This window comes from Prunus mume, linkage group LG1 (assembly GCF_029339155.1).
Source record: "Prunus mume cultivar Tortuosa linkage group LG1, ASM2933915v1, whole genome shotgun sequence".
Classification (NCBI taxonomy): Eukaryota; Viridiplantae; Streptophyta; class Magnoliopsida; order Rosales; family Rosaceae; genus Prunus; species Prunus mume.
Genome location: NC_142698.1, coordinates 26,214,279 through 26,331,300, shown reverse-complemented (window position 1 = coordinate 26,331,300; position 117,022 = coordinate 26,214,279). Strand labels below are relative to the sequence as shown.

The window sequence follows — 117,022 nt, the reverse complement described above, 5'->3', positions numbered from 1 at the left end:
TAGCAAACAACTACAGAGCTGTACCATAAACACCAATCACACACCAATATCCATGGGCATAGAGTATTTTGTTAAAACTTCCCAAAAATCCAGCCATAGTGCCACAAAGATCACAAAACCCATTCAAAACATTCATAAATTTAGTTAGAAACACCCAATTTTGATAGCCATTCAGAAACCATGGTAATCCTAAAATAAAAAAATATATAAATTGAAGGAGAGAAAGGCTTGAAGACTAACCTTCAAACTTGATCCAGAGAGCCATGTAACCCAAGAAGAACTCCTTCTCCTTACTTCTCTGGCTATACTCGGTTTCATAGGTTTTGGCGCTGTTTTTTTTTTTTAAGTGAAAATTTGGTGCGTTTTTTTTATGTAAGTTTTGGCACACTGGAAAATATGAATTCCCACTCTATGGAAATTGTGAAATGACGCCTATTTTGGTGGAAATTAAACTCAGGAATTTGATGCCTCAATTTCTATGATTTTTTCCACGCGTCATTTAATAAGTTTCGCGCTTAAGTTGCCAAACAAGGGAATTGTCAGTTTCTCTTCTTTAATTCCCGACTTTTACCTAAATTCTGAGTTATTTTCCCTCATCCAAATAGAGGGTTAGACAACAACTTTGAGAACAATGCTATGTCGGGAAAGGGTTGGGCTTTTCTTTTTCGTCATTTTTAGAAAAAAATTATTTCAGTGGGTTAATTGTTACTAATGAATTATCTCGAGTCCTCATCAATATTTTTAATTTTTATCTTTAAGGTGCCATATTTACAAAAAAATCAAACCAATGCAATTCTTGTGGGAAGGAAACTAAAAATTTTAAAAACTGAGTATAGCCACACGGCTAGACTATTTTTTAAATATAAAAAAGAGGACCCCAACCATTAGGTACCATGTGTCAACACAGATCTTTTAAAAAAATTTAAAGAACAAGGAGTATAGCCGTGCGGCTGAAATATTTGTTTTTTTTTTTGGGATATATATATATATATATATATATATATATATATATATAAAGAAGAACCTCTATCAATTAAAGCCACGTATCAAAAACAAGGATAGCTGCCAGACTATACTTTTTTATTATTAAAAAAAAAATAGTGGTATAGCCACTCGTCTATACTATTTTTATTATTAAAAAAAAACAATAACGCTTCCTTGCGAAAAAAATAAAATAAAATAATGGAGTACAGCCGTGCGGATGTACTCTTTTTTTTTTAAAAAAAATAAAATAATAAATATAAAGAAGAACCTCTATCGATTAAAGCCACATATCAAAAACAAGGATAGCTGCCGGGCTATACTTTTTTTTATTAAAAAAAAATAGTGGTATAACCGCCCGGCTATACTATTTAATTAAAAAATTAATAATGAAAAAGTACCCTCCTAGTTGCATTAGTTTGTATATTATAGATATTAATTTGCAACATATCCAATGTAGATATTAATCTTATACTATATTATATTTTAATATAATTTTTATAACATATGTTATTCTTAGTCAATAATATGTGAGAATTATTTGTATAATACGTGAATTTTGTGTATCTTACTGAAAATTTTGTACAAAACACGTGTATAAAACATTAGAAATATATACGTATATGTACAATATGACTATTGTATGTTTGCTTTTTAAAGAAAACGTGAGACGTGTATAGAACACGAATGTATTGTTGAAAAATACGTACCAATACATATATATATATATATATATATGTATGCATATATATGTAAAAGACTATAGCCGCTTGTCTATACTATTTATTAAAGACAATTTTAAAAATAAAAAAAAATAAAAAAAAACCAATAACGCTTCCTTGCTATACTATTTTTCAAAAAAAAATTAAAAAAAATCAAATTAGAAAAATTAAAAGTTTAAAAACTGAGTATAGACGTACGGCTATACTATTTTTTATATATAAAAAAGATGACCCCCAACCATTAGGCGCCACGTGTCAACACATGTCTTTTTAAAAAATGAAAAACATGGAGTATAGCCGTGCTGCTGTACTCCTTTTATTTTATTTTTTAAAATTATTTTATTATTTTATATATATAAAAAAGAACCTCTATCAAGTAATGGCTTAATAATAATGGATATTGCTCTAAATTACTCTTACAAGGAAAAGACGGGGGTGAGGGAGAAGAGTACAGGCTTTATTCTTTAAATATATTATTTCAGGAGTACAGCCGCTAGGCTAGACTATTTTTTGGAAAAATATATATATTGGAACCGCCTAGACCGCCTAGCCAGCCTAGGCGGCCGATTTTCTGTTCAGGTCTGGATATTTGGATATGGTTGTGTACAAGGAAAAGGAGGGGGTGGGGCTAAAATTAGAGGGAATGGCTTCAATTCCAAGATGATTACATTAACTGGGTCTCTTTTCTTTGACTGAATTCTTAATTATTTGTGAGTTTTCTGTCAAATGTTTTTTGTGTTTAGAACTGTAAGTTTTGATATGGAAATGGGTTTTCTGCGCAAGCTTGAATTTGTAGATTTGGTTGTGTTGGCCCCTTTAAATTTGGTTGAGTTGGTTGTGTTGGCTCTCTGTAAATTTGGTTGAGTTGGTTGTGTTGGTTTAAATTAGAGAGAACTCGTCATAAAAATCTCAAGACTCTCAATTTTTGAGGGAGCATCACCTGTGATGATGATGATAAAGGTTACATTGTATGAGGGATGTGGTTTAGTCTCATAAATCATAAAGGGGAATATTCTTTTTGCTGCTCTTTTCTGCACTAATACTTGTACCTGCAGGTTAGGCTTGAAGTGATGGGAAAGAAGGCAAAGAATGCAACCAACATTTCTAGAAATGAGGCTGGGAAAATTTCCAAAAAGATTTAGAAAGTGGAGAAGAGAAGGATTGTTAAGAGTACTCATTGCAATGAAAGAAGTTCTCGGAGCCATTGCATGGTAGGATTCCCTTGGACTTTCAAATATATGATAATTCTTCCCCAGGTCTTGTCACTGGTTGGATATAACTTGCTTTCTATTTCTGCAAAGATAATCCTTGATGTCCCAACAGTAGGAGGACGCTTCATGCTTGTGGACATGGCTGGCTCTGAAAATATTGAGCAAGCTGGCCAAATTGGATTTGAGGCAAAAATGCAGGTAATGTCTTGGTGGTGCTTAATTTATGCTGATACTGTATGCAGCACTTTCATTGTCATTGTAACAAATGTTAAATTATGGTGTTATTGAATTCACAGACTGCAAAGATCAACCAAGCAAACATAGCTCTCAAAAGAGTGGTTGAATCCATTGCCAATGGTGATTCTCATGTGCCTTTCAGAGACAGCAAACTGACCATGCTTCTACAGGTAACTTTTATTCACACTAATGTCAGTTACTAGGGATTATATGGTGCCCTGCCCTCTAACCTTGTATGTGAATGACAGGTCTCATGTTCTCTTTGTGCAAGATTCTTTCGAAGATGATAAAACAAAAGTTTTAATGGTACTGTGTGCAAGCCCAGACCCAGAGGAAATACACAAGACAATCTCCACCCTTGAATATGGTGCAAAAGCAAACTGTACTGTCCGGGGTCCTCACATGCTAATCAAGGATAAAATTGGGACTGAAGATTCATCTGCTGTTATTTTAGGATGAAGGATTGCTTCCATGTATGAATTCATCCTTAAACTGCAAAGGGAATGTAAGCTCAAAGAGAAAGAGCGAAAAGCACACAGGGAGTTACAGAAGAAAGAAGAGGTTGCTGCACTGAGAGCTAAACTTGAGCTTATGGAAGGGACGGGATCTGGGAAAAAGGAGGAAGAAATCAACTTGAAGGTGACTGACAGTGAGTTGGAAAAGAAGTTAGAGGAATGCCAGCGTATGGCAAATGATTTTGTTGAATTGGAGAAGAGGAGAATGGAATAAATGATATTGCAGCAGCAGCAGGAAGCTGAAATGCTGAGGCGGTGGTTGGAGGAAATTGAGCTTGAGCTATGCCGCTAAGGTGATGGAAATGGTAAGGAGAGTGGGACGAAGGACCATGATGGAACCCAGTTTGCCAAAAGGTTGTTAGGGATCTATGCCAGTGATGATGCAGGAGGAATGGTAGAGTCAATGGTGATCAAGAACCTTTTGCTCGTGAGGTGAAATTTGTAGGTGGGGTTGCTTATCAATGTAAATGCTGTAAACATTGATTCTTTTGAACCAAAATATGCTGATAGGGTATGCCTAAGCACTGTTTTTGAGGAAGAATAAATGGAAGAAGAGGAAGGACTTAAGGAAAATGTGGAAGCTGAAGAAGTGGAGAAAGAAGTTATGGAGGAAAAGAGAGTGTGCATGGTTGATGGGTCTAGCCTCCAGAGTAATTATAATATGGGATCCCTGACATCTTTACCTAAGGATTATCAACATACACCAACTGTGAATCGGCCAAGCAGAAATCCAGGGAAGATGATGGCAAGGGGGGACGGATGATAGGCTTGTCAGGATCCGCAACATATTTACACTCCGTGGAAACTACAGAGGGCTCTCTCAACATGTGACAACTCCAGCACCTACTGTTGCATCAGTTAAATCAGAAAATGAGCAGAAACTGACAGAAGAGATAAATAAAAGTCGAGTATGTGATGAGATGGCATTGGCTTCCAAGGAGAACTACAACCCTTCACTGATGCAGATACTGAAGTGTATGTGAAATGGGAGCCTTCAAAAAAGAATCCAAGGAAGTTCATTACAACACTTAAGGTTGTAAAAGATGCAGGCCTTGCTGACCTGCGAAAGTTGATTGCAATTTATATTGGTGCAGACAATCAAGCATTCACTTTTCTCATGCTTGGGGTATGTCATTTCTAAATTCTCTAGCTTGTTGATCTCTTCTTAAAAAATGGAAAACTTTATTAAGACAACATGCTAACATGGTTGTTTTTATTGACAAAAAAGTTGTTATAAATCAAGAAATATAGTGCATCTCTGTGATTAAAGAAACACTTGATTCAAACTTCTGTTGTGTATATATACAGGCCCCCACTGGAGCTTCAGTACCAAAGGAGAAGGAAGCAACAATTCAGGCCACTAAGCTTCCTCTATGCAACAATAAATCAAATGGCTACCTTGCTAGCTTGAGACCACTGAAGGGAATGCAAAGCCCAAGTCAGATCCCTTTAATTCCTCTCCCATTGAAATCACTGGAAAATAGACTACCACTAATTAAAATAATTAAAAAAGACTAAGATTTTACTTAATAACATAAATTAAATTAAAGAAGGTCGCCAAAAAACAAAAGTAAAGAAGCTAATTTTATACTTTTAAATAATTAATTACTATTTATTAAGTAATTTATTAAATCAGTAAAATATTTAAATATTCACTAAAGAAACAATAACTAAAATGTAATAACTAATTAAAGTAATTAAAAAATACTAACATTTTATTTAATTACATAAATTAAATTAAAGAAGGTTGCCATAAAACAAAAGTAAAGAAACTAGTTTGAAGCGTATAGCCGCGCGGCTATACGTTTAGAATATTGTTTTTAAACCACTCTGCTAGACCTTTAAAATAAAATATTTATAGTGTATAGCCGTGCGGCTATACTCTTTTAATATATTACCAACAATAAAAATATGGATTTATAGTGTCATATTTCCTTAAATATATTCGAATATTTGAGTAATTTATGAAATCATTAAAATATTTAAATATTAACTAAATAATATTAATTAAAATATAATTATTAATTATAGTAATTAAAAAATGCTAAGATCTTACTTAATTACATATATTAAACAAAAATGGTTGGCAAAAAAAAGTAAAGAAACTAATTTCAAATAAAATAAAAAAACCTCTCCCGACAAATGATTTTGTCGACAGAGACCTAAGCTGGCAAACATTTGCTGAATGAGACTTCTCCTGATGAATGTTAGCCGGTATAGGTCTATGACATTACTAATCAAAGTAATTAAAAAAAGGCTAAGATATTACTTAATAACATATTATTAAACTAAAGAAGTTGGCAAAAAAAAAAAAGTAAATAAACTAATCCGGCAATATCAACTAAAGAAAGTAATGCCATATATAAATTTTGATACAATCACAAAACTAACCAGGCTTTGAATCAAATGTCACGGGGATATCAACTCAGCAAGTCCAATTTGGGCTTGAATTCACGGGGATATAATAGGAATTCAATAAAAGGATTTCATTAATAAGATTAAAATGAAATGTTTTCAGGTCACAAAACACACCGTTTCATTAAGAGGATTTCATTCCCCAAATTCAAAACGGCGTCGTTTCATTTTAGTATTATCAGAAAGAAAACCAGGGCGCAGTGGTCATCTTCTTCACAAGAACTGCGCCTCAGGCAGCCTCAGTTGCAGCTGCAAGAGATTTTCCGGCGAGGGGAGGTGCAGCTGCACCTCCTTGCACCTTAATAGGTCCGCCAGTAAAAGCTTTGGTTTGCAGCAATGGGAACCAAGGGCAGCTTGTGTTTTGCAAACAGCCTGGCGCCGCTGCAAAAGAGAGAAGCTTCAAAAGTCTCCCAGGTTGGCTAAAGAGGGTAGTCTTTCTGCCACTAATCACCATGCTGTCTCAGAGACACAGCATAAGTAGGTATGGCTAATAAACTGTTAAAGCATTGATGTAATTCAGGCAGTGTTCGAAAAATCGGCCTAGGCGGAAGGACACTGCTGACCAAACATGTTAAGCTACGGCTTCAACATTGTTATCAAGCCATTTTGTTTCAGAGTACCTGCTCATTTAACCAGCCAGTGTTTGAAAAATGGGCCTAGGCGGCGCCTAGGCGCTAGGCGGCTGCCCAGAGGGTTTTTATGGTGGCTCTTTTATTTCTCCTGTTTTGATGATTTTAGATTCACATGTTAAGCTATGGCTTCAACATTGTTATCAAGGCATTTTGTTCCAGAGTGCCTGCTCATTTAACCAGCCAGTGTTTGAAAAATTGGCCAGGCGGCCGCCCAGAGGGTTTTCATGGTGGCTCTTTTATTTCTCCTGTTTTGATGATTTTAGATTCACATGATAAGCTACGGCTTCAACATTGTTATCAAAGCATTTTGTTTCAGACTGCCTGCTCATTTAACTAATCAGTGTTCCAAAAATCGGCCTAGACAGCACCTAGGCGCTGGGCGTGTCTGGGCGAGTCTGACTCAGAAAAATGAGATGATGATGATGCTATGTGAGAGAGAGAGAGAGAGAGAGAGAGAGAGAGAGAGAGAGAGATGAGGATTGAAGAAGAAGATAGGTCGCGGGTTATGTCTGAGCGAGAGAGAGACAGCTCGGGTTAGACTTAGGGTTTGAGAAGGAAAATTTGGACATCTTGCGGCCAGCCTATACCTTGAAGAAGGAACACCTTCCAGTTGCAGCCAAAACCAAAGACAGACAAAAGAGCCCTCCTCCCGTATGCATGGCTCGTGGACCTTCCTGTTCCCATTCTCCCGTTCCGGAAGTGAGTAAGCTTGCTTGGGATCATGCACCTCACTCAGAATAGCAATGAGTTAATAAGAGTAATCTGGTCTGGGCAAGAGGAATCATCTCTTTTTGCATCAACCATTATCTCATTTGCATCAACTGCTCCATAACTGCAGAACGTGATTGGCTAAATTGTTCATAAGTAAATAAATCAATCAAGCTACCCAATATTTTGAATGAAATTTGTTATTTATTTCTTTCTTGTCAGGGAACGCATCAGGGGGAAAGATTCTGACACTAGTGTAACATACCGCTTGGTACGTGAGTATTGTGGTATTGAGGTGGATGTTGATAAGTTAGAGAATGCTTCACGGGCACTAGTCCAGGTAAGGATTGAAGAAGGTGATGATAAGTTAATACTAGTTTCAGTTTTTTTCTTCAACATGATCTCAAAAATCTAGATTTTTTTTTTCTTTTCAGACTAATTTTTTCAAGGCAATCTCAACTACCCAAATTTCCTATGTTTTTAAATGACAACAAAAGAAAAGGCATGGCGGCCTGTTGATTGGAGGGTTAACTCATATGATTAGTACTTTTTGGGCTTGTTTTGTGCTTTTCTTTTGCATTATATGTTGTTTTCGCTATCCAAAAATAAGCAATGCTGTTTTGCCTGATAGTGGTTGTTTAATTCAAGACGTGAAAAAATAGCTCATAAGACATTTTTCGCACTTCCATCACAAAGCATGCTTGCCTAAGAAAATAGAGGTTCATCTATATTGTTTACCTGTGCATGCATTTTAATTTCTCCTTTCTAATTGTCCTCTGTATATCTAGTTCTTCAGTTCCTGATAAAATAGGGTTTTGGTCAATATGTCCTCCACTTGAGTAAATGGCCAAAGTGTTGATGTTAATCAAGATTCAAGACAGTAGTGCATATTCCATAGGGTGGGAGAACCTTGGTTGGTTCAATGTCTACGTCAGGATTGGGTTGCTCCTCTGGGTATGAATATAACGAAATCACTTTCTTTTTTTTCAAGTATTAGAAACTCTTTCTGATGATTGAAAAAAAATTGTATTTATCAAATTTTGTATAATCTAATAACAATTTCTTCAACTTGGGCTCGAGTAATCGATGTTATGGACAGTGAGGTTTGTACCCTGTCACACAAATTTAAAAAAAATTTGTCACGCATTTAACTTGTTCTGTATTCAGTCAGGTTCAAGATTATTTGGTTTTATTGGTGCTGGTGCCGCAGTTGGACAGCTTTTTGGGTCATTGTTTACCATGTATGTTTGCTTATTCAGTCTCTTGGAATTTGATATTTGCTGTGTGTGTGTGTGGTGTTTGTTGTTCTTAGGATGAGCTTTTGTTATATAGTTGTTGTTTTGTCTAGTTTTTAAAGTAATTAACATGAGATATGCTGTGCAGAATGTTTGCTTATGCTTACTGAAAGTGTTTACTGCCTAGCTTGTTGCATGTTTGCAGCTGTTTTTAAGTCGATCACCTGCTACCTTTCGGAAGAAAATATGATGTGAGGCATTTTATGGGTCCTATCAGTAAAGAAAGAAAGCTAGTCTCATGCCAGGGATATGTTTCTATTTCTAGACATCCTAAGAAATATTAAATATAATTGAAACAAATCAGGGAGCATTTTTAGAATGCTGACTACTTGGATTTTGCTATTGATTTTAAATGAATGTTGCTCTGAAAGTGCTGTCATGGGCATTTATCTATAATCACTTGGAAGGCTGTTGCAGTTTCTGGGACCCTCTAGAAAGTTTGTATTCTCTAACTTCTGGGTTCCAGTTCGTATTCTCAAACTTCTGGGTTCCATTTTTACCTTTTCACAGTTTATCTTATAACTCAATTTAATCAAAGATGTCTGCGTGCTAGAAACATGATAATTGTATGTAATATGCATAGGTGAATCTTGTGACCAGGCCTGGCAGAGAACTCCTATTTACTGTTGTCTCACAGGACGAAAAATACAAAGCCAAGTCACAAGCTTCTAAATTCCTTTTTACATAGAAAATCAAATGCATTTGGTTTTTTTATAAAATAAGTTCATCTACGAAACTGTGTCACTTGGTGCTTGCTGCTGTTGGTGTCTTAGTTTCCTCTATATGAGAAAGTGCTTTAATAACTTTGGTGCATGCATAATGCATTGGCTCGCTTGCTTTGCTACTATAGTACTATATAGTTATAAAGTAAAACACCAAAAAAGATGTCTTCGCTGTAGCCATTCCACTCAAGACAGGATCTCTTATTTGGTGTCTTATATTGCATTAATTTTGTCATGTTCAACTTTAAGCGGATCACCAAACTATTTGAAACACTGTTTCACTAATTACATGATACTGCAGGTTTGCATTGACGTATTTGTTCGAAGACTTAGAGATATGCTTCAGCAGCAGGAATGTACAAGCTAGCTTTCAGAACTACTAGTACTGTTAATGGGAGAGCATCAATTGTGTCTCTTTACGGCCTGCCCTTATGGGAGAGCATCACATGTTTAGCTGTTTATATACTGTAAAGATGAATCATTCATGAGCTTTTGAACAAGTACCATTACAAGAAGTTGTGTTAGCTCTTTTGTTAGACATTACAACAAGGGTGCTTGCCAGTCAGTCTTTCGTATACGATGTCATACGAAACGCAAGTGCTTTTTAGCAAATGCATGAGTAAATTAACAAGCCAATATTAACGTTTGTATCCACTGCGTTCATCCATGTAAGCATTGATGATCAATGCCACGGTCAGGTTTGAGTATTCAAAGAGTATAGCCATGCGGCTATACTTTCTAAATACATTGGAATACTTTAAATGTATAGCTGCGGTATAGCCGCGCGGCTATACTCTTTTAATAAGTTCAAAACGAACATGAAGCTTGCACTCGCAGAGGACGGATTGCAGTGACAGCCATTTCGCTTCTCTATCAACCCAGGCATCAATTTGTTTTCTTCGTGCTGATGCAGATAAATTAAAAGAACAATATTACCCAAAAAAATTCATTGTGAAGCTTTGAATGATTCTTGGGATGAGTCGTGTACTAAGTCGCTCTCTTTAAGAAGTTTCGTGGCTTTGCCCAATTTGTGCAACTAATTCAAAAAAGGTCACTACATGCCCAGGATAAAACAGCCTCAGAATCTCCTCCGTCTAGGTTCTTCCTTGCACTAAGGAAGGACCCGAATACAAACACCTTTCTACGTTGCTTAGAAAACTTAGTTTAGAAAATAAGAAAAAGATATGAAGAGGAAGAAGGCAACAACGTGGGCTTTAAAGACAACAAATGCATCAGTTGAAAAAATCAGCCAATGTTAATAGAAAATACCTCCTATTAATAAAGATAATTTAAGGCAATTATTGAATTATTGAATATATATATTTTTTTTTTTAAAACATACCAATTTCAACAATCCCCCACTTGTTTATTTTAGAAATAAATTCATTAAGCAACATATCATAAGACTATGCATAAGTAGAGGTGTTTTTCAACTTGAACCTTTACATAGTGATAGAGCTTTAGAATATACAAGAGTAACATATAGTTTTGAACTCTATCTCTAACAACACCACACACATAGCCCTACTAAGGTGAGGTTCAAAAGCCAGCACTTTACGGCCATGTGCTTGTATCCCAATAAAGTGAATGCTAGAAAATTTCCCCCAAAATTTTCATAGAAAGCGGCCTCACTTTCACATTCACATAGGTGAAACTATCAAAGATATTCCTATAGCTAGATATCCACTCAATATAGAGTATAGATCTCATTAAGAGTTATAAACAACTTAACCTTAAATCGCTTTAGGATTTCATGCTTCTAAGGATGGATATGGAACAATAGCATGACTCCACTCATAACACTAAATGACTTGTTATTACCCACTGAACCTATTTCTTGGGATTTCCAAACTATAGGTTAGGTTACCATCATAAGTGACTTAACCTTCTAGGGGTTTTAGTCCCATTCCTTTTGAGGTTTTCCAAACCTTTTCTCGTTCTAGTCCTTTCGTCAAAGGATCAGCTAAATTCTCATCAGACCGTACATAATCCACTCTTACAGCCCCATTAGAAAGAAACTCTCTAATAGTACTGTGCTTGCGACGTATTTGGTCGCCTCTTGCCGTTATAATAACGGTTCTGAATTTTTGCAATAGCTACAATACTATCATAGTGGATAAGTACAATTGGTATCGGTCTCTCCCACAAGGAGGTATCTGAGCGTAGGTTTCTCAACCAACCTGCTTCCTCACTAGCCATTGCTAGGGCTATCATCTCTGACTTCATTATGGACTGAGCCAGAATAGTCTGTTTCTTAGACTTCCATAAAACTGCACCACCAACAATATTAAATATATATCCACTAGTAGCCTTTGAATCATCTGACAGGGTATTCCAATCAGCATCGCTATATCCTTCTAGGACAACAGGAAACTTCTCATAGTGTAATCCAAGGTTCATCGTCCTTTTAAGGTACCGCATGACCCTCTCAGTAACATACCAATGCTCCAAACTACGTATACTTGTAAACCTGCATAGTACTCCTACGGCATAAGCTATATCAGACCTAGTGCAATCAGTAACATATCGAAGGCTACCAATGATGCTCTCATACTCAGTTTGTCTAACACTGTCACCAATGTTCTTGAAAGACTTTACACTAGGATCATAAGGAGTACATGCTGGTTTACAGTCCAAGTAATTATACTTCTTAATGATTTTTTCAATGTAATGAGATTGAACCAAAGAGAATCCTTTTTCAGACCTAGATATCTTAATTCCAAGTATCACATTAGCATCACCTAAATCTTTCATATTAAAGTTCGCACATAACAAAGATTTGATACTATTCACAGCATGAATATTAGAGCCAAAAATAAGTAAGTCATCCACATAGAGACATATAACAGTGCAAACATTATTCTCTTGCTTAAAATAAATACATTTGTCACTTTCATTTATTTGAAAACAATTTGAGATGACTAAACTATCAAATTTTGCATGCCATTGCTTAGGTGCCTGTTTCAAACCATAAAGAGATTTGTCTAATTTCCAAACTTTATTTTCTTTTCTAGGAACAATAAAACCCACAGGTTGGTCCATGTAAATTTCTTCCTCTAAATCACCATTCAAGAACGTTGTTTTAACATCCATTTGGTGCACAACAAGATCATGAATAGCAGCTAAAGCAAACAGTACACGAATAGAAGTTATCCTAGTGACAGGTGAATAAGTATCAAAGAAGTCCACATTTTCCCTTTGCCCATAACGCTTGGCTAAAAGACGAGCCTTATAGTTTTCAATTGAACCATCAAGATTTAATTTCTTTTTAAGAATCCACTTACAACCAATTGACTTACAACCAGGTGGAAGATCTACAAGGTGCCAAGTTTTATTGGACTCCAAGGAGTCCATTTCATCATTTATTGTTTCCTGCCAAAAATCTGCATCCAAAGAAGACAGAGCTTCTTGGAGAGTTGTGGGATCCTGCTCTAAGGTATATATATGAAAATCAGATCCAAAGTCCTTTGCAGTTCGTGCTCTCTTACTCTTCCTTGGTTCTAAATTAGGTTCAGAAAGCTCTGTACCTCTAGGTTCATTATTTCTGGATAGAGAAAGATTACTAGATGTTGAACCCCCACTATTTCTCAATTTAAAAGGATATTAATCTTCAAAAAAATCAGCATCATTAGATTCCATTACAACATGGTTCTTTAAATCATAAAATCTATAGGCCTTACTATTAACATCATACCCAAGAAAAACACATTCATATGCTCTACTAGCCAATTTTGATCTTTTTGGATCAGAGATACGCATGTAAGCCAAACAACCCCAAGTTCTAAAATACAATACATTAGGTTTCGTATTTTTCAAAATTTCGTAAGGGGAAATTTTAGTTTTAGAGTTGGGAATTCTATTTAGCACATAACAAACAATGAGTAGAATCTCCCCCCACCAAAAAGATGCTGCTCCATTTTTTGTAAGTGTCAGTTTGGCATTGCTTATTTGGGATGATAAGTTATTTTTTAAAAACTTTGGGAAGCTCAGCCCATTTGGTAAACTATGATAAAATAATTTATTATTAAAAATTGTTGTGAGAGAAAGCTATAAGGGAAAGCATCTAATGAGGTGCTTTCATTTTCTGATTATGCAAGAATCAGTTCCGAAGAAGCACTGGGTTTAATGATTATGCGACAAGCATTTTCTAATTATGTGAGAATTAGTACCAACAACACTTTTAACAAAAAGTTTACCAAACTCCAAACTGCTTTTTCTCGCAGCTGATTTCTCTCACAACAAATCTTACAGTGATTATTTTCACAGCACAGCAATGTCAAATTGACCCTAAGTGTATACAAGTCTGCTCCAATTGTTTGAGTAAACCCAACCTTGTTGAGAAGATAGCTTGAGACCAAATTCTTCCTTATTTCTGGAGTGTGCAGAACATCTTTGAGGATGACAGTCTTTCCCGAAGTAAACTTTAATTCTATTTCTCCAGTTCCAACAACAATTGTTGTGTGAGAATCATCCAACAACACTTTCCTATCATCATTCACAGAATAGGTCTTGGCAAAGGCATGATTATAGCAAACATGGCGAGAAGTGCCAGTGTTTACCCACCAGCCCTCAGATCCATCAACCATCTTGATTTCTGAAATCATAGCAATAAGTTGCTCTTCAGTTATATTCACTTGAGGAGCTGGGAGGGACCTATTCCTGCGATTCGGGCAAGGTGCCCTGCTTGTGATTATAACATAGAAAGCTGTCCCGAATCATCATCACGTGAGGGGGGTTGACTCCTATTCTGATTCTGATGAAGGTTCCGATTCTGATAGTGTTGAGGATTCCGACTTTGGTTGTGTTGACCATTTCGATTGTGGTTGTTGTTGCGGTTCCTGTTTTGATTTTTCATACTCTTGTCATTTGTCTTCAGAGCAGCAGGGGTTTGATTCCTGTTGGAGTTGTGATTTTTCTTGTTGTTGGAGATGAGCAAAACTTCTTCTTTCATGTCATGTTTCCTAGCCTCCTCCTCAATACGCAAACGAGTGATCAAGCTTTCCAAGGAAAATTCTTTGGTCTTGTGACGTGAGCATTCTTGAAAGGCTTAATTATGTACATGCCCCTGTGCTTTCCAACTTATCTCAGATTACCACTGGTGGAAAACGTCTCAAAGTACCCCAAGCGTGCAAAAACTGTCTCATGTTACCCTTTCCGTCAATTTTTTGAAGTTCCGTTCTAACGTTCTGTTCATCTCCCAAAATTCCGAACAGCAGCTCCTCCCATTTGTTACCGTTCATCGCACCAGTTTTTGGGCTGCCATCGCCTCCTCCGGCCACCCCAAGCGGCGACATGGATATCAAAAGAATCAGCACGTTGTCCTCTACCACCCTCACATCTCAGCCGCTGCCAACCGTCGTCTGGATCACCGAAAAAGCAAGAAATTGGCCGGTTTTTACCCAAAATCTCCATTGCTCGTTCGGGCGATTCCGAGCACCATTTTCTTCGATCCAGGTATGATTTTTCAACCTCTCGAGTTGTTCTTGCTGCTAGTTGTGTTGGTTAGGAGAAATTTCTGAGTTTTGGAGGGTAAATAAGTGATGAACAGTAACAAAGGGGAGGGGCTACTGTTCGGAATTTTGGGGAGATGAGCAGTAACATTCGTGCGGAACTTCAAAAACTGAGCGGCGGAAAGGGTAACGTGAGACAGTTTTTGCACGTTGGGTACTTTGAGACGTTTTCCACCACAGGTGGTAATCTGAGATAAGTTGGAAAGCACCGCATGTACATAATTAAGCCTTCTTGAAATCTTTAGTTGGGAGGCAGCTTGTCAATGATAACAGCCACCTGAAATTGTTCATCTAAATTCATGCCTTCAATAATAATTTCATGTGCAATTTTCTATAGTTCATGAGATTGTGCTTCTACTGATTTTTCATCCACCATTTGAAACTTCAAATAGCGACTGACAGCAAATTTCTTTGCACTAGCCTCTTCTGTATCATATTTTTTCTGAAGCGCATCCCACAAATCTTTAGCAGTATCATAAGAAGAATAATAATCATGAAGATCATCAGATAAACGATTCAAAATATAGTTCTTGAACAAGAAATCATTTTCAGTCCATGTCTGCAAGGCCCAAGTTTGTTCAGGAGTGGGATTGTCAGAGGCATATGGTTTATCACATGTGCAGACAGAAGCTAATTATTTCGTTGTAAAGTAAAACAACATCTTTTGCCTCCATCGTTTAAAATGAAGACCCTCAAATGTGGAAGGTTTATTTAGGTCAGGGGTGAATGAATTGTTTACAGCTTCCATGGCAGATGAACCGTCTTAAAATCCAATTTCAACACTTTGGTTTCGGCTGCTTCGTCCTCCGGGTTCGACACCGGAAAAAGACCCAACCCGCCTAGGAGGCCCGCACAGCCCCCTAGCGCCCGCCTAGCTGCCTCCTAGGCCAATTTTTCGAATACTGCAATTGATTGAAAGTCTGAAACCCGAAATAAAAAAAATTTAGTTGCAAATTTGAGCTTGAGATTGAGATTGGGAAGCAGAAGCAGTGAATCACAAGTCAAGTCCATAGAAGAAGTGATCATGAGACTCTTAATTCATCTAATTCTATTCCTCTCCCTGTTTCCTGCCTTATTCTCTTCTCTCTTGGCTCTCTCCCAAACGACATGTTCACCTCACCACACCAACGACGACGACAATTCCTCCCTCTGCCAACTCCGCCTTGGTCTCTTCTCTCTTCGCATTGACGACATGGAGCAGAAGAAAAAAAATACAAAATTTGCTGACTTGGTGTCTGTCTTGAGTGGAAGGAAATGATGAAGCCATCCTATCGTGGAGTTTCTATGGTCTTGCCAATAACAAGGTTAGTTTTTAGGCCCCAATCTCAAATTCTGACTATTTATTTCTGGTTTGGTTAAGCAATAGATTGATTGGTTTGGTTCTTCATTGATGGTTCTTCTTCTTGAAACTTGATAAATCTTTATGCAATTAATATTCACCCATTGATGGTTCTTCTTGGTCGAACTGCTTTTCATTCTTTGGATATTGCATTTCTGTTATAGATTTTGACATTTGATCATGCCCTCTTGTTTGCTGAGAGCAAAAAAAAAAAAAAAAATTAAAGATTTGTCTCCTCCTCCTCTTGCATAGGAACACAAAACCAACCCACCAAAGAACAGAAAAAAAAAATTGAAATATTACACCTCCTCAAGTGAAAAATCTAATTCATTTAAGCTTTTATATTTGTTCAACCATTATCCCATTTGCATCAACTGTTGCAGAACGTGATTGGCTAAATTGTTCGTAATTTTTCCAAGGCAATCTCGACTACCCAAATTTCCTATGTTTTTAAATGACAACAAAAGAAAAGGCATGGCGGCCCATTGATTGGAGGGTTAACTCATCTTATTAGTAGCTTTTGGGCTTGTTTTGTGCTTTTCTTTTGCCTTATATGTTGTTTTCGCTATCCAAAAATAAGCAACGTTGTTTTGCCTGATAGTGGTTGTTTAATTCAAGAAGAGAAAAAAAGCTCATAAGACATTTTTCGCACTTCCATCACAAAACATGCTTGGCTGGGAAAATAGAGGTTCATCTGTATTGTTTACCTGTGCACGCATTGTAATTTCTCCAATCTAATTATCCTCTGTATATCTCTGTTCTTAAGTTCCTGATAAAAACGATTTATACCCTTACTAACCCCTAAACCCTTGGCCTTTTTTTCTTATCCTGAACTAATTGTCTCCCAAAAGCCTTAACCCTGTATTCAATTTATAGTTCCCTCCTCATCCAATCCTATCCTAGTTCTTATTAATTTGGTGGATTTCGTCGCAACCCCATCCCATTCCTTCCTTCCCTGCTTATTTTTGACATTGACTCTGTTGCTTTTTTCTTTTAATTGGCAGAATCCAGTCCCTCCGGTGGAAGTTCAAAAGGTAAGTAAAAGCATAGATGGCGCCTTTATAATTTAATTCACATTAGTTTGTTATCTTCTTCTAGTTTCCATATACAACAGTCTCGTCTGGTCACCACTTTTTTGGATACAGAGCTAGGGTTGTTCCCCGCCCTCAACCTACTGATGATGTTGCCTCTGAAAGGGAAGACATTGATGATCTTCTCAAATTTCCGCATCCTCTTTGTGGGCGTTTTCTTAAGAACGCAATTGATGGATAAACAAATATACAAACTGAGATTTGGTAAAACTGGTGGGACTAATGTGACATGATGATGAACCGAAATCAGTAATGGTACTGACCTGATCTGTAAAGAGCCAAATGTATGTAATAACTTAGGAATGCTGCAGCCATTTGACAACCAAAACAAATAAGCTAATGTTTTGTTAGATGCATCCATGGACATTGTCTTTTGCTGATTTCATTTACTTTTTGCCTTGCTTTGCATGCCAAATTATTTGATATTTACATCTGATACGCAAGTTAATCACATGATGTGTGCATTTTGCAGCTTCAGCAGTAGGACCTTTCTACAAGGAGATCCGTTTCTTGGAATTTTCAGGACTCTTGATCTTTTATCTCCTCTGTTGGTTACGTTGATGGTTCGTTTTCTCTATGCAAAGGAGAATTTGCAAGGCATACAAAAACACCAGAGCACAATGATGTGCCATGCTCAGTTTTGTTTTGGCGAGGATGGTAGAGTGCCCATGTGGAAAGTTTGACACAACAGGTTCCCTATGCAACAACACATATAAAAGTGAATCAGGAGATGATTGCAGGTCAAAGCCAAAAAGGTGGCAGGCCTCTCATCTCTCTTTTGCATTTGTGATGTCGCAACTACTGGACGGTCATTCCTAAGGGAAAACCTCCTAGAGATAGTGTGACCAGTTGAAGAATACTTAGCTTGCAGAATTTTCAAAAAGAACCTTATCTTTCTTGAAATCAATTGTAAAATATGCAGGCTCTTTTGAGCATTTGCAATGCAAGACAAAGTAAAAATTGATACACAATTTGTATAGGTTAGTATTATATACTTGTGAAGGGGCGGTGACTACATCACCAAGAGTACTTCTACTTCCAAAGCAAGAAGCAGCTCAAGATCAACCACAACCAGAACGCATGGCTATACTATTTTCTAAAGGAAAAACAGAGCAGCCCACTGTGTGAAAATAGTATAGCCGGGCGGCTATACACTTGGAAAAAAATTTAAAAACTGAGTATAGCCGTAAGAGGACCCCCAACCATTAGGCGCCACGTGTCAACACAGGTAAACATGGCGTATAGCCGTGCGGCTGTACTCTTTTAAAAAAATAATAATAAAAGATTTATATATAAAGAAGAACCTCTATCGATTAAAGCCAAGTATCAAAAACAAGGATAGCTGCCAGGCTATACTTTTTTTTATAAAAAAAAATAGTGGTATAGCCGCCCTGCGATACTATTTAATTAAAAAATTAATAATAAAAAAGGACCCTCCTCGTTGCATTAGTTTGCACCGTCATAATGTTCGCATTAATTCTGCTGCGCAAGGACTGCAAAGCCTCAGGCTTGTGAAGCGACTTGCTCTCCTCGTTGGCTGCTGTAGATGCCCCAGAATGTTCCGAACAGAACCCATCTCCTGCTTCACCTTCTCGGCCTCTTCCAAGAACAGACCAAGGTCGGTGTGCATATGGTTCGTGGAAGATGACATCTCCACATTATTATCCCTAGCTTCAAGGTCCAAATCTTTCATAGCCTCTTTCTTTATATCCACATAGTTGGTGAAGGATTTTGTCATCAGGTCAGGTCCATCTTTCTTGCCTTTTCTTTTCCTTCCCTTTCCTTACCTTTTAAGTTTGTTGGAAGCCAAAGATCCTGCATATTTAATTGATTTGTACAACTTAAACAAAACTAGATTACAATTTATACCCAGATTCAAAAATTGCCTTTTTAATTCATTTAACTAGCTACTACTATATAAAGGAAATTGTCGAAATGGATTAGTTTGAAGAGAATTTTTGCCTACCTTTGCCAAATACAGAGTGGGAGGAGCTGCAAGCACTTCGGTTGCTTATTTTTGGGAATGAGCAAGAATTAGGCAAGAAATCAATCAGCTGCAAGATATCTCAGGTTCTTTCTTCACTTTCAAATGAAATGCAACAAAAAGCTAAGCTGATGACCAGCTTTATCATAATGAAATTTCTAAACAGTTAATTCGGGATTTCTCATGAGAGTTTCAAACCAAAAGAAAAAAGCGAAGGAGAGTCTTTAGACTCGATAGGATGCTTTTACCCCTCATTTTGACAAACAACTTGACAAAGTTGGATGGCATGACCTAATTGGAACTGTTTGTCCAGTTAAAGGATGTAATTGCCTCAAAAAAAAGGTTCACGGACCCAATTGCAATTGGGGGCAAAGTTCAAGGACGTCTATAGTAGATAACCCTAGTTTTTATTGTATTAGTGTGTGCTATGGAAAATTCAAGTGTGTGGATGATTGCATGCAACGCCATTTTGATTTTTGAGTTGATCCCATGCTTGGTATACCTCTACTCGAGCAGTACCATTTCGTTGTATTTTATGTTGATTTGTCTTCTTTTTTTTTTTGGGCTGGTCAAATATAGGTTTCTACAACTTCTATTTCTTAAATACCAAATCATTAATTTTGAAATCTATGTATAAAATTCAAATTCAAACTAAAATTTCTCATAAGATATAAAAGGTCATAGTACTCCTACATATTTACATTGTTTGCCACTAGACGTCAAATAAGTCAATTTGACCGTTTCCAAGCATGTCAATGACTTTGGTTTTTTTTTTTTTTGGGGCATTCCTTCTAATCCCTAAAACTTTGATCAATAAAAAATCCTTAAATTTTCGACCAATAAAAAATCCCTTAAACTTTGTCCAAATAAAATAAAATAGGTAAATTATTATCAATACAATATAATGTACCTACAAATTTACCTATATATCTTGTATATATCTAATATGGGTAGGTAAATTATTTTCACAATATACCTATAAATGTGCAGACTTTAATATACCTACAATATACCCATACTAGGTGAACTATAAATTTGTATTATATTATTACATAATAGGAACTTATTAGGTAAATTATATCAAAAATGCATTTATAAAAGTTGGATATATTATTTGAACAATAAGTAAATTCATACTAAGTACATTATTTTTATAAAAGAAGTAATAGGTACGTTATTTTTTAAACTACTCTTATATGCACACTATTATCTATATATATAAAGCAAAATGCAGAGAATGATGAAACATTCAAAATACTATAAAATGCCCTTAGTTAATGCAAACATTAAGAATAAAGCCACGTGTCAAAAATAAAAAACAAACAATTTTACTAAAGACAATTATAAAATTAAAAATTAGAAAAGAAAAAAAAACCGATTGTCTATACTATTTATTAAAATGGTGAATAAAGCCGCTCGTCTATACTATTTATTAAAGATAATTTTTTTAATAAAAAAAACCAGTAACGCTTCCATGCTATACTATTTTTTTAATAAAAAATTAAAAAAATTTAAAGACTGAGTATAGCCGTGCGGCTATACTATTTTTAAACATAAAAAAGAGAACTCTCAGTCATTAGGCGCCACGTGTCAACACGTCTTTAAAAAAAATTTAAAACATGGAGTATAGCCGTGTGGCTGACTCCTTTATTATTATTATTTTTAATAAAGAAGAACCTCTATCGATTAAAGTCACGTATCAAAAAAAAGTATAGCCGACCGGCTATACGTTTTTTATATAAAAAATCCTGGTATAGACGGCTATACTCTTAATTACAAAATTAATAATAAAAAAGGACCCTCCGAGTTGCATTAGTTTGTACCTTATAGATATTAATTTGCAACATATCGAAAGTAGATATTAATCTTCTATTATATGATATTTTAATATAATTTTTATAACATATGTTATTCTTAGTCAATAATATGTGACAATTATTTATATAATACGTGAATTTTGTGTGTCTTACTTAAAAAACGTGTATAAAACATTAGAAATATGTATGTACATGTACAATACGACTATTTTCTGTTTGCTTTTTAAAGAAAACGTGAGACGTGTATAAAACACAAATGTATTGTTGAAAAATACATACCCATATATATATATATATGCATACATATGTAAAAGACCATAGCCGCTCGTCTATACTATTTATTAAGAACAATTTATAAATAAAAAAATAAAAAAAACCAATAACGCTTCCCTGCTATACTATTTTTAAATAATATAAACCGTTGTACAGCCAGACAGCTATACTATTTTTATTATTAAAAATATTGAGTATCACAGCACGGCTATACTATTTATAAAAATAAAAATAAAAAGAGGACTCGCATGGGGCCAGCGCCCATTTCGTCACCCGCCTAGCGGCTAGTGCCCATTTCGCCATGTGTCAAAATAGTATAGTCGTTCGGGTGTACTACTTTTATTATTATAAAAAATCGTATTGAAGCAGATTTCTTTTTTTTTTTCTTTTTTTTAAAGGCATGGTCTAAAACGACGTCGTTTGGGCCACTTTTTTTTTTAAAGCACAATGCACTTGCACATAGTAGCCAAACACAGAAAGTTCGCTCAGGCATTCTCTTATGGTGGACACCTTCAAGATAGAGCAAAGGGGCAAACTCAGCTCCATGGATTTTTCCGACGAGGGGAGGTGCAACTGCACCTCCTTGCTCTTCTGTATGTATGCTACAAGGCTAAAATCCGACCCAAAATTTAGGATATTTTCCCATAACTAGGTAGCCTAGCCCCAACCCTTCTAAATGACCTTTTTTTTTTATTATTAATAAACAAATAGAAGATTCTCTCTGTTTTTTCTTTTTTTCTTTCCTTCTTTTTCTTCTTAATTGGTGTTACTATTTTGATTTTTTGTTTTGTTTTTTTAGTGGAAGAGAGAGTTGCAAAACTATGCCCTTATGTCAGGCCATATTGGCACTCAAAAAAAATTGTGCCCTATTTTTGGATAATTATTTGTTTCAATTTTCAAAAAAACTAACTTGCATTTAGTGGTAAAAGTAAAATGGAGTCAAAGTTTTAGTTATAATTTTGAAAAAAAAAATCAATTTGATATTTTCACAATTTTCACCAATTTCAACATATCCAAAAACAATAGTTCGTTTCCACAACTTAGCCTCCACCTAATCAACCATCCCCACCATCAAATTATTGTCACGACAAATCCCAAAAGACAACCATCATACAAGCGAGTCACTGGCGGATACAAGAATGTTTTAAGAGAGAGGCTCAATGTTGGATATTGAAAACCACAGTTTAACCAAACCAAACCGCTGGTATTTACATATACTAAATAAAATATTATTATAAGTAATAATATAATATATATATATATATATATAAGAAGTAAAAAATAAAAGTAAAACCTTTATCCTGCCACCAACACGCATGCCTCTAACAAAACAAAAACAAAAAAACGCATCTGTCTCCATCTGTCTCCATCTGTCTCCATCTCTTCTTCTCTCTATCTTTTATCTTTTTCTTTTTCGTCTTCTTATGTTTCAGTCCCTCATTTGTCTCTTTTTCTTTTCTTTTCCTTCTTCTTCTTCCTCTTTGTATGTCTCTGCCTTTTTCTTCTTCTTCCTCTCTTTGTCTCTCTTTATTTATTTATTTTCCTTCTTCTTCTTCTTCTCTGTTTGTCTCTCTCTCTCTCTCTCTCTCTCTCTCTCTCTCTTCCTTCTTCTTCTTCTTTTCCTCTTCTCCTCAGTTTTTCCTTCTTCTTTTCTTCTTCGGTCTAAACCCGGCACCGAGGCAATCCAAACTGTTCAACTAGTTAACCGAGATCTCCGGTTAACTAGAGGTGGTGGTTCAACGTCGGTGCCGAAATTGCTACACCGAAGAGCTCAGGTCGATCAGGGCAGTTTGGGGTCAAACCCGAACCAATCCAGACATAGCTCACCCTTAAAATATACTGTTATATTAGAGATGAATTGAATTTGTAAAACTATACGAAAAGATATTGGCCATTTATATCATCTTATCAAAACTATTATAGCGAAACATGGGTTACCTTGCACTTACCAAACCGTCTCCGTCTCCATCTCCAAGTCATTGATATTCAAATTGAGATTTGGGAGCATTGTGCAATCTTCAAATTGGGAGGCTTCTGTTTCGGGCGACAGTAAGACTCCCCTCAAGTAGTTGGTGGGCGCTAGAGTAGAAGGGCAAATCCAGCACCTCCATGGCTTTTTCCTGGCAAAGTTGCACCTCCTTACGTCTTTGTGGGTTCGTCAATGCAAGCGACCCACTATTAGCAGCACCGAAATTGTCCCCAACCTAACCACTTAAAAATCCCAATAGGTATTGAGTTTTATCACAAAAAGGTCTTAGTGTTATTAGTAGTTTAATCACTCAATTATATATTGTATTTCCTTTCTCAAGTTCCCAACGTGGGAAATTACATTCTTCAACAAATCCATGGCCACTCGAACCACAACCATCACCATCAAACTTCGTAACTTTAACTACAATCACCACCATAGATCCAATGGAATTCACAACCACCTAATTGAACCCAATCGGCACCACCACCACCACCACAATGACTACCACCAACACTTATACCCAATCGAATGAGCCCCACCATCGTCAAAGCAACGGAACCAATCTGACTATTAAACCATCACCGACCATTGACCAATAAAACTAGAGGGAGATCATCGAATTCGAGAAAGAACTAGATAGAGATTAAGAGGAAAAGTGAGAAAAGTGAGAAAAAGCGAGCAATATGTGGATGAAATTGAGTGAGACTCTACGAGGGGGTGATAAATATTTTTTTAGCTGTGTTCGCAAAATTTGTTTTCTAATTAAAACACCAAATGCATTCTCGAATATTGAAAACACAAAATTCATGCTTTTTTTAGCTTGCCCAAACAAATTCATGATTGTTTGATTTTTGTAATTTTATGTGGGGAAATTCTATATGAATCCCATTATTTGCTCTTTCCACCGCATAATTTTTTACACCCTACTAAATTTTAAATAAAATTTTAAATTACTCATTATACCCTATTTTTTTTCCTAAATTGCCATCATGAACCCCATTCCCTAACTCACTGTGTAAATCCCATCTCATATCATACACCACCCATCGAAAACCCCTTTCCCTTTCAGACACACTCCATCTGAAATCAAACTCCACCCCATCAAAAATTCCCTCCTCTTGCAGACACACCTCATCGCACACCCCATCAGATTTACAACAAGTTCCACCGCACACCCCATCCCCTCTGAAACAGAGCCATCACACAACCCATCTCTACAAACCACCAAACCTCATCGCACAACCTATCTCTGCAAACCTAAACCCATCTCTGAAACATAGCCATTACACCCCACAGTCAACCCCAAACGCCTCATCCCGTCGCAAACCACCATCTCCTCAGCCATCTCAAGATTTCTAAGTGTTGATTAAGCCTACGTTTGATTTCACTTTTGAAAAGCCACAGTCTGATTTTAATTTTTGATTTCAACGTTGTGGGTGTATGGTTCGAACCTGGTTTTACGAAACTGAATTTTAGTTTCAGTGGATTACCATCGAAATGGTTACATTGCTTCAGTGGTAGTCCACCGAATTTGAACCTGATCTGTACTAAAATTAATTTTACTTTCGGTGGGTTACCACCAAAATCGTTACCTTGTTTCGATGGTAGTCCACCAAATTTGTTTCTATTTTTCAAGAGATTCCCACCGAATGTATTTCAGTTTTTCAGTGGTACTCCATCGAATATGTGTTCTTTTTTCAGTGATAGTCCACAGAATTTGTTTCCGTTTTTCAGTGATCATCTACTGAATAAGTTACTGAGTGTGTACTTAATATTGTTTATTTTTAGATATGAAGATGACTCACAGAGGTACTACTGAGGCTTCATCATCTCGACCTCAACGAGGAGAGGCTCCCCAAGATCACTTTGAGGATACTACAAAGGTTGAAGATGTAGCTCCTACTCATGATAGTAATGTTGACGCAGAGGTTGAGGGTCCCAAATAACTCCTCATTAAATTGCTTCCATTGTTTGAGGGTCCCAAATAACTTCTTGCAGTTTGTCAACACTCCTTTGTTAATATGTCATTTACATAATAAATGTCGTGCTTTCGGAAATATAAACGTAATAGAATTCATGACTGCTAACTCTCGATTGGTGAAAATAACACCAGAAAAACAATTATCATCCAACAAACTCCTCAATGCAGTCAATAGCCATGTGTAATTATCTTCTTTCTCAATATTCATATACACATACGCAACAAAGAATGTCATATTAGTAGATGTCACCCCCATAATTTGCAATAGTGGGAAACAATACCTATTAGTCTTATATGTGCAATCTATGATAAGTACATGTGGAAATGCACCCAAAATCTCAATATTAATGGGGTATGCCCAAAACAGGTCAGTTACATTATCACTAAATGTCCTATGTCACTCAATATAATTGTGTTCGGATAACTTAGTAAGCAATTGTTTCATTTGGGTTCTCCCAGCAAATTCTTTGGTTTTATTTCAGATCTTAGCATTGTATATTGTCTTCATAGTTGAAACATTTATTGTATCTCTATCTTTAAGGGTGACCAAAATATCTCTGGGTTTCACCAAACTCTGAAATATGATGGTTGTGTACTCCACAAACCACCTTCAACTTCCAATCATCCCCATCACCAATATTGACACCTTTTAACAAGAATGGACATCCACATTTCTTGGTACCAATGTCCCTAGCACATTTTTTCACATCACTATTTGCATCCGACCTTATATTAGTTGTCTCACTAGACTTGCAAAACTTATAGTTACCGCTCCTCTCACAAGCAAGTATTACACGAGGTCTCCTCTTGGCCTCACCTCTATAATCAAACCTTTTAATTACAATGACAATATTATTCATTTTTCTTGTGCACGAGCCCATCTAAGTAATGCATCTCTACCATTGAATATCTACACATAAAACTCATATTATTTAAAGATAAAATTTGAAACATTAATGCCACGTTGATGATACTAAAAACGATTTCAGACAAATAATTACCGAATAAGTTGTGAATTGATCACTATAGTCCATTACATATTATGTTCCCATATTGTTGCCTTCAGTAAGGGCATCACCTTGTTTTGTTCGGCAATAAGTTACTGAAAAAATAAATAAATTTCGGTTCGATGCCACTAAAACGCAGGTAAAAATTCAATAGTGAACCGCTGAACTACGTTCCATGTTGCGGTGGATCTCCACCGAATATTAAGTTCATGACCTATCAAACCCAACTGAAAAAAGGTGCAGCGTTTCGGTGGCATCCTACCGAATTTACCTATCGCATTCGGTACTTATGTCTTTGAACGCAACCAGCGACCATTATGAAATACTAAACTTGCAAAATGCCAAAAAAAAATTAAACTCGTACCTCATTCGAAGCCTCTCTAACTTCAATCTCACCCTTCATGAATAAATACAAAATATTTTTTCACCAATATAAACGTATAAATCTAGGGTTTAGGGTTTATGAACATGATAGTTTGAGAAAAAAGTCAAACTAGGGTTGCATGAACATATGTGGGGTGTAGTGAGCAATTTTAATTTTAATTTTATTTGTCCTTAACGGTAATTATGTATAATGGTAAAATAAGTTATTTATTTTTAAAATTAATATGGAGTGTAAAGAGCAAATAATGGAGTGCCAATAAAAATCTCTTTCTAATGTATTATTTTTTTCCATTTTAGTCATTAAACTTTTTGGCCAATAGACACAACTACAGTACTCTCTTTTAATACGCTCCACCGTGGCCCACCAAGGCCACCAAAGCCTCCAGATCCAATAGGTCCTCCAATCCATAGGTCACAAAGAGAGGCCCACTCCATCCACACCTACTCGCCGCCGCATACAATTTTTCCTTTCATCCTCCACTAAACTTTATCATCGAAAATCTTTCTTTCCTTTCATCTCTGACGCTCTCTCTCTCTCTCTCTCTCTCTCTCTCTCTCCTCCGGGCAATCAAACTCGCTGTTTGACTCAGACCGAACCCTCGCTATCGCTGATTTGCTCCTCAGGTACTCTCTCTCTCTTTCTCAGCGACCCTCACTCTCTTGCCGAGTCGGAGTCGATCCCGACTCGTTCCGAGTTCGATCTCCAATCTTTCTGAGTTCGTTCCTCTTTTGTGGATCCTTGTGCCTGTGACTGAGCAAATTTAGGTTTTGGTGCCATATCAACTTAATTCTCTCTCCTAGGGTTTTTGAAAGTGGTTCTTTGTTTTTAAGATTTTAACATCAAATGACTGAGACTGCTGTGCTTTGCGCATTTTTGTTTGGCTGTAGAGAAAATCTGGACAAATGAAGAAACCAGAAAGTAGTGGAATTTATGCTTTATGCTAGTTTTGTATTCATTAAAATTTGTGGCTTACGTCGACCAAGCCTAACTATGGCGGGGAGATCCTTCCTTATTTTTCAAATTCTCCTTAGTCTCAGAGAAAAAAGAATTCAACTCCTAAGTTACCGATTGTCTATGAATTTTTTAGTAACCGGAAATGGGATTAGGTTATGGACAGTTTTGAAACTAGATGAGTTAATCCTGGTGCAGCGTGTTACTCCATTGATTTGTTGTGTTTTCATATTGAAATGGGGTGATGTTTTCCACATTCTCTATGTCATGAGTACTTGCATTTGAAACTGGGAAGCTGATGGTGAAGCCTGCGGACATATTAGAGAGTTGTTTAGGAACTCTGTTATTTGCAGATTTGGAATTGTTCACCTTAACATATTCCATAGCTTATTTTTTTCTCTTTAAGGAAATTGAAAAGACCATCTCTGTGTGTGTGTATATACGTATCATCCTGATTTGTTATGTTGTTTTAGTTGTATATCCAGCATGCAACCTTATTTTAATTGATACTTGTATTTGCATAATGGAAGTGTAGGGTTCATCAAAATTTTGGACACTTTTTGTTGTTGGAGATATTGCCTTAGTAACATATAGGTCTTGCAAAATGGAAGAAAAGCAAGAAGATATGGACTTTCTGTAAAGCTGATTTTAGTTAGTCAATTCCTTGCCTAATGAAACTGTGTTTGATGGAGTTTTAAGGTGATGAAAGACCTAAGATGTGTATGATTCTTATTACAACTGTTGTATTGATGTAAATTCTCTTATTCTTCTGTGTGTGTTGGTTGTTGTATCCCTCAGTAAAATTTTTTTGTACTTCAGTTGATGCCAAGTTTTTGAAATTTATAGATCAAACAGGCTGTTATGGATGCATCTGTTTTGCTTGATTGATAGTTTTGATTTGTGCAGTTATATTAGTTGCAGCATTGGGGTTAATTTTTTGACACAAAAAGGCATTTGGGTGAATTTCATGCTATACTGGTTGATGGCTTCTTGACATCTCTTAATGATTTATTTATCTTTCTAGTCCTTAGTCTTATCTCTTACAACCATGTTGTCCTTTTCAGGCTATTGGTTATTTTTTCACAGAGAAGAGCTTCATCAAGTTGTTCGTACAAGCGTTATTTCTCAGCAAGGAATGATTTTTGCATGACCTTTTGATGCTCATGCAATGTCGGGGTTACTTAATGTATTGTCTTTTGTCCACATAACTACTTTGAAGTAGCAAAATTTTAATAACATATCAAGAGTGTCATCTTAACTCAGAATGCCTTTTTTTAATAAAAACAAATCGGTCTATTTGCGTAATGTTTTGGATTGGTTAGGGATTAAACTCTGGTTTTTTTTTATAATAAATATAAAGAAATGTTTGATTTATGTTTGTTCGTGTAGATTTTCAAGCACTTTTCTTTGTGTTTTTTCTCTCTAAATTTTAACATTTCTCTGAGATGCTCTTTTTGGATTTGTGCTTTCTTCGCATGTAGTTTCGGAGCAGACGATGATTGTGAATGTTTTTGTTTCTAAATCTGTGGCCTTTTCATGAATGTTTCTTTCTTTAGCGTTGGTATGTTTTGCATGATGGAGTATATTCTTTTGGGCATTAAGTGAGAAATTTTTACTTTCAAACTATTTACTGTCAGGAACAATCTTGATTTAGTTTTGGTGATTGCAATTGTTTTGAGAGATTGTGTCAAATGTTGTATGCTGTATGGGTATTGTTGCAGTTGTGGGGTTTAAGAATTAAGATGAATATAAGAGTCTCTAGTGGTCTTATGTATTTGATGAATAATTTAGTCACGTATTATGTGAATTTGACACAGTCTTCTCTAAACGGATCTGGCTCAAATCTTCCAGACAGTAGTGGGCGATTTGCCACATCTTTCTCTGGTCAGTCTGGTGCCGCTTCTCCTGTTTTTCATCACACAGGTGGGTTATTATTGCTGGATTTTCTTGTGTTAGTTTCAAAGTTAGTGGAATTGAAAGTTTCTTTCTGCAGGAACTATTCAGGGATTCAATAACATTCATGGAAGCTTCAATGTTCCCAACATGCAAGGTACATTAACATCAAGAAACTCAACGTTAAATAATGTTCCTTCTGGTGGAGTCCAACAACCAACTGGAAGCCTTTCTGGTGGACGGTTCACATCAAATAATCTTCCTGTTGCTTTGTCTCAGGTACATGGATATGTATTCCATTTGCTAATTGTAGTTTGAGAATGTTGACAGAATCAATGAACTGGCTCTGTCTCTCTCTCTCCCCCTCATGTTTTTATTGTTATCCTCTACTCTACCTCATTGCATTTTCTTTTTCCTTTAAAAAATCTGTTTTGTAGTTATCTCATGGAAGCTCCCATGGACATTCGGGAGTCACTAATAGAGGAGGTATAAGTGTAGTAGGAAACCCTGGATTTAGCAGTAGCACAAATGGAATTGGCGGTTCTATTCCTGGGATTCTCCCTACATCTGCTGCAATTGGTAACCGGAATGCTGTTCCAGGATTAGGTGTGTCCCCAATTTTGGGAAATGCAGGTCCTCGGATTACGAGTTCTATGGGAAACATGGTTGGTGGGGGCAACATTGGGAGGAGTATCAGCTCTGGTGGAGGCTTGTCAGTGCCTGGTCTCGCATCTCGTCTAAATTTAAGTGCAAATAGTGGATCTGGAAGTTTAACCGTCCAAGGGCAGAATCGCTTGATGAGTAGTGTGCTACCACAAGGTATATTACCTTACTTGCTGTCTGAATTATCTTATGCCAGTAGAATCAGTTAGAAGTGTATTTATGCACTGTTACATTAGTCATTGAAAGGTATATGCTTCCTTTAGGCATTACTTCGTTAGGACCTTTAGAACTATAGTTATCAATGAAACTGATATGAATTGGGTTCTAGTAAGATTTTATGTTTGAACTTAATATGATTTTGGTCTAGTAAGATTTTATGTTCTTTGTTTGCGTATAAATTTGGTAAATGCTTCAAATCCTGTCAAAGTCAAAGATTTTTATTACTTGTCTGCTGTCTGCCAAACTGTTGAACAACAGGTTGGCTATTCTGCCTTTTTTGGGTTTTAATATCAGTCCGAAAACTACCGGACGGAGATGTATTGGTTATTATGGCACATGCATGTCTGGTGCTTCTTGGTGCTTAAAATGCATTTTCTTGATTTCCTGTCATGTTTTACTTACACATCTTTTGCATGGTTGACATTTCTGGTTTCAGGGTCTCCACAGGTAATTTCGATGCTAGGAAATTCCTATCCTAATGCTGGAGGTCCACTTTCTCAAAGCCACGTACAAGTGAATAATTTGAGCTCTATGGGAATGCTGAATGATGTGAATTCTAATGACAGTTCTCCTTTTGACATCAATGATTTCCCTCAATTAACAAGTCGTCCTAGTTCTGCAGGAGGGCCTCAAGGGCAATTGGGTTAGTAAGAAAGACGACGCAGTTTTGTATGTATCCTGTTTCTCCTGTAATTGGAATAAAATATAGCAATTTTCAGGTTCACTGCGAAAACAAGGTCTTGGTGTTAGTCCTATTGTTCAACAGAATCAAGAGTTCAGCATCCAAAATGAAGATTTTCCAGCTTTGCCGGGATTTAAAGGTGCGATATATTTAATAAATTATTTTTGTTATTATTATAACACAAATTGGTTTATGGTAAATGTTAGTCCTACTTTCTACATAGTGGTGTTTCTCTCCAGTATATATTTTTTCAAACCATTTTATACCAGAAATCTAACCCAGGAGAAAACCTTGAAGAGTGTGTCTGCACCTGTGTTGTCATGATTTGCAGTTGCATATTTTAAGTGTTGCCCTTTGACTAATGTTTTGAAAATTTTGTTTCAAGTAGGTGCTTTGCAGATGTGAATATCTTTGAGCTGTCATTGTTGGTGATTTTACTTTTTTATTCCCCAACTTTTTGTACAATTAATTGTATTCTGAACTTGCACTCACATTTTGCTGATTGTCTCTCTCTCTCTCTCTCTCTCTCTCTCTCTCTCTCTCTCTCTCTCTCTCTATCTAACAGGAATTATATGTATCCCCAAGTATGAATAACATGCTCCCAAAACTGTTGGAAATACTAGCATTGGAAAGGATTATTCTTCTTTTAGTCAATTACTACACCCTCCGTTGTATTATCTTGAAACACCCCCTTTGTATTTCAGAAATTAAATCAATTCTAATCTATTAAATATAGTTGACAGAGATTTGTAAATGTTTTGCTGTTATGCCAATATGCTAATCTCTTTATGAGAGAATATAGTGTCTGGATGTACTTATTATGATTAGCATTCTATTGTTTTCTTGGCACATACATATTGTTTGATAGTTGGGAAACATTCCTGTAAGTGAGGTAGGTTGCCTATTTGCGGATTTTTGACCTTATTATTAGATCTTGTGCAGGTGGTAATGCTGAATATGCGATGGATATTCACCAGAAAGAGCAACTTCATGACAATACTGTGTCGATGATGCAATCTCAGCACTTCTCAGTGGGTTCTAAACTCTATATAAAATAAGATTCCTTTCAGTTTCCTATTTTGTTTTGCTTACCCTCGTATAAGTACTTGGTTATTCTTGGTGTGTTCTCATCTTCGTATATTGTTTTGTAGATGGGAAGGTCCGCTGGATTTAATTTGGGGGGGACTTATTCTTCTCATCGTCCCCAACAGCAACAACAACATGCTCCATCAGTCAGCAGTAGTGGTGTCTCCTTTTCGCAAGTAAACAATCAGGATCTTCTCCATTTGCATGGTTCAGACATATTCCCATCATCACATTCAACCTATCACTCACAGGTGGGCTAGTTTGGTTCTACAAATTGTTGTTATGTTATAATGTGATTTCTCTTTGGGCTAGATTGTAGTGGAGATTTCACTGTGAACCCAGCATTGGAAATCATTAATGTTGAAAGGTTCAGTTATTGAAATTCTTTTTAAATTTAATTTGTTGATTTGAACTGATTTGAAATGATACGTTACCCCAAGCAATTTTTTTTTTTAAAAGACGTTGGTCCAAACAAATTGATTATAGTAATGCTGGAAAAGGGAATGCTTTTACATCCTCACACTCGGAAAGGCTTCAGTTATAGGCAGTTATTTATATTCTTGTGCAATTAAACGATCTAATACCGAAACTTTATTGTTTCAGACTAGTGGACCTCCGGGAATTGGATTAAGACCTCTAAATTCTGCAAATACAGTTTCTGGTATGGGTTCATATGACCAGCTTATCCAGCAGTATCAACAACACCAAAATCAATCCCAGTTTCGCCTGCAGCAGATGTCAGCTGTCAATCAATCATTTAGAGATCAGGGAATGAAATCAATGCAGACAGCGCAATCAGCTCCAGACCCATTTGGTTTGCTTGGGTTGTTAAGTGTGATAAGGATGAGTGATCCTGATCTAACATCCCTTGCACTTGGGATTGATTTGACTACGCTTGGGTTAAACTTGAATTCAACAGAAAATCTGCACAAGACTTTTGGTTCTCCATGGTCTGACGAGCCAGCTAAGGGTGATCCAGAGTTTAGTGTTCCACAATGTTATTATGCTAAACAACCGCCTGCACTACATGTGAGCTGTTTTTTCTTTGGTTTTTTTTTAAAAAAATTCAATCTTCTTCCTGTATATTGTCCCTCTGTGCTCTAATCTCATTTCTGGTGGCTGCAGCAAGGGTATTTTTCAAAGTTTTCCGTGGAAACGTTGTTTTATATCTTTTACAGGTGCTTCTTGTTGGACCTCTTTCAATTTATTTCCATGTCTTTAAAGTATTGAACTCACGGAGTCATTATTTTGTGTTTTGCAGTATGCCTAAAGATGAAGCGCAACTATATGCTGCCAATGAACTGTAAGCTTTCATTTGTTTATAATTTTGTGCCCTCCCTGTATGACTATACCTTGAATCACTTTTCATAGAGTAAAATCATAAAATCCTTGATTTTTTGCCCATCAAGAGCTTGTAGTGGAGTATTTTTTTACCTTATCATAAATCATGCTAAAAAATCCTGTGTGCCTTTTGTCTGATGATGTGGAGTGTCTTAACTTCTGCAATTTATATCAACAAGGCATGGTTGGTTGTACTAAACACAGTATGATGTCTGTTGGCAGCAATAATAGAGGCTGGTTTTATCACAAGGAGCATCGTCTATGGTTCATAAGGGTCCCCAACATGGAGCCACTCGTCAAGACAAACACGTATGAGAGAGGATCTTATCACTGCTTTGATCCTAACACATTTGAAACGATCCGAAAGGTTTGAACTGATTGATACATATTCCATTTATTGTATGCTAATTTGCCAAATTTTAGTTCCCTGAGTTGAACCTCTATTTTGGTTGCAGGATAATTTTGTCTTGCAGTATGAGGCGTTGGAGAAGAGACCGGTCTTACCGCAGCATTGACAATCATTTTCTATTTAGAATGTAAAGTTTCAGTTTATGGATTTCATTCATTAGAACGTAAGTTTGTTGTAAGCAATTGTCTTACAGATCTTGTTGCAGTGTTCAGCCAATCAGTCCCTTGCGCGTTTCTTTTTTACAAAAATGTGGGGCAATAGCAACCAATTAAACTGTTAGAATGAGAACTGTTGCCTAAAGTAGCTGCCACTATAACTTTTAGCTGAAAGGGGCAACATTGGAGGTAAAACTTGTTACTTATCAATCAGATAGTTACTGTGATTTTAAGAGGGCTTGGCGTGTTAGGAGCTTTTGACCTTATTTCTTTAAAAGTGCAACCACTGATGGGAAGGGATCGTGAGAAATTTTGTGAGGCTGCTCTTAACATTGTCCTTTTTGTCAAGGGACATGAATCTTCGGTTTGTCTTGCCGTTGCTGGACTTTCAATCGAAGTCTTATATCACTAATTCAATCTTTGGATTTTTGTTAGCAAGACCCAAATTGAAGTTGAAGTAACGCCAAGACAAGCACAAGATGTCTTATGTTTTTTTTCCACAGATGTTGAAATGCATGATTAATTGGGGGGTTGTGGTGAAGTTTCTAGAGGATGGTCTCAGCAGCAGTTTAGCCTATGTTCACCTAAAGTGGGTTTTCTACATGCACCAATGGCTAGTTGCAGCTGTCGCATACACTTCCAATTTCGAGCTCCCATTATCTTTAACTGATGCGTATTGCGCGAGGACCAGTTGTCCATGTTCCAGCAGAAAACCCAAACATCTGATTTCTTAAATGATCAAACTGAAGAGAGCCACCCATGTTTACGTCCTACTGAGAATTTTGCCATCGGTTGTAGACTAAAGAGGGGCATAAGAAATTTAGAACTTGATATGTACGGCATTTATTAAACTAGGGCAGTATAAGGCAAATTTGTGCTTGTCAAATATACCCAAAAACGAACTGCATTGATAAGTGTAGCATGCAGACCAAATTGAAGACCAATTATGTCCCCCTCAAGGGAACTACTAATTTGTATGCCTTTTCTTTTCAACTTCTTTTACAAGTTATATGGATGTAGAGGCAATAATTCAACGCCAATCTCTTTTACTCTCTTTTTTCCTTTTCGGATAATCTCGATGCTAATCTCTAATTTGCCCAAACTGATAGCTCAATAGGCACATCAAATACCACATACTTCAAGCACAGCTCAAGCAAAAACGAAATGACTCAAGCATTTCTAGTTTCCTGGATCTCTCTATTCTTGTCGGTCTGGGAGAGACGACCACTCCACAAACGTCTTCAAGGAAAAGAAGCATTTCTGTCTGAAACCTCTTTGGTAAGGCTTCTTTCAAAGGTCCATTCAACTTTCAGAAACTTGTATTCGAGCCAGAGAGTCAAGATTTTGAGGTGCCTAAAACGAGGCCTTTGAGTGCAGTCATTTGATTTTCTAGCAGCTCCCTTTTGCTCAAAATTCTATCAGATGTACAATCTTCTCCCTGATGCAAACAGAGACTGCTTACATTAGGTAATGAGTCCAATGACTAGCAAAAGAAATAAGAATTAAAAGGGGGAAAAAAAACAAGTAAACCATTTTATCCAATCATACACTTGATCAATTAGCAGAACATTTCCAACTTATCATTCCAAATGTTCTACTAATTACGTAAACCTTGAAGAAAAAAATAACAATTAAGTGCTACAAAAAGAAGATTATTGAGGGCTGAAATTTATGGATCAATTGTAATCAAGACATAACTCCTAACCCGTGAAACTGACAAGAAAAATGCAAAATGTCTACTCACATCTCCACTTGCAGCAGATATTAGTGCTAAGAGGGTCACTGTTGCAGTTTGATAATCTGTCAAGATCTTGTGGGCTGAATCATCTAGTTTATCCTGAAAATACCGTGTAGTTATTAGGGGCAGTTTAGAAACAATATGCACACAAATACAGGAGCACCATTTAAGCTCAGTGATATTAGAATCACCTAACTGAAGCATTTAGCAGAGCTCATATTGTGTCCTTATCCTTAGAAAAACAAGAAAAGGGGACAAGTGTCTGTTGTCTAAGAGAGAACAAAAAGGGAAGTTTATTTTTTATCAGATATATCGCTAGAGGGAGAGAAAAGGAGAGGATCTGTTTATGTTTATCAATGTACCCTTCTGTTCAAAATTCAAATGGAAAATCAATCTTAGGAACTCTGATAAGGATATTTAGAAAACGTTAAAACTTAGCTGCAATTTGTTGTGTTAGGTTCCTTAAGTTCTCTTTAAAAAATTATAATTTTGGTGATGAATCAAATATTGGAACTTACTATTCAACAGATCTTGTGCAATAAATCATATTTAAAGTAAAATAAAGCATAATCAACACAATTAAAATTTATTGAAAAAGATGACTTCTTTTTGCAAATTTAAAATTCTAATTGGTTTTTGTGTAAGATGAGTCTTGTTTAAAGTTGAAATACTGAAATGTTCATATGAAACCTAATCAATCTAGCATAAGAACTTAAGTTAGGAAAAGAGTGGAGACAGAATTATATCTTGTCACCACACTCTTCGAAGATAATAACCTATATGCCCAAGTTCTAGGAGCACTTATCAGAAAAGCCACTTATTTTCTTGTAAACACATACCTTCAGCCGTGAAACAGCCACAGCGATGGCCCTTCCAGGTGCTTGAAGAGCTTTATGGTGAACCTACTTATAAGAAAATTCATGTTACTGAATTGGGCAAGCAACATGAAGCATGAATGTGTGTGCTATAAGTCTGAGCTGACAGCACTAAAAATTAACTGACCTGTACGTAAATCAGGGAAACAACTTTTGCTAAAAGAGAAACTGGATCCATCTCAGCAGAAACTTGAGACACCAAATCCTGAAAATGACACAGAGAGAACACATGAGAGAGGAATTACCAAAAAAACCTGAAAAGGTAATTTTCATTTCCATAAGATCAAGTTACGAATCTAGCTATTTGTGGATAGCAACTTTGACAAATCCTTATACAAGAAGAAAACCTTTTGATATGCATGCAGAAGTGTTCTTTCCAATTTCTTGTCCAGCTTTTTCAAGAGCAAGCCGCTTAGAAAATGAAACCAAAAGGTGTGTATTAACTTCTAGGGAAAAGAAATACTTCATGGAACTCATCACAAATACAAATAAGCATGCATCTACCTCTCTTCTGCAATGTCTCTTAGAGCAGTCATAAATGTTTCCACCCGCTGCCACACAGAACATTCAATATTTGAGTAATAGTGCAATATATACAAAACCTTTTGATTAAGTACCAGGCAGAAAAGAAAATGTAAAAATTATAATGATTGCAAATAAACAAAAATTTCCTTAAGAGACATTTCTAAACTTTCAACTACTTCATTTATTGATGGGTAACCTTCAGAGGTAAAAATAATCAAGCTCTTCCTGGCCCATTGCATACAAAGAATAAGAAATTGATACTACGATGTCAAGCTAGAAACAAGAGCAGGTTTTTACTGCTCAAGGGTGACCTTCCGAAGAAATAATTAAATGTATAAAATGAAAAATCTGCAAAAACAGAAGCATTAGGAGATCCAAAACAAAGTTCTGAACTAATTAAGGGTGCAACCTAAATTCATTATTAAGTAAACAATCAATCACTGTGTAAAATAGAAATAACTTAAAACAGAAATAACAACCAAACGTTAAATTGAATAGTCAGCACAAGATTCACGATTAGTCAATTCAGATAGGTTCCGGAAACAGAAAAGCACGGGGTTCTAACAACCAAGAACAGACCTTTCCTTCCAAAGCTTCAACTACAGCGAGAGCTTTATTTGAAAGAGATCCAGGAAGAGTCTTGGCCTGCAAAACCCAAGAGACAATAAAAGTTTGACTTAGGTTTTTTTCTAATTGTATAATGTGCTTAAGCAGTTCCATTATTATGAAACAAATTGAGAAACTCTTCTTTGGAACATGAAATAAAGTAACATCAAGAAGTGGATAATTTCCTACAATGGAAGTTCTTTCTCCCAGATTAAGGGAAATAGATTCTGAAATCTGAGGCTCTGCAACTTCATCTCCGTTCTTCAATTTGTTGTGCACGTCCTACATCATATGAATCTATCATTTAGAATCCATGAACCAACTCAGCTACATGCATATGTGTACATATTGTGGCCATGAACAAGACAATATCTACCAAATTTTGAAGAAGCATATCAACAATAGTAGTAGCTGTTGTTCTTAACAGATGCCGGTGCAAAATGACCTGTGGATCATAGATGAGCCTTCTTTAGTCCACTTTATCAACAACTACAACCACTTAATACACATCACTAGAGGAAAAACTTACTGAAGTTGATTGGTCATCTTCAAACAAATCTAAAGCCTTTTCATAAAGCTGCATGTTTAAGAAAGACTGCAGGAAAGAACAGGAACTTTATCATATGGAAGACTCTAAATCAATAGGTTCCAGAAAGCACAAGCGGATGCTTCTTAAATCCCAAGAGAATACCCAGTGCAAGAACTAAGTAATTAGACAATAAAAGTAGTTGCTGCAGTAAAAAAATGTCATACTAGAGCACTGACCTCATCAAATTTCTTTTGCAAACTATCAAGCAATTGCTTCATTCTCTCTGCATTTTCTGAAAACAATGCCTTTCTTCTCTCCTTCCAAGAGTTGATTAGCATAGGTCTCAAATAGTTTGCCAGAGGTCTTAGAATTGTTTGGGGATCATCGAGACCTACCAAAGTAGTCCACTGATTCTGTTAAATCTCAGTACCAAATCCATGGCTAATGGTCTCGAAAATTAAAATGAATAAAATAGCAGGAATCAGAATCAACAGACCTTGTTCTTCAAAATCAGGTACCAATGTTGCAATCTTCTTCATTACCCAATCTTCTGAAGGAATGTTGAGATTTTCCTCTTTGATTTTTACCAACTTAGCAGCTGCTTTTGACTCTGCAACTTGTTCGGAAGAGATATTCTTCCCTTTCCTTTGATTTTTCTTAGATTTCGTAGGAGCACGGTCCTGGTTATCCAGCTCATTCTCAGCTGGACCTGTTATCATATTCCCAGCCCCTTTGCCCTTTTTCTTTTTGGATCCTTTCTCCATGGCCTGTTTATTACTGCTGCTATCACTAACATTTTCAGTTGACTCACTCAACCTGCTTGCATCATGACCAGCTTTTGTCTCACGCAAATCATCTGACACCACAGTACCAGAAGCACCTGAAACATTAAAGGTTTCCATTTCTTTCTCCAGGCGATCATACACATCCTGCCATGAAGACATATTGAAAGCATCAGATTTCATGAGACCAAATCGGGATGTAGAATTGCATAAAAAATTACTGAATTTCCTAGCTTTTTGGTTTCAGGTGCAAAGAAAAGAGAGCTATTCAAAGCAGTGGAAAAGAGATTTTTTTATAAATAAAAACAAAACAAAAAATCACAAAGAACACCTGCAGAAGTAAGGTCTACAAGTCTCATTGCTTGCTTCTATAAAAAAAAAAAAAAAAATTAAATACCATGTATCATCCTAATTATGGCAAAGTAACTTCTTTTATGTTTTCAATGATAAACACATCTCAGGCAAGAAATTGTCAGTGCAATAAGGCTTGGCAGATGGAGAACATGTGGATATCTTGCATCCGAGAACTTCAGAAACCATGTAAACCTTTACAACACAACTGGACTCTGTGGAACTGCAACTAAACTCCACCAAACCATGTAAAATCCAATATTCATCATGTGTCTTGTTTGATATACCTCAATGAAACGTTTTTCAAAAGAAAATACAAATTTATGGGAAAATAGATATGTATAATGGAAGTAATGGTGTTTTAAAGTTATTTTATAAAACATAAATTGCATGTTTGTACATTTGAAAGTTTAGAAGGCATTAGATCTTTAAATAATAAGGGGATTTAAAAATCCCTTAAAAGTTAAGAATAATTATTATATAATCTATTCCAGAGGACATACCTTGATAAAACCATTGCTAAATACATAAGACTCCCCGAATATTTTTGCTTTATCAGACTGCAAAACCAGATGCAGACTAGAGTCAATAGATCAAGTGGGTGAATAAAAGGGCAGACTTGGAATCAGAAATGCACCTTAAGACCCTGCTGAATGGAAGGACAGAGGGACAAAAGTTTAGATGCATCTTGAGACCCAAAGGACATCGGCAGTATAGAGAGAGAATCAATCCTGCATCGCTCCATCCAATCATACCATGAAATAAATATGAAATGGCGACGTTGTCTTAACATAACGGTACAATGGAAATACATCCAAGAACATTGACAAAATATCTTTCTATGTCTATGTAATCCACAAGAACCATTTTGATGAGTTTAAGGACTTTTTCAAGTATCCAATTTATAATGGAACAGCATATTAAATGACCTCCAATGGAAAAAGTCCACACCCAAAAGAAAAACAACACGATGATTATAATAAGATGGCCACTTTGTCCATCCATGAATGTAATCTAATTATGGGCACAAAGAGTAAGGAAGGGAATAAGGACAGTATCAACTATCAAGTGATAAAGTTTCATACTAAAATATTAATGCATATTAAATAAAAAATGATGAATTCACTCGGAAAGAAAGTAAGGTATTCATAAGACTATCAGAGATGTTTCCTTACCAGCTACTATGCTCGAGAGCATCTTCAGTAGCAGCATCAAGCATCTCAATCATCGAGGGGTGAACAAATGTAGTAACCAAAGGCATACCTTCCGGATATCTGGACTAAATTGGAGTGCATAACCAAAAATTTAATTACATAAAACAAGAGAAGACAAATATATTTCACATATAAATTCTATGAGCTCCAGAATCAGAACATGAACATGAAAGCAATTAGATACCTGCAAGAACTGAATAGGTTGAGGAATTCTAAGTTTGTGCAGAACTTCATAGCTAATGAAAGAATTCTGCATAATATTGAAGAACAAGTTAGAAGAACGAATCATCAACATTTTAGAATATTCTTTCCTATTCCCAAAGAAAATGGTAGAAATAACATAAAATGTCTAAACGTCTGGTTTCCTAGAAAATTATGTAACCACAAAATGACAACTTCTTTGAAAATGTTCGAGTCTTCAATTGAGCAGCAACGAATAATCTTGACATTCTACAAATTAATAAAATACTGCTAAATACTGACTTAACACTTCAGGCCATGTTGACATATCAGTCCAATACCACATAGACTACACTTGTTGAAATGCCTTACACCTGCTACTGAATGAATAGAAGTCTCAAAAAGGAAAGGAAAAGTAAAAGGGTCCAATTCAAAGGTTCAAAGTTGAAAAGAAAATTAAAAGACCAACTGAGCATGCAATGAGGCATACATGTTAAATTTGAAGTTCAGAATCTGAACGATGTGTTATTAATAGGCAAGAGAAAAGGGCTCCATACCTGTGAAAAGAAAGAATCAATTGATTCCTTTTGAGCACTGGCAAAGACCTGTACCAGAGATACAATATTTAGATAAAAACCAAAAGGTCAATGTATTGAAGTGATTCTGTAATAACAAAGCTGAAATGCTTGTTCAGCAAGTTTGTGCTGGAACATTTTAGAAGTTGATGTTAATCAGATTATGGAATTCTTAATTCATTCATCCTATGCAATGAACAGAAAGCACCCTAAACCAAATGAAGCCAGATTATGAGACATACATTCGGTGTCCAATGAACTCCAGCTCGAAGTGATCCAAAAATCTCGCCCTCCTTTACAAGCCCATTAAACAGGGATTGGAAAAATGAACCTTCAACAGCCACACCACTGGCTCCATCCATTTCTTGCAGCAACTGTTGTAAAGAACTCCACAACACTGATAAGTTGGTGGGAACTGTGATACCCCTGGCAGCACCACGAACCATGGCAGTAACACGTGCAACATATGCAGGAGTATACAACTGCCCACCTTCAAGCCTACCTTTCACCTACATCAAGAGACAACCCATATCATAATTTTCCTTTCCTCATTCCAAAATCACTCAAAACCAGGAAAAGAAGTTACCACAGTCCCAAGGCGGGGCTCCAACACAGATGCCACCATTTCTGAACTGACATGTAACTGAGCTGCAAGTTCTGCCAAAGCAATTTGGCTACATTCTTGAAGCCTGTCATTGACTTCTTCAGCGACAGAATCCCAATACGACTGCGATATTATTTCCCCTTGAATCAACATAAGCCCCGGATCATCCGAAACAATACGTTGAGCTTGCTTCTCAACATGATACAAATCAACCCCGGTAGTGTCCGCAAGGTCAATTACCGAAACACGCCCTAATTTACTAATCTCCGCCAATATTTCATGTCTCAGTTGATCCTAGTATCATGCCACACCATCATCAAATTTTCAATCATTCCAACAAAATCACACACACATACACAGTACTCAAATGACAAATATCTGATCAAATAAAATAACAGCAACAATACGAAAAATTAATTATTTTCCACCATTAGTTTATATAGAAACACATTATTCATTTGTCTTGGGATGAAATTCAAACCAAAATGTTTCGTCACCGAAAATACAAACAAAATAGAAGGGAATTCATCAGATAATTTATCATGTCCATTGCAAAACAAAGAGAGAGAGAGGTTTACGGGAGTAATGTATTCTTTGCCGGAGACGGTGTGGAGGAGCTCGAAGTCGATGATGTGTAGCTCCTGAAGCTTCTGGACCAATTCGACGACGTTTCGATCGGATAATCTGATGCTCGATTTCGCCTGCTGTGCGAACTCGAATTGCCTCTGCAATTCCAGCAATTCGTCGTCCATTTTCGGTTCACCGTGAGTCTCCGAGTCTGCAGCACTCCAATTACTCTGTTTAGAGACGTTTCGACTCGAATTAGTCGTTTCTTTCAAAAACGGGTCAAAGCCCATTAAAATCCGCTTCTCAAGAAATACGGGTTCTATTGGGCTTCATTTTGGATTGGGCCTTGAAGCCCATTAGTAGGCCCATATTATTTGATTTTCTGTTTTTTATTTTATTTAGGGATGTCCCAGAAATAAATAAATAACTACATAAGAAGAAAAGAAATTAGGGGAAATCCTGCAACTGAATACCCTTGTCCCTATTTGAGATCATCTTCGCAGCCGCCTCGACAACGACTCTCTGCATTATCATATGTCGTCCCTACTAATGCATTGGCACTCCTAGCTATAATTCCAAATTATTTATGTAAGTGTCAAGCTTTCGTGTTTATTGATTACATTGCCGATCATATCTCGTATAAAGTTTGATATTTTTTCACTCCGTTGATTGAAACTCCATCATCTCATGTTAAAATCCAAAATCATATTGCTAATTATGTGTCATAAAAGTGAGACCGTGAATCTCACCTTTATAAGAGATATCATCAATAATGTGATTCAAATACATAAATTACTTATGAATCGAGATATGATCAATAATGTGATTTAGATACATGGATTGTTCCAAATTGTAATGTTTTTCTTTGCTAATGGGTGGACCTCTACCATCTCATGTACCAAAGTAGTGGCTTCACCATGGGCTCATATGCAGTGAATTTTCAGCAATATATTAATTGATGATGCTGATCTTGGCCTTCACATATGTATGTAAGTACATTACATGTTAATTAGTTAGGTGGAAATGGAACATGACAACCAATATATTGTCTTACTATGATTAGACCCTCTTGTCAACTTCATGATTGCCATATGCTTAACGATTCTCCAAGGTCTTAGTGCTTTTTCTGAGTCTTCAATGTCAACGATGGTGTTTGGTTGAACACTTTGTTCCTATTTCTCATTTGGTATAACTAAACAAAAGCCAAAACCATTCTAAAGGAGAAAAAAAGCTATGATCAGCTCCTTATAGGGAATATACATTTGGAAGTTAATTTATAATCATTATAGAGACTTGTTTACGCCCAATGATGAACAAAAGGAAGAAACAAAATCTGGCAGCGCGTATGTGGAAGTGTTTCAAATTGCATACATCTTCTTGTAGTCATTGTTGAGGAGCTCAGATTCAGAAATCACTGCAGACAATGACAACGACCTCGATCTGCTGCCCAGCGATGATCTCCTAATGCTCCTCATGTTTTTCGCCTCAATTCGATGCCTAACTACCCAGAAACACATAGTGCCCAAAGTTGCAGCCATGATGACTGTTCCTATAATTGTAACTCCAATTGCTAGCCACTTCTGGCCACCCACCACTACAAAAGAGAGTGCCAAAAATGCCACAGAAACCAGAACACATGCCAACCACATGAGCTTGTTAATGATTGCCATCATCTGCTTCTTGGCCTTGCTCTCAATCACCACCACTGAAGTTTGCACCACCACAACAGCCAGGGAAATGAAAAGGGCAATGGAATCAAAGATGAAGAAGATCATAAAGGCCAGTTTGGGAGCAATGTTGGCTTCCCCAAGCGACTGCCCATGAGGAATGTCTTTCGGGTCATCCACATATTGGCCAGGGATTTGGTAAATGGCTGCAAAGGTAACCGTAGCAATGAGGACAGCAACAACAGTGTTGGAGTTAATTGCATTGTTAAGGCCTTCTGTGTGCATTTTGTGAAGACGTTTCGCAATGCCCTGGACGCGTCTTCTGGTTTGGCGAGTGTGTTCTAGCTGGTGGTGGACTTCGTGCTTTATGTCACTCACAGTTTGTTTCAGCTCTCGAGCTGGGTTTGTAGCCTGTGGCTTGATTTCTTTAGCACTCTGGACACCGCGTTCTTGGAGAAAAGCTTTAATGTCCGAGTTCCCAGTTTTCTCGGCAGTGTCAAGGGCAGTTTCTGCAGACTTGTTAACAGCTTTTGTGTCGGTTTCACTGTGTTCGAGTAGCAACTTAACAATCTGCAAACATATAACCAGCATTATGATTGTCAGATTAAAACGTACAATTTCTTTCTCTAATTTGGTAACCAATAAAAGGTAAGGAAGGCTTGATGAGCACCTATAAAACCCAACCAATCTAGAAATTATAAAATTTTGGGGAGAGAACCCGGCAATGCGCCAAAGTTGTCCAGCAAAAGCAAGTAAGATGCCCAAATCACAGAACTTAGTCAATGAAGGAAAGCTTATACAAGACTACTGTCAAGAGGATTTCAATGAATATTGGCAAAAGTTAACCACTAGTAGATCCTTGTTTCTATCAGATGCTGAGAAATAACCACAATCATGTGATAAATGAAATTTATTGAAATCTAGCAATCCACTGCCTTATTATTTGACTTTCTAATTGGCCATATCTTTCAAGTTCCATTATAGCAATGCATAGCCAAGGACTTCCATTGAAACCATTAATGTAAGTTGCTATGATGCTTTCAATTCAATGAACAAGACATGAAATCTCAATGAGATGTCTGCAAGACAGTTTCTTTGATAGCAAATTTGTAGGAAGGTCAGTCAATTTACCTCAGCTCTACCCTTTCGAGTAGCTATATGCAATGCCGTGTTGTCTTTATTATCAGCCATGTTTATCAACGAAGGATCTGCCTTAATCAACTCCTCCATCATCTCAAGATTCTGCCCCTTTGCTGCCATGTGAAGTGCCGTCTGCCCCTTCTTATCGACACGTGTTGCAATACCAGGCTCCTTTTCCAGAAGCGCTTTCACAACCACCAAATGACCATTTCTTGCTGCAGAATGCAGCGCGGTTTTGCCATTGCTTCTAGCAATGGTTGCCAGGCTGCTTCCTGCTTCCAATAGAAAGTTCACCACCTCTGTATGCCCTTGGGTGGCAGCCGTGTGCAAAGCTGTGGTGTTTGATAGATCCACGGTCATAGTCAATTCTGGATGAGCCTCCATAAGCACATTCAATACATCTGCACAAGAGAAAAACATTAATTTACCACCAAAAACAAAGTAACAATAAAAATTTATAAAAAAAAAACAGAAAGGTCTAAGTGGAGACATACCCATATCCCCTTGTTTGGCAGCAATGTGGAATGCATCAAACCCATTTCTTGCTTTGATTCCAGCATCAGCAAGATCATAGTATTTGATCATCTCCCTGACCAAATCAACATAACCATATTCTGCAGCAACATAGAGGGCTGTTTCATCAGATGAATTTTGCTTTGCCAATAACTCCTTCAATTCAGCCTCTTCTGTATTTTCAAGGATATCCATCACCACCCCCATATTTCCTGATCTTGCCGCAGAATGCAAAGGCGTATCATCGCGCTTTCCCGTTAACTGTTTCGTCATCTTTTTCCGCGGCAAGCTTGGCTGCGTTGCCTGCGGCTGCTCAGCTGGTGCCTCTGCCTCCATTGCAATCAACTACAGAAATATATATATATCTATTTGTATGTCTATCTATCTCTCTCCTTCTCCTCAAACTAATTCTAATCAATGATGCAGGAATATTTCCTCTTCTTTCCAGCAAAAACCCAGATCAAAATTCGCATTTTTGATCCACAAGAGTCATCATTTCTTCAAAGCAAGTCAAAGAAAGAAAAAAAATCTCCTACAATACCCTGAAATTCAGCAAAAGCGCGACCTTGGAATTCGGTTTCTATCTCCCAATTGTGGTTCTGTTGTTCCCTGCATCCCAAATTACTGCCCTGTTACAAAACAACAACCTGGGTTTGAACATTTTTCTCACATGTAGCAAATATCATTTTCAATTCTTAGCAAACAAACAAACAAACACAGCTCTGGCAGGCCGCCAATCTTAGCTTCCAAAACAAACCGCCCCAAAATGACAAGAAGAAACAAAAAATTCTGGGTTTTTGGTGTTTCATTTTTCTCAACATATTCCAATTTCTCATTCAGCTCATAACACACAGAATTGATAGATTGCATTAGAAAAAAACAAAAACAAAAACTGAAGATGTTTGCCAACATACCTGAGTTTGAAGAAAGGAGATTCTATGTTCTCCTCCATGTAACAACACAAAACAACTCATATAATTCAGGAGCAGTTTCTAGAGAACCATGGGATTGTAGAAACACGCTGGAAAAGATATTTAGGATACACATGAAGAAGAAACAGATTTTTGTTTTTTGGTTTTTGAGAGGCCCTTTTATTTCGGAGGTAGAAGGAGCAAGAAAGGAGGAAGAGCTATAAATTAATGTAATTATAGGCCAAGAAATAGAAACTTAGAAAAAGCACATGTCTGCAACAACAGCAACTGCTTTATGTGATTCTAAATCAGACCCAGAAAAACTAATCTATAACCAATAATGGATGGCCTTTTGTACAAAAGAAAAATTTAAAAATAAAATGAGAATAATATAGGAGGAGGGAAAGACAAAAGAAGAAGACAGATTAATAGTGGGCAAAATATATGAACAGTTAACCGAAATAACAGAACCACGCGCGCTTGTAAATGGAGTGGAACATCCATTCAAGTTAGGCCCGGAAATACCTGGTCTAAAATATCGATGATATCGAAAATATCGATAGTCCAAAAACATGGAAATTTCGATGGAAATATCGGGATATTATCAATATCGATAAAAATTGAATAAAAACCACGGAAATTATAAAAAAACTTAGAAATTTTTATTTAAACTTTAGAGAATGTTTATTTAGTCAATTATCTATTAGTTTATCAAAAAAAATTAAAATGAAATGCATTACATGATGGATTTAACTGATTTAAGTTGATTATACAACGAGCTAGTAAACACTGTGAGTGTAGAAAATATGTAGTAATTAATGAAAAAAAGATTAAACACATCATAATCATTTATATATAATGATTTACTACAATATTTTACATTATACATTGCATGATAAGATACATGAGTGACTTAGTACCACATAGGATTCCTATGAGGTTCAAATTTTTCACTTTCTTCATCATCTCTATGTATAGAGTAAGTGTATTGTGAAGAGTATTCATCAAATGATAAATCCCCAAAATAGTTTTGCATGTAATTGTTAATATGTCACCCATATAAATATAAATATTTTAGCATATTATCACTAAAACATAAGTTATATGTGGTGGTTAAGGTGTTGGAGGAGTAAAATGGGAGGGATTCAAATCCCTTTTGTGTTTTTTTTTCCCCTCTTTTTTTTCCCTTTTTTTTCCTTTACATCGATATTATAGATATTTTCCGATATTATTGTCGATATTTATATGATATGTACATGGATATATTTCGAAATATCCGTGATTCAAAAAAACTGAAATATCCTAGATATTTCGTCGATATTATCGATATTTCAGACTATGGGAAATACCAATTTACTTTCTTTCACATGTTTGGTTTGTGTAAGATGTAAAACAAAGTTTGTTTAATTTTTCAATTATACCCATATGAAATCAAATTAAAAAAGGATGCATTTAATTCTATATTGTAATTCTAAATTGTTGATGATGACAAAATGGTCAAGAAAAATATGCATTTAATTTCATCTCATTTTCCCAAACTTTCTCATGATGAGAAAAACAAAACCCAAGGAGAGAGACCCCCAACACCCAACATTTTCCATGTGTCAGGCAACCATTTTTCATGTTTAGACTTACAAACATGAAAAAGCAATTGATTCCCATCCTCAAGCCTCATTTCCTATTAACCAAACAGGGAAATTTTTTGGTTTTATTTTTTTTGACAAAAAATTGATTTTTATTTTTGGTAAACAATTGAATTTAAACATATGCATTCATGTGCAAAAGGCTTGTAGTTCTAGTGGTTAAAAGTATTACACATGCACTCGATGCCCTAGGTCGTATTCCCTTACCCCATATCGTTTGTCTTAAAAACACATGCAAGGCTTGGAAGTTTACATGTATTGAAATTTATATTCCTTCAAAAATAATTTAAACAATGACATATTACCTAACATTGAAATTTTTGAAAGCAATAAGTTCGTTTTAATGTGGAAATTAGGAAAGAAAACAAAATTAGGCTTGGTTTTGGGTTAATTAGGTTAATTATTGTGTTGGGTTTGTTATTAGGTTTTCTTTTCACTTTTCAGTTGTTAAGTTTGATTTTCATAACCTATCATCCCACTCTTAATGCCAAGTTTACTTTAAAAAAGTCAACTTTTTTTTTTTTTTGTCATTCGCTAAGGAGAAAGAGGGGGAGTAACATTTGATCGATCCATATTTTAAAATAAAAATATTTTTTGTTACGATTTATTACAAAATATACTGAATAAAATCAATAAAATTATATTCTTTTTAAACAAACTTAAAGAACCCAACACAAGGAAACTCAGATTCTTTCCATTTCAACAATTATTTTGTAAAACAAATATCTTTCTGTCTCTTTTCCCTCTTGTGTGAGCCATAATTTTAGCTCCCATTGACTTTGACTTATAAAAAGGTTTGGTTTCCTTTTTTTGATAGCAAGCGATAATATTTTATTGAGATGAGAAAGTAATAAATACAAAGAAGCGACTAAGCTCTAGAGAATTAGGCGAGTATGGAAAAAAGGATTGACTTAAACTCTAAACAATTGAATCATATGAAAAAGGTGGGGGGTAGGGCATGCATGATCACACCTCTGTGTGGTTGCGTCACAAGTGAGAACCATACACCAAATTAATGAGTTCAAGATAGAGCATAAAATTGGTAGAAGTGCTTTTCACGCGTTTTGAAAAGTGCTTCTAAACAAGCACTTATCATGCAGCGTGTTGCTTTTCTATCCCATAAATATAATTTGGGAGTTGATATGGTTATATAATTATAGCGTGTCGCAGCTTGAGGTAGTCATCGCCTACCCTCCAAAAACCCTAGACTCAGATTATCCCACGCATCACATCTGATCTAAGTTTGACAATAGCATTTGGATAAATGTTCAAAAACGATTCTCTTAAATTTAATGATCTTCATTTGATTTTCAACTTGTTTAGTACAATTCAGTGCCTTTCAATAAGGAAAGGATAAAGGGTGACAGATGCTACTTGTGGTGGACATTTATATCTTTTCTAGATGGTTTTTTCAATTCTTATTAGCATGTGATTATATATAAACCGAATTAAAAAAATCACCCTTTGATTATATATAAACCGAATTAAAAAAATCACCCTTTGAAAATGTAGGATATAAATGTGATAAGTGTAGCATTACTCAATAGTATAATAGAAAAAGTAACGACACTATTATGTGTTAATGTTTTTGTATAAAGTACATACAAATTTATTAAACCAACCACTTACTTGTTTTGTTAGTGATATTCATGATACTTTGTGTATATCCATGAGCACAAATGTGAGTGGAATAAAACCCCTACTCATAGCTTCATGCGATAATCAACTCATCAAGTTTGAATATTCAGAAACTAGCATTTAAGAATTTTGTGTTCTCAAATTGTTGTGTTTTCATGCACTAAAATATGATTTTTTTTTTTAAAATTTTATTAAAGAACAAATATTAATAACAGACGTTGTCAGCACGCCGATTATCCGAGGAGACGGAAGACATTAATGTCATCCCAGCTTCGCCGCGTTGCCATCTCTACTTCATCATCGCCCTACACGCCAACCCACCCACCCAATTGACATTTTCTCATCTTGCTTAATTTTTTCAAATTCATTTTGGTCGGAGACCGGAAGGTAATGTAATTTATTCAAGTGTACAATGATTGCAAGACTTAAATAGGGTCTGAAATCGGTCGAATGGCCACCGGCGGCGGGGCCCACGTCGGCTAAGCACTAAGGGACCCACGTAGGTGGGCCGCGAGTGTTTTTGGACGGACGCAAGAGCGCCCACGTTGCCACGGCAATCCAATAAAAGACAAAACCCACTTTGCTAATGGAAATGGACCCCACGCGCATTCTGTCAAATCCTCACCGGGCCCATACCAAGTGGATGAGCGTGTAACAACGAGCTCTAAGATGACCGTGTGGCCCCGACAAAGGCTGATTAACTCAGGCGATCCAGATTAACAGATAAAGAGAGAGATCCCAACCATCGGAGCACACCAACTTACCCAACGACCAAGAAAAACAGGATTGCCTAATTTTCAGATCACTGATTATTCTCTTAATTATTTTTTGTTGATGGTCATTGCTCATCAAATTCGTTATTTTTAAAGGTTTTTTAGGTTTTAGATATAAAAAAATTTTCACTTTTGGAAAAAGCCAAAACTTTTTCATAAAAGACAAAAAATCATTAAGCTTTCAATCAAGCGTCTGATGTATTGGATTCTTAGAAATCTAAAAATAAATAAGGCGTTTTGTCATTTCTTCTTTTAAAATTTTTCTCTCTTTTTGCTTTTTCTAAAATGTCCCTATTTTTAATTAGTTTTCTCCTTATTATTTTTTGTTGGACTCATATAATAAACTCAAGGTTCTTGGATAATGTAGGTTTGCGCTTAGCAACCAGTCAACATGCTCGGAGGTGCTATTATCTGCAGATTAAAATACGTCTCACAACGTATTATTCACGTGTGCTTTTTTCCTATTAGGTTTTTTAGGTTTTAGACATAAAAAATTTTACTTTCGAAAAAGCTTTTCAAAGAAAAAAACATCAACTTTGAATCAGGCAGAATGTATTGGATTAGAAATCTAAAATAAATAAGGGCATTTTGTCCATTTTGCTTCTTTTAAAATTTTTCTCTCTCCTTTTGCTTTTTCCAAAATGTCCCTTTTCTATTTAGATAAACAACATAACATATTAGATTAAAATTATGCTGTCAAACCTATTACTGAGAGAATATTTCTTGAATGCAACAAAAATTATTTGTCCGAAGTTTATTGTCACATTGTTAATTACGTCTCTCGCGTAGACAAAATTCATCCATGCAGATGAAACAAACTTGTTTCATGGTGATAAGTAAGCACGAGCCATGTGGTGTTGTTTTAACTTCAACTATAATGGATATTGTCATTATTATTAGTGCTTAAGTTTAGGGTTTATCTTTGAAGTTAAATAATGAATCTTCTAGAGTACTTCGTATGGGTCATGGGTGGTGATGTGTGATTGACTTTGTGATATGAGTAAGAAGTATATGGGAGACAGAAGTAAACATTGACGTTTTATTTTCCAAGAAAAACAGAAAGTCAACTAACTTTAGCCCACTAATCCTGATTAAGTCTTTGTCATAGCCTCATAAAAACAATATTATAGACAATGAATAAAATTTAATTTTGGTGGCTGAGAGGAAGACTCTTACCATCGATGCAAAGGGTCCAAAAGAGGTGAGAATCAACGAATTCGAAGTCAATAGTACTCAAAAGTAGTAGGAAATAATGTTACTTCTTCATATTCCCTTCATCAGACCTTTCATATGACCAACTAATTGATAAACATTTGAAGAATTGACAAAAAAATAAAAATAAGATCCTTATTATGGACATCTCTACATTTCAATTCATTTGTTTTATCGCTATTTGATATACTCTCATATTGATATTAGAATTATAATATATTATGTTGTTAAATTGTCAATTAACACAATTATGCATCTCAACCGATGAGATAAAGATTTCATTCGGTAATATATAAATCAAAATGTTAGACAATGATCCACACTCAACGACTTCCAATGACTGACATGTAAAAAAACATCTACCAAGATTTGAATACTAACAAGTTTTGATATAATATATGCTGATTATGAGACAAACAAAAATAACTGGACCTGTGATAATTTTTTTAACTGTGGGTTGGTAGAAAATTTGGCACCCAAAATAATAATGTAGATAAGAAAACTTTATGAGTTAAATTATTCTGCACTACTGCAACCAACCACCATAGCCAAAGACATCGTGGCGTGAAAAAGCCAAGCCAGCAGAATCTCCTTACTATACAAGTCAATGATGGCTAGCATAAATCATAAACTGACACCTTTAAATAAAAAGCCAAAAGCCAAAAGTACCAACAAAAAATTAAAAAAAAAAAACAAGTACTTCGGATCGAAGGAAACACAAAAGGCTGCATAATTGGTGGTAATTAAATCACAGAATCACGCAATTATTTATTAATCACAAAGGCCAAAAGAAAATACAATTGTTTAAATCAAGTAATTTTGTGTTAGATTATGTTTTAAACATACAAGGCTAATCTAATCACGGGCCACTTGGGAAAAATATACTTTTATACAAATGGCTCACATGGGAGGAGGAGCCATTTAAGAAGCAAATAAAAAGCATGCATGTTCTTCTGCAACACAAAATGGGAAGAATTTAATCCACCACACGTGCGGTTGAAGACACTGTTGTGGTGGGCCACCACTGTCCTGACTTGAACCCTAATTGGTGCCCATATGGGAATCTGTGCAGTGCATATAGTGCCCTTCCCTTAGATGTTGCTGTCATTATTCTTTCTCATTCAGGCAGATATGTGAGCATGTAAACATTATACTTATCTAGAAATATAATTAATATATAATATGGTTTACATTTAAAAATTTTAATTGACTGGGCTTTGGTTTTCACCATTGACTCACCTAATACATAATGTTTTTATTGTCATTATCAGCATGCTTCATCATACACTGGGTGTTGACTGCTAAACTGATGAATGCCCGTTTTTCTAGTCAAAACAGTGCAACTTGGAAATCTTCTAGGTTAGTCAGTGATCATAGATGGACCAACAATTTCTTTTTTCCTCTTTTGAAATGAGGGAAGGGAAAGGAAGGGGGGGCATGTTTTGGAGTGTTTCTTTGGGAAGCATTTCCGCTGGAAGTGCTTTTGTTAAAAGCAAGTCGAAAAATGGGGAAATGTGCTTCTTCAAACAACACAAAAAATTACTTTTATAACCCAGAAATATGTTTTAATTTTTCAGCCAAAAAGCTATTAGAAGCAGTTTTAGATTACTGAAAGTACTTTTAGCCTTCCTAAAAACAATACCAAACAGACCCGAATTCTGCAAAACTTATGGAGCATGTTGGAGCTTTTTAATGAGGTAAGAAAGGAATGAAAAAGAAAATAAACTTTCATAGTTAGAATTATGATAGTTTGCAGGAGTCTCTATCTACAATGGACCACAGAAACCAATAAAGAGGAAAGAAGAGAAGAAGCAAATAAAGTTCGGATTCATAAGTTCACAATGCATCTGGTAAAGTGGGCAACAACTAGTGATATGACAATTGCAAGACAAGTAGGTCTCAAGTTCTTATCTCTTTTCTTACTTTCTCTTTCATAGACTCCGCCACCTACTCTCCACAAATGGGCACTTTTGACCTGGATCACCAGATAGGAATCTTGCTTACCTTGCAGCAATGAAGTAGAAAATATATTTCTTTTATCTAAATACAAAGACACTAAGGAAGCCTTGTAAAGGGAAAGATTCCAAAGTTAAATCTGATTCAATTCAAGGGTTCAGGAGAACTTTCACCATTGTACATAAATCCAACAGGACTTCCACATTAGAAATATCCTTTCCAAAGATTATTGGTCTTCAAATTCAAATAAACCATAAACCATTGAAACACACAGAATCTGAAATATGTTTACCATTATTAGCAATAACAGTTATGATGAGTTGTTGACAGTAACTATAATTACCATTCATCATTGTTGTTTACACCATAATTAACCAAGCGTGATTGAACACCAAGGTAGACATGTCTTCCTCCCTACCAAAGGAGATGCTCTTCAGAAGGACAACCACGCTCGAACTCCAAACCTAGAACCACAGGAGACACGTGTCATCATCACGACAACTTGCACAAAGTCCCACATGGAACTTTGTACAAACCTCCTACCTTTACTTCCCTATAAATAGGAGCGGTAACCAAGAAAAATGGTAGCGGCTCTCTCTCACTATTCGCTGCTTTGCAATAGTCACTCACTCTGACTCAAGCATCGTGGAGAGCCTTGGCCGTGCACCACACAGTGTCAGAAGCTTACGATTGCTTCTCCTATCTTTGTCTTTGCAGGCTAGCCCCCTACAGAAGGCCCAGGCCCTTCTCTTGCTAAAGACAACCCCTCTCTCTAAGTTGACCCTCCCGAAAAGGAGCATCAGCGATTTGGCGCCGTCTGTGGGAATCGATGCCAGAAACCCATATTTCTCTACCCGGCCTGGTGGCTCCTTCACATATCCAACCCGTCGCCTCTTCTTCACTCCACACTCGGCCATGCCTATCGAGGATAGCGCGATGCCCAGTGATATCCCTCGGGAGGTACCTCTCGGAGGACCATCGTGAGGTTAACCTCCGGGCGAGGTGGAACTCCTCCGCGCGGTGTGGTCAAGATGTCCGAGAGGTGTGACCATCTTCACTCCGGGAATGTCGGCTGGAACACGACTCTGCGTCTGGCCCGGGAGCGGAACCGGCCCAGGCTCCCAGCGACCTTACCGGGAACACAGCGCACGGCCCAACCAATGGAGCATTCCCACCATGGCCCCCAATCGGCTGGGCCCGGCAAAGGTAAGGACCCCCTCCATCGGAGGCGACCAAGTCGCGCCTTCTCATATCTCCCCGAGGAACCGGCCTCATGAACCAACGAAGATCTGAGGATTGCGGGACCGTATCACGGACCGTCAGGCGGGACCCCTTTTATCCCGTTAATCTCCAAGACCCAAAGGTGACACACCTAGGCCCCCACCAAGGCCAACCCATGTGCCTCTGGAGAGGTATGGGGACTCGGAGCGATTGGGAGCATGATTACTCGGAAGAGCGCGAGCCTTATCACACCGAGGAGTTCGATGGACTGACCCTTATCCGGCTCTGGCCACACACACGGACCTCCGGCAGCGAGACTCTCCCTCATGCCGCCGGCAATGAGACTTCTCTTTGAGAAAGTCCGACGTCGGAGAATGGCAGCAGCGCAACCACCAATCACTGCAGGCAAAGCCACGACCTGGGCCCTTTCAGCGCATCCTTAATTTCCACGGAGAAGAGATCCGGCCCTCCGCATTGCCTTCTGCGCACGGAGGATCCTCACCCACATACATTCTTTCCGATCGCCGCCATGGGGTGTAAAGGCTTAACGGACGAGGGCATGTGCCTCCTCTTCCCATCTACCCTCGGTGGTGCGGCCACTGAATTGGTTATCTGGTGAGCCCCGCACCATCAATACGTTTGTGATGCGAGCTTTCTGGACCATTTCATGATCGGTGATCGCCTCTACTCTGCGGACGACTGTACATGCTTGGCCGGTGAGGATGAGCCCTTCGTGAGTATGCGGCCGAGTTCGAGTCGCCGCTGCCGAGACCGATGATCGTCGCGCCTTGGTGCTTTCAAGAGTGGCCTCAGAGAGTCTAACTTTGGTACCTTGTTCACAACCCTTGGAACACGTATCTTTGAATTAATGAAGCAAGCCGGTACACGCCAAAGCCGTACTTCAACTCCAGCGTGGCGGCCACCGGCACATCATCTTTTCACTGATCCCCACACTGCTTGCACCACCTCGACCCGCCTCAACATTCTCCGCCCAGTACCCGGTGCCCGGCACTGAGCGGAAGGATAACTACGGCATACCTTCAGCAATAACAAGCGGGGTAGACATAACAACCACCACCCGATCCGGTGGCTAACCCGCCAGGCGGCGATCGGCTCCGCCCTTCTCACCCAAGCCCGGTTGAGGTCTTCACCACCACAGAACACCACCTACGAAAATGTCACGGTGCACGAGGCCTATAATACCCAAGCCTCCCGGAGACCGAGCGGCAAGCCCATGCCCAACACGGGTGTCTTACGCCGCTTTCATCGGTTCGGTGGACACGACACGAATCTTGTGTTGCCTGCGCAACATCATCGAAGACTTATTCGCGGCGGACAAGTATGTGAGCAATCTCCCACCCACCTAACCCTCACCAGCGTCGGATCAACATGATCTCCACTATCGATGGTGGTCCCACCTGGCTGGAACCTCCAACAACTCCATCAAACATTATGTCCGCTCCACCTATGCGCAGGTCTTGGTGGCGAAAGGGGGCGCTTGCGAACCCACAAATCGGTGGGCTCCCATTACATACAGCGAGGAGGAAGAGCGCGGTGTTATCCTCCCCACGATGATCCAATCATTATCCGCGCCGACATTTCTAACTTTGATGTAGGCGTATCACGGTGGACCTTTGGCGATTCGATCGGTGTGATGTTTTGAGGCCTTCAGCGAGCTCGGGTCCCATCTCACTGCTCAGCGAAGCATCACACCCTAGTGAGCTTCTGCGGTGAGGTGGTCCGACCATTGGAAGCATTCATCTCCCATTTCTATCGGATCGACACCCAGTGAGGACAATCACCACTCCCTTCCTCATTATCGATTGCCCCTGACCTACAATGTCATCCTCGGCCGCCCGCCATGGCCCAAATGAAGGTATTCATCTCCACCCATATCTTCTGCTCAAGTTTCCTACACCTCATAGCACAGGCGCGGTGCGTGGAGACCAACTTGGCGCCCGCTACGGCGTGATGGGTCCACCAACCGCCAACATCGGGCGAGGCCCCGCTGATAACCAGGCCCCAACAGGTTCAAGGCGCGGCGGCGGAGGACCCTAGGGAGAATCTGTTACCCACGGGCGAACACTGTGGAAGATCTTGGTGGTTACTCTTGATGAAAACATCCGGACGGCGGTGGGATTAGCACCTCTCTCTCACGGAGCTTCGTTACGATCTTGTCGCCTTCGCCGCCTTAATTACGAGGTCTTGGCGGTCGTACAATGACATGCGGCATATCACGAGATCATATCCCAGGCTCGGCATTAATCGCGCGTTCGACCCGTTCGGCGAGCGTCGTGCTTATGACCCGAGGCGATCACGAGGCCATGAGGCGGTGACAAGCTAACTAGCATTGGATTTATCAAGGAGGTGGACTATCCCTGGTGGCCAATGTGGTGATGGTCAGAAAGTCGAAGGTGGCGCATGTGTGTCGACTACACCAACCTCAATCGAGCACGCCCAAAGGATAGCTTCCCCCTACCCCGCATCGACCAGGTTAGTTGATGCCACAGCTGGCCACGCCCTTACCGCTTCATGGATGCTTACTCGGGGTACAACCAGATTTTCATGCATCCTGAGGACCAGGCACATACCTCCTTCATCACGGATCGTGGCCTTTACTGCTATAAGGTCATGCCCTTGGCCTCAAGAATGCGGGGCCACATATCGTCGGTGAACGGCATCTTCGCTCCCCTGATTGGCAACACCATGGAGGTTTATGTCGATGACATGCTCGTCAAGAGTCGCACTCTTGCCAGCACATCCCCAACCTCTCGGCCATGTTCACCATTACGAGCGATGCAGGATGAGGCTCAACCCCACCAAGTGTGCATTTGGGGTGGCTTGAGCAAATTCCTTGGCTTCATGATCAGCCAGAGGGGTATTGAGGCCAATCCAGAAAAGATCAAGGCCATATTAGACATGACCATACCCAAGGCGATCAAGGACATCGAGCCTTCAAGGCGAGTCGCGGACTGACGATTCATCTCAAAAGCCAGCGATCGTTCGCCCCCTTCTTCAAGGCACTTAAGGGTAGCAAGCGGGTATTACTGGACGTGAGTGCGACAAAGCTTTCAGCGGTGAAGGCGTATATGGGCGGGCCCCTTATTGTCAACACAGGCCTAGCGACACCTCATGATCTATCTCTCGGTCGCTCACGGTGGTCGATTCGTGCTCATCCGGACTAAGAACGGTCTGAGCACCGATGCATTACGTCGGCAAGCGTTACTGGGCCTTGGTTCGATACCGGACATCGAAATTGGCATTCGCCTGGTGGTCTCGGCTCGGCGCCTCGGGCCGTATTTTGAGCTCATACCATTCATGTCTTAAGCAATCAACCACTTCGGCAAGTATTGCGAAGCCAGAGACTACTGGGAGGCTAGTCAAGTGGGCCATTGAGCTTGGTGAATTTGATATCCACTACAAACCCGCCCACTACGAAGGGCGGGCCGTGGTGACTTTATATCTGAATTCACGAACCCCATGCCATAGCGATCCATAGATCACGATGGAGCCACTCCCACCCCGAGCAGTCCACGTCGCCGACAGCGGCCGCTAGACGAACACGCCCTTATGGACTTTGTATGGATGGTTCTTCCAGCGCCGAGGATGCGGGCTGGCCTTGTTCTCATCTCTCGGATAAGGTTGTCTGGAGTCGCCCTTCGCTTCCAATTCCGCGCCTCCAACAATGAGGCGAATCTGAGCACTCTTAGCTGGCCTCCGGTTAGCCAAAGAGATGGCTGGGCAAATTCAGATTTTCGGCGACTCACGGCTCGTCGTGCACCAAGTCAACGAGGACTTCAACTGCGAAGGACGTGTCCATGACACCTACCTACAACATGCACGCCATCTGCGCAACCTTCAATGCTTATCTCATAAGCCAGGTACCACGCTCGGAGAATAGCCATGCCGATGCCCTAGCTCGCCTAGCCTCAGCCATAGAGCGGGTCTTGGCCGCAATATCCACATGGAAATCTTGGACCAGCCAAGCACGCGGACACCACTCATCTGCGCCATCGATCACAAGCCCAACATGGATGGACCCCATCCTCCAATTTTTGCAGAACCAGACACTACCCGCTGACCTGCGAGCGCGGCGTGTCGCTATCGCTCGCCCGATACGATCATTAATGGCGCCAGTAAACGCGGATTCGACAGCCTACCCGATGCTCGACCCGGAGGAAGGCCACTACGTCCTCCGGGAAATTCACGAAGGCATCGTGGTAGTCATTCAGTGCCCGCTCCCTTGCGCATAAGGCCATTAGGCAAGGATACTCGGCCCTCACTTCACACCGATGCCCAAGCCTTCACGAAGTGCGACAAGTGTCGTGGTTTGCCAATATCCGCAACTCCCGGTGAACCTTTAACACCATGGTCGGTCCTTGGCCATTCGCCCGATGGGGACTTGACCTCATTGGACCTATGCGAGGGCAAAGGCAGTCAATCTGTGATCGTGGCGATCGACTACTTCACTAAGTGGGTGAGGCCACGCCACCATCACTGCGGCTCGCATTGAAACTTTCGTCTGGCAAAATATCGTGTGTCGTTTCGGCATCCCCAACGCGTCATCGTCACGGACAACGGCCGGCAATTTGACAACGCAAAATTTAGGCAGTTTTGTTCCAATCTCAAGATAAAACTTTGCTTCGCTTCTCCAGCCCATCCTCACCCAATGGCGGTCGGCCGTGAACAAAATTATCAAGAAAACCCTGAAGACCAAGCTTGACAAAGCCAAGGGTTGCTGGCCGAGCTACTCCCAGAGGTTCTTTGGGCTTACCGCACCACCTTTCGTACCTCAACAGAGAGACACCATTTTTCCTTTCCTTTGGTACCGGCGGTGGCACCGATGAGATTGGCCAGCCCACATATCGAACCTCCACTTACGAGGCCGAGGCTAATGACGGTGGCCCTCAACCTCGACTTCATCGATGAGCCGTGACCGTCCAACATGCGCAACGTCGCGATACAAGCAGCGTGTTGCCACTACAACTCGAGTTAAACCCGCGCTTTCTCGGGTGGGTCATGCGCAAGGTTTCCTTGGCCACTAAGAATCCTAATGCGGGTACCCTGGGCCCTACGTGGGAAGGTCCGTATGAGATCACCAAGGTTTGCCGCCCCGGGACTTATCAGCTTCGGGATCCCAAGGGCAAAACGTTGCCTCACCCTTGGAACGCCGACCATCTCAAGTACTACTACAAGTGAACATACCTAGACCCTAGGACATTATGTTTTCTTATACCTCGGTCTCGAGCCTTGACTCAGGCCCACCATTGTACTTTCTGCCTTTCGGCACCCATCTAATAGAAATACCCGACTGGGCCCCATTTCTACTTCAGAACTTGGCACAATGCTTAAAATCAAAAGGTACCAAGCTATCATAAAAATCAAAATAGCCCTGCCTTAGGGCAGGGAAATATCCATACATGTCAAAAGACTACGTCTAAAATCACAAGGTACAACATAGCAAAAAATACAAGCAAGCCCTCAGGCATCGGCATGGTCGTCCCCTCCTCCTCGGCAGCCGTGTTAGGATCCACGGTCGACTCCCCTCCGCTAGCATCGGCACCTCCCGCATCTCAGCCTCCGAAGGACTCGTGGCCTCGGCAGATGGCGTGGCTGCAAATAATGACTCCCGACCGGAAGGAATGGGAGGAGGAACACCACTAGTGTCGAAGTTTATATCCAACCCCTGGATTAAACCTCGCCATTTCCGCTTCCCACCCATACTGCTCCTCGACCATCGCATCGGCACAAGGCTCTTGAACTGCCCGAGCCACGATACTCCTCCACACCTCGGCACTGAGCCATGCTCAGCTCCTCGGTCCTCCTCCTCTCGGACTCGAGCCTAGCCTCCTCCACGACCTCCACCAAGTCGTCTCCTTCAGCCTCCGCTCCAACCTCCCCACCTTCAGTGCGGCATATTCCTCTCCGGATGGCGGCTGGGCCTCGGTAGCGACCTTGGCTGTCTCGGAATGGCGCCTAGCCAAGTCCACCTCCCTCTGCGCCTTTTGGCTGGGTAAGGTACATATCCCCAAAGGCCTGCAAAGGTGTGATCATAAGCATATCATAATTGCACGATTAGAGTCAAAGGCACAAGAACACTTACATTGGCGGCCGAGAGCACCGTCTTCTGGATCCGATCGGAGAAGTCCGTGGCCTTAGTCCGAGCGAGCTCCCCCGCATCAATCTTTACCCGGTCGGAAGGCGTTGACAAGAGGCAGGGCGTGCATGGCAGGGTTACCTCCTTCGCCTCCCGACGAACCGAGGCAAAGTCTACATCCTCAGTACTGCAGGAATAGCTCCTCCATCTCGGCGGCGGCTGGGTGGGGGATCTAGATCAAATGGCGGCAGCACAGTCCCACCCATGACATCATGAATCGAGGACTCAAGTCCCCTCCGTTTCTTCTTCCGCCAACCGCTCATCCTCCTCCGACCGAGGCGCTTTCCAGCCCGGGCTCTTGTCCTTCGGCGATCTTGGCGCCCCTTTGCACGCTTCTTGGCCCTATTGGCCCTATCCTCTCTCTTCTCTCTCGCAACTTTCGTTGCTTCTCCTCCTCATCCACCATCACCTTCGGTGACGTCTCCACCACGGTCACCACCTTCTTCGGTACCTCGGCCATCAAAAGCAACACGAAGCTGGGTGAGAAGCTATACAACATCATACACATAACCGGGAGTGGGCGAGCTAATACTTACTTCCTTGAAGCAACCCCATTGTAGAAGAAGGGTGGGGTCACAATATTCTTGACTCACGCGCCTCCGGGCACCTGTCTCCTCACCAGCTCTATCTCTTCCTCCTCCTCCCTAGACACTGGCCTACACTTCACAGAACCTGCACATGGACAAAGGCGTTAGTTCTCACAAGCCTAAGACAACAATACATATTCATACCAACACATTTAAACACAAAGACATGAGTGATGACCCAAGACCTATAGATTGAAAATGGGTAGGCACATGTTTGCTGACAGTCGTCCCAGGCCAGCACTCCCAATCACCAAAGGCAAAGAACCATCGGTTTCGCCACGTCTTCTGCGACGATGGTGGTTGCCTTATAAAATATCCCATCTCCTTCGCCTTTCGGCAGTTGACTGCACCCACCAAAATTGCCATGTTGCCCGGACACGAGCAGATGCATGAATCGCTCGAAGGTGGGCTCCGCTTCGCCAACCACCATGCTATGTACACCGTGCAGATACACGAAGTTGGGGTTATCGCCAGGGGCATAGCCCAACCTGGAAAGCATCATTTGCACCCAAGGATGCAATGGTAACCTCAGCCCATATTTATACATCGCCGAGAACACCATAACACAACCCTCGGGAGGGTACCTAGCCGCTTCGGTAGGTATGGGCAACCTCAACCCCACACAATCAGGTACCGCATAGTCTGCCTTCAATGACTCTAGATCATACAAACTCATCATATTTTTCTTCGGTAGTGGCACCCCTATTGGGACACCCACATCAGCAGATGCCACTACCACAGTACCATTCCCTGACGGCCCACCCGCCCACTTCCACTAGCCTCGGTGCAGGTTATCCCAAGCACTGCTTGCACAAGCTTCTAGGGCCACATAGTTCCTTTGCATCTCCTATAAGCTTCCCAGAACTCCTCACTGCTCTTCTCCTCCAACCCTATTTCCTCCACTATCAGCCCTTCCACCACATTTTTGGACTCAGTACTTTCCCCACCAAGTACCCAAGTCCTCATTAAGGCTCTCACTCTCCAACTCTTCCCCACAAAGCATGGGGACTTCGGGAGCTTTGACTTTCTCTTTCAGAATGATCAGACATCTACAAACACAAAAAGGGAAACTAAGGGGCATGCGAAGATTGAAAACAGGAGCCTAGGCATGTTCTTAGTATGTTCATGACAGTTCATCTACGTTCATATCACATTCATGCAAAACTCAAACAAAAGAGGCATTTCAATCTAGAAGGGGAGAATAAGCACAAGGCATACCTTGTTATCTCCACCGTCCACGGTTCGGAAATCGCCGCTCCCAAAAAGCACCTTTTCCCGCCTCGCCGAAATCGCTCCGCCTACTAGATCTTATTGAAATTGCCCCTCTCGTTTACGAAAATCTTTCGAAAAAATCTCAAGTGCTCACTCCTTCAGCCCTCCTCACCCTTTTAAAGGCATATGAAGGACCCTTCGATTCTTGCTCCAGCAATAACTCATCGCACCGTTGGGACGCCTCGATTTCCACGCACGACGTTTTCACTTCACCTTCCCTTCGGAAGGAATGATGACGTCACATCTTCCCTTCGCAGCTCCCTCCGCGTGGAAGGATCCTCGCGACACGCGGTGACGCCACACCTTCCTTCGGAAGGCATGATGACGCCACACCTTCCTTCGGCAGGCTCCTTCCAAGCGCGCGAGACCCTCGCGACACGCGCGGTGGACGCCACACCTTCCCTTCGGAAGGCATGATGAAGTCACACCTTCCTTCGGCAGCTCCTCCGCGCGTGGACCCTCGCGACACGCGGTGGACGCCACACCTTCCGCCGGAAGGCATGATGACGCCACACCTTCCTTCGGCAGTTCCTTCAAGCGCGAGACCCTCGCGACACGCGGTGACGCGTCACACCTTCCTTCGGAAGGCATGATGACGTCACACCTTCCTTGCGGCTCCCTTCCAAGCGTGCAGAGACCTCGCGACACGCGGTGGACGTCACACCTTCCCTTCGGAAGGCATGATGACGTCACACCTTCCTTCGGCGCTGGCTCTTCCAAGCGTGGAAGGATCCTCGCGACACGCGGTGACGCGTCACACCTTCCTTCGCAGCTCCGCCGGCGTGCGGGACCCCTCGCGACATGCGGTGACGTCACACCTTCCTTCGGAAGGCATGATGACGTCACACCTTCCCTTCGGCGGGCTCCTTCCGGCGTGCAAGACCCTCGCCACACGCGGTGACGCCACACCTTCCTTCGGAAGGCATGATGACGTCACACCTTCCTTCGGAAGGCATGATGACGCCACACCTTCCTTCGGAAGGCTCCGCCGGCGTGGAAGGACCCCTCGCAACACGCGGTAACGTCACACCTTCCCCGGAAGGCATGATGACATCACACCTTCCCTTCGGCAGCTCCGCCGGCGTGCAGAACCCTCGCGACACGCGGTGGACGTCACACCTTCCCTTCGGAAGGCATGATGCGCCACACCTTCCTTCCAAGCGTGGAAGGACTCCTCGCGACACGCGGTGACGTCACATCTTCCTTCGGAAGGCACGATGACGTCACACCTTCCTTCGGAAGGCTCCCTTCCGGCGTGCAAGGATACCTCGCGGTGACGCCACGCCTTCCCTTCGGAAGGCATGATGCCGTCACACCTTCCCTTCGGAAGGCTCCTTTCCGAAGCTTGGAAGGATGCCTCGCGATGACGCCACACCTTCCCTTCGGAAGGTACCAGACGCCATACCTTACTGCAGCCACCTTCGCACCCCATGACCCAAAAAAAAAAAAAAAAAAAAAAAAAGGTGTCTTCTAGTTTTCAAACTTTGGGGACTAGGGGACTACCTTCGCACCCTGGCCACTGACACGCTTGGTTGAAATACACAACCTCTTCACAAGTTCTCAAACCAGAAGCCACTTCTTGATTGACAACTTGGGGGACTACTGTTTACACCATAATTAACCAAGCGTGATTGAACACCAAGGTAGACATGTCTTCCTCCCTGCCAAAGGGAGATGCTCTTCCGAAGGGACAACCACCTGCCAAGCTCGAGAACGCCAAACCTAGAACACAGGAGACACGTGTCATCATCACAGCAACTTGCACAAAGTCCCACATCGGAACTTTGTGAAAACCTCCTACCTTTACTTCCCTATAAATAGGAACAGTAACCAAGAAAAATGGTAACGGCTCTCTCTCACTATTACTGCTACTTTGCAATAGTCACTCACTCTAGTGACTCAAGCATCGGAGAGCCTTCGGCACCACACGGGTGTCCGAAGCTTACGATTGCTTCTCCTATCTTTGTCTTTTGCAAAGCTAGCCCCTACCAAGGCCCAGGCCCTTCTCTTGCTAAAGACAACCTCTCTCTAAGTTGACCCTCCCCGAAAAGGAGCATCAACAATTGTCACTGAAGTATAACATGTTTATAGCATGGTTATAGTTCAAACAGCTGTCACTTCTAGAACAAACCCATTGAAATAAGGCACCTCTCCATCAGACCAGATATCAAAATATACTAGAGGTCAAGTAGGCCCTAATTCAAACCATTTTTTTAAATCCCATTTAAGACAATGTGCCCACTGTTCTTCTAGCCATTCTTGAAGAAAAGAAAAGAAAAAAGCTGATGGGCTAACCAGTTAACTAATCATTAATTTTTTTCATGTTGAAACCAAATCAGCAGACAATTGAAACAAAACTTTGACTTCCACAAAAAGGTTTACAAAAAGATGTAAAACAGAAATAAATTTAATAGGTGATATTGCATAGAGTAGAAAAAGAATGGAAGACAATACATCATCTGATACAATTGGAACAAAGGTCAGGATGATGAAGATGGTGACCTACCAGCTACTTGGAATACTTACCAAGAGATCAGATTTGACCATGAAAGTCTACCCTAGAACACTGTCAACCAGTTTGTAAGTTCTGGTTGATGTGATTCTGAATTTAGTAAGATAAATTCATGCTGTAGTGCAACATTCAAGCATGCCTGCTCAAAGTGTCAATGTGTATGTTGTGCAAGGATGTCTGCAAAAGTGTGTCAATGCTTTTCATTAGTCACTAACAACACAATCACTTACAAACCAAAAACAACAATACAAACTGCCATAAGGGTTCTCACTCTTTTGGCTGCAAACTCAACACATCAACATCTATAATTTGGGTTCCCAGGAATGTTACAATTTTCAAAGAAAAATCACAACTTAATTATGGTAGAGTTCGCAGATATGTATACACTTACAGATCCAACAAATGACTACGCAGGTAAGAATCCATCATATTAAACAAATCACTCAAACATGAATTTGTGCTTAAAGTACAGACCACCCATTCACTCAATGTTTGATTACACATGCAGTGAAAGGGTCTAGGACTCTTCAGAGATCATTATATCCTGCAAGGAGGATAACATACCTTTTGCAATGAGGATACATAGTACATATATATAATCATGTGAAAGTGCATAGGGAATAATTCCTAAAGAAACAACCACCAGAAAAACTACTTCTGATTTTCTTTTTGTATCAAGTGCAATAATAACGAAGAAAGGGAGTCCACGCCTTAGAACCCGAAAGCTGCTGAGACACTAAGGCTGACAACTTTCTGCAGTTCTTCTGATCTTTCATCAAACATTCTTCACGGCTTCAACCATCAACTTATATAAGGCCAATCCACCTTCATGGCAGCCTGGCATTTTAGATGCCATATTCTCTAGGTCAATCTGACATAAAGAAAAATTGATGAGAACTTGCATTGAAACTTAAACCAAAAGTTGAGATTCATGGATTGTCTATTGTCTCACAGAAAGCAAGGGACTGTTAATCATCTCAAATTATTTTCCTATTTTACCTTAATTGGGCCAGCACTAATAACAGTCCTCAATCTTAAAATATTGTAAGGACAATTTGATGTTTAATTTAGTAAATAGTAAAAGTTTTATTTTGATAATACATTTTAAGATATGAAAATCAAGTTAAATCATATCAATGCTTCCACCACAACAAAATGCTAATGAAAGATTGATGTCCCTCAGAACTGCTACCACGCTCTATCAATTAGGGATGGGCATTGAGAATCATCACCATCACCATCATCATCACCACCACCACCACCACATCCTAACACCCAATGGGGTACACAATGCCCAAAGGGTATCCATTGCCTATCCCTACCATCAATTTCACCTAGTAAGTCCTGGTCCAGTTTGTAAAAACTGATTTGAATTAAAAATTTGGAATAACATCAAAATGTTTCCATTTACTGGTCAATTGCAGCATTATCTGGTTTGAATTTCTCCCAACCTGAATACAAAAATTTGAATCAGCCATAAAAATTGCATCTATAATGAACCATGCTTCTATCAATGTCAACATTCCCACAACACCATCATACCATACAATCACATTACTCTTTTTTTTTTTCTTTTTAAAAGAGCAACTTTTATTGCACAAAGCAAAAACAGAACACCAACAGGAACAAAACAGGCTTCGCCAAGGAGGCCACACAAACCCCAAACAAAAGGAAAACAACAAGACAACCTAACACATTACAAAACTACAGCTTTCCAATCCAAGTGGGTGAAACTAAAGTTGATATCCTTAAATTCTGAAGAAGTTGATGCCCACAATGATGCCTAGAAACGAATCCAATCCCAAAACTGGTCAATCTCATCACCCTTAACATAAAACAAAATTCTCTTATTCCTCTCCATCCACACCACCCAAAACACTGCCATCATAGCACAACTACCCAGCACCATCCCCCTCCTATTACCACCAAAAAATTTCAATCTTTCACCAAGCAATCACATTATTCTTACACTCTACCATCATTGACTCTGAGTGCACTTGAATACATAAAAATATGTAAAATAAAAGTTCAAATGCAGACAATTGTTAAGCAAACAAGAACTACATGTTGATCCATCTATGTCTGATCAACATTTAAACTAACCAGTGGAACTGTAAAGAGCTGAGTTGACTCAAAGCTGTCTTGTGCGGTAGCATACAACTTCTGAACTTCCTTTGAGCTGAGACTGCATTTCATGAAGAAAAATGCAGTTGGTCGCACATTCAACACCCTGCGGGATATACCAATGAATACTTGCTCGTGCTGCATTACAACCAAATGATCAACACTAGATACAGCAAGGAGAAGAGTTATTTTATAGTTCTAACTGAAGAAGCTTATTATGATTGTATATTAAAATCACCACAAACAAATTAACTGTAAGCAGGAAAGACGCAACAAATGTATCATGGACAGCTAGGAAACAAGAATACAGATGTACTCACAAGGGAAGCTGAAGGTACTCCAATTTCTTCAACTACCTCACGGACAATGCTGTCAAACATCTCCTGAGAAACCTTGTCGTTAATAACTTTGGAGTCTGTCATGTCCTCATGATGATGGGATACTAATCCAACTTCTTGGGGCTGTTAATTATCAAATATTATGGGATTAGGTCCAGATAAACCCTGCAAAAGGATGAAGCAACACAAAAAAGCGCTTCTTATAGTCACTGCAAGCATAAAAGAAAAAGTTTGAAAGTATCTAGATAATGTGGAGAATGCATTGACGTGAACCATGGACTGAAGAACTGACAGCCACTGCCCATAATATATGCATGTACGTGTATGGCAGGGGGCTCCTCCGAAAGTTTGAAATGACAAAGAAACTTATAAATAATTTCAAACCTGGCCCCCAAGAGAGAGAGAAAAAAATTGCTGTGTGTACGTACATATTGCATCAATACATGCAAGAATGGGTATATAGGCAATGAAGATATCACAGTATGGAGCTACAAAACGCAGTTGCAAACTTTTCATGTTTCAGAGAAGATACCTCTGGATGGCCTCCTGGGAAAACAAAATGTCCAGGAAATTCCCCAACATTGTTACTTCTTTGCAACACAAGTATTTTCTTGTCAGATGTCTCCACAATAGCACCATTACCCAATGGACTTGAGGTGTGTTGACAACGTATAGCGTCATCTACACAAAAGCAAAGCTGTAGATTATCACAAATACAATTTTTGTCAAAGAAATTTAAGAACCAAGCAATCCTTATATGCCATCTGCGATAAAGTTGCCTGTCATAAATTTTAATTATCATTAATTTTATTAAACCTGGAAGTTTAAAGTAGTTAATCATATAGTTTCTACGTATCAGTCTTCATAAATTTCTTGAAGAATCTGTAAATTCAACATCTAGATTCACGTTTTGTTTTGTCAATATAAAACCAACATCACACCATGTTTTTAGTTGCTTAGGATTCTAATGGGATAAAAACAATGAAATGATCAGGGACTGCAAGTTTATGGATTTGTGGAAGAAAAATAAAATAAAAAGGGGAAATGGTTGACGGAAGTCATTGAGACAAATGTACTAATTCATGAAGTTATACCTTCTGAAGCAACCAGGAAGCTTTCCCATAAACGATTTAAGTTTGTGCCCACAAAATTCCTGCAAAGCAAGTAGGTGAAAGATTTAATACCAGAAAATAGAAGGCTGATTGCCTACGTGGCATCCAATTTTGCTTTACTTCCTTTATCATAGGTGGAGGTTCACATTAACAAACTAACTTTGCAGACCAAGTATCCCAGAATTGGAATCAGCCAAGACAATAAAGGACAGAGAAGATAGCCACTTTGTTCAAGAAGCCATCTCCTCTTGTAACTAAGCTAATTACTTCGATTAACTGTCAACATTTGATTTTTGATAAGAGCTATTAATTTTCAGTAAGCATATAATCTATGAATGCTACATCATAGAATCAGATTTAAACAATAATATATATGCGGATCATTTTGTTTGAATACACTTAGAGAGAGAGAGAGAGAGAGAGAGAGAGAGAGACCTATAATCTGTCAGACCAAGGTGGAGGCATACATGAGGCTCTTGGTTAGATCCACCTCCATCATGCCATACATGTTTTCCATACTATATAATCATATACAATATACAGAACATTAGTACATTATACGAAAATCAAAAACCAAATTAAACTACGGGATATAGTTTCAGACAACGTATACCTGTGAGGAAACTAAACAATCTGGCTATCATCATAGAAGATATACATACCCTGAACTTTGTCCCATTGTACAACGATGGATTTTTATGAACCCTTTGATCCCATATCTATAAATTCAGAATAAGACAGCTTAGCCATACAATATATAAATGTGTGTGTGTTTGTCTTTTAAACAAGAACCAAGCTTGTGATGAAAAACTATTTACGGAGATTTCCTATTAAACAAAATAAGCTCAACCCAGAATCCTAAATGTAGGTAACCCAAGTAAAAAGAAAGCTCATCAAATTGCTATCGGAATCAAATAGGGCTCTCTGCACAACACATTGGACTGCTTTCCCCATATTTGGCTGATTGAATTACAACTACTCTCTCAAGAAACAAACATATACATATATATATATATATAATAAATAGTTACCACAAAGATAAATTAATAAATAAACCATCAAAACTATATAAAATATTGCTTAGACATGTACAATTACAAAATTAAAAGTTCACCTCAAAAACAGAATTCTCCAAGTTGATGTCTGGATGGGGAATTCGATCATAAACTCCATCAAAAACCACAGAAACCTTAAACCCAAAAACAAATGCATTAGATTGTAAAATCATAAGCATGTGAAAAATTTACCATTGCAGATTGGCTTTGTTACTAACAAATCAAAGTGAAAGAAGGAAATGAAAATTTAGAGGACCTGCGATGGCAAAAGACCCGAGGGGCAAGAGAGCAGAAGCTTGTAGCGCTTACTGCTCGTTTCAGTCTCTGCCTTCTCCATTGGAATGGCGAGCGCAGACCAATGTCGATCAAATTCTTCTGGGATTCTGAGAACTTGAGAAGTCAGTGCTTGCAACGCCGCAGCCTGCATGGTTGCTCTATAGGTCAGATGGGCCGGCCGGCCAGCCCAGTTCTAAAAGTCAAGGAGGAAGTCCAAATAATTGGGCCTTTTGATTAGTTTGGACCGCGTCGGGCACGCCTATTGGACCAATCCATTGGCTCGGCCCAGTTAGACTTATTTAAGGAGTCAAGTATTTTTCAAAATCATATCCAAAGAAATAAAGTAGTGACGCATTTAAATTAAGGACGATTTTTACATGCCAAATGATGAGTTTCTTTGCATGTTTCGGCTTTAGAGCGTTCTTAAAAAATTAAAAAAAATAAAAATAAAAATAAGATTTTGTTTTTTAAGTAATTAAAAGCTTCAATGTTTTACTAAATATTATCATAATAATTGACAATAGGGTTTTGCACCGTATTTTGCATTCCTTTTTCCAAATTTATTATTTATGTATATATATATCATTTTTTTTACAATACAAGCAAACAATAATCTAAACTATAAGGGGATGTGAGTTTCTCATACACACTACTAAGATGTTATAGTGGTTCGAACCTTTGACCATTAGACCCAAGGGTGGAGGTACTCTAGGGCCTGAGGTGGCTTTGGCAACCCACCCCACAATTTATTCTCAACACAGTAAAGCTTGGGCTTTAGTTCATATATTTAACAACGCAAACCATATATAATTCTATGTAAAATGTTTGTGGGCCCATTACACAACTGACATAATAAAAGGAAAGTATTCTAATAATCAAACCAATGAGCCAAGGAAATAAAAAATAAATAGTTTAAAGGGAAATGAGATTTTATCAAAAGACTTTTTCGTTTTGTTACATGAAATGAAATTGAGTATAAAGTTCTAAAAAAAATTCCATTTTTCCTTATATATTATTGATGTAAGATTGATTTTTCTTTCTATAATGTCCCTACTTATTTTATGGTTCGGCCCCACACATACAATCCTCACTCCATAAGACCCGTTCGCAATATCCATCTTGGAGACTGCACGATAAAGTCAATTGGCACGCACACTAATTGCAGTCAAAATTTACTTGTAGTCCACAATGAACAAAAACACGTTGGTTAATATTATTTTGAGGTCCACTCCAACGGTGTACTAAATGAACGATAAGACTATAAACAATCTTAATATTAGAGACCAAACAAAGATAATAATACACACTCTAATCTCGTACTAATCAAGGTTAACAAAGAGAATTTAATCCAAGTAGTTTAGTCTAATCTGATTTGACGAATGAAACGAAACTGTTTGTCTAATGGGATTGGACTGACAGAAGTCCTACATTCTCATGGAGATAGAGATGGAACAAAATAGTCTCATAATAAGAGCCCCAAAAAAGAGATAAGAATTGGCCACAATTGCCTTCTCTGAAATCACGCTCATGTGGCACGTCACAAACCAGAAAATTCGGCTAGTAATGCAACTTGGATGGCATTTAAAATGAAATCGCAATTTTGGGCAAGAGAGCTGTTAACTTTAGTGGCACATTAATGCCGCTGTTTGGTTTTTCAAAGGAGAAATAGTTGTGTTTAATAATTATACTTGCCAAAAATTAATCCGACAATTCGTAAGTCTCGTCATCACATTTCAACTGATGTTACAGTTTATCCATGTTATCATACACCTAACTATTATAGACTGGAAAAGTATCAATCATGTTGTCTATTCATTATAAATGTAAATTAATAACATCACATGACGATATGTCTGGCACACTCAAGATTTCATTTTTTGTTACTAGCTGGACTGAAGGGTTGGAATTATTTGAAAGTAACACTAAATTTGCTTCCAAAAAAACACTTTATTTGGAAATGACACTTTTCTAATGTCCCTTTCTCGGTTGTCTTATATATAGCTTGTGTACATCCTCCATATGCCTGCATAAAGTACAGTTGGTAAATCACTCATATTATACACATCTGTTGTCTATATGCATGCACGTTGAAATACACGCAGACTACGAAAAGGAAATACAGAAGAAATGCACTCAAGAATCAATCACGTTTTATTTTTCACAAAGATTTTTTTTGTTTTTACAGCAAATACAGTTCTTATTATCTCTCTATTTTCTTTATAATAAGATCGACGGTTGAACTTACGTTCTTGTTTATTTTCATTCCACTTACGATCAGATAGATAGACTTGGTTGTGCATATCGAGTATGAATGATTGACAAACGTCGACACAGACAAACTTCCCGTTATCATCAGGGTTGGCTAGTGGTTGACTAACAGTGTGTGCGTTGCGTGTCAGAAGTTAAGGATTCTGGTTTATGTACCATAGATCCTGATCAAAACAGCACTCTATCAGTATCTGTATTTGCAACGGCTATGGACCTTTTAAAATAATAACAATAATAATTTTTTTGAATTGGTTTATTTATGAAGGGAGTAGTGAAGTAGATGTGTAACAGTTAATGCATTCTCGTGTGTTAGCTCCATCGACCCGTAGAACCAGTTGCATCTGATCTGTAGGTGGACCCATTTGTGAATCGTAGCATTTTAATGCTATTCAAAATTATTCAATTATAATTTATACACATAAATTTGTTTTTCACCTTTTCTTTATCATGGACAATATGCACTTGTCTCTCTTTGTTCACATGTATATTTGGTGGTGATCATACTATATATGATCAGATAATTGGAAGGGTACCCTAGATCAGAAGGCATCGACATTTTTTTACTGAGTTTCAAGATATGAATAGAATAATATGACTCTTTTATTTAGAGAGACTTCTTTTTTAAAACTCGAGAGAAATGACGAGAGTCGAACTCTAATCACTGAAATTAAATAAAAGAATATCCTCTTTCATATGCCATCAGTACTATAGAGAATGCATATTTAATGTAACTCCCCACAATTGCAAGCCACTCACCAAAATACTTTTCATTTGACATCATGACCTCTACAAGAACAAGACAATTTCACATGGCTTTGCCCTTTTATTTTTGATGGGTGACTCTGAAATGAAAAGGATTAGAATTTAGGAATATACATATAAAGATGGTTTTTAGTATTTCTAACCCTAATGATTAGGAAATGTGTCTTCACTAAAAAAAAGGTCATTATGTTTAAACCATTACTTGATTTGTCACTAAAATGAAGAGGGTCATCCATGGCCATTGACTAAACAAATGGAATTGTGTTAGATGGATGAATTTATTTGCATAATAAAGAACCCAGCAGTCCAGCTTATAAAAGAAATGCTACCAATAGATATGAACCCAGCATATGGGTCCATCTACTAGCTATATGCAATCAGTGCAGAAAATAAAATGGAAAAGGTCTTCTTAATGCATCCCCATGGTACCAAAAAATAAATAAATAAAAAGCAAAAACTGTATGAACAGAAGCATAGTACAAACTTGTTCCACATGTTTCTGCATCAAATAAAGCAGTACAGTTACAATGTTTTGAAAGATTAAATCTCCAATGATGCAAAGGGATTCTAAGCAGCAGCAGCAGCACATCTTATTGGGTTATGAAATGAAACCCACAGAGGGATTCAACAATAAGAACTTTATAGTATACAGAAAATAATCAAAATACATATAAAAAAAATTGAAAGAGAAACACAAAAAGAAAGTGACATTTTTCAACCCAAAAAAAAAAAAAACCAAAAAAAAAAATTAGAGATTGATGATGACCTTTAGATGACCACATTTTCAGGGTTGAATGTGCTTAGATCCTCTTGATGGATCCAACCATATTTCTCCAAGAAAGGGTTGGTCAATGACTTTGGTGGGTACACAGCAATGTCCTCCTTCCACACATTTTCATCTCCCAAATCTCTCACCACCTCTAGCAAACAGCTGTTGCATTTAAAGCCAGCACCAAAGCTTATCATCAACACTGTGTCCCCTTTCTTGAGCCTCTTCTTGGCTTCCATGTAACCCAAGACATACCAAAGGCTACATGCAGATGTGTTGCCAAATCTGTGAAGTGTCATCCTTGCAGGCTCAAGATCATACTCATTAAGCCCAAGGTTCAACCCAATCCCATCTATGACTGCCTTTCCACCAGTGTGAAGGCAAAAATGATCAACCCCAGTCTTGAAATTGATGACAGGTTTTGGTGAAGTGCTTGCTCCTCCCTTGGAGGATTGTGACTTCAATTTTCTCACTAGGGTTACAAGCATAAACCTAACCAACTCTCTAATGGGTAAAATCTTGGGTGACATTTCCCTAAGATTATCCACAAAGGCTCTTGTGGCAGCCTTGGGTAAGATCTTGTCGAGGTGAAAACCAAGCATCCCTTGCCCATCTTCCTGTTGGATGCAACAACCATATGACTCATCTCTAGCCCCATGATGGGTTCTAACCAAACACTTCAATTTGAACATGGCTTGGTTTTTCAAGGCCCTTTTGTTGGTCAAAAGGACTGCACAACCACCAGACCTAAACAAACAATTTGCTAAAATCATGGATCTGACATTACCTGAATACCAATTGGGGCTCAAAGACTCAGAAGTGACCACAAGTGCATACACATTCTTGTAGGACTTGAAAATGTTACTAACAATGTCGGTTGAGATTAGGCTAGCAGAGCAACCCATCCCAGTGAGATTAAAGACCTTTATGTCCTCCCTCATCTTGTAGTGGTTGATAATTCTGGAAGCTAAAGAAGGCATAGAAGCAAACATGGACACATTCACAACAAGCACATCAAGTTGTGAAGGGGAAATGCCTGATCTGTCCAGAAGCTTCTGAATGCTGTCATGGAAAAACTCCTCCATCTCTGAGATGCCATCTTCCAATGTGGGGCAAGATTCTCTGCCTGAAAAAATGATTCTTGGAGCATAGGTTTGCTCACCAATGCCTGAGCTCACAATGGCTTTGAGGAGGAACTGGTACTCTAGAAGACCAAGATTCTTGGTCCTCCGGATGACCTCCCCTGAAAACTGTGTGTCTAGCTTTCTGTCATCTGTGGGCTTATAGCACTGATAGTCCAAAATGTAGCACTCTTGGTCCCTTTTTTCATCAAAGCGTTTCCACATCATAAAAATGAAGTACAAGGCTGAGAAAGCACAGAGTAAACTGAGAAGCTCCATGACCAAATGTGTGTGTAGAGAGAGAGAGAGAGAGAGAGAGAGAGAGAGAGAGAGAGAGAGGGGTGAGTTGTCTGTGAATTTATGTAGATGGGAAGTGAAATTGGAAGATTTATAAGAAGAGGAGGAGCAAGAGTACACTACATGTGAAGATCCTGAAGACTCATTTTTATCTCTCAACCCCCACCAAACTGATTGATTTGTGTGTGGCTTAAGCTTTTTGTGTATATATTTATGACTCAATCAACCTAGGTCACATCTTAAGCATGGAAAAGTAATAAGCAACTTGTAGGCTTTATAGGCTCTTTGGTTTGTAGGAACTCTCCAATTGTATCCTTTGGTCTCCATCAAAGACTACCAATTGCAAGACAATATTTATTCAGTTTCATACAGACTTTATTAATTTGGGCATGACCAAGTCTTCCAACTCAAAATCAAATTCGTAGTATTTTTAAAATGGAAAGCTATTATAGTTCACAGTTAGCAGCTTACCCAATGTGGTTACCCACATTTAAGAGAGATCAGGCGGTGGCTAGAGAAAAAAAAAACACAAATTATAACTCTTAGAAGAAAAGATTTATAATCTGTTTAATGTTTTTAAGGGCAGTAACAATTTTATTTAGCTTAATTCGAGAGCTAGTCGTCTATAATCATGTGAAATTTAGCATGAACAAATTTTTAGAGACAGTACAGGAGGGCAAGAGCTGAATTCTTAACAATTGTGAGCGAGCATAAGGGCAAAGTGCAAGCTCTACCAATAAGGCTATAATTCCTCACTTATCACGATAAACTTAACGTCACATATGTTACTGCCTTGAGTTGTATTACCTGCAGTTTAACAGTTTATAATATTCTAACAAAATTTAAATGTATCATTGGAGCTACAAGCCTTTGCTTAGCTCTAAAGCTTTATTTGCCGTGAGGTGTATTAACAATTTGATGTGATCCATAATAACTGAACATATACCTTTAAAAAGAATATATATGTATGGTGGGCTGGTGTGCATTTTAGTCGGAGTTGACTTGGGTGCTTAATGGGCTGAAGCTGAAAGCTAACCGTAATAAGCATTGACGAGTTGACGCTAAGCCAGTTGATTTGGGTTGGACTCTAGCAGCATTAATAGATATTAGGGTGTATAATTCAATGGTTGGTTGTTTACTTATTGTGATTCGTTGGCTTGACTTTGTTCAGTCTATTCCATGATTTAAGCGTTAGGTACAAGCAGTGTGATCGTAGTGATCAGTCCAAGCTTTAAAGACCTTGTGAAGAAAATTTGTACAAGATGACATTTTCATCAATGCTCATCCTATTAGAGTCAATACCAAGCAAACTAGTCGTGTGGTTTTTCTACACCCCCAAAAAAAAAGTATTCACATAGACATACCTTAGCAAATAACAAGAAATACTAATTTTGTGGTTGCATTATAATTTTTGTCACTCGTTTTCTTTTCTTTTTTATCAAATTCTGAATACCACTGAACTAAGAGCTTGGGGAAAACCTCTCCACAACATCACGCGCGGGGGAGGGGGGGCGAATCACAAATTCCTTTTTTTTTTTTGGGGGTGCCCAGATATGGGGGTTTTGGCCTTTGAGGTTTTGTTCTTTGGGTCTTGGGCGGAAGGGACGAGGTAGTTATGTCTGTCATATGAATTTGAGGGTTTGCTTATGGATTTCTTTTTTCTAGTTTGGATCTCTTCAAGTCTTGTGGATATCTTTTTCGATTTGGAACAAATCTCTTTCATAGCCATGATATTTATCTTTCTTGAGGCTTGGGGCTTGGGGCTTATTATCTAGAGGAGAAGCCAACGTTTTTCAGGTGAAATTTTCATAGATAAGGTGTTGTGGCCTGGTTGAGGAGAGATAGTGCTTTGATGCTTGTTTGAGTATCTAGAGGAAGCTAGTGGTTATGCTCTCTCTTGATGGCGTCCCCTCCTCGAATTAGAAGCGGTTTTACCGATTGCTGAGTTCGATTTGGCATCGATTTTCTATGAAGTTTATGCTTCGTATGTTTTATATGGTTGGCTTCTAGTGAGCTGGTTTCATTGTATTTTGTTTGACTCATTGTATTTTGTTTGACTCATTGTATCTTGAGGAATGCTAGCAGCCTTCTCTCTAACCTTCTCCTTTGGACCTTTTTCATTTTTTACTTGACATGTGTCATTCTCCTTACACTTAAAACAATGTCATTAATATATTATACACTAACTTATGCTTTCCAAGTTTACCCTTATTAAATGTATTCAATTTATCCAAAAAAAAAATTCACAACTTTCTTACCATCTTATTAAATTTTTTTAACGTCAATTATTTTTTTTAAAGAAAATGTTTGCTTTTTAAAAAAAGAGGAACTTGACATTAAAAAAAAGGGACATTTCCTCTTTTTTTAAAAAGCAGACATTTTCTTAAATAAAAAAATTTGACGTTAAAAAAAAATTAATAAGATGGTAAGAAAGTTGTGAATTTTTTTTGGATAAATTGAATACATTTAATAAGGGTAAACTTGGAGAGCAAAAGTTAGCTTATATAATATATTAATGACATTGTTTTAAGTGTAAAGAGAATGACACATGTCAAGTAAAAATAGAGAATGTCCAAAAGAGAAAGTTAGAGAGAATGTTGCTAGCATTCCTCTTTGGGCTTTGTGCTTGAATTGTAATCCTAAATTAAGCTGGGACCCTCCTTTTTCAAAAGGCTGGGTTTTGCCTTCAATTCTCTGTAATTGAATCTGTTTATCAACTAGACTATAACTAATTGGTATATGTTGTGGATCAGCTCATGATTTGTAATTTTTTCAAGAATAACATGTTCAATAACAGTAGAATTGCCTTCTAATAACTATAGTCTCAAAATAAAGTGCATAGTGATATGACAAATAATAATTTAAATTAATTTAATTAAGACACCCTAACATGTTGAATAAGAATAGAATTGCCAAAACAGAAATCTAAGTAACACGTTCAATATCGTTGTCATGTATATATCCTGATTTTTACATAAAGTAATGTTACTCTTACCACATTCTCATCTTATAATTAATCTCATCATATTATCATATTGAACCAAAAAAGCATATATTGATAATATTTATCTATAACAGTGGCGGACGGAGACAATAATAACAATAATGTGGTGATAATTATGATGGTAGAGACCATAGGGATGATGTTGTTGAAAATAGGGTTGACAGTAGAGTTGACAATATTAGTGATAAGGAAAATGCTTGGGAGATCAATCTCTATTAAAAGTACACAAGGTGTGGTGTGTAAATGTGGTTTCCTTAGCACGACTCGATTGATAATGTAGTTTGATGGTGTGACTTCTTGAGCTATGGCATGAATTTTATCCATTCACATATTCTCTTTTTCTTTTGATGAATTCAAGATATAAGGTTTATTTGCAAGGGGTTTGCAGTTGAAGTGGTTAAAAACAGTTATTATTGTACTTGAGGTCCTGTATTCGAATTCATCTCCCTCAATGTCACTTGTATTAAGTATAAAAAAAAGCATATATGATCTACCTTTATTAACAAAGAGGGGATTTGAATTTAAATTTGGGACTTCTTTTAATGTTAGTTAACTTCTTAATCTTATTCATAACAATGAGTATGAATGTAGGCTGACTATTGATTTAGAGATCATGATATTTCTCTATATTTTGTTAGAAGAGGTGTCTAGTTTTTTGATATATAAATAATATTGGAAGAATAGAAAACTGAACACAAAACATCAGGTGATGAATGTTCTACTTAATCTACAAACCCTTAGAAGAAATCTCAAATTTGAATACCTCCTCTCAAACAAAAACAATATAGATGAACTCTATTCTACTTTTCGTATGTGTAGCATGCCAAAGACGACCAAATTGTTAGAAAACATTGCCAAAGTGCTAGCTTGATCCACATTTGGCAATGTTTATCTATGTGTTTGTGTAAACGTGAACTAACTACATGTCGTCCACATGTACTATATAGGGAGTTGAAGCTTTTTTATTTATTTTTTATTTTTTATGGTCAAGAGGCAGTTGAGCTTTAAATGACTCAAGCTCGACATTAAAGATGAGCCTATGATAAACAATGAAAAAACGTTCACGAATCGTTCATGCATCGTTTGTGATAATTTAATAATGGAAAGTTGATAGTTCTTAATAGAAATTCGAAGTCATGTCGTGTCGAGTTAAATTTGAGACGTCCTTCAATTAAAAGCATTATGAATCAAAGAAACTCAGCAATCACACTTAAATATGAGAAAATAGATAGGTTTTTTTTGGGAATCTCAAAACTAGTTTTAGCAAGCTTAATGGTTCGTTTGGGTTTGGCTTAGTTAAATTTTCTTTGGGGACTCATAAAAGAAAGAAAGAATTCAAAGTCTAACAAGTCCAACACAATACAAGTTCAAGTTTGTATATTCGAAGTCGATTCATAGCCCTGCCCATATATGCATTTATGTCTCCACTAATAAAATATTCCACTGCAACAGAAGGGATAGGGACAAATTATTAAATGATGAGACAAACATATAACTGATAAATGTTGCTGCCTTCAATCTCAGGGCTTCATTTCCTTCATACTTATTTTCTTTTGCTGACTACTTATAGGAAACAAAAGGTATATGTATGTAAATCAAATATATATACAGAGAGAGAGAGAGAGTTCAACTTATTATACAGTCCCCTTTTATAGGGATCTTTACGAATATTTTTAATGATCTAAATCTTTTGAATTCAAGTCTTCATTCATAGATCATTCCTGCAAAAAACTAAGTCAATTGAAAATCATTAAGGCATCCAATTGGGGCCAACAAAATAGAACACGGTGCTTTAAGAAAAGACTATAATAACAATCATCTAATTAAGTGGTCAAATGGTTTCGGATTAAAGTGATTTTTTTCCAGAGATGATTTCAAATTCAAGTTTTTTTTTAAAATTTTTAATTTTTACATATATATATATTATATATATCTACAACTCACATCAAACAATTGGATCAATAAATTTTGATGTAATTGGACAGCTAACCATAACCGAAGGGTCCCAAGTCATCAGCAAGCCTAAAGGATATGTAATTTAAATGCAAGTTGCAAAAGCATGGACAACAACTTCTTGCATGGAAACTCTGATAAAACAATACACCATGTTGCTTTGAAATATATTTTCCTTACTAAGATCTAAAACAACCAACTTTTTCTGTTACATAAGCAATCAATCAAATTGCTTTGCCTACTTGCGCCCACAATTCATTTTGATTTCGGGGTGTCATATTGAAAAGTTCTTTAATGCTCAACCACCATTGCTCATGTTGGATCGTAATGTCTCACTCACCATATCTAAATACAAGTGTTATTGTTTGGACCAAGAATATTTCACCCATGGGCCTAGGAAAGATGTCTTTGAAGGTGAAGGCAATCAAGGGAAGAAAGATCAAGGCCCATGAGTCAACACTCAAACCCATGCAAAACGCTTGGATAAGGATGAGAGACCGAACTTTTGGAATAGGTAAGGGTAACGTCCCTCGAGCCTGGGGTTTAAAACCTCCTCGCGTTTGTTGGGCTTTACAAATATGTGAGGCATGTAAGCTTGGCACCATGATTGAAGGGCTAAAAGCACTTTTATATCTCGGCCAAAAAAAGCACTTTGATATCAAATAATAGTTTTGAAGCTATAAAGTTTAATGGATTCGCATTGCGGGACTCCGTAATGGAGAAGCACCAAGGAAGGACTTGGATTGTAAACAAAAATTTCGACATGCTGTTCTTGTAAAAGCACTTCTAGCCAGCATGCATGAAGTGCCCTTAGTCCCACGCTCTTTGCTCTTTTAGCAAAAACTTTTTAAGTAGAAGTATTTCCTATAGAAGTTGAACAAATCCATGAAATTGAAACGTAAACTAATAACCAAATAAAAAGATAGAGAAATGAGAAGTTGAATGTCAAATTGGGCATGCTAGCTACACTTTCTTCTAACCTTTCCTTTTCTGTTTTTATTTTTTTATAATAAATATTTTTTATTTTTAAATTTACTGTTATTTATAACTTTTATATTTTCATTCTCTTCTATGTTGTTTGATACATGCATTCTAAAAGCTTTAGGAAACGTCTTAAAGCTCACTTGATATCTAAGTAAGGAAGTACTTTTATACACCACTTATTTTGAAGTGTATCATCATCATTATTTTTAACAATTGACACGTGTTATAGATATAATCATAATTCAAATATTAAGAATAATAGTGAAGATATAATTGAATTATTAAGAATAATAGTGAAGATATATCTTGGATTACAGTAGTGAGAAGAAATATTTACTCAAACCAAAGGCTTCTAAAATTCTCCACCAATGACGACCCAAAAGCTAAAAGTCGTAAAGTCAGACGAGAGCCTCCAAATCTGAATGCACTGTTGTTGTCCTATGACGAACGTCAACTTGTCAAGACCACACGTTCATGTCCTCTGCTTGCTGCTATGCTTTGATAAAGCCTTTTTTGGTCAGCTTGTTCGTTGGGTAAAAATGTAATTCTGCCTCTATTTAAATTACTCTCCAATATTGATTGGTTAAGGCTATTGGGCGTTGAGATTCATCAACTAGTCTTTCAAATTTATGTTGCCTCAGGTGAAAATCTTGGAGAAGTCCAAGCCTAACTATTGGGGAATATTATGGCGAACTACTGTGAGTCGTTGATAATAATATTTCATAAAAATAGTTCGAAATCGTTAGACTTTGTCCAGAATAATTCCTTTTAATTTTCGAAGGAATTACTTCTTTTTTTAATAAAGTCGGCCAAATAAAAAAATTGTATGTAACGTAATCATTCTTCACTACTTACAAAAACTAAAATACAAAAGAAAGATTCCAAAACTATGCATAATCTGCGTTTCCTTCATCTGAAAAATCAAAGAATTCATGTATAATATTATCACTATACACCTTTTTTAAATCAAATCTTTACACGATCTTTTGTCCTCATTCTAGTATTGTTCTATATTCACTAAACGACACATGGCCAAAACGACATACAACGTCTCAACGACCTTGCCTACCATGCGAATGTGACGGCGAGGAAGAGCACGACGAAAATGACGAAACGCTCCCACCACTCGCGGCCCCATACAACAGATCCGACAAGTAATTATCTAGATTCTCGGGGGCATATCTGACCAACGAGTCCTCCCCGCACTCCCTCCTCATCCCGACTCTATGCTTCTCGTAAAACTCCCGATATACCGGCACTAGCTTTTTAGCCACCGAAACTTTCAACTCGTCTCGGAGTTTTGAGTCGGGCACGATCCATGAGGTCTGCTTTTTATACGCTTCCTCAAACGCTGCGTTGAATCGCTTGAAGTAGCTCTTTGCCTGATCGGAAGAAATCTGAGCCGTTGTATCTTCCGGTAGGGAGGCGAACACCTTGCTCCACCCCATCCGCTCGTAGTTCGAGGCGTATTGTTTGACTTTTGACTCGTGCTTCTCCACCCAATACTCCCCCAGCAAGTACTTGACGTTGGAGCGGCGGACTTTTCCGACGACGTATTGCAAGTTGTTCGCCAAGAACAAATAGGATAGCGCCACGTCTTTGTACAGCTTGGCTTTGCCGTCGAGTTTGCAGAGGAGAACAAGGACGAGCCACGCGAGGCGTATTGAAATTGGCGACTCCTCGGCGTCGTAGCACCCGAAGTAAGCTTCCGGCAACGGCGTCGAGATCGTCAACGGCCAGTCAAAGACTATATCACCAAGTATTTCGCTGTAATCGGCGAGGAAGGAAATATAGTTCATTACGTAACGAGTAAGCGGGTGGACCCCACCGGATGGGACCGGTGTCTTGGACGAGTCCTTCTGGATCGCCGATTCGAAATCCGTAAGCATAGTGCGGACGGCCTCACCTAGCTTAATGAGAGAATTAACGGCCAGAGATCGGACGGCTGAGGTTGATTCGAACGAGAAGATGGACTCTATTTCGGGCCAAAGATCCGAGACGGCCTGGTACAAGTCCAAAATGCGGAACATTTTCTCGGGAGATAGTTTCTTGCATTTTCCCACCAATTCCGGGAAACCAAACAGAGTCATTGCGGCCTCTTTAGATATCTCGTTGAAGCACGACTCCGCTATGGAGTCCGAGGCGGCGAACACTTGTTCGCAGAACAGCCTCTCGCCGTAGAAGAGAGTTTTAACGGCGACTTTAACGGCGCTTAACCAGTTCTTGATCTTCGTCTCCAAAACCTGCCAGTCCATTTTCTGAACCTGAGAGAGACTCAGCTTCTCCACTCCAAGAACATACAGGCCTTCGTCGACGATCGATTTTCTTATGATTTTGTAAATTCTCACGCACTCTTTTCCATAGCCAGACGATATCATACAATCAGCGATGGATTTCAAATCGGACATTGCAATGGCAGGGATTTGGTCCACCGCGGAAACCGACTCGGTTGTGGCTCGTGAATCGTCCTCCGACTCGGATTCCAAATCGGAAACACTGGACCGAGCCGAGGCCCTGGATGACCGGCTCGACACGGTTTCGGGGTCCAAGTACTCGGTTGGCGGATAAAATCTGGTAGAACTCCTTCTCGAGTCTCTTCATGGCGGATTGCATAAGATTCTGAGCAATGATGAGCTTTTCGGCGCTGGAGTCTTGGGAGCTGAGGAAGTGTTGCATGGCGGACTGTAAATCCTTGACGGATTTGAGGTAGAGCCTGGCCTCTTGGCGGTCGTCATGGAAGAGAGAGGAGATGTTGGTGTAAGAAGAAGAGTCAGAGTCCCACTGCGTGATGAGGGTCTGTGCGATTTCGATGTTCTCTTCCATTAGAGAGTCGGAGAAGCTGCGACGCGGCGATGAAGGTTGGGTGGCGCTCCTTGATGGAGAGTTTGAAGGTGATGGCGATGGAGATTTGAAAAACAGAGTCCTCATTCCTTTTCTCGGCATCAAAATTCAAAACCCAAAATCCAGAATTTAGATGTGTTTTATGTTCTTGGTGATTTGAAGGTGTGAGAGGCTGTGAGAGTGAGAGGGAGATGATGAGTTGTGTTGGATTGTTATTGTATGGAAGATGTTCGATGAAATGTTTTGGTGGGTAAGAGAGGGAGTGGGGGATATTTATAGGGTGAAAAGGTTGACTAATTAGAGCATGTATGTATGTGTGTGCGTAAGCACGCGGTCTTGCGTTTTCTTCCTTGTGGAGTTACGTGACAAAGTTAAAACAGAAGTGATTACGCTAGCTAATGATGGCCTAATAGTCAAGCAGAAAGGACCAGGAAATTGCCTGGTCTGTCTCTCCTCCGGCCTAAACAGAATAAACCCATAATTTCCTTTTTACTAATTTTTATTAAAAATATATGAAATTTAACATTTGAAAACAGAGACTTGGTCCTCTGAGTTTGTACGTACGTAATTTGAATTAATGCATGTGGCAGAGATTACCAGAGAGTCTTGTGGTTTATAAATGCTTGTGTTAATGCAGAGAAGAAGAAGGAAAAAAAGAAGAAGGTGCCTCAAGTTTTAGTTGCCCTCTAGAAGAAGGAAAGTAGTAAACAATGAGCCTGCTGCTTATTGACCCTATTGGTTGTTGCAGACAACGTACGAAAAAAGTGTTGGCTGTAGATCCAGTTCTACAGGGTTAGCTATGACCAATTCTTTGTGATCAAATGGTTTTGAGGAGCTGGTTTTATTGTGCATTGTTGTTGAGTCTCATATTTTCCTCTAAAACCATAAGGTGGGTGCATTTCTAATTGAGTACGCAGGGGATGTCTGATTTGATTTTAATTATTAGATATTTGAAATGTTATGTTACTACACTGTAAATTTAGCGCAACGATCGTTAAAACAAGAACTACTGAAAGTCCAACTTAATAGAAAACATGCGTTAATTCTCATCTTGATCTTATTAGGATATGATGTTTTATGAGTTACCAAGCAAAATTCTACTTATCATCGAATGATAATTCTCCTAATCACTATCTAGGTGTCGATTTGGGAAGGTTAAAATTATACAAATTCTGTGCATGCGATGTTGTCACAACCTTGTCTTGTGTTGTATTGCCTCCTTGTTTGAAACATTCCAAACCAAATCATCGACTGCCTTGGAAATATCATTTTGAATACAAAATAGTTTTTTAACGTATATTTTTATATAACATGCATCCAATATATAGGCCAACAAATGACTATATCCTCCATTGCTAATTCTTCCAGCTTTGGAAAGCACATATAAGGAATGAATAGAAGGTTCCACTTGTTGTTTAGTGGTAGGAATTATATGTATATAAGCTTAATCAAATAAACTAATGAGCTAATTAATAGCAGCCAAATCAAATTGAGCCTTGTTCTACGCGGTATCTTGATGTAATATAATTACAATAGAGCCTCTTCATGTTATTTTATTTTACTGGATACAAATGATATCGATGGAGGGGAGTTTTTTCACACACTGCCAATCTGTCATGGGGATTTGAATATTAGACTATTGGTCTATAAATCAACACCCTTTTTCACTGGGCTAGACCTCGTTGGTTTTGATTATGTTATTATACTTTATGCATAACACCTAAAATTATACATTTATATATCCAAGTATACTCCAAGTGCAACTTATTTATTTTTGGTTGGGTGTGAGCTTATGAAGTTGTCGTTTTTTTTAATAATTATTTATACAAGTGATAATCTACTTTCAACTAATCTAAACTATGAGAAGGGGAATTAGAACTCGGATGCAAAGTGGGTAGCACATCTGCTCTAACCAACTTGGCTAAGCCCATGTCTGCTAATGAAGTTGTTTATTGTTGTTATTTTGTAAGATCAATCTAGAAAATTAAAATAATAAATAAGTATGATAATATTCCGATGGATTTTTCAAAAAATAATGCTCTATTGCAATAAGAATACAGTATATGTTTTCAAATCATCGACCAATGCACTTAATTAATTGATAATACAACATAATGTTGGATTATTTATTGAAAGATAACACTACAAAATCTTTTGTAATTAATGAATGGAGTTTGTTAATTAGCTTTTGTATGGTATAGATGAGAGTCGATATGTGAGCATATTTGTGTATGCATCTAATGGAGAGAAGTATTCGCCATCTCCGAGCTACAAACACGAAAGTTATTGAATATGATTTATTGACATTGTCTTCATCACCAGGTACCAATAATTATTATTTCATAGAGAATTATTTGTCACTGAACAAGTCATGATATAATTAATTTAATTTGCAATTCTTCGTTGATTACCATAGTACAGTTGATTAAGTCAAAAATATATTATTTAATTTGCTAAGCTACCCAAAACCATTTGTTAAATAAAAATTAAGGATACGTAATGACTGGGAATGGTAGGACAAGTTCAAGCGTTGTGCATGCATGTATATAATATTTGTGTGAAAGATTTACATGAAATGAATGAGAATTATATAGCTACACCATGTCAATTTTTTTATAATAAGAATATAATTGAACTTAGGAATTAGAACCTACGTACCTTTTCTTCGTTCCAACGCGTATTGTTTGACCTAAGGTTAACACTACAATAGTTTGCGGTATATATATATATATATATATATATATATATATATATATATATGGCTTTAATTGATGGATTCATGAAATAAATTTATTTAAGGATGCTCTCGCCATCCAAACCGTCTAGTTTTTAGATATTCCTTCAAAGATCATCTATATGCAAAAAATACTTGAATCCGAAATATTTGATCACTCAATTAGATGGTTGTTATTATAACATTTTCTTGAAATACCGTGTTCGTCTATTTTGTTGATCCCAATTAGATTCCTTAATGATTTTCAATTTGCAAAGATGATTTATGAATGAAGAATTGAAGAATAGAGTAAGATTTGAATCGTTGAAAAAAAATCGTAGGAGACCCTAAAAGGTGTCCCTCAAATACCATCAATATATATATTCTTTTGGTAATTCATGAGAAGGAGAGAGTGAGAATCGAATTCTTGCGAGCTATGCACAATAATAAGTAAAATTTCAGATAAAACATGCATGAATTTTATTAATTTAAAAGAAAGCAGCATGCATATGATTAAGATAATGATTAGAAAACTAGTAAACTAATTAATCAAATCCTACAGAAGATCACAATATTCATTTTAAAATCCTTAGGGAAATGTCAGCAAATCCCTTAAGAAGATCAAAATATTCGTTTTCCAATACCCCAGAGTTATAGGGTGAGGGAAAATTCCCAAACAGTCCAACATGGCATGTCATGTGCCGTTTGTGATATAAGAGGATGGCAAAAATTGAAACTCTTTCTTTTCCTTAATTAGCTTTGCATATTTCTTGATTTCGAATTAAATGCTTTGATATTACTTATACGTCTCTCAGTCAGGTCAGAGCCATGCTTCAATAATCTTTGACTTCAAAGAAGTTATATATATGCACGTGTTGACTTACCAATCAACAAAGCGCGCGTTTGAAAACATGCTATTTATATATTTCTTTTTTTTAAGAGAAAAACGATAATTATATTCATATATTAGGTTCAAAGATCATCAGTCATAAGGGCAAATATAATTGCCCATAAAGGGGTCATACAAATATAGAAGTATAGTAACCACATGGAGTTAATCCACATATACGCCACAAAAAGCCGAAGAAATCTTGGCACAAAAGCCGCATGCCTAGACAAATCAAATATGAATCGTAGCTCCCAAATCTATCAATATAACTACAACTTTTAACTCTCACAAGTATAAAATACAAGTAGATGCTAACAAACAATCAAACACCCAACTCACATGGAGTTGATGCATACAAATTTAATTTATGACTGCAACATGATATATGTGATGAAATGTGTATTTGTATAATACTATTGCATAACTAAATTGGGAGTAACTGGGTTAAAATAATAAGTTAAAGTTTTGTACTAGCTACTACAAAATCAGCATCACCTGTGGATTTTCATTCATAACAAAAATAACATCAAAAGTGAACGTGTGTTCGGAAAGAAAATAAGAAGATGGCATGCATGCATGTACATGCAAACATAACCTAATCTGCACTGTTGTTGACCTTATCCATAAGTCACAAACTTTTGAAGAAACATTTGTTTGAAGTTATGAATGCATTTACGTAACAATCTATGAAGTAAGTTCCCTCTGTCAGTGGCAACAAAACAAGTCAATTTTGTCCTCGTGGTCATGCGCGTTCTCTTTGCTGTTCCACAGCATTTACACACTATAGTAATTTGATGGAGTACGTACTTGAAATTAAGACTAATATTAATACGCGTCTAAAATACAAGATTTAGAAACAAAAGTTGACAATTATGCAACATAAGATGGATCCTCCAAGGCTTATTACAACGAACGAGAGTACGTTTCATCACCAGGCTGCCCGTGAGATTTCACACGCAATTAACAAAAATCATTATTGAAGCATATGAAGTGGTAAACTATTTGTTGTTCGTTTTTCTCTGTTAGTTTATAGCCTTTGGCTTTAGCTCGAGGTCCCCAACATAATTGGATGTTAATCAAGTGTTTTGGTCGCTAAACTAATTAATTAGTATTCACGGTGATGTTTATTCATGCATACTCCATCACCCCTTAGTGCTGCACAAATGATGAGTAGCGCTAGTTGAACGAGTCAAATGAAAATCCATTCCACCATTTTATAAGTGGTAATTTTGAAGTAGTGATAGCTACTTAATTAGTTCTTTAAACCTAAGTAATTATTGTGCCGTAATCAAGTAGAAGACCCCATTTTACATTTGGATTATGGTAATTGGGTATGCTCAGTTTGTATGTGACTATGAGATTTTATGTTTGGCTTCCTGTGTGTGAATCGTCATGGGTCTCGTAGCTTGATGTTGATGGCAAGTCTTCCCATGAACTCCCATAATCCGTGACGTTTTTGCAATCTTTGTCTAATTAATTAAAATTGATGTTTCTGAAACTTCCTGCTTAAATCCAGACTTGTTTCTTTGTATGTTCTCATTTTCATATTATAATTGACTTGGAAATTACATCACAGAACCCCTATTACGTAGAACTACCAAAATAACATTTGCCGAAGCTCTTTTTTTGTTTATAAAAGGTAGTAGAATGTGGGTCGTATTTAGCCCAAAACTAATTGGTAATAGGTAGAGAGTTCCAACATCTTTTAAAATATTAATGTAGAGACTTCTATTTTCGACGAATGATAATACTCTAACATGCCCCTCCCTTCCACCTCCCCCGCCCCTACTGTGTGACATCACTCAAACTAAACAAGTGGCCAATACATATTACAATATATTGAGTAATGTGGGAGCATGTGTTGCCGTTGGGTTCAACACGTAGATAGTCTGCTCTAATATCATAATAGAATGTAAACATCCGACTCAAAATCAATTAACAATATTGGGTAGAAATTTTCAACATCTTTTAAACTATTCATGCAAAGCTTTCATTTTCAGTGTGAGAATACTTTCAAATGCTACTATTTTCTGCCGAGTTGTATCTATTCTGTGGATTGCTCTGTTTACCATATAGGCTTACCGCGTGAAGTTGATGATGACCGACCCACATGTAAACTTGACTCAAAATTAGAGATCAATGCATCCAGCCCAAGCAATCCATAACCAAAATGTGAACCTGAGGAAGAGTCGAGCCACGAAAATAAGAATCATTTGAGAGAGAGAGAGAGAGAGAGATAGAGAGAGATGTCCTTGGAGGGATGCTTCCTTTAGGTAAATTTTCTGTGAAAAATACCAAAAGGGTCAATTATTCTGTATGTTTCTGGTGACCCAATTTCAATTGTTCATATTATTCTTGATAGTGACCCATAACGGACTTGTGTGACATTTGCTTTTTTGCAAGCTGGACTTGTGTGTGTGTGCATTGGCGGATCTATTGCAAGGATGCATGCACCTTCCTAAAAATCATCAGAAGGCTTCAAATTCTTTTTGTGATTACCTTATTTCATTTTCAACATTTAAATAAATGTCTTTGTCCTTTTACTTTATTTATTTTTATATCACTCCATTTACTTAAGTTTACAATGTAAATAAGAAAGTACCCATTTGATTCAAATAAAAATACTAGAAAATCAAATTCCCACCAAATCAAAATATGAAAATTAGGTTTTAGTGCAAAATACGATTTAGGCTAAAAATGATGGCTCATTAAGTCGATATATACTTCATACTAAAATCCCATAAAATCAAGTTTTCTTATTTGATGTGTAAGGAATAAAAACCGCCAAAAATTATCTTGAGAAAATGATTATTCGAAAAACCATTTTTCATACTTAGTCAATATTGCACCTCCGCTAAAAATTTCTAGGTCCGCCAGTGTGTGTATGCGCCTAATTATACTTTATTTACTGTTCACCTAATGCAACTCTGGACAAAATCAACATGATTAAGGAATTTCTTTGCAGTGGTTTTCAAATTTCCATCAACATTCGTCTGTTTCACAACACACTTTGAAAATTTGGACAACCTATGAAACATAGCCATGTAGGAGGCCTAAGCTCTAAAGAAGAAAACCGCACTCTCTGCAACTGCAAAATTTTTAAACCTAGAAAAGGAAAAAAAAAAACATTCTATTAACAAATACCATTTGCTACCAGATTTGAACACACAAGACCGCATAGCGCAGTGGATTAGCGCGTTTGACTTCGGATCAAAAGGTCGTGGGTTCGACTCCCACTGTGGTCGATTTGTTTTTCTTTTCTTTTAAAGTTTTTATAAGCCCAACAACCGATTCAATAGACGTAAAGAGCTTGGCCCGTATACAAATTGATCAAACAGCCCACGTAGTATTTCCTCAGCATGCATGGTTTGCTCGACGCATCCTACTTCTATGATAGTTAACCTTCAGAAACCCAAAATTTCTCAGAACATATGTTAGTATGCGTTTTGCAGGACTTGAGTTCGTATCTTTAACTGCATCATCAACCGACGATGTAGATTCGGAGGGATGAACAAGCAACACCCATCAACTGAAGAACATTTTGCGTCGGGTGCTTAGAACAGGATAAAGAAAGAAGCTTTGTTTCACATTGCTGACAATTGACAAACCAGTTTCCCAACTCAGTTTGAATGCGTTCATCGGCAGGTACGAATCCATTCACATAGCCCTTTGTGGCTCCCGTGGCGAGTGTCAATTTACATAGCCCTTTGTGGCTTCTGTGGCGAGTAGATCAACACGTTATTACTTCGAGAGAAAACTCCAATGGAAAGTTCACTATGAATCTTTGAGACGTATAAAAAAACGAAATTATTATTATGCGAATGCTTCTGTTATTGTTATGTTTAGGAGAGGCAAAACACACAACATGCATCATCAAGAGAAGCAATGTGAAATTACAGGCATTGAGCATCACCGAAAAGCCAAAAAAACCCGCCATCAAGCAAATGATGATCACTTATAGGACTGGATACAGTTATGATATACGCTTTGCACTCACTTATGGTAATAAAATGGTTTGGCTAGGAAGAAGGGGCTGGATGTTATCAACTTTCTAGGGCAAACCAAGTTGAATGTACCCAGTGATGTTGATTACTGAAATGCTACGCCTTCAATTAAGAAAACAAAGAGTGAATAGGATAACCGGCCAAATTAATCCCATTGCAAATGCTCAAACAATAATAGAAATCAAAATCAGCATTAAAATCCTGGACCAACAAAATCATATTTGGGATAGCGTCTACAATGATGAAACTACAGGAAGAGCTAAACACTTTAAAATGGTGTCCTTGGAATATCTTATAATGGGAGAAACACCCGATTTCCTTCATAATTGAATCCAACATTATGCTTTGATTGCAAACTTCCTCAATGGGAAGTACATCTCCTTCTTCTTCTCCCGTTCTGTCTTTAAAGATGCCTATAAAAAACAATTCAACTGAATTAGGATAAATAGATTTAGCCAAAAAATTCGACATAGACTGATTCTGACTGCTAAAGTTCATGCCACAAAATAGAGAACAGCGAGTGAGAGGTGGGGAATGAACGAAAAAACAATAACAGCAGTTCCGCTATTCCCAAAAAATGGACCTTGCGTCTATCAATTATAAGTCAAGACAGAAATAGAAGCAAATTTATAATATAAAAAAAGTGATAGAGCAGGGGCAAGTGCTTAAATAAACAGTTGACCGAAACCGCTAAATCTATTTGCAAGCATCTTAACTAGACGAAACAAAATTTTGCAATGAATTTATATTATGGCAAGTTAATTAGCTTAGAAAGTTTAGAGATCGGTTATCTTCTTCTTGTAGAGTTGATAAATTCAGGGATCATACAGAAAAACCATCAAGTCACATAGCCATACTCTTGGAAATAAAAGTTGCTTCATGTTTTCCCTCTATCAGTCAAACTGGGAATCTAATAGTATTGAGAAAATCACATTGGTGCGAATCAAAGATATTGAACCTTAGAATTACCACATTATGAAACCTAGATTAAACAATTGCACGTAGATCCTAAGTATATACCAATGCATATTTGCTTAGATTCGTCCTTGAATACAATTCAGCAAGTAAATTCGGTCTCTTAGATACCATTTTTTTCAATAACATTTCTCACAAAAACTAGATTGGGTAAGCGAATTCAACATAATTACAATGAATTAATCCACAACAAAAGAAATTATTATTACATGGCTCATTGACATGTCATGTTAAAGCAAAGAAAGAGCATAATAAATGCAGCCTTGCCATCTATCCAAATTTTAACAATTCCAAAACCATGGGCATCCAAATAGCTATGCAGCTTAATATCAATGAAAACCGAAATGTGTTTAACTAGGAATGAAAGATTAATAGTACCTGATGCTTGGTCAGACGCCTTCTGATAGCCCTGGTCTTCTTTGGGCGCAAATCCAGAGGAAGAAACTTCTTGTTCTTGTAGACTTCCCTTAAAGCCGCTTTTTGCTTCTGGGAAATCACTGTCAACACTTGTGCTATTGAAAGTCTGACCACCTTGCTGAAACCACAAACATAAAATTGTAAAAAGAATTCATAAATTAACAAATCAACATATAAAAATGAGAGAGAGAGAGAGAGAGGTACATTTTGGAGAGCTTGTTGGGGGCTCCACCGGTGACCTTGGCGACTCGGAGGAGGGCAAGCTCTGCCTTCAGATCCTTCAGTTGACCCAAAAGCTCTGCCTTTGTCTTGCTTCTGAGCTCGTGGACCTTGATCCTCGCTGTTTTACATAAAAAAGAGTTCACAAAAATGAAAAATTAGAACGACCCAGATTCAATTGAAGAGGATAGTTAAGGGGAAAAAAGAGGAAATTGGTGAATCTTACCCATTGCTGCAGACTCTGTTGCTCTCTCTGGATGAAACTGAAGGCGGAGAAGAGAGTGAACCCTAAAACACGGCTGCGGTTTTAATAACTCTGCTTCTAAAACCCTAATTTAGGATTGGGGCCAATCACTGAGCACACGTGTCTAGTGGCACGCGCGTATGTAGTTTGGATGAGGCCTTGAGGATTACCATGTAATTTTAGTCTTGCCCATTAAATTTGGGCTTTGGGTTATATTGTCTACTTTCTCTTCATGGACCATAGAGACTAAAATGGATCAAATAAGTAACCTTTTGGAATCGCTACCATGGCCCATGACTCACCTCAGCAACGGTAGAGGGCTCAACCTGATTTTGCACAAACACGGCCACTTTTCTTGTGTAGACTTTTTACTCTGTGTTGTGTATCTTTCTAAGTGTTATAATTTGAGTGAATTTATAGTTACTTCTTGAGTTTTTCTCCGCACCATACAACGCATCACGTTTATGCATTCATCTTCTAAGCCACGACTTTTCTACATTTACATTAGGACTACGACGAGCAATTTGGTTGCATTTGTCTTGTATTCACTAATGATTACACCCTAATTAAAGTTCGTTTGGGAGTGATTTTGGGATGGCCAGAAACACTTTTGGAAAGAAGCACCTCCTACGTGCTTCTACATATAATTACTTTTAAGTAATTTTAAGCGATTATGAGGAGCCCCTAATCTTGAATTCACTATAAAATCACTTTTAGTGATTAAATGGCAAAATAATTCTCTATAGAAGTGATTATTGGTTTATCCAAAATCACTCCTAAACCCTAAACCCTTAATCTCTACTTGAGACATGCGGGAGCCAATTGAAGGAATTATATATATAAGATTCACATGCGATCTTTCTAAAGCAACAAGTGAGATAATTTATCTTCTTTATAGAGATATTCACAGAAAAATTTATTAGGTGTGTCTGTAACACTGACACCTTGTTTTCCTCATTCATGTATATAATATAGGTGAATGACAAGTTTATATTTAAGTTTATAATATTTATAAATAAAGAGCGTGCTACAATACGAATGGAGTGTGACACTACATGAACAGTCACGTTAAAGAATTTCTGTTTTATACGTTGATCTTCGTAAATCTTACGATTTGAAGGCATAACATCATTATGCCAAACTTGCGTTCAAGCCTTAATTTATTTTCTTACTAACGAATAGAATGTGGAAATAATGGTGAAATAGTCACCATATATTATCAATATAAACATAATTATATATAATAAAAAAAAGGTTATTAAGTAAAGAAAGCATAAGACTGCAGGCTTGAATGATTTAATTTTCTGAAAGAAGAAAGGCAAATTTGCAACAGAAACGTTAGGGAACCTGTGGTAGTCATCTTAATTTGAAACAGTATTATATGAAGAACAGGAAAAGTAAAAGATACCTTAGAAAAAGAAAGAAATTAAAGGAGCCTTAAACCTTCCACTAAAATGAAAGACTCGCATCTTTAATCGCGTGATTATAAAACAAAATATTCAATGAGGTCCACACACAGTATATAACAAATGTTTAACCACGTGATTATGAGGCCCGCACACATAAATTCAAACATTTTTTTTGATATTTTAATCTTAATACTATCACATGATATGATACTTTGATCCTAATCAATAGGAAAATTAAAGAAGCTTTACATGGAAAATTGTTAGAAGGCAATTGATGCATGCAATTTCCCGCTAATCAGAAGGCAAAAGAAGGCAATCGATGGTTGGTTGGTTGTACTAGTGTAGTTGTTTTTATCATACAAGGAAAAGAGACGGCACAAAATGGTTGGACTGCCGCCATCGCCATGCCACTCTTTGATGGAACACAACTCAGCCATTTGGCGCAATTTTCCATTTTCCATGCTTAATCATTACATTCTCATCATTTAGATAACAATTACCGACTAAATGGTGTTCGGGATGTGACAATTGTGAGTCAGCAGGCAGATATGCAACACTGTAGTAAACTGCAGCACAAATGTATCTTTTTTAGCGTCTCAAGTTTGAATTCTCATGGCATTATAGCTGTGTGTGTGAAAATTCCTCTCTATTTTAGTTTAGACTATCGCTTGTTCTCTTAAAAAAAAAAGATATAAATCTTAGGATTTGTTTGGGATTACTTTGATACTTTTGTTTAGTACATACTTGGTCTATTTTTGTTAAGAGGTATGTAAGAAATTCAATCCAAAATTCAGAAAACATTTTTATTGAGTACCATTTTTTCAATGACAAAAGGAAAATGCATGTAAGCGCTTTATCATTTCAACGGTAAGATGAAGTGTTATGAGATGAAAAATGTAGGGGTGGTGGTGGGCGGTTGGATTCACCGCTCATAGTCGCTACGTTTTTGTTCCTTATAATTTGAGCAAATTTGTACTTTTATTTATTTTTGTTTCTAATAAAAAAAAATACTCTTAGTTATTTGAAAGCGCTTTTATCATTATAAAAAGCATTGTAATTAGACACTTACCTAAATATATATATTTACTGAAATCAATGGTAAAAGACTAATTTGGTAATGTCCATGCTCATATGGACCAATTTTTGTAGATTGAGCTATGAAGGATAAACCAACAAAAGGATGTAACAAGACAGATTCTTTCGAGCTGAGTAAGCAAAAAACTTACTTGTAACAGAGATAACAGTATTTTGTTATTTTACAATAATACAATGGCATGTGAAAAAATTATCATACATTTCATTGTATTATTGATAGGAGATAGCAAAAAGTGCTATTCCTATTGCATGAGAGTTTCTCTACTGAGTAAGGCCACATGTATGCAGTTAGATCCAATATTATGATTATGCAAAATTGCAAAATTATATCATTCTTTGACCCATTGCCACGTTCCCGCAGTTACACGAATCTGGCCACATCCAAGCATTATTGACCATTGCTTTGTCGCTTATCCTGGAATTTGGGTACTTTTTAAACTCAAAGAATACTTATTTTTTCAAGTTCTTATTCCATGTTGCAAGAAGTGGACAGAGTTTGGGTGCATTTTAAACTCAAAGACTATAATCATTTTGGAGTTCCTACTCCATATCGCAAGAAGTGGACATAAGTTACAGCGCTTCGATCTTGTTTTTTTGTTTCGATATCTAGATATCTAGATATCAAAGGTTTAAACAAATATCTATGAATTTTGGAGATCTGGTGGAAAGATGCTTAGGCAAATGCTTTGATTAGCGTAAATTAACATAAATCTACCGGACAAAGTAAATTAGACAATTATGATTACGATGTGAAAAAAAAGAAAAAAAGAGTAGAGATTGATTATCACATTAACTAATTACATGATGCATGATTTATTTTAGAATAATAACAATTTTCAGTCCGATAGGCGACTACTTTATTTTATAATCACAACACACATTAGTGATAAATCTTCTTTGATATGTCGAACTAACGGATGTGGTAGTTCACCTGCCGGACTGAGGAATTTCTCAAACATAAGCATATTCATGCTCTATGGCAAGAGTCAAATGTAAAACAATGATTCTTATATATAAATAAAAGAAAGAAACAATGATGTAACAATAATAGAAGTAGTTCATATAGTTTTAGGGCTAGCTAGGAGCCTAGCTTCATGGTACTATTAGTGGTTGTAATCATAACAGATAAAGATGAACACAACTTTAATTAACCCCACCTCTCAATTAAATTGTAAACAAAATATTCAATCAATAAAAAAAATAAAACTTTGAAGGACCAGAGGAATCATGAATCGCATATCTTCTAAAGTACTATCGTCCTCTATTCCTTGTTGTGGGGCCCGATCAGTACCAACATCTTTTTTCTGTCTCTCTATCTCATCGACCAACTTTCAAAACACACTTAGTTGCCCTCATTTTGAAGAAAATCGATCCTTCTATTTCTCTGTAATAACTTATCTTCAGCCTTCACCAAACAAAACCTAAGCCATTTCTCCAAAGTTATTATCAGATCAATTAACCATGAAAGGACTGGATATTTTCTGTGCTTCTCCAGCTTCCACAGCCATTTGCACTAGCATGGACCAACATGCCATGGTCCGCCTAGGCCCCTCAACCATTGATCATCCTCATCATCATCCTCATCATCATCCTCATCATCGTCTTCATGATCGACCCAAAAACCAGCCTCACAATCAAACTCACCATCACCATGTCCCTTGCTCATCTCAGCTACCAATTGATCCCAAACCATTTTATGAGAAATGTAGGAAGAGTTTTTCTAGTGCACAAACTCAGCTACGTAGAAAAAGCTCTGCTGACATTCATGACTTAACAAGGACTAGGAGCCTCAATGGTTCTTCTTCTTCTCGGTATCTTTTAAGCGACTCGCCCTTCGTCGGCTGGTTATCGGAGGCCGATCGGAATGTTTCTGCTAATACAATATTGCTCCCTCCCCAAGTGCCCTCTAAGCCTAGACGGTTGATGATCTCAAATGATCACTCTCCTGCTTTAAGGTCTTCTTCCACTCGTTCTCGTCATCAGGTAACATAATAAAATTCCTTTTTTTTTTCCTTTTTAATATTTGCTTTTGGAGAATTGAAGGCCTGCATCAAAAGTTATTTGACATAATTGTAGGTTGTTGTTTTGAGGGTGTCACTTCATTGCAAGGGCTGTGAAGGAAAAGTGAGAAAGCATCTTTCTAAAATGGAAGGTATATTTAATTAGTCTTCTCAATTAGTAGATAGAGATTTGATTAACTACTTTTAATTTCTTATATATGCATGTTGTTTTTTGGTGCTTCAAACAATATTAGTTTATTTTTTATATTAAAATGCAGAGAATATTTTCTTGATCGTTAGATATTATAACATGTTATGTTGTCAGATAATTTCAAATTGTTCTTCTGTAAGAGTGTAATTCAAATTACAACATAATATGTAAATGTTTGTTGAAGATAAAAAGTTTGAGAAAATAATTGATGTGGGTAATTTCTGCAGGAGTGACGTCATTTAGTATAGATTTTCCAACCAAAAAGGTCACAGTCATTGGAGATGTTACCCCATTAGGTGTGCTCTCAAGTGTCTCCAAGGTGAAGAAGGCTCAGCTCTGGCCTTCTCCAACATCATCATCACCATCCTCTCGATGGTCAGCATGAATTCACAAAAAAATTAAATCAGTTTTTTTTTCCTCTTTTGTTTTTGTTATATTCTCTGCCAAATTTGAAATTCCAGGGTGTGTGTTTTGTAATTTGTATGATAACTAGTTGTTTAACTAGTTATGAGTTTGAAATCCTGCTTCTTCTGTCAACTCTGAGCAAGGTATCTTATTGTTTACTGCTTTCCATGTCAAGAACATGGTTGTGGACTGCCAACATTCAATTGCTCTTTGTACCACTCGATGGATCGAGGCATGTGAAGAAAACAGAGAGCACTTAACAGCCCCACACATCCACCACTTTACCTCTTTTCAGCTTTGAACATTATGATATTTGTACTTATTATACCAACCACCACCATATATCACCCGTATGTAAGTAAATGGAATTGGAATATTCCTACATTAATTTTGCCTCAAATTGTTCGACTCTTTTAAAGAACAAGTCATAGAACTCTTGCATTCGTTGCACTAGTATCGTGTCCTTATTTGCAAATGATCGAAACTAAAATTTAATTTAGGTTTTTTATCACAAAATATCCTTGACGTTTGTGAAACTATCAGATTGTATCCTTACAGTTTTTTTGTATCACTCGTGGTCCCTAACGTTAATATGAGTGCTCTTAAATAGTCCATTCGTAAAAATAAAAAAAATCGTTAAATCCCCATTTTATGAGGGATATAATCATCAGATCAATCCCTTTTGACATTTTCAATGCCTCAAACCCATTTGCTGCCAATTTGGAACCATTTCCCTCCATTTCTTGTTGGAATTGGGTGGGCAACTAAAGCTGCAATTCCATTTTCACATTCTAACAGAATGTCTTACTCTGGATGAAGAACAAGCGCTGAATATGGAACATGACCAAATTGAACTATAAAACAACACACGTTGAATAAATTGAATAAACTAAACTACCAACCACTGTGAACAAATTGAACCAACTGTATACATCAAAACCACTTCCATACATAAAAAAATCACTTTCAATTACATTATCAACCACATTCAGTTTCATCACATTAACCCCTACATGACTTCGATCAAAAATCACTTCCATACATACAAAAATCCTAGACCACTTCCATCAAAAACCACTTTCATTTCCATCACTTTAACCCCTAGAAAGCTTCTATAAAAAAACAATATCATACATCAAAAACCTTAGACCACTTCCAATTACAGTTCCATAAAACATTATCTCAAACTCTCCATGGCCTTCCTTACTTTATTGGAGACTTTAATTTCCTTCTTTGGACAGTTTGTGATGTTGAGGCTTGCTGGGATGAAGAATTGTGTGCAATAGGAGATTGTGATGCCACTTGAGGTGCTGGAGAGGGTTGTGAAAACCTGACAACTGCTAGAGAAGGTGGGGAGGTAAAAAGGGGTTGATCTGACAATTATATCCCTCATAAAATTGGGGATTTACGATTTTTTTTACAGAGGGACTATTTAAGAGCTCCCATATTAACGTTAGGAACCACGAGTGATACAAAAAAATTTAAATGATGCAATCTGATAGTTTCACAAACATCAGGGACGTTTTGTGATAAAAAGTCTTTAATTTAATATTAGGGTTCAAATTCAATTAAAAAAAACAATTTTATTATGAATGACAAGGGATCCACGCATATTAATGTCAAAATGTTTTGGTAAAACAAAAATATACTCATTTAGTATCATTTGGGGGGTCAAGTTCGAAAATTATCAGCATGAATGATGTGTGTGTGGAGAATCTGCACAAATAAATAAAGCCGGTTTGGTATCCTTCTAAAAATTGATGATTTATTTTTAAAATATGAGTTTTTAAATACTAATTTTAAAATCTAAAAACATGTTTGGTATTGAACTCCAAACTATTTTTAAGATCTAAAAAAATTTGAAAATAACAAAAAAAAAAGGGGGGAGAGAGAGAGAAGAAAAACTATAAAACCTTACTTTTTTTTTGTTTTTAATAATGAAAGTTTTTTTGAGTTCGGTTTTAAAAATTGGCCTACAATTTTTGTGAATTTAGACTTAAAATCTGTTATTGAGCCAATGATATGATGCAGTAGTGGGTTTTGTTGGTGTGGAAAAATAACAAAATGAAAAATACAAAGAATACGGCATGAATGATAATAATGTCTGCAAATAGAGAAATGCATGCGGTGGCATTATGGTCGGCACTCAACGCACCTTTTTCCTTTAGACAAGAACCACTTTTTATTTTTTGTTTCTTCTTCTTCTCCTCCTTCTTCTATCTTCTAAATTTTGTCTTCTGGATTGTACCATCACATAATGGAAGTGGTCAATTCTCATCTATTTAACATCAGCGGTCAGAATTGGATGGTGGAAATGAACCCTCTCACAAGATTATCCCATAATTGAGACGTATATAATTTTTTTTTTTTAAAAACACTAATTTTCAAGTATTTAAACAATTAAATTTACGATGATTTGGTTTAGTTACACTCAGTCTTCACTTTATTTTTTAGAGTACGTTCGTCGAAACAATATATGTGTAATCTCTCTTTCTCTGTATCCCAATATACCTTCCCCACAATAAACCAAATGAAGACAACAAGCTACACAATACTTTAGCTTGATTTCATGCTTCATGCTTCTTCTTTTAATTTTAATTTTTGTTTTCTTTCAATGGTCTTGCTTATTTTTTTTTGGTCGGGTGATCCTTTTTCTCTTTTGCTTTTCAAACTATATAATCTCTTTCCGCTGACCAACTGAGGCAAAAGAGTTTTGTAATATTAATAGGTTGGATTTGGAAGCAAGCAAAATTCCAATTCTCTGAATATTTTTTTTAATCTTCCTTTTCCGGATGTTTCGTGACTTTAATTTCTTTGACTGAGACTACTGGAGCAGGCCGGAAAAGAAAATATCAAGACATTAGTGAAAGTCATCCACACCTATTAAGCCCTTCATATCATATAATATGTTTCCGGTAGAAAATTTTGGTATATGGTCGGTGCAACTTTAATGGTGATCGATATGAAAATTTATTCTTTTTCGTTTTCTAACGAAGTGTTTGGACATAGAAACATCTTTATCTAGGGCCGGAGCTAAAGACAGTTTTGAAGTGGCTTTAGACTCCGCTCCTACGAAGCAGACTATCTAAAAATCTTAAGTCCACCAATATCTTTAGCCGCAACAAAGATATCGATGACGGGGCTCATGTCTACCTAGCCATGTTGCTTTACATTTGTAAAAACGATATTTCACCCAAATTTGAAAAATATGATATTTTGCTTATATATATATATATATATTTTGTTTACATTGTACTTATGATCAAAATGATATTGTTTCGTAAATTATTCTAAGGCATTTAGGGTTTAAGATTTAGTTAGATAGGTGAGATGTATTTATGATGTGCAAAATCGTTTGTACAGTACTGAATATAAATCCCAACGAGAGTTTAAGTGAGGCACATGAAGAACAGCTTGTGGCTTGCGTATTATAATGCAAAACATAGCTGAAAGAAAGACAAAGAAAAAAAGGTTGACAATGATGGTGGTAGGAAACGGTCCAAACACTTAGAAATTTTTTATGATATCCATTTGTTATCCAAAACAATTTTGTTAGGTTCCTCTCCTTTTTGAGACATGAGAGCTACTTTTGACGTAAAAAGCTTAAAACTTGGAACTAGTTTTCCATTTGAGACCGCCTTTGAAAATTTTGCTAGGGCATGGAGAATAGAAAACTTGGAATTAAATGCGATGTGTATGGTTGGTCTGGTTGGGGATAGAGACTTTCATTCAACGTTTGCTATCCGGTTAATAGTACAATGACTTGCATGATAATTTTTCCATGTATCCTCCTAGTATCGGCCGAAATAGCAAAACAGTGTCATTCCTACAAGAAAGTTTTTCGGAGGGGGATCATTCTCTGCTCAATTATCACCTCATGCCCAAACTTTTCTTTTGTTGTGCATGTAATAATTAGTGTATACTTACAAGTCGTTTGAGAGCGTTTTTGTAGGAATCCCTTTTACTCATAAGAGTTCTTTTAGAAAGAGCTTTATAATTCAGAAACACTTTCAAATGTTTATGTCGAACGTTGCAAGAAATGTTTTTGGTTATCTGAAAGCGCAAACAATATTCCCTATATTGAATCCTACTACTAAGTTGCTATTATGTTGAATTGGTAAAAGAGAATAATTGGTACACCATTGTTGGTCGCAACCACCATTATTGTAAGTTGTAACTATCAAGCTGCAGTGGAGGGTTCTCCATCATGTATTGGATGGATATTTTCTAACCTGACGACGAACAATTGGAAATTGGTACTATGGTTGATGAAGGCCTGCAATAAGTTGAATTGAACTCGTTAATCTTGGGTCACATTCTTTTTAACCAAACCAATCGTAGATGGGCCACTTGATCTTTATAAGCTGGTTCAGGGCCAAAATATTATGTTGGTCCACATGGTATGCTTTGGGTGGGCCAGGGTGCTTAGACCCGATTACAAATACGTTTTCTCAGAGCAACTCCACCATGGGGGGTTAATAAGGTTTGGTCAGCCAATTACACTCCACAGCTACATCTGCCCCACTGTGGTTCTTGTAAAGTTGTACTTGTTGAATCCACTTTCATGTTTTATCTAATACAAATTACAAACACAAAATGGCTAACAAAAGTTTCACCTCTTGGCTCCTATTCATTATTGGGGTCCACGTGTTTCCCCCCTTCTTGTTTCACTCATATTGTCTTAAACTTAACCACTTTAATCCTACATGTGTGAATTTTATGTTCAAACACCTCGGTGCTGTGCCAAATGATAAACATTAGTTAGGTACGTGTCTAAAGCGAGGCAATTGTATTTGATCAATGCAATTCCCATCTCTCAACCTAAGTAGGAGACTAGTTCAATTGTTTTAGAACTTGCAACAATGGAAGATCCCAGGAACTTTGTAGTATTGGACGGTGGTGAAGGCCAAGGTAGTTGAAAAGGAATTAATCTCTGATTAATGTTTACTTTAGAAGCATACCTGATTTGCATGTAAATACAATCATTTGTGCAATTTAAATCACAAATCCTTCCTGATCACATACACCTCTGGTGCAGAGATTAGATTTAGCAAACACATGACAACTTCTTTTAAAATCTCAGCACACACTAGTAAGTAAGATACACAGTAAACTGCAGCACAGTGTCAACTCCATCGGTGTTATGCTGATTTGTAGCAGGAATGGTCTTGACCAGAGCATAGCCCTTTGCATTGAGATACTTTCCGGTGCCTCCCATGACTGCAAGATGAGACTCTGATGCCGCCACGAGATGCACACCGAAGAAGGTGAGGCTGTCAGCATAACCACCACTCTGAAACATGGCAGTGAAAGCAATGGTCTGGCTGCTGCCATCTTCAGAACTTGCCACATAGAACCCTTGTGCCTTGCCAAGCAAACCAGAGCCAAGCTCATGCCCTTCAGTCAGCTCATCATCAAACACTGTGAGTGTCCCAAACATGAGCTTTTGAAGGGTTATGCCTGGAGGGAGCTGAGCCCCATTTAGGTATGGGAGCCCGTTGCCGCCGATGATGTTGTTGTTGTTCCCATTGTTTTGGATCAAGTTGCTAGCTGTGTTTCCACCAAGGCCAGTGAAGAAGGGGACATTGTTGTTGTTGATAATTCCATTGTTGTTGTTGTTCTGAGGAATGCCATTCCCAATTGGGACAACTGCTCCATTGGGTTTGGCAAAGGGGACTTGGCCATTGACTGCTGGATTGGTCACTATCCCAGTGACTGCTGTGGCTGAGGGGTTTGATCCACCAATAATGTCATGCAAGAAGAAGGTTAGTGGATGGTAGGCCTCTGAATTGGAAACTGTGGCACTAGTAGCTGCAGCAGGAGCAACATTGGAAAGGGGTGTCTGTGTTGGAGTTGTATCAGGTTCCTCAGGGGTTGCAGGGTTTTCCTTATCCAGGATTCGGGCCGGGGTGATGGATGGAATGGCTAGAGCAAGAAGAACTAGCCAGATTTTTAGCTTGAGGGGCAAGGGAATCGACTTTCGGGTTGCCATGGGATTGGGAGGAAAGGGAGAAAATATAAGCACAGTTTGTGATCTTGAGAATGTTTTGTTTGATGGATTGATGATGAATCAAGGCAGTTTGGCTGGCTATATATACTATGAGTTTTAAGAAGTTTAAGTTTAAATCAAGAGATGGAGTTGATAACATGGAGTAGGTGGACTTGCGTTTCTGGTACTGATGTATTGGTTGATACTTAATGTACACTTAATTAAAACCTTAGTTTTGTTTAGGACTTGTAAGTAGTGATGACCAACTCCTCTTTCATCTTAATTTTAATTAATTTTTTAATTCTTGGATCAGTAATACTTTTGCTTCTACTAATCTCCATGTTGTCTAGTAAATTCATAGCAAGAAAACAAGAACAAGCCAACAATTTTTTAATTTCAGAATGTATATTTCTTCATCGGCACAGAGACAAGGTAACTTTTTACTGCACATTAACTCAAAAACCGAAATAGAGGTAAGATATGCATTTTCATGGTCGACATGGAAGCAGTTATGTTCCCCCATTAAAAGTTAGACAAAGGACTTTTTATCGACATTCCAAAATATTGACAAACTTTTATAAAGCTTCCTCTCTTCCCCGAAGCCCACATGTGGGTAAAGATAACTTCAATTTTACATGCCTGTCAAACCTCTATTTGCACCAGGAGCATTCCTAACTAGAGCTTCCCCAGAAACAAGACTTCGCTAGCATCAACAGTTCGATTCTTGAACAAAACTTCCTCTCTTCCCTGAATACTGCAGTGGTCATAGATTTAGCTCAGCTTACATGCTTATCTAACCTTTATTTGAACAACCGCAAGCATAGTGAGCTTTCTGAAACCTACATTTGGCATCAACCACCCATAATATTGATGAAATGTTTCAATTCTTAAACAAAGTTTCCTCTTTCTGGTGAAGCCTACCAGTGGGCATAGCTTAGTTCTGTTTTACAAGCATCACAGACTAGAGCTTCCAATACCTTAGAAAAAAAATTCTCCTTCCCATCAGCCAAACGAGCACATTTCTTCTTGCTCCAAGCCATGGGTCAAGCAGCACTATGATTCTCTTGTGGATAAAGTTTTTCTTTTTTCTTTTTCCATTGAACTAAACTATCATACGATATTAGTACGACTCTCCTGGATGGTAAAGCTCAATAATTGCTAAAAGCACCCATTAAAAATGTGGGACAAGGGGCTTGCCACCAATCTTTATTGCATTGTCTCCGTGCAGGATGGGGGCCTTGAAAGAGCTACAGAAGTCACGCCAAAATGGCATGTGTTCATTTCTTCCTTGATGACCATTAATGGAAAGAGATTAGTTCAGTCACAACCTCCCCTGCAACAACATTCTTACCACAAGCATCCACAACTAGAGCTTCCCAAGCTTCAAAACAAAATTGCATATTTCTCTTTTCCATCTCCTCCAAGACAACACAAGCATCATCAATTTTCCCACACTTTACTAGACCCGTAACCAAACATTCAAATGTTTCTAAACGAGGACAATGTCTACTTGTCAACATTGCAATCAAAACCTTCAAACCTCCCTCAAAATCTTCAATCTGACAAAACCCGTCAACCATCGTCCTGTATGTGGCTGCATTAGGCACACAGCCTCCAACTTGCATTTCAATCAAGACTTTATAAGCCTCTGCAGCCCTACCTTCCTTGCACAGAAAGTTAATCAATATGTTATACAGCACTACATCTGGCTTAAACCGCCTTTTCTTCATCTCTTGAAGTAAAGATTTTGCCTCATCAATCTTTCCTCTCCTTCCAAGATCACTCATCAAAACACCATAATTCAGAAGCCGTGGTTTACAACCCTGATACTCCATATCAAACATCATCTTCTTTGCTTCCTCATGCTTTCCTAGCATGCAGAAACATTCCATCAACAATGCATATGTTACAGCATTGGGGTACGTCCCTTTCTGTTTCATGTCCTCAAGCAAACCATTAGCTTTCTCCAACTCACCCTTCCTACCAAAAAACCCTATAAGACTATTATACGTCACAACACTAGGTTGCACTTTTTTCTCAAGCATTTCATCAAACACCTTGCAAGCTTCTTCCCCGTCACCCTTTTGAAGCCACCCCTTCATCATAATATTATACGAAATCGAATTCGGCCGAAAACCCATTTTAGAACACCGACCAAAAATCTCATCTGCTTCCACAAACCTACCGCTATCAACAAGCACATTAAGGAGGGCATTGAAGGCCTGCAATGTACGGACACAATTAAAAGAAGGCATCTGGTTAAAAAGTTCAATGGCTTTCTCTACCAAATTGGCCTTCCCATAATGTTGAATCAGAGCAATGAAAAGTGTATCTTTGCAATGAATGTTTCGATCTCGTACATGGCCGAGAATGGTCTCGACGGCTTCAAAGTTTCGAGAACGAGCGAGCTTGTAGAGAAGAGCAGAGTAAGAAGGGTAGTCGTGCTTGAAGCCCATTTGTTGGTACTCGTAGAAGAGAGACAAGCCTTCTTCTGGGTCTTCAACTTCTTTGACATGGGAGACGAAAGGGATGGACCTGCGAAGCTTTGTGGTGTCTCTGTGAAGTCGTTCGCGGCGGGGCTTGGTCTTGGGTTTGTTGGGACGGAAAGTGTGGTATGGCTGTTGGGCTTGTATGGGATTGCTGCAATGGCGAAGAAGGTTTGCTTGTGCTTGATTGATCGCTCTGGCTGTTGAATGGAACATGGAAGCAGGAAAAGGGAACAATTTTTTTATCGCCAGGATTTATTTTGGCGCTTATTTATCTCTGTGCTTTAGATTAGTTAGACTAAAACCCAGTTTTAACTTATATCTCTGCTTTCATTTCATACTGAATTTTAAAAGAATAATAATATAAAGCTTAAAGATAACAAATGACACAAAATGAAAAGATTGGCAATACATTGATGTTCCTCTTCCATTATTCTACCTAAAATAAAATATTTGATTTTTTTCTACTGCATTTGAAAGATACTCCAAAATATGTGTTCGACACACATTGTACAATGTTCAATGCTTATTGTATCTATCAGATATCATAACGTATCCGACATGTATTGTGTTCGAGTCAATGATCATTAACATTAAACTCTAACCTCAAAATCTCCTTGCCACATAATATCAAAATAAGCATTACTTTGTTAACCTTATCATTTACTATTTTTCCCATCAGAACTAAGAAAAACAGAAGCTATTTCTTTCTCATTAAAGCTCTAAAATAATACATTAAAGTTATTTTCCCTTTACGGGTATTACTACACCACACACACAATAAACTTTCAGAATATTTTTATGACCAACATATAAATAAAAAAGTTTGCCTTATGGGTCAAGGATGTTGAGTGGGCTGAAGCGAGCAACAGGAACACACACAAGATCATGCGCCCTCGGAGCAGTCAATCCAGGGCGTTCATCCATTTCAAGAACATCATCACCATTCATCTTCTTGCAATCAGACCCATCAACCTTCCAATCAAAGCATTGAATCAAAGCCGCAAGTACCCCAGGCAACATTTTCATGGTCAAGTTCACACCAGGACACACCCTCCTCCCAGACCAAAATGGCATGAGTTGAAAATGTTGGCTCGATCCCAAATCAATTGGTCAAACAAATTGGACACTTAGAGTTATTATATCTTGAATTTCACCAAAAGACTCTCTTAATATCCACAGCTGAGACAAGCTGAACTCATTAGGTTGTTGTATCTTAGATTCCCAAACATTTATGGTTGCTTTTGCTCCATAATATTTATCTCCATTGACATAAGCCACTGCATGCTAATCACCACAAAAGAAAAAGAAAGCTCACTCCGACGATTGAGGAATGGTGGCAAATAGCTTTGGTGTAATTAGGTTGAGATTGCCGGTTCACCAAAGCTATTTGCTGCTGTAAGTAGGTTTATAAGAAGAAATCAATTCTCGCATTCAAGTGGCCCTCCAATATTGTCATTTCCAACAACACCATTGCTCCCAGAACATGAGCAATTTTAGGGTTTCTAAAATTCGTTTAGGATTTGATTAAATTACTAGGCTAGACCTCGTTGATTAGAACAATGATTAAATTTCTCGTTACACATAAGAATTCCATAACTTTATTAGTTGAAAGCTAAAAAAATTATATTTTTTATTAGCACTCATTGGATTTTCTGAGAACATTAAGAATTTTAGAGAACCATGTTAAATACAAACTGCCCTTTATAATTTATACTTTTAATACTTTTTATTTTTTCTGTTGTGTGAAAAAGGTATATGCAAATCTTTTGGGTTTGAGGCTTGTGAATGAAGCCCATCGTTTTGGGCCTTTGGAGTTAATAATACAAGTCGAAAGCCCACCAAACGGTCTCTAAAACACTTTCGCTCTCAAACCAACACGGTTTATCTAAAGCTCGCATTTCGTTTGCCACTTGGATCCTCTCTTCCACTGTTTTGTTCTCAATCTCGGCAGCTGCTACCCATTAACCGTTTCAGACACATAAAATGTAAATTCGTACCCCTGTTTCTTGCTCTCTCTTGTTCTTTAAATGAAGGTAACATGGGGATTCAATTTTTGCACTTCAAAAGTTTTACGTTTCTGGGATTGAGCTTGAAATTGGATGCTTTTATGGTGATGGGTCATGCTCAAATCACCATTTTTTTTTATCAGGGACCATCCAGGCAAGCTGTGCGCAGGTAAAGCTTGGACCTTTGTTACTGGTCTATTTAGGGAGGCTAGAGTATCTTTCAAGTGTTGATGCTTGCAAAGATGTAAGATTTTTCAATCCGAAAACTGAATAGTATGGGACGACAAGAATCTGCTTCAAGTTGGGAGATTCAAATAGCTATGAATTCTTTTCTTTTGCTTCAGAATCGAAAAATCGGCCTAGGCGGGTCTAGGCGGCGCCTAGGCGGTTCTAGGCGCTAGGCGGGTCTGGGTGCCTAGGCGGGTCATATTTTTTTCTTTTTTACTGACTTTAAAAAGCTCACGTTGTTGCTTCCTTCTTTCTCACGAGTCGACCACCACCACACCACCAGGCCGCGACGACCCCTTGCCCACACCCGCGACCTGCGACCCTCTCTGTAATGACACTATGAACATCTACTAGTGAGATAGTGGGTTCTCTTCTGCTACATGTGATGTGACTAGGTGAGTCAAATGCCTAAGCATATAGGCTTCACCTTCCCCATCTTATAGCACAAAAATTTCCTTAAGAAGTACACATATCAGGGCAAATGACACAGTTGTCTGAGACTAGTCATAATTCTTCAAGCCAAGTCGGAGTCATACCATCCCATTATAAGAAATACTCAGCGTCAGCATGCAATTGGACCCACAATAACAGAAATACCTACCTTTACAGATGATTCTCCAGAGCAACCACATGGGCAACATGACTACTTAACATGGTTCTCGGCATTCGATATGTCGTGCTGAGGGTGAGTATGATACACACAGATATATTTAACAGTATTGCATGATTGGTACCACATGACATATATATATCTGTGTGTAATTGCAAGATTGACTTTGAAATTCTAATATTCGTACTTCCCATACAAATATTAGTGAGTATTCTATGGACATCAATTTCCACAGAGCTCACGAATGCAGATATGTTAAGAAGATGAGGTGGGTAATTCGGAAGTTGATGTCTGTTATGAGTATCTTCCCACAGTCATGATTGAGAGTTTTATATAAGAGTGGTGATTTCCCCACTCATTTTTCTCCTATTTTATCCACTTACACTCCTTTTTATAACTAAAAAGGAGTGTAAGTGGATAAAATAGGAGTGGGGAAATCATTGCCCTTATATAATCCACACAGATACAATTGCCTTAAGAAGTACACATTTCTGATGATACGATTGCAAGTATTCACCAATTACCAAAAGAAGAAATACACCTTGCTCTTGGAGTGGTGCCCAAAATACATGCTAACATATTGGAGCCAAGCCGGAGATTTGGGTCACATTCTCTCATCGTACCGTATGTTGGAAGTATGGCGTTTCCTTTAATAAGTGATTCACAATGAGGCAATTGCATTTATCGCCAGGATTTATTTTGGCGCTTATTTATCTCTGTGCTTTAGTTACACTAAAACCTAGTTATATCTCTGCTCTTCATTTCATACTGAATTTTAAAATAATAATAATATAAAGCTTAAAGATAATAAATGACACAAAATGAAAAGATTGGCATTACATTCACGTTCCTCTTCCATTATTCTACCTAAAATAAAACATTTGATCGTTTTCTACTGTGTCTGAGAGATATTCTAAAATATAAAAAATATTCTAAAATATGTGTTCGACACGAATTGTACAATATCCAATGCGTGTTGTGTCTATCAGATATCATAACGTATTTGACATGTATTGTGTTCGAGTCAATGTCTATAGAAAATACCCTAAACCAGTGATCATTAACATTAAACTCTAACCTCAAAATCTCCTTGCCACATAATATCAAAATAAGCATTACTTTGTTAGCGTTATCATTTACTATTTTTTCCCATCAGAACTCAGAAAAACAGAAGCTGTTTCTTTCTCATTAAAGCTGTAAAATACAAAAATACATTAAAGTTATTTTCCCTTTACGGGTATTACTACAACACACACACAATAAACTTTCAGAATATTTTTAGGACCAACATATAAATAAAAAAGTTTGCCTTATGGGTCAAGGATGTTGAGTGGGCTGAAGCGGACAACAGGAACACACACAAGATCATGCGCCCTCGGAGCAGTCAATCCAGGGCGTTCATCCATTTCAAGAACATCATCACCGTTCATCTTCTTGCAATCAGACCCATCAACCTTCCAATCAAAGCATTGAATCAAAGCCGCAAGTACCCCAGGCAACATTTTCATGGTCAAGTTTACACCAGGACACACCCTCCTCCCAGACCCAAATGGCATGAGTTGAAAATGTTGGCCCCTAACATCCACTGCACTCATCTGGCGCCACGATCCTCACTCAGTTGCAAGAATCTTTCAGGCCAGAAGTCCAGTGGGCTTTCCCAGTTCTCTGGGTCCCTTCCAATGGCCCAAACATTCACATATAGCATTGTGTTTGTGGGGATGTCATATCCCCCAATCTTACGTTGTTGTACAGAGTTTCTTGTGACCAAAGGCACTGGTGGGTGTAGTCTAAATGTTTCTTTTATGATGGCTTGGATGTATGGAAGATTTGGAACATCCGATTCTCCGGCTACTCTTCGATTTCCGACGGCTCGATCGATCTCCTCCCTTGCTTTCTTGAGCACTCTTGGATGGTTGATGAGCTCTGCCAACGCCCACTCTAGTGAAATTGCATTTGTGTCAGTTCCGGCTGTGAATAAATTCTGAAAAGAATATTTATGTTGTTTTTAGCAAATTAAAACAACATCCTAGATCCAGAATATAAGGTGCATTGATAATTATATTAAAATCTTTCAACATTGTCAAGGCAAGTAACACATATACAGTATACCAATGCAATATAATATCTGCACTTTGCCCTCCTAAAATATTGAAAAAAAATTCATGTAATTTGTTGAACCAAAAAAAAATTATATAAAAAAAAAATTGTGGGTTTAGATAACCCCCATAACGTTGGGTGGGTGATTCCCACAACCACATGACACTTGCTTTCAAAACAAATGGGAAACAACGTGTGTATCAGATTGTCCCTATTCTTATTCCTAGAAAAAAAGAAGGGATAGATAAAGGAAGAGGATAATCATATAATGGTGGGAAGAGATCATGTTTATTTTTTGGCAACTCCATTCAGCAGAGAAACTGCCCACTTAGCAAACGTGCTTCCCCAACTGCTGTTCATCTTTTGCCTATAAAAGACATGAACGTACAGAGGTAAAAGAAAAGAAAGGGGAAAAAGAGGGGAGAGGTGCTGCAGGAAAGGAGGAGAGAGAAGAAAAAAAGGGAGGAGGCCTGGAAGGCCACAAAGGCAGGAGAGGCAGACGTGAGGCTGGAGAAAAAAAAAAGCTTCTGAAACAGAGCAAACCAAATGCTCCAAATCAATGAAACTGCCAGTTTCAATTCAAGAAGGTGAGCCTCTTCGGCTCGACACATTTATGTTTTTGCATCTTCAACAAAGTTCCTCTCTTGAAGTCTCCGTGCTTGAGAATGAAACCCACAAACCAAATTACATGGATTATCAATCCATCATAGGTGGCAACCTGCAAATCAAGCAAATGGATGGCAATCCATATTGGGTGGCAACCCACAAATTGATAATGCTCTGCCGAGCGAATCTCCATACTCTGCTGAGCAAATCTTCATGCTCTGCAGAGCGAACCGCCATGCTTGGGTACAAAACCCATAAACTAAATCCATTTTGAGTGTCAAACTCATAAACTGAGTTCTCTTGGAAGATCCTCTTGTCCTGTGGTTGTTAGGCACCCAGTCACAACAAACAAACAAAAAAATAAAGCAGGGCTACAGAAAGAAGAAGAACACAGCGGCAGACTGTGAAGAGATACCAAAAAAATAGCCAACAAGGCTCGGGGAACATGGAGGATGCACGGCAGTGCTGAAGAAATATGACAGAGGCAATCAAGGCTCCTCTTTGAGGTCCTCCGTTTTTGGGTGGCAACCCTTTAATCAATCAAATGGATGGCAATCCATGTAGGGTGGCAACCCTAAAATTTCTTGGATGTTCAATCCGTCTTTGGGTAATAAACCCTGAAATAAATAAAAAGTGGGTTTTGCACCCCGGAAACAAAGCTCGGGTATTTCACCCTGAAAGCAAATATGGGTTTTCACCCTCAAAACAAGTTTGGGTTTTTACACCCCAAACAAATCTTGGATACAAAATCCATCATAGGTGTGTAACCCTCAATAAAATACTCTCTGATATATCCGTTTTGGGCACAAAACTCATTCAGTGAGTTCTCAAGAGCACAAATCCAATTTGGGTACAAAACCCACAGATAAAATCATTGGGGGATTAATCTCACAGTAAATATAAAAAACTAAGCTGTGCTTGAAAAGGAAGACAACCATGTTGGCTGTGGCTCGGCCTGATGCTGCAGATAGCAGTAGCAAATAACAAAAAGAAGAAGCAAAGACTCCTGTCTAAAGAGAAAAGGGGAGAAGAGTCAAAAAAAGGGGAAAGTGGCTGACGCCACTTTGTTGAGAAAGCTTCGGTGGTATTGTTGGCAACAACAAACAAAACTTAAAACTAGTTGGCTTCTGGGTGTGTGAATAGGCAAGGAAGAAATTTTAAAAAAAGGAGTGGCCACGTTTTTGGTTGGCAGTTCCATATGGCAGCTTAAAGAAAAGGAGGTTTGGTGTCGTTGGCAGAGACCAACATGGAGAAGCGAAAAAAATAGCACCATTACTCAATTATCTCCTCCCTCCACAAAAGCCCAATATATTTAATGGGTGGCCAAACAATTACCCATTAAATTTATAAAGGCTCAAATTCTCTATTATATAATTTACGGATCAATTTTAAAAATCAGCATAGCCATATTTGAGTTCAAGTACAAATGTCAATTGTCGAAAATTAGTGGGTTCATCAAAATTGCTCATTATTGTTCTTATATGTTTAAATAGTGCTTGGGTTTTTTTATAATTTCAACCCTCATTTTGGGTGTTTTAGTGAAATTTCGTTTCCCTAAAATAAAACAATGCTTCCTAATTTTAATTAAAAAAATAATTAATTAGGGTATCAGCTAAGATAACTCGCCAGACCATGTCACCAGTGAGGAGAGCATGTCATATTCACCAAGTCAAATTATCAGCGGCTGAGTGGTTAAGTTTGTTAAGCGTAATTAAGCCAATGGTTCTTTGTACTTAACCCTAATTTAGTTGTAATTTTCTGTATAATTAAGTATGGAACAAGTCAATAATGAAATGCAAAACCCGAATATTTCCTTAAGAGTACCAAGTGGCTTGAAGAGGGCCACTACAACACAAACCAAATCATGGGCCGGTGGAGTTGTCATTCCAGGCCGTTCATCCATTTCAACAACATCACCACCGTTCATCTTCTTTTGATCTGGCTCAATAACCTTCCAGTCAAAGCACTGGATCATAGCCCCAAGTAGCCTAGGCAGCATTTGCATGGCTATATAAGTTCACACCAGGGCACATCCTCCTCCCAGGCCCAAATGGCAAAAATTGAAAATGTTGCCTCCCTACCCTAACATCAATTTTAGCCGTTCGATTGCCTCCTCCATCGAGCTGTGTTAAGAATCTTTCAGGGCTAAAGTCCAATGGGCTTTCCCAATACTTTGGGTCCCTTCCAATGGTCCAATCATTCACAAAGAGCATTGTGTTTTATGGGATCACATATTTTCCAATCTTACATTGTTGTACGCATCTTCCTGTGACCAAACACACCAGTGGGTGTAGCATGAATGTCTTTTATGATGGCTTGGATGTATGGAAGGTTTGGACTGTCCGATTTTACGACTGATCGTTTATTTCCGAAGACTCGATCAATCACCTCTCTCTCTTTCTTGAGCACATTTGGGTGGTTGATAAGCTCTGACAGTGTCGACTCCATTGAAATGACGCTTGTATCTGTACCAGCTGTGAAGAAATCCTGAAAAATAAAATTCATGTTATTTCCATATTTGGGCCTTAAAAAGTTTGGTAATCTTATCACATGTACAACTATTCTCAAATGGAATTGTTGTAGCACTCCAAAATAATTATTGTTCAAACTCATGATGGGTTTCTAATTAAACGGCCCATGACTTTCATCGTTATATATATGTCGCACATAGCTAAAAGGAAAACTGTCTAATGTGACACTCCTCGTTATTACAAGAAATTATAGAATACTACAATAAGTATGGTCATGTGTTCACATGGTATATCTTGTACTCGTGTTATAATATAATATTAGAAAATAATATCAATAAATATCCACTTATATTATAACACATATACAACATATACCAGATGACCGTACTTCTATAATATTCTATAATCACTTCGTGATTACATGCATATGCATCCAGAAGTTAGCAATGCCAAAAAGAAAATAACAAAGTTTTATACTTCGCACATGCCGCGTTTGCATACACAAGAAATGCCTTGCCACATAGTCCTACATGCATCAATTGTCGTGTGCAAAACATGACAAGGTCCTAAAATGCATGCATGACACGTCTAGCATATAATCCACTTACAAAAAAGCAAAATAAAAAACCAAAAAATAATCGCATAATGCAAACCAAATCCACTTGTTTAAAAACTAAAAAATAAAAAATAAAAAATCCTTACTGTAATTAGAGCTTTGATGTGAACTCTTGTAAGTATCACCACCTCACCCTCTCTCTACGCTCCCTTTTTCCAACAAATGAAGCAACATTTCTAGAAAACCTCCTCCATTTTTCATCTTTGTCCCAGCCGTGAAGAAATCACATGTTTTTATAACATTTGAAAGTAGTTGAAAATTTCCTAGAATTTGCAAATTTTATTGTTTTTTATAACATGTTAATCATGATGGAATTTGAATGCAATGACGGAGGTGAAAGTGGCTTGGTTGGTGGCCGCAGTGGTATGAGTAGTGGTGGTTGCATGATAGTTATGGTTGCGGCAGTGAGGAAGTAGAGTGGCGGTTCTAGGGGTGATGGGGTGGTAGTAGCAACAACAATGTCAATGAAGGCCGCGGTGGT

At 38.0% G+C, this 117,022-nt stretch overlaps 10 protein-coding genes, 1 long non-coding RNA gene, 2 other non-coding genes and 1 pseudogene across 26 annotated transcripts; 5 read left to right on the top strand and 9 right to left on the bottom strand.

The window, feature by feature from the left end:
* The first annotated feature begins 3,361 nt into the window (after positions 1-3,361).
* On the top strand, positions 3,362-10,088 carry LOC103323898 (kinesin-like protein KIN-10A pseudogene; annotated as a pseudogene). The gene is made up of 4 exons (XR_016125349.1): positions 3,362-4,792; positions 4,975-7,412; positions 7,644-8,662; positions 9,740-10,088. The product of XR_016125349.1 is annotated as a kinesin-like protein KIN-10A pseudogene (transcript).
* A 5,091-nt stretch (positions 10,089-15,179) lies between these two features.
* On the top strand, positions 15,180-18,355 carry LOC148921452 (uncharacterized). 3 transcript variants are annotated; one of them, XR_016123245.1, is made up of 3 exons: positions 15,180-16,252; positions 17,292-17,321; positions 17,851-18,355. It is a non-coding gene; the product is annotated as an uncharacterized LOC148921452 (long non-coding RNA). The 3 variants fall into 3 exon arrangements; XR_016123246.1 differs by having other exon boundaries at positions 17,433-18,355; XR_016123247.1 differs by having other exon boundaries at positions 17,292-17,633.
* Positions 18,356-27,212: 8,857 nt separating this feature from the next.
* Positions 27,213-34,429, top strand: LOC103322558 (NOT2 / NOT3 / NOT5 family). 6 transcript variants are annotated; one of them, XM_089053895.1, is made up of 15 exons: positions 27,244-27,420; positions 28,655-28,726; positions 28,813-28,934; positions 29,566-29,671; positions 29,742-29,920; positions 30,079-30,460; positions 30,960-31,166; positions 31,261-31,344; positions 32,148-32,236; positions 32,357-32,542; positions 32,895-33,320; positions 33,417-33,469; positions 33,553-33,594; positions 33,855-33,999; positions 34,088-34,429. In XM_089053895.1, exons 3-15 carry the CDS (start codon positions 28,917-28,919, stop codon positions 34,145-34,147), a joined length of 1,977 nt encoding a protein of 658 aa, XP_088910021.1. In that variant the 5' UTR covers positions 27,244-27,420; positions 28,655-28,726; positions 28,813-28,916; the 3' UTR covers positions 34,148-34,429. The 6 variants fall into 6 exon arrangements, with proteins under 6 accessions (XP_008222714.2, XP_008222706.2, XP_088910021.1 ...); XM_089053889.1 differs by having other exon boundaries at positions 31,243-31,344; XM_008224492.3 differs by lacking the exon at positions 28,655-28,726 and having other exon boundaries at positions 27,213-27,420.
* LOC148921451 (small nucleolar RNA snoR35) lies at positions 29,594-29,671 on the bottom strand. The gene has a single exon (XR_016123457.1). It is a non-coding gene; the product is annotated as a small nucleolar RNA snoR35 (small nucleolar RNA).
* A 629-nt stretch (positions 34,430-35,058) lies between the features above and the next one.
* Positions 35,059-42,984, bottom strand: LOC103322573 (E3 UFM1-protein ligase-like protein). Of its 2 annotated transcripts, none has more exons than XM_008224505.2 (20): positions 42,754-42,984; positions 42,158-42,469; positions 41,814-42,080; positions 41,554-41,601; positions 41,001-41,066; positions 40,778-40,881; positions 40,240-40,333; positions 40,106-40,162; positions 38,966-39,398; positions 38,706-38,860; positions 38,470-38,535; positions 38,317-38,385; positions 38,130-38,222; positions 37,914-37,979; positions 37,314-37,360; positions 37,157-37,220; positions 36,937-37,014; positions 36,774-36,836; positions 35,941-36,033; positions 35,059-35,634 (listed from the first exon to the last, which is right to left on the bottom strand). In XM_008224505.2, exons 1-20 carry the CDS (start codon positions 42,925-42,927, stop codon positions 35,533-35,535), a joined length of 2,451 nt encoding a protein of 816 aa, XP_008222727.2. In that variant the 5' UTR covers positions 42,928-42,984; the 3' UTR covers positions 35,059-35,532. The 2 variants fall into 2 exon arrangements, with proteins under 2 accessions (XP_008222727.2, XP_088910006.1); XM_089053880.1 differs by having other exon boundaries at positions 35,389-35,650.
* A 970-nt stretch (positions 42,985-43,954) lies between these two features.
* On the bottom strand, positions 43,955-47,327 carry LOC103322581 (Ankyrin repeat family protein). The gene is made up of 4 exons (XM_008224510.3): positions 46,977-47,327; positions 46,044-46,691; positions 45,541-45,950; positions 43,955-44,979 (listed from the first exon to the last, which is right to left on the bottom strand). Exons 2-4 carry the CDS (start codon positions 46,396-46,398, stop codon positions 44,101-44,103), a joined length of 1,644 nt encoding a protein of 547 aa, XP_008222732.1. The 5' UTR covers positions 46,399-46,691; positions 46,977-47,327; the 3' UTR covers positions 43,955-44,100.
* A 19,024-nt stretch (positions 47,328-66,351) lies between these two features.
* Positions 66,352-71,000, bottom strand: NUDT9 (nudix hydrolase homolog 9). Of its 3 annotated transcripts, XM_089053914.1 has the most exons (10): positions 70,830-70,988; positions 70,633-70,707; positions 70,181-70,237; positions 69,954-70,036; positions 69,501-69,559; positions 68,939-69,087; positions 68,389-68,529; positions 68,048-68,206; positions 67,356-67,395; positions 66,352-66,815 (listed from the first exon to the last, which is right to left on the bottom strand). In XM_089053914.1, the coding sequence occupies exons 1-10, from the start codon at positions 70,908-70,910 to the stop codon at positions 66,811-66,813; spliced, it is 849 nt and encodes a 282-aa protein (XP_088910040.1). In that variant the 5' UTR covers positions 70,911-70,988; the 3' UTR covers positions 66,352-66,810. The 3 variants fall into 3 exon arrangements, with proteins under 3 accessions (XP_088910040.1, XP_008222741.2, XP_088910042.1); XM_008224519.3 differs by lacking the exon at positions 67,356-67,395 and having other exon boundaries at positions 70,830-71,000; XM_089053916.1 differs by lacking the exons at positions 67,356-67,395; positions 70,181-70,237.
* Positions 71,001-72,642: 1,642 nt separating this feature from the next.
* Positions 72,643-76,316, bottom strand: KCS3 (3-ketoacyl-CoA synthase 3). Of its 3 annotated transcripts, none has more exons than XM_008224527.2 (2): positions 74,646-76,316; positions 72,643-72,872 (listed from the first exon to the last, which is right to left on the bottom strand). In XM_008224527.2, the coding sequence occupies exon 1, from the start codon at positions 76,046-76,048 to the stop codon at positions 74,648-74,650; it is 1,401 nt and encodes a 466-aa protein (XP_008222749.2). In that variant the 5' UTR covers positions 76,049-76,316; the 3' UTR covers positions 72,643-72,872; positions 74,646-74,647. The 3 variants fall into 3 exon arrangements, with proteins under 3 accessions (XP_008222749.2, XP_088910034.1, XP_008222758.2); XM_089053908.1 differs by lacking the exon at positions 72,643-72,872 and adding an exon at positions 73,263-73,281; XM_008224536.2 differs by lacking the exon at positions 72,643-72,872 and adding an exon at positions 73,744-73,959.
* A 6,570-nt stretch (positions 76,317-82,886) lies between these two features.
* EXO70H6 (exocyst subunit exo70 family protein H6) lies at positions 82,887-85,103 on the bottom strand. The gene is given in 2 exon segments (XM_008224545.3): positions 82,887-84,563; positions 84,565-85,103. Coding segments are annotated over 2 exon segments (1,890 nt in total). The 5' UTR covers positions 84,951-85,103; the 3' UTR covers positions 82,887-83,059.
* A 6,518-nt stretch (positions 85,104-91,621) lies between these two features.
* TRNAR-UCG (transfer RNA arginine (anticodon UCG)) lies at positions 91,622-91,695 on the top strand. The gene has a single exon. It is a non-coding gene; the product is annotated as a tRNA-Arg (tRNA).
* Positions 91,696-92,626: 931 nt separating this feature from the next.
* On the bottom strand, positions 92,627-94,430 carry LOC103322634 (large ribosomal subunit protein uL29-like). The gene is made up of 4 exons (XM_008224563.2): positions 94,292-94,430; positions 94,051-94,186; positions 93,808-93,964; positions 92,627-92,867 (listed from the first exon to the last, which is right to left on the bottom strand). Exons 1-4 carry the CDS (start codon positions 94,293-94,295, stop codon positions 92,793-92,795), a joined length of 372 nt encoding a protein of 123 aa, XP_008222785.2. The 5' UTR covers positions 94,296-94,430; the 3' UTR covers positions 92,627-92,792.
* A 3,701-nt stretch (positions 94,431-98,131) lies between these two features.
* Positions 98,132-99,632, top strand: LOC103322644 (uncharacterized). Its single transcript, XM_008224574.2, has 3 exons — positions 98,132-98,796; positions 98,890-98,965; positions 99,252-99,632. The coding sequence occupies exons 1-3, from the start codon at positions 98,275-98,277 to the stop codon at positions 99,407-99,409; spliced, it is 756 nt and encodes a 251-aa protein (XP_008222796.2). The 5' UTR covers positions 98,132-98,274; the 3' UTR covers positions 99,410-99,632.
* Positions 99,633-104,341: 4,709 nt separating this feature from the next.
* LOC103323916 (Disease resistance-responsive (dirigent-like protein) family protein) lies at positions 104,342-105,647 on the bottom strand. The gene has a single exon (XM_008225942.2). The coding sequence runs from the start codon at positions 105,419-105,421 to the stop codon at positions 104,519-104,521; it is 903 nt and encodes a 300-aa protein (XP_008224164.2). The 5' UTR covers positions 105,422-105,647; the 3' UTR covers positions 104,342-104,518.
* A 229-nt stretch (positions 105,648-105,876) lies between these two features.
* Positions 105,877-108,343, bottom strand: LOC103322653 (Tetratricopeptide repeat (TPR)-like superfamily protein). Its single transcript, XM_008224582.3, has one exon. The coding sequence runs from the start codon at positions 108,118-108,120 to the stop codon at positions 106,717-106,719; it is 1,404 nt and encodes a 467-aa protein (XP_008222804.2). The 5' UTR covers positions 108,121-108,343; the 3' UTR covers positions 105,877-106,716.
* Positions 108,344-117,022: the final 8,679 nt, after the last annotated feature.

Bases quoted from the DNA above. Each gene is read 5' to 3' on its own strand.
- LOC103322581 (XM_008224510.3), bottom strand. From the start codon at position 46,398: ATGGAGGCAGAGGCACCAGCTGAGCAGCCGCAGGCAACGCAGCCAAGC. The intron at 45,951-46,043 runs GTATGTCTCCAC...TCTCTTGTGCAG, and splicing joins TGCCAAACAAGGGGATATGG to ATGTATTGAATGTGCTTATG. The intron at 44,980-45,540 runs GTAAATTGACTG...ATATGTTTGCAG, and splicing joins CTCGAAAGGGTAGAGCTGAG to ATTGTTAAGTTGCTACTCGA.
- LOC103322634 (XM_008224563.2), bottom strand. The intron at 93,965-94,050 runs GTACCTCTCTCT...TTGTGGTTTCAG, and splicing joins CCCAACAAGCTCTCCAAAAT to CAAGGTGGTCAGACTTTCAA. The intron at 92,868-93,807 runs GTACTATTAATC...TGTTTTTTATAG, and splicing joins GGCGTCTGACCAAGCATCAG to GCATCTTTAAAGACAGAACG.
- NUDT9 (XM_008224519.3), bottom strand. From the start codon at position 71,000: ATGCAGGCTGCGGCGTTGCAAGCACTGACTTCTCAAGTTCTCAGAATC. The intron at 70,708-70,829 runs GTCCTCTAAATT...TTTGGGTTTAAG, and splicing joins CGGGTCTTTTGCCATCGCAG to GTTTCTGTGGTTTTTGATGG. The intron at 70,238-70,632 runs GTGAACTTTTAA...CTGAATTTATAG, and splicing joins TGGAGAATTCTGTTTTTGAG to ATATGGGATCAAAGGGTTCA.
- LOC103322653 (XM_008224582.3), bottom strand. From the start codon at position 108,120: ATGTTCCATTCAACAGCCAGAGCGATCAATCAAGCACAAGCAAACCTT.
- LOC103322644 (XM_008224574.2), top strand. From the start codon at position 98,275: ATGAAAGGACTGGATATTTTCTGTGCTTCTCCAGCTTCCACAGCCATT. The intron at 98,797-98,889 runs GTAACATAATAA...ACATAATTGTAG, and splicing joins CCACTCGTTCTCGTCATCAG to GTTGTTGTTTTGAGGGTGTC. The intron at 98,966-99,251 runs GTATATTTAATT...TAATTTCTGCAG, and splicing joins GCATCTTTCTAAAATGGAAG to GAGTGACGTCATTTAGTATA.
- LOC103322558 (XM_008224484.2), top strand. The intron at 29,921-30,078 runs GTACATGGATAT...TCTGTTTTGTAG, and splicing joins TTCCTGTTGCTTTGTCTCAG to TTATCTCATGGAAGCTCCCA. The intron at 33,321-33,416 runs GTGAGCTGTTTT...TGGTGGCTGCAG, and splicing joins AACAACCGCCTGCACTACAT to CAAGGGTATTTTTCAAAGTT.
- KCS3 (XM_008224527.2), bottom strand. From the start codon at position 76,048: ATGGAGCTTCTCAGTTTACTCTGTGCTTTCTCAGCCTTGTACTTCATT.
- LOC103322573 (XM_008224505.2), bottom strand. From the start codon at position 42,927: ATGGACGACGAATTGCTGGAATTGCAGAGGCAATTCGAGTTCGCACAG. The intron at 38,861-38,965 runs GTCTGTTGATTC...CTACTTTGGTAG, and splicing joins ACCTGATTTTGAAGAACAAG to GTCTCGATGATCCCCAAACA. The intron at 38,536-38,705 runs GTCAGTGCTCTA...TCTTTCCTGCAG, and splicing joins TGCAAAAGAAATTTGATGAG to TCTTTCTTAAACATGCAGCT.
- LOC103323916 (XM_008225942.2), bottom strand. From the start codon at position 105,421: ATGGCAACCCGAAAGTCGATTCCCTTGCCCCTCAAGCTAAAAATCTGG.